Source organism: Meles meles, chromosome 12 (assembly GCF_922984935.1).
Source record: "Meles meles chromosome 12, mMelMel3.1 paternal haplotype, whole genome shotgun sequence".
NCBI lineage: Eukaryota > Metazoa > Chordata > Mammalia > Carnivora > Mustelidae > Meles > Meles meles.
The window spans coordinates 56,278,389-56,422,567 of NC_060077.1; the positions used below are offsets into that span (position 1 = coordinate 56,278,389).

General features: G+C 40.6%; 1 protein-coding gene across 1 annotated transcript; it reads right to left on the reverse strand.

Annotated features, from left to right (window-relative positions):
* Nucleotides 1-14,601: 14,601 nt before the first annotated feature.
* KLHL14 (kelch like family member 14) lies at nt 14,602-114,716 on the reverse strand. Its single transcript, XM_046024022.1, has 8 exons — nt 113,757-114,716; nt 85,724-85,845; nt 38,360-38,449; nt 30,734-30,812; nt 23,643-23,833; nt 23,403-23,561; nt 19,967-20,124; nt 14,602-16,972 (listed from the first exon to the last, which is right to left on the reverse strand). Exons 1-8 carry the CDS (start codon nt 114,704-114,706, stop codon nt 16,832-16,834), a joined length of 1,890 nt encoding a protein of 629 aa, XP_045879978.1. The 5' UTR covers nt 114,707-114,716; the 3' UTR covers nt 14,602-16,831.
* Nucleotides 114,717-144,179: the final 29,463 nt, after the last annotated feature.

Below are 144,179 nucleotides of genomic sequence, written 5' to 3' on the forward strand. Positions count from 1 at the left end.
GCATCAGTTTATTGTTTAGAATCTACTGTCAGTTTATTTTCCCAATAAGAAGAAGCAGATTAATAAAAATTCAGACTCACCTCTATCATCAGTAGACCGGATGACGAAGATGAGAGGCTAACCCAAAACATGAGCAAAAATTTCCAATGAGATTGTTTATTCTGTAATTTACAAAGAGTAAGAGGAGCAAAGAGTAAGAGGAGCAAAACTTTCTGGGGGATTTTTGTTTGGAGACCGGGAGAAGGAGAATAGAAGACTGTTAATATTTTTCCTGTAGAAGAGCTCCTGTCCCACCAAACACAGAAAAGATTGGTCATTAAGCAATTCTTTCTTTTTCCCTTTCTCCTTCCCTCCCTCCCTTCCTTCGTTCCTTCCTTCATTTCTTGCACATGTCTCGTGAGTAAGCACAATGCTATGCTCTACAGGAAACAGAGGAAGTTAATGTTGAAATTACCAAAATGCTGAAGAAATTGGATTTATCTCATAGTCATGGTGACTGAAAGAATGCTCTTTTTTATTTAAATTTAAAATTAAAATTAAAATTTAAAAAATTGACAGAGAGAGGTCACGAGTAGGCAGAGAGGCAGACGGGGGTGGGGGGGGAAGCAGGCTCCCCAGTGAGCAGAGAGCCCAAGGCGGAACTTGATCCCAGGACCCTGGGATAATGACCTGAGCTGAAGGCAGAGGCTTAACCCACTGAGCCACCCAGGTGCCCTGAAAGAGTGCTCTTTGTTCTGATTCTGCTTACACTTTCTTCTTTCCAGTTCTGTCTGTTTTCTGCACTTAGTACTCCTTGTTTCTCTCCTGCCCTTCCCTCCTTTTTCCTCCTGATGCAGCTCTGCCTGACATCTACTTTCATGCTCTCTAAACCTCTTAGCTTCTTGGGAGAGGTAGGATGAGAGGTTTTAAACTTCTCTTGGCAGAAAGAAGCATGCTTTCTGAGCAACGTTTCCCACCCTTTGACTTAGCACCTTGCTGTAAGCTTGTTTTAATATTTTTCACAAGCATTGTCATGCAGGTTACACCGTCGCATTGCTTCACCAAGTTGGGCTCTGAACAAAGAGATATATTTTTAAAATGGGTATAATAAGACCTACCCTGGCAAAACAGTTTAGCACCAGACTAGTTTATGTAACACGTATCCTACTGCTATGTAAAAGGTCTAAATTATATGTAAGATAATTAGAGATTAAAAATTGTGACTTCGAGATAATCTATGCAAAATAAAGTGGAGTAAAGAGCGATTCACTTGAGAGCAGAATCACATCATTACCAGAAAAATTAAATTCTAAACCTTGAGATTCAGTTTTCCCTGGTGGGGTTCATCCCGAGTACACTTGTTTCTCTTTCAGTCAATTTCTCCTCTTTCCTGTTGGGCGTCCTCTGAGAAATCACTGTCTGCAGGTAGTTTGCTTGCAGGGCCATTGGCGCTTGAAGCAGGAAGTCAAAGTCAAGCGTAGAAATTGGATTGTCAAAGATGGGGCTTGTGGGTGGTCTCCCAAATTCTCCTCCTGTGTTTTTTCCAGTACATCATGTGGTCTATACTGTATACTCAATGTATAATCAAAAGCTTCAGGCTTCTCCGCAGGTGCAAGGGTGCACCCACACATGGACGACAATCTTTTATATACAGATGGACATAGTCCATTACTTCAAGCTATACACATGTTTGCCTTTCTGATTTTTCACACACACCACACACACACACACACACACACACACACACACATCTGTTACCAGACTTCTCTATATAGCTTGATTGAATTAGGCAAGGAAGGACAGAAGTTCTCAGGTGATCCTAAACACTACTTTCAAAACATGGGCAACCCATTACTATTACACAGGAGTGACTGCAATTATCCAACTATTAGGCTAACTCCCCAAATGAGAATACCTTGTATGTTTTCACCTTTGCAGATTAGTTATTTCATTAATGAATTCTATCAGCTTAATAATGCAGCAACGTAACAGAGCCTACAATTCTCTCAGACCACTTACATTCAGGTTTAGAATGCAACACCTATACTGCATATTTCCTATTCTAGTCATACTTTATTTTGGTGGGTGTGAAAATTAGCTTATATGTCCTGAGACTGGAGGAAGGTGGTCCAAGATGGTAGGGAGTGTAATGGGAAGATGGATTGGATACAAAACTTGTCTGTGACAGAAATTGCCTCTTTTTGTGATGGTGGGAAGGGTACGAGGGAGGTCTATGGGAACGTTGATAACCTTTTTTTTTAAATTACAAAACAGGAACTTATTTATCTGATTTTTAAATTATAGGAATGTTAACTTATTTTTCAACAATTTATCTTTTATTACAAAAGCAGCACATACCATATAGAAAAGAAATATAAATAAGCACATCTAAAAATTCACCTCAGTGAAAAATACATGGGAATTAGATCTGCAGTGAAGGGTTTGTACCATGTATTAAGAGTAGTTATCCCAGCGGAGGGATTGCTAGTATGGTAATTTTCATTTTTATGGTTCCTTTGGAGAGAACCAGAAAGTTGCTTTGAAAAAGTGTAGAATCGGACCCATGTGGGAGATAACCAGAAAATACCTTTAAAAGAAGAAAAAAACTATGAAAAACCTAGAAGTGGAGCACGTGGATTGTGTCCCAAATTCTTTAAGCTTTTTTTGCTTTAAAGAAGCGACCTAGCGATGGTGATCTGAGCTCTGCCCAGGCTTCACACTCAAAGAACAGACTGTGGCCCCAGGACAACAGGTTATCAAACAAACGGGCATGCGTATATTTTAAGTCACGATAGAATCTTTAAGGTGTTTTTGTGTTTTTCTTTCTTTTTTTAAGCTTCATTTGACTTTTGCAACTATTCATCTGACACTTTCCACTTTTTATTCTATTGCATGGTCCAAAAAAAAAAAAAAAAAAGCAATCTAATAAACTCCAGGCTGACCTGGCACTCTGGCGTTCTTACACTTTCAGATTCTTGTCAGTTAGATGTTTTAGGGTGACATCATTGTAGACTTCTGTGGAGTTGTAAGAAATAACGCAGAGATATCCCCTGTTTCCCCAGTTTCCCGCCAACGTCTGGCAAGTAGGGAACAATATCACAACCGGGGTAGTGACAATGATAGAGTCAGGATGCAGGATGTTTCTCACCGCAAGGACCTCTCACGGTGTCCCCTTCTCCCTTCCCCCCACCTCTTTCATAACCCCTGACAACAGCTCATCTATTCTCTATTCTTTGTCATTTAAGAATGCTGTATAAAGGGGCACCTGGGTGGCTCAGTGGGTTAAAGCCTCTGCCTTCAGCTCAGGTCATGATCCCAGGGTCCTGGGATGGAGCCCCGCATCGGGCTCTCTCTCTGCTCAGGAGGGAGCCTGCTTCCCTTCTTCTCTCTGCCTGCCTCTCTGCCTACTTGTGATCTGTGTCTGTCAAATAAATAAATAAAGTCTTTAAAAAAAAAAACAGCAAATGTTGTATAAAAAGATCCTCACAGCAGCTGATCTTTTGAGATCCCCAGCCTCACCCAGTGGAGATTTACTGAGGTTGTCCCACGATTCAGTAGATCCTTCTGTTGATTCCATGTCGTGGATATATGGCGGTTTCTTTAACGTTACCTCCTGTGAGACATTTTGGCTATTTCTACAACCGGGTTATTATACGTAAAGGTGCTGTAAAGATCAAATTTCAATAAACAAAAACAACAACAAATGTTAACTTTCACTGAATGCCTAATATATTCTAGGCAGTGCTTTAGGAGCTTCACAAGGAGCTGACCCAATGTCATGGTTTGCTTGCTATGCTTGCCGTGGTAAAACTGTAAAGGTCCCAGGGCAACTGGGACGGTTGGTCACCCTGTCACATCATTAACTCCAAGCAATCTGTACAGTAATTTATAGCCATTAAATAATAAAACACTGGGACTCTTGAAAATATTGTCCTCAAACAGTAAAAGTACTGAAAGAAGTTCCTGAGCTGTCCTAAGTAGCTCTGAGTCCCCAGGTCTTCAATGAATTCCTTGTAGGGCAGCAAGTTCTTTACAGGTGCTATTTAAATGACAAAAATCTGTGTTTTCTCAGACTTACAATCGGCCAGGATTACAGAGCACTAAATTTACTTCTTTGCTTGGGAACAGAGTTGCTTTTTGTGGAGGTTTCTCAGGCTATCACATACACTATCTCATTTAATTCTGACAACAAACTTTTGGAGAAGAAATTACAATTCTCTTATAGATGAAGAAATTGAGGCGCAAGAGAGTAAAATAATGTACTTCAAGTCGAAGTAAGTAACGAGGCAATGAACTGTGCAGTTGCATTGCCTTTGCCCCTTCTGAGGCTATATAAAGCTGTCTCTCAAATAACAGAGAGATCTGATGCCAAGAGCATGTGTCTAATACATACACGCCAGGGGACCTCCAAGAATCCCACCTTCAGGCTTCGCCAGGGTTAAGGGAAGATATTGATTACTCTGTGGTCCCTAACTCAATGATTTCCCGAGGATGCTCCTGCTTTCCGCTCTGGAAGCGGTGATTCATAGTAGGAATGGTAGCTTGGGGGAGGAGGTAGGGATCTCAGTTTCTTCTCAATCAGATGACTCCAATTTTCATGAATGTCTGAGGGGAGATGAAATGTCTCAGCACCCTCTTGCTTACAAATTCCCTTTGAAGATCTCCCTCTAATTAATTTACAGTCTTTGCTTTCAGAAGTGTTGGAAGGTTATAGTCACTGGATCAGTAAGCCTCCTTTTTTTTTTTTTTTTTTTTTTTAGATTTTATTTATTTGACAGAGAGAGAGAGAAATCACAAGTAGGCAGAGGCAGGCAGAGAGAGGAAGAAGCAGGCTCCCGGCTGAGCAGAGAGCCCGATGCGGGGCTCGATCCCAGGACCCTGAGATCATGACCTGAGCCGAAGGCAGAGGCTTTAACCCACTGAGCCACCCAGGCGCCCCAGTAAGCCTCCTTCTGAGTAAGTCCTCTGGGGATATGACAGTTACATATAGAAAATGTGATGCAGCGGCCATAAAAATGAACCACTCAGAGCCTCGGCTGTAGGGAACATACTTGACTGACAGTCCCAGCTGCTGTGCTCAGAATCTATCACTGCGTTTATGCCAAAGCCACACTTCCCACAGATTGCTTCCAGCCAGTGACTGAGTATGCCAGGGATGCTAAGACAGGCTTGTTCCTACCAAATGGAGAATTCTTCTGAAGAGTGATTTTTGCCTCCAGAGCTTCTAATTTTCCTTCTTCAAACCTTAGATCTTTGCTGTAGGCTGAGAATCTCCCCGCCCAACTTTCCGTTCTTCCCTCTCTCCTTCACTGGGGTCAGACTTGAAGAGCATTCTCAAGATTCCTGTCTCTATTATGTCCTCTCCTTTTCCTCATGGGCATTTTCCTCAACATGTCTCTCTCACATCTACACATCTTGGTGTTTGATTCTTAGAGAAACTAAACTAACACATACTTGCTCTTAATACTCACTGTCTTCAGCTCTGAGGACTTAGCCCAAACTTTCATTTGAGACAACAGAAAAAAGTCCATTTCATATCGTGCTACATATGCCATGGGTTCAAACTTTAGAATATTTGATTTAATGCCAGGTGTCTGAAATGTAAACCTTTTTTGGGGGGGAGAGGTAGATTTGAATCAACAGAATATTTGAAGAAAAATCACCTTAGTATAGATTTCTGGGGTAATTCCCCAGGTTTCTAGCTCAGTTTGCTTGTATAAATGGAAACTTGACCATAAAGGAAACAGAACAGAAATAGAAGAGGATTGATTTGGGACTCTGAGGTCAGTTTTGTGACTCTTAAATTTCTCTTTCTCTTAACTAATGATGGTCCTGAATACAATCCTTCAACTTTCTGTATTATGCTTCCTTCATCTGAAAATGTAAAATTAGTTCATTACACCCAAGAAAAAAGTATTTTTACTCCCATTTTGCAGATGATAAAACTAAGGCTGGGAGACAAGAATTTAACTTGCCCATGTTAACCTAGCTAGGAAACAACAGAATCAAAATTTGGATAGGAGGGTCAGTGGCTACAGCCTTTGCTCTTTTCATCTAGTTAACATTGTATCCAGTGATCTTTAAGATATTTCCAATTATTAACTTTATGGATTTGTACACTTGAAATTAAAAGATAACACTTTGTCTGAATTCCTATTTTAACTGTGCATAGATTTCATGTTAGCGAACAGCACTACCTTATTGGGTGATTTTGGTTTATTTTTCATTGGCTGCTTTACTGAGCCTCATCAAATGTATTTGCTTTGCAGAGCTGCAGTGGATTAATTCTGAATAAGTAATTTGGAAATGTTTTTATTCATTTCTGTGGAAACCATCTATTTGGATTTTCATATATCAAGATCATAGAGATTTGTCCCAGTCCAATTGCAATCTTAGTTACAGCAGTGCCGGCTTACATATTAAGGGAGTAGTTTTGCTCTGACGGCCCTTCAGAAATCTGTAATTGGTGTGGAACACTGACACTAACAGAATGTGTCTTATGAGGTCCTATGAGTTAGGCTTCTGCAGATTAATGGAATCTTTCTTGATGGAACAAGCCTTTGGAATTTATTAACACTATCTGCCTCTTCCATTAACTACTCACTTTTCACACAATTCATTTGGTCTGCCTCTTCTGGCATTTTGGAGTCAAACCTCAATTTAAGAATCTAACTGATATCTGAGGTAATATATATCAGACATATTCCTTGACAATTTACCCCCAAACAGAGTTTTTTAAAAATTTTATTTTGTTTTCATCTGGGGATGAATAATACTTCTTTATATATTTCTTTCTTACAAAACAAGATTCTTTTTATTTTCAGAATATGTCATCCTGCCTCTATCATTATTTTATGCCCTCCATATCCACTCCTAGTTTTAGGATTTTGGGGCAACATAGCATCTTTTTTCTTGTAAACATTACTGAGATGGCTGTGTTTGCGTGTGGGTACATGTTGGGGGACACGCAGTGAAGACCTCCTGGAGACTAGGAACCATGTTTAAACAATACTGTGAGGATGGCCTGAAGATCTACGAGTCATGTTAGAAATTTGAGCCACAAATATAAATTCTGGGAGACCTTATCACAAATATCCAAGATCACCTTACACACACACACTCTCTATCTATCATCTATTTTTTTCTGTCTCTTTCTTTCTTTCCTTTTTCTTTCATATTAAATATTTTTTGTACAAAATCATTTCTTAAAACACCGATTGGTTACAACTGATTCGTAATATGTAAAACATCATCTAATATGCCAAGTATCACCAACCCAGGGGTGCTACTTTGAACTTTTAAAATTCTACTTATGTTTATATTATACCTCGTGGTATTACAGCTACATCAGCTTTCTTTTGGCATATTCTTACATTTAAATTTTGTCTCCTGTAAACACCATATAATGAGTTTTTAAAAACCAGTTTGACAATCTTATTCTTTTACTAGAATATTTAGTCCATTTATCTTTAATGAAATTACTGATCTATTTGGTTTTATAGCTCCCGTCTCGTTATTTGCTTTTTATTTAATATGCTTTGTATCCTCTTTTATCTCCTTTCTTGTTTTTTCTTGATTTAATTATTTTCATTATACCATTTTTCTCCTATTCATTTCTTAATTTTACATTTTTTATTATTCTTTTGATGGTTAACCCAGAGACCACAACGTGTCTCCTTCGTTTATTACAAATTATTATTTTACTTCTTCCTTAATACTGCTAGAAACTTAGAACATTTGAACTCTACTTACCACTCCTTCTTGTCTTTTGAATTATTCTCATTATAGAATTTAGTTATCTACATATTTTAAATTTCACAACTGTTTGCAGTTATTTTATATTGTCATTATTCATTTATAGTTTCCCATATATTTATCCTTTCATATGTATATGTATACATATATATGAATATATAACACACACACACACATATATATATATATACTTTTTCCTATTCTTTTTTTCTCTCTGTGCTTCATTTGGATATTTTCTATTAATCTTTCTTTCAGTTTACCAATCTTGTGTTCTGCTGTATCGAATTTGCTGTTAACTGCATTGAGTTAATTTGATATCTATTTTTTCTTCTTAGTTTTAGAATAGCTATTTGATTCTTTTAAAATTCAGATCCTAATTCTTCAGAGAATTTTCCATCCTTTCATTTATTTTGTCTACTTACATTTTATTTAATATATTGATCATAGGTATTTGCTAACTCAAAAATCTGGATCAGTCATGGGTTTATTTGTTTTCTCTTTTTTTCCATTGATTATAGGTCACATGGTCTTGTATTTTTTTCTCCTGTCTAGTCATTTTTGACTGAATGTGTGGTTTTGTGTATAAAAGAACTGTAGTGACTCAATATAGTTTTATCTTCCATTAGGGAAAGTTCCTTCCTAACTCTGTTATTCAGATAGAGTGAGGAGGTGATTATCTCAATTTGAGCTTTGCTGGGGCTCATTTCAGGATTTGTTAGTCTACTGTTGGTTCTATTCTTAGGGCAGTCTCTCCCAGGCTCTTGGCTGAGAGTCTGGTCTTTGTATCTTCAGCCTGAAGTCTAAAAGAAGACCCAGCTCTTCCCTCCAGTGGTTTTCAGCTTAATTTTTTTTTTTTATCTTCCTAACTTGTATAACTTTAAAATTCACAAATGTCTTAAGAGAATGAGGAATCATATATTTCAAACAGTTCTCTTCACCTGGCAAATCTTTAATTCCTGAACACTGTGAGATTGTGGGATTTTTTTTCTGCCTTCTAGAAGTTTTTGGTCTAGTTCCCCATTCTCCTGACCACCACCAGAATTCCAAATGTTTTCCTTCAGGGAAAACTGGTTGTGTGTTTAGGATTCCTCAAGTTTTCATTTTGTCATTCCAGTTCTGTATGAAAGCTAAAAGTTTGCTGGTTTTTCTTTCCCACAGCACAGATTCTCTGCCTGGGCTAAGACTGATCATTTGTGGCCGGGATTGAAAATGTCCCCAGAGAAAAAAAATTACCGGCCATCATTGGCTCACTTCAGAACACTGTTCCATTCTTTGGAACTTTGGTTCATTTAGTCCCAATTGCTTTGGTTCTCACTGATGCCTTGCAAAATATTTCAAAAAATTAACTTATTCTCTTTTTGTTATTTGCCACGGTGAATATCTTGGCCAGCTGTGGATTATTTCATTCAATCGAAACATGAAAAGTTCTTGTCTTCACACTTCTTCATGTTCATCATCATTTATACCACCATTCAGTACTCTGCTCTGGAGATGATTATAGTATCTTTTTTTCTAGCAGTTTTCCACATGAAACTTGGTTACTGTATTTTCAAGAATTACCTTACAAACATTAATTGAAGAGAAAAAATTCTATTTATTTTCCACCTGTTCTTTAAGATTGACTTTACATATTCCCTCTGCCCTAGCCTTCCCTGATACCACTGGTTGGACATAAACTCTTCCTTCTAGGAACTCCCACATCACCTTATTCATATATCCTTATTGTACATATACCTTGCATTATGGTTACCTACATTTATATTCTTTATCAGGCACATCATAGAGCTTTGTCCATAATGAAAGGAATAAATGAGCAAAAAATTGACAGCATAATATTGAAGATACTCTTTGGGATACTGAAAGAGTTGTTACCTATTCATCATCATTATTTGTGATGCGATCCCCTTGAGAAGCAATATTTGTGAATGTTTTCAGAGCTAGAGTCCAGAATTACACCAGTACTATCTCATTTGTGTACTGGGGCAAAGACTTTCATGATAGTAAGGTTTAAGACAACTGAACAAAGGTTTTTGCATTAAAATTTGGCTTTCACAGTCATTAAATAGAGGAAACATGGTTAATATGACAAAGACAATTAGCTTGCCCACATTTACAGACAGAGGCTACTGTAGAGTTTGTCATATTGATAGCAGTCAGAATTGTTTTTGGGAAAATCCTTGTTCAGCATGCATTTTCAAGATTATGAGCATAAAATTTCTGAGTCAGAAATGACTTTGCTACTTCACAGATTCTAACACCTCAAAAATCAAACTTCTTCTCATTTATTAAACACAACTATGGGCAAGGCACTGTGGGAAAACACATTTCAGGCATTATACCATCTACACCAAAGGGATGAGTTAAAACAAGTAATAAGTATGTCATATAATGCTATCAATATATTAAAATATATTATTGATGTTATATAACCAGTATAGGTAGTAAATATTTTAAGGATTTAAAGGAAATGATGACTACACTAGGTAGGGTCTAGTCAGAGATTTGAATGATATTTTCTCATCAGACATGTAGCCTCAAAGGCCTTTGGTTTTAAAGTTCTTTTTTCCTTCCTTTCTTTCCTGTGAGTTGGATTAACATGGCCAATCATGTTGGAAAACAAATGAATATGTTTAATATGGTGTCTTATCCTAGCTGGTTTTAATAGTCTGGATTGCTTTTAAGAAAAACTTGTAGACAAGTAAAGAACTTCCTGCCAAACTATATGAATGCCATCTGGCCTGAAGTAGGGTGTTGGTGGTCTAAGTCCATTCACAAGGAAAGTACAAGTTACCACAACTATTCAGGAAGAGCCTGGAGGTGGGGGGAGTTGTAGCATTTCTCATCAGAAACGGTAAGTGACGAAAAGGACTGGAGATGAACCGAATGAGCAATATCTCTGGAGAACCAGAGCTTTTATGTATTTCAAAGTGTTTGTTATAGTGAAGCAATATTAGCAGTGGGTGGAACATGAACTGTAAAGTGAGATTGGTGGGAGGGAATCCGAAAGAACACATACAAATGCCATTTGAGGACTCTGTGACACCAGTGCATAAATCAAAATTTGCCAATGCTTGAGTGTTCATTCAGCACACTTGAAATTATTAAAAATTACTGTAAAGACCACCTAGTCCCATGGAAACATGCTTGCGAAATGCAAAAAATTTAAGACGTCAAGATATAAATTCAGTTGCGTAGAATGCAAAATGTCAAATGAAAAATACGGGTAAGATCAGACCCCAAAGAGAAAAGTTACTGTGCTAACGGTGGACTAAAGGTGTTTTTCTTTTTTCCCATGTATTTCCCCATGCGCCCATAATTTGGTTATATTTTAATGATAATTTAAATGATTAAATGATTAAATTTAAATGATAATTTAAAAAATAGTACTTTTATTCAATGAATATTTTATGGCGTTTGTTTTTCTTTCAAAGGCACATCGTATATTCTCTCTACCCTCAAGGAACCCTGAATCTAGTGAAAGGGTAAGACATAAAATCTCACAAACAGTATGGAATAGATAAAGTTAGAAAGCCATAGTAAGTCAGATGAAAAATATCACACAAGACTGTTGTGATCATGAAGGCTTAATGAAAGCAGTGGAGTTTGAACGGGACCTTGAAGGACATGATTTTAATAGATAGTGTTGAGCATGAAATGGCATTCTCTGTGGAGAAAACGCACAAGCAAAAGGGCAAAGATGGAAAAGCATAGCCGTGTTTGTGGAAAAGCAAGGATTCACCTTGCTCAGTGAACACAGTAGTAAAGGAAACTGAACCAGAAGTGAGGCAGAAGCCAGGTTTTCATGTATCTTGCGTTCCAAGGGAAAAGTTAGACTGTGTCACTGTGTCCCAATAGCTGATTTGCATATTTCACTTTCGAGTTTACCAGCTGCAAAGAGTTTTCAGATTCTTTACTTGTGATTTTCATGATAATGTTCTGAGTAAGAGATCATCACTCCATATACAGATGACAAAACTCAAGTTGGAGAAGCTCAATGACCTCCCAGGGTCACAGAGCAAGTTCCTTTTGCCCAGTCTTATACTTCCCTGTAGTTAATTTACACCAGCAATAGATAGCATTTGCCATGATATGTCGTCATTAATTGTTCACTCTCCCTTCCAGCACATCTTCTTCATCTAGGATAAATTCATTAAGAGTTCCTACATGACTTCAAATGGTTGACTTAGGAAGTCTCTTTGTTGGAAGAAGATGGTAGTCAGAGAATGACTTAAGTTTAAAGTCTTGGTTCCACTCCTAGCTCTACTACGTATCAGCTGTTTAACCTTATCACACAGTTTACCCTTTCTGAGCCTAAGTGTCCTGACCTCTAATCTATGAATAATATCTACCTCACGGAACTTTTCAGAGTAAATGAGAAAACGTGTATAAAATGCCAGCATAATACCTAATTCATAATAAGCATTCAATCAGTGGAAGTGTTATGTTATTATAATATTGTTGACATAATAACTCTGAATTAATAGCCAAACCCTATTTCTCTTATTCCTTTTTTCCTAAAATTTTCAAATGTTCCTTTTTAAAGATTTTATTTATTTATCTGAAAGAGCAGGCCAAGAGGATATGAATGGGGGAGGAGAGGGACAGAGGGAGAGGGAGAAGCAGGCTGCCCTATACGGGGCTCCATCCCAGGACCCATGTGATCATGACCTGAGCCGAAGGCAGACACTTAACCGACTGAGCCCGCAGGTGCCCCCCTCAAATGTCCTGGATCTGAGTGACTTGTCTGGAAGTAAGAAGCCCTCCCTCTCTCTAAATGTAGGATGACTTCATTCTGCAGCTCAATGTTTACCTCCCCAGCCCATGTGTCATTTTGTTGTACATGGGGGATTTGAAAGGCCACAGAGGAAGAGTTAACCTAATAAATAAAGAACGGAAGGGGAGGTTAGAATCAAGAGCCACATTATCTGAAGTTATATATTTCTTTTTAGCCTGAAGAGTTGACAGTTCTACATGTTAACTCACTCCAATCATTCTGTTTCTAGCATCATTAGTGAGCTAGATTACCTATTACTACTAGGGTTAATATTAATCATGCTAATGTTAAGAACTGACATTTACTGAGTCCTTAATATATGTCAGACAACAACCTAGAATAGAATAAGCCACTCAAACTTCAATTTGTAGACTTTTTTCTTATTCTTATATCGTTGTGTTGCATTCTTGAAGGATATTTTTCATACTCATCTGTAGAACTGAACATTTTGCTACTGCACCTAACTATAAGCTCAACACATGTAGAATATCTCCATTAAGAACCCCATCCACTACTTGGCCTGTATTTACTGTACTAACCAGAGTAGCATATACAGTGCAACCACAAAGAAGACATCCTACTTAGATATCTTCTTTTTATATTGACCTTTCCGCTTCTTCTCATTGCTATTTTCTTTTTTTAAAGATTTATTTATTTTAGAGAGAGAGAGAGCAAGAGTGTGAGTGGAGGGAGGGGTAGAGGGAGAGACTCTCAAGCAGACTCCTCGCTGAGCATGGAGGCCTACACAGGGCTCAATCTCACAACAATGAGATCATGACCTGAGCCGAAATCAAGAGTCTGATGCTTAACTGACTGTGCCACCCAGGTGCCCTGCCATTTTATTTTCTATCACAGTTTCAACAGGTGCTTCTAGGAAGTCAGGCTGGATCAGACTTGATCTTCCTGCTACCTCATCTATAGGAGATCAGTCTTTCAAGATACCTGCCAGTGTGTTTCAATTGGCTTTGGGATGCTCTACCAACCTTATTTTAGCTCATTTGCTATTTCACTTAAAAAATACTTTGACCTAGAGAACCAAGCTTAATGAGAACTCTGTCATTTATAGTGATGCCTTTTGGGGTATGTTCAATAAATAAATACTTGATAATTTTAATGTCAATAACGATGACAATTTGTTAGGTAATGTAAGTATTAAGCAGCTGGGGAAAATATAAATTTGGCCCTAATGGGGAGCACTAACACAGGTTAATTAATTAATTAAAAAATAATTAATTTAATTAATTAAAAACCTGGTCCCCACACTTACTCTCCCAGTTTTTGCCAGTCTAATTATGGACTTAAAGTAGGCGGTTCCTTGGGATTAGGAAAAAGACATGTTTTTGCTTCACTGCCCATGATATCTGGTCAGTACTAGAGCTTTTGGGGATTCAGGGCATTTGGAAGAAGCCCTGCAACAACTAGTGAGTCAGCTCAGAAGAAGATGATACCAGAGGCCACCCCAGAGAGCAAGCACGGAAGGCTGGAGAGCCAGCAGAAGAACTGAGAAACCCCATTACTCTTACTTTCATGGAATACAGGAGGGATCAAATGATCCTTTAATTGTGAGTTTAATTATCAATAAAGGTCCATTTATCTGGGAAAAATTAAAGTAAATTCTTTCCAGCTTGCAGGCTTCAGGAAATCATTTCCAACACTTCATAGATCTTTGCCTAGAAGGTTGCCCAACTTCCATCTGCAGCTACATACCTCAGTTTCCCCTACTGTCTCCCACAGCCTCTTTCTTCCCCTGCACTTCCTTTTCAGATTTTTAAAAAAGAAAATACACTTAAGTACTATGTTTTAAGATAATTGATCTAATTTAGTGTGTGATTCACTTATTCTTTAGAAAGTGTGCAAGTACTGTTTAATACATATGGTGCTTCTTATAATCTACATAAGTATTTAATTATTAGATCTTAGATCACTTATGTCTCATCACAGCACTCTTGCAGTGGATAAATCAGATGCTACTAGTGATTTTTTAAAATTCACTTTTTTAAGTCAGTTCTTCACCCATCATGGGGCTTGAACTCATGACTCCAAGGTCAGTAGTCACATGCTATACTGACTGAGCCAGCCAGGCACCCCTCCAGTCATAATTTTGAACTCACAACATTTTTTTCAGAAGCATTCCACCATTTTTTGCATCGTCCATACCATATACATTTACATGTTGCCAGGAAGCTAAATGAACTTGCAAAGCATATCAGCAGAATAACAATATTTAGGCACTTCCATATTGTAAACCTTTAAACAATTCACCATAGAGATTTATACGTATGCCTTAGAGGTAGGAATATGAGACAGTTGAGTTAGTACATAAAGTTTTTATTTAAAGTTTTCCCCTTCCAAGCAAGCTTCATTTACACATTCTAATACTGTACAAAATTTACAATCTCTGTGACGTAAGTACTCACTTTTCACTTCTAATAGTTTGTGCCTTTCTGAAATACAGAAAGCTTTACTTACAGTTCTCATAAATGCTCTTATTTATTTTGGCTAGAAATAAAAAATAAGTGAAGAACAAGTCTAAGGAAGGCGAATATCCTCGTATAAACTGTGACTTTCAGAAGAAATGGTAGCAGTTGACAGTCAAAGGTTCTGAAGCCGACCTTGTTCTCTTCAGCACGCCAGCTACGATCTTCCCCGCAAAGTACTGTAACTTTTCTTTCCTTCTCTGTGTTGTATATTTTCAAGGAAAAAGAAATGAAAGTTGATTGCACTGGAGATAGATATATATATTTATATATATATTTTTACAACGGATCCTTTGGATCTGAACATACAAATAAATACAAAAACAACAAAGATTGCACTTTACTGCAGAAAAGGCATTAGATGCCAGTACGCCCATCTATCTTGACATGCTCCACGGTGAAAGCTTATCACCAAAGCATTTTTAATCTGTGGCTTCCCCACATTGTTGTTTCAAACGACACATTTGTTAAGGGATTCAACAACACCCCTGGGTGATGGGGAAATATTTTAGGCTAGTATTTACTCCTAACTGTTTTTGTTCCAGCTCCGAAGGGCTTGAAAATCAAATATATGTTCTTTCCAGTCTTGCTTTGTTGACTGGTCGCACCGAAAACCATCTCATGCTCTCCTGACCTTCTGCTCCTAATTTCCTCTTGCTCCTAAAGACAACTAGCAATTGCTCACCTAACTGAGCTCAGGCATCTTTGGTGATAACAAACGAGTATGATGAGTTGGAGAATAATCAGGGTGAGTCATGTGCTTTTCTAGAGTCAATTCTAGAGCCAAAGGTGAGGAAGAGGGAGACATATTTGTTAAGAGGGATGATTCACTCTCACGGCTCTTTCAAGTTGTGTGTCTTCAGGACAGAGAGACCACTGGGACTGTACTTAAAAGAAATTATTCTTTCTTTCCATCCCTGAATTCCTGAAAGGCATCTCTCAGTTTCACTATGGGTTAAGTTTGGGTCAGATGTGTTAACCAACAAGAATTTCTTCAATATTGGATGAGCAATTTTTTTTCAGTCCTACTTTTTGGAGGAAATGACAGGTGTGTTCACTACTTTTTTATATACTGTAAAAAATGAGAAAAGCATGAGCCTCTGTGGAATGAACAGTGACATAATATATTTTGCTTTAATCTTTCATATAAAATTGAGGACACAGATTATGACTGGCTGGCCTAGAACCTACAGGGCAGGAAGCAATTGCTACAAGAACCAACATCTTTCTCTTCTCTGATCCCATGGGGCGCTGTGAGGGGCAGAAGGTAAATGAAATGAAGATCTATAGAAACAAACATGTTCCTCTTCAATCTCATATGATTTGCTACAATTGTGTTGCCTATGGAGTCTGTGAAGTAGCCACAGGGGAGGAATATAAAATCAAGTGGTAATTCCTGTGATGCAGTAAGTATTTTAGTGGGTCAAATTCGGAATCATTCATGAACACAATATCCCCAAAACTTCAACATAGATCACATGCAGGTAGACTACAATGCACAATACTGATCTTAGGTCTCTCTGGGGGCACTCTTCCATATTTTATCTTTCTCCTTTTGAAAGTTAAAATCCATGTGAGGAGTTTTTGGAAAGCTGGGACGAGTTAAAACCAGTCTGAAATGGAAGCATCTGTCACCACAGCACGTTTGGTGTGATCCGAGTTCCAGACACAGTGATCTGTTCAAGAACAGGTCTTTTTCTTTTGTAGTTACTTGGAAATATTGTTAGAAGCCAAGGGTGGGTTCCGGCAGTTATACCATTAGAATGCACTGTTCGTAGTACGATCGCGATGTCACCTGTCACTGTCTCCTAGAATGTGATACTGTCCATTCCAGGGCTTGCTGGTGTTATTTGTTGTAAGGGACGCAGGCGGGCAGGATAACCGTTGCACAGGCTGGGCCTGCCAGTGGTTCCGCTACATCTCCTTCCAGTTCTGTCCAGGTGCCTTTTTCCGGACAATAGCATATTGTAGATGACTTGTAGGCCCCCTGTAACAGCAGAGCAGGGGGCATTTAGGGAAGAATGTTCAGAGAAGTGCAACAACAATCTTATTTGTCACATTTACATTGGAATGAAAACGTCAATTCTCTGCTCTTGCTGAAAAGTTCCAAATGAAAGCAGTGGATTTAAAAAAAATTTTTTTTTAAATTTAAAAAATTTTAAAATAAACATATAATGTATTATTAGCCCCAGGGGTACAGGTCTGTGAATTGCCAGGTTTACACACTTCACAGCACTCACCATAGCACATACCCTCCCCAATGTCCACAACCCCACCACAGTCTCCCTGAAAGCAGTGGATTTTAAACTGTTTTATTTGAAGAGGAAATTTGAGAGTCAAAGATTTCAAAATCTCTCCCTGTGTGTGTGTGTGTGTGTGTAATTAATAATAACAGTCAAGTGCCTGTTGATCTAGTTAATAAAATCTAATTAATAATTGTTGACTAGTTAATAATAACTAGTCAAGTGCCTAGATGATCAGCAAATCCTTTAAAATAACTGACCAAAAGCTGGAATTTGTCCAGCTGGTTTAAGTTAAAAACAAACAAACAAACTCATCTTTAAAGATTTTATTTATTTATTTGACAGATATCACAAGTAGACAGAGAGGCAGGCAGGGAGAGAGGAGGAAGCAGGCTCTCAGTGGGGCAGGGAGCCTGATGCGGGGCTCGGTCCCAGGATTCTGGGATCATGAGCCGAAGGCAGAGGCTTTAACCCACTGAGCCACCCAGGCGCCCCACAAACCCATCTTTAATTTTTCAAATAGTTTCACTACAATGGATTTGAGATAGTTGCCTCACTCTTCCATTTTTTTTTTACTACCATAGAGTCAGAGCTGGCATTCACAACTAACTTAAAATAAACTGGAAAAGTGGGCTTGCCAACTTCTTTGCACATTGATTGATTGATTGACTGATTGATTTTCAAGTGCCCACATGAGAAATAAAAAATGTCTTTAATCTTGTTTCCTTTGTTAACGTCTGGAGGTAGTGCTTGTGTAACGTTTCCTTTCTAAAACCAGACCTGTTTTTTTTGTTGTTGTTGTTGTCATTTTTTGTTTTTTTACCTGTTTGGTTTTTATCATAGGGAAAACCCAAAAATTCTAACCAGCCTAGTCATCAGTTTTTGAAAGTGTACTGCTGGTGTCTGGTTCCAAATGCGTACGCTTTTGGAGCTTACTCATGTGTCCCGGTGATCAAGCACAGGTCTGAATATCTAGTTACATATATATCAATATATATTTGCCTCCATATAACTAATATCCATTGAAAACTCCCCCAAAACCTTATCTAACAGGGGCGCCTGGGTGGCTCAGTGGATTAAAGCCTCTGCCTTCAGCTCAGGTCATGATACCAGAGTCCTGGAATTGAGCCCGGCGTCAGGCTCTCTGCTCAGCGGGGAGCCTGCTTCCCTCTCTCTCTCTGCCTGCCTCTCTGCCTATTTGTGATCTCTGTCCGTCAAATAAATAAATAAAATCTTAAAAAAAAACCAAAAAAACTTTATCTAACAACCTTGTTTGATCCAAAACAAATAAACCCCCAGTTAATCTTATAACATCAATCTATAACTAAGAAAATATGAAGACAGTCATCATTTAAAAAATGAATATGCTGACCACAGGGCTCTATAAGGCTCCTCACATGATATAATTCCAACTATATGGCCACCTCCTCAGGTGTTCTTGGCAAAAAAAGAAAAAAAAAGAACAGAAGAAATTTTAAACAGAAAAAAAGCTAATCTTAATTATTAAGTCCTTATGCCTAATTGTCTGTTTTATAGTCCATACAGAGACAGAGACTGTTTTAAATGACCTCGCAAGGTCGTCATTCGCCCATTCCAGAACACCAGCTCTTCTCTATGATAACTGACCCTGGTTTTTGTTTTGCTTTGTTTTCTCTACAAGTTAATGGCATGGAAGAAGAAGTGGAGTGGAGTAATTTTCCAGATTACAAGAGATGGATGAGATATAATAACCAAATACAAGTGAGACTGTCAGATCCTGACTTGAACATATCAACTTGGAATATAGATTTCCATAGGAAACATTTGAATATAGATTAGATATGAAGGAATTATTGTGAATTTTGTTGGGTGTGTTGATGATATGTTTAAACACATGAATAATTTTTTTTTAAAGATAAGTACTGAATCGTTTAGGGTGAAATAATATGATGTCTAGAATTTGCTTCAGATTGCTTTAGTCAAAATGTTTAAAAGAGAGGACAGATAAAGTAGAGTAAAATCTTGACAGAAGTTGAAGCCAGAGGCTGGATTTACAAGAGTCCACTGTACTCTCGTTTTTTGTGTGTGTGAGCTTGGAAATTTTCATGATAAAGACAGGCCAAAGTCAAAAGCAATGGCCAATTATATATCCTAAAGAGACTTTGTGGATATTTAACAAATTCTAGTTTTTATGCCTCCCTGTCAGAAACTTTCTGGACAATTCAAACAATTCAACGAACTCTGCAAATAATTTCAACAGAAAGTTTGTAAAACCCTCTCACTTTCAGTTGGAAAGCCAGAATCACAAAGGCATGCACATAGGACAGAGGCGGAGACCAACCACATTTTGGGAAACAGTGGATGAGAGAGCAAGCCAGCTCGACAACAATTCACTGATGGTTTTTTATTACTTGAAGTAACTTATTGCTTGCATACAAGCATGATAGTCACAATTTTTTCTTTAGATTTAATTAAATTAATTTATTTGAGAGAGAGAGTGAGAGCACAAGCAGAGGTGGGGAGCAGCAGAGGGGAGGGAGAAGCAGGCTCCCCGCCGAGCAGGGAGCCCGATGGGGGACTCAATCCCAGGACCCCAAGATCACAACCCAAGCTAAAGGCAGACAGATGCTTAACTGATCCACCCAGGTGCCCCCAAACATGATACTCTTCCAAGGTTTCTGTGTGAATGGTAACACACATGAAGGGAAACAAAGCCGGAACAAAACGGAAAGGAGAGTGAGGTAATTGTGGATACATACCATACTCCAGCTGTAGCCTCCCACAAGGTAGATGCTGTCGTCAAGCACTGCACAGCCAGGACCACTTCGACCTTCCAAAATGGGAGTTTGGAGAATATTCCACTGGTCACCTTTTGGGTCATAGCATTCCACGAGCATTACGTCAAGGTGGGAGAAACCTATGGGACATAGCAAAATGGAAGCACATAAGAATGAACTCTCAGGGTCCTGATTCAAGGCTAGGGCTTCTTTTTTTAAAAGCTCTAGAGCCAAGAAATAGCTAATTGTGTCTCTAAAGAGAAAAAAGTATAAATTTACTAGTGAAATCGGGAGACATGTTACAGAGACCTAAAACAAACAAACAAACTCTGGGTATTTCCAATTAATTCAAAGCAAGAATGTCTGACTTGATGTCATTGCTAAACATTGATTATATGGGGGTAGATCTTATTTTTTAATGTTTATTAAAACCTTGGATTAAAAAGGTTTAAAATAATTAAAAGCAAGTCTTTTATAAAGTGCTTACAATAAGCTAGTTGTCTGCCAAATGCTTTATGTAGATGAATTCACTTAATTCCTCTCATCCCATCTCTGAGATAGTTAAACATTATGTTCATTTTACTGATGAGAAAACTGAGGGATAGAGAGAGGTAATGGCTTGAAAATGTCACACAGCCAGCAAGTAGACAGGCTGAGGTTTAAACCCAGGCAAAGGGGCTTCGGAGCTCATATTCTTACAGACTAAACTGTATCCTTTTTCCTAAACGAATATTTAACTCTCTCAAAATGTTTTAATTAACTAAAAACATGATGTTTAGCACCTTTTACCTTGTTAACAATTAATTAATTAATTTTAAAATTTTTATTTATTTATTTGACGGGAGAGACAGCAAGACAGGTAACACCATTTATTTTTAAATTTTTTACTTCTTTATTTGATGGGACAGACATAGAGAGAGAGGTAACACAATTAGGGGGAGTGGGAGAGGGAGAAACAGGCTTCCCGTCAAGCATGGAGCCCAATGTGGGGCTCAAAGCAGGGCTCAATCCCAGAACTCTGGGATCATGACCTGAGCCAAAGGCAGACGCTTAATGACTCAGCCACCCAGCTGCCCCAGTAGTTTATGCTTATAAACAATTATGATGATATGACTGGTTTCCAATATCTACTAAGGATTAAGGTAGAGTAGGGGCTAACTTCTGCTGAGGGCTTCTTCTCTCACTCTGATGAAGTTTCTCAGTGACTGGTCAGTAAGCAGATTGCAGAGAACAACTTAAGATCTTAGGACTCTCCTGGGGCCCTGCTTTTTAAATTAGAAAGTCAAAAATCTATAGGGGGAGAGCTTCATGGTCATCGAGCAGACCAAATCCTTAGTAAAATTTTCCTCTATTTAAATGCATGCAATGGATATTTGCTAGCTGACAATTATAATGCATACACTAAATTAATCAACTTACTGGACTCTTCAAAGTAATTGAGAAGATAGACCAAAAAGTAGAGTAATTTTCATTCTGGAAGAAGTGGACAAATTATTTCAGGCCACTGAACTTCTTACGTAACTTCTTATGTAAAATAAATCAGATAGCTTTGGGAACAGTAGAACGAAGGGCTTACTGGAATTCTGTGGTGTATTCCTCCCCTTTACCGTTAAGATTATCAATGATAATATACGTGACTGAAGATTGGAGCAAATTCCCGGGGCTGAAGTTCTAGTGGCATCACATAAGGCACTGTGCCCAGTACATATATTACATATGTTGACTGTAAGCCTCACAAAAACTACCAAGGAGAGGATAATTATCCCTCTTTTATAGACGTGAGGTTGAGTGTCTTGAGTAAGACCACACAACTCCAAGTGCATAACTGGGACCCAGACCCGCACCTTTCCCTCTAAGCCGTAATGACTCCCTGAGTCAACCTAATTTTTTTTAAAGATTTTATTTATTTATTTGACACAGAGACCAAGAGATCACAAGTAGGCAGGCAGAGAGAGAGAGAAGCATGTTCCCTGCTGAGCAGATGCCCGATGTGGAGCTTGATCCCAGGACCCTGAAATCATGACCTGAGTCAAGGGCAGAGGTTAACCCACTGAGTCACCCAGGTGCCCCTGAGCCAACCTAATTTGATGTGTGTGTGTTATTTCTCATTTAGGTTGTCATTTCCCAAATCTTTCTGTTCAAGTATAACCTCAAAAATCAAGAGTTCCTAGAATGTTTAGTCATTATTTTGCAAAAGAAATGAGCAGAAATCACATCTTAATATAGAAAGCTACAAAGGTAATACTATCTACAATTATTTTGATGTAAGGGAATGGTGTATGGATTGAAATGAAGGAGCACTAGTGAGAGAGAAAAAAAGTAAAAAAGGAAGAGTTATAGCAGCAAAGATAATCTCCCACTGAGGAGAGCACAAAGATGAGCAGCATGGACCAGGATATTGACATTTAGGATTGAGTAGGAACTTGGAAATATTTACATAAACATTAAGCCTGTGTGGTCTTTAATTACGTTAGGGGTACATATGTATTAGGAAATTCAGAAGAAATGTCTAGATCTAACCCGTTTTGGTGGGTGTACTATGGAACATGGGTGTACTATGGAAAAATAAATCCTCAGCTATCACACGTGGATGGCCTGTTTCTCGTTTGGGTCAGTTTCAAGGATCATGGCAGGTCAGAGCTGGAGGAGATTTTAGAGATCACCTAGACCAGTTTCTTCATTTTCAGGTGAGGAGACCAGGGCCCGAAGTAGTTCGGGGACTCTTCTCAACACCAGAGCTCTCTCAGCTTCCCTGTTGTGCCCAGTGTGTTGCGCACGTGCATAGCATCGCACGCACACAAACTACAGAAAGTTGTAGTCATGCTCATGTATGGAGAAGGAAAGGAGCCCAGACGAAACTCTAAAAATACCATGTTTTAAATATTTTTTATTAATAAAACAAAGAATCTGAGAGTCATAGAACGTTTGGAATCCAACTCTTCAAAGAAATAATTCTAAATTTAGACAAGAAAATCTACGAAATGTTTTCTTTAAGAAAAATCACGTATTAGCGTCTTTGTGCATCTATGACTGAAGTTCTTTATGATTACTACAAAAAACAATTTTCTGGAAAAATTTATTACTATAACTTTGGTGATAAGGAATAATTTATTTTACTGAATTCATTGTTACAACAAATTGTTTATGCTCTTCAGTTATTAATGCTCTCGTTTTTTACTTTCTGTTGACATCATTATTCATTTCTTTAATGTGTGCGGTAACTTAAAAATAATCCTATCTGCAGAGGAGCCAAAATAAATGCTTGCCCAAGGGTACAGCTAATTTACACGGAGTCGCTTTTATTTGGTCAACATGTTTTTTACTTGGTTAACTATGATTATCTAACGTGAAACCCCCTTAGCAAGAAACATAAGATGCAAATGATATTGTGATTAAAAAAAAAAAAAAGAAAAAAGACCTTTCAAATGATTTCCTCCAATTGCATACAAGCGATCATTCATTACAGCCAAAGTGTGGATGGCGCGTTTTGTGTTCATATCTTGTTTTCGAGCCCAGACATCCATTACGGGGTCATAGCAATACAGCCATGGGACATATTCCCCATTGTGTACACCCCCTGTGAATTAAACATATACATACAAGTCAAGAAAGTGCCTTGGAACTGAACTTGGTAACAGAAAGCAGAGGAATGACTTGCCTGAAATGTATATTTTCCCATTGTGCACTGCTCCTGCGTGAGCTGCCAGAGGCTGCGGCAGAGAGGACACGTACCGCCATTCGTTTGTTTCTAGGTTATAGCACTCCACGCTGGACAAATAGCCGGTTTCGTTCCTTCCACCAATAACGTATAAATGTTTGTCCAACCGGCATGCATAGAAACTGGCTCTTCTACAACAAAAACAACAACCCACCGTAAATCACAAAAGGAGCTCCGTCAGGCAAAGGAGGTAAATCCTGCTTTAGAAAGGGTGGCAGGAACTTGGAAATCACACATACAGTCCCTTCTAAATCTGAGACCTTGACAGTAATCACATGCCTTGCCTCCTCTGGTTAACATTTTGGTATTAAAGTAAGAGTGGAGGAGAAATTCACCAACTCTGTTTCAGATCCTTTTATCTTGCTTTTTTTATACACTGTAAAGAGTGTTCACTAATGTTTGGGATATTTGGTACCTTGTAAGGATATTGCAGCTCAGTAAGACAAAGTGAAAAATGAGGTAGATAATGTAACAATAATAAATTATCTTGACATTCACTTTTTTCATGGTCCTTCAAGGGTCATTGTTCCCAATTTATAAGAGAACTACATCATCAAAATTTTTCTTCAATTATCATTTTTTTCCTTCCCAGTACTACTGCAAATAGAGAAACTTTTGTGAACTGAATTTTGTGTTGAAATTTTGCTCTTAGGTAACCTATTGTAGGGATTTTAGTGAGATGCCTTTTGGCGTTCCTTCTTACAAAGCTACAGGATATTTTTTAGTATCTTTTCAAGAGTGGCAATTTATAAAATTTTCGCATTATGCCTTCAAAGGCCAAAGGCACCAGCTGTGTTGAAAGGACTGGAGACAGGGAGACCAGTTCTGAGGTAGACCGTAAGATAGGAATGAGATGTTGAGGACCTGAATGAGAGTTTTACGGAAGATCTGCAAGAGTTGAGGCTAAAGATATATTAAAGGAAGATCTGCGACTTGGCAAGTAAGATGTGAGAGCTGAGGGAGAACACGTGTTCACAGGGGACTAAAAAATTTGGAGTTAAGGTTGATATGTTGAGCAAGTCCTGGACCCTTTGCTTCTTTTATTTCATTGCTGCTACTGGAATAATATACTTTATGGGGATAACATGAGGTCCAATACTGAATAAGTACAGTGTTTAAGTGCCAAGCCCCTCAGAGAATATAATTTGTTTGATGAATGTATAGTCTTCATAAAAATTAGTGCCAAGACTCTTCCTGGGCAATGGGAGTAGTAAGATCAAGAGTCCTAGAGGTTTCTATCCAGAGATTCTCTTACTTGTGTTTACAAAGTGCCAAAGCCTCTGGGAAGCAGTAAACAGCATCTTGATTAACAATTTAGTCTCTGGAAGAGTTTGCCTGGCTACGTGATTTACGGGATGGGTGACCTTTGACACGTAACTCAGCCCCTCTCGGCTTCAGACTGCTCCTGTGTAACAAGGGGCTGTTAACGGTACCTTCCGTACAGGGTTATTGGCAAATCCATATGTAAAGTGCCATCATAAGATCCCGCATTATGTTCATGCTTTGGAATCATCAGTTAACATTACCCAGATAAAGAGGTTTTTAAAAAATCAGCCAAAAAAAAAAAAAAATCAGCCATCAAGATGTTTGCAAGGAAACTTTTCCTAGTGAGAATTTAAAGAATTAAATTCTTTAATATTTGTTTAGGTGGTTTATTACTATATAGGTAATGGTATATGTTGTAGAGGGTGATGGATTCAGTTTTGTTTTATTTTTTCCAGCTTTACTGAGAGATAATTGACAAAGAAATAAAATTGTAATGTGTTTAAAGTTGCGCTGCAGTGACTGGATCTATGCATACATTGTGGAAGGGTTCCCACCATTAAGTGAATTAACCCATCCACCACCTCCGCCACCTCACATAGCTACTTTGTGTGTGTGTGTGTGTGTGTGTGTGTGTGAGAGAGAGAGAACACTGAAGATCTGCCCTCTTAGCAACTTCCAAGTATACACGATAATAGCAACTATAATCATCATGCTATACATTAGAGACAATAGCAACTATAATCATCATGCTATACATTAGATACTTGGAAATTTTTAATCTTATAATTGAAAGTGCATACCTTTTGACCAACCTCTCCCCATTTCCCTCATTCCCCAACCCCTGACAACCACCATTCATTCTGTTTCTGTAATTTTGACTTTTTTTTTTTTTAAGATTTTATTTATTTATTTGACAGAGAGAGAGATCACAAGTAGGCAGAGAGGCAGGCAGAGAGAGAGGAGGAAGCAGGCTCCCTGCTGAGCAGAGAGCCCAACGCGGGACTGAATCCCAGGACCCTGAGACCATGACTCGAGTGGAAGGCAGAGGCTTAACCCACTGAGCCACCCAGGCAACCCCCCCCTTTTTTTTTTTTTGAGATTCCACATATCAATCTGGAGAAAGGTATTTGGAGGAAGTTTTTAATTGGACTATCAGAGCAATCGTTGATTTAAAAATTTTGAGATTTCCTGTTACAGAAAAGTAAAAACCCATTTAAATATAATATTAGATTAAATATAATATTAGATTTAATATAATATTAGGTTATAAATATTAGGTTCAAAACAGTTGCAAAATTAAGTGCCCACGAATGTCCATTGCTTCTTTCTATTTCTCTGACTAGACTTCAGTTGTTCTCTCGTTGAATATGTTAGGTCACAGCTGTCCTACACGTGCTTTTACCTTCTCAGTTAAAATGTCTCTTTGGGGGGCGCCTGGGTGGCTCAGTGTGTTAAAGCCTCTGCCTTTCGCTCAGGTCATGATCCCAGGGTCCTGGGATCGAGCCCCATATCGGGCTCTCTGTTTGGCAGGGAGCCTGCTTCCTCCTCTCTCTCTCTCTGCCTGCCTCTCTCCCTACTTGTGATCTCTATCTGTCAAATAAATAAAATCTTTAAAAAAAAAAATGTCTCTTTGGAAAGACTGACATGAATACAGGAATAGACTGAAGGAACACAGATATTTCTTTGCATCATGGACACAACAGTATGTCAGTATCCCTCTTCCATATGAGGATTCTCTAACAAGTCTTAGAGCCTCTGAAATAATTTTACTGAGATAATTTTACTAATAATAATTTTACTAATTTTACCACCTTTAAATAATTTGGACTATGTGGGCCGTAAGGTGTTGGGTTCTTCTGTGTGCCGTATACTGGTCTAGAAGAGAAAATGCCTCTTAGTCATGACAAGCACGAAAACCCTCCATTAAATAAGTTAGATAATGGAGAATAAGAGCAAGATCTCTTCGTGGTAGTGTGAGCTCCTTTCATCCAGTCTAAATTTCTGTTCTCTTACTTTGTCTGTCCTGGTTCCTTCCTTCCTCAGTGATACTATGTGAGCCTGTCAGAACTTGCTCTCTTTTTAGCCAAGATTTTCGTAATTTGATGCTTCATGTGTACTCCTAACTTTATCCACACAGTGTCACTGTTAGGATCTAAATGGGGAAAAAAAAATCAGTAGGTTTCACTTCCTGACTAAAAGTGCATTTTTATGTGGAAATTCCAATGGTGAAGATTCTGAGCCTCTGACGTACTCCCTTGCATGCCCAAAGTGAGAATTCATGAAATGCATATATATATAGACCATGACATATAGTTCATGGTCTGTCAGCAACTGCAAACATTTGCTCCAGGCTAAAATTTTACCATACCAGGTCTCTCTTGGGAGTGCTCCCTGACCCTCCTCCCTACATGAAGAACACAGGATTAGGCTAGTTGGGTTTTTGTTGTTGTTTTTGTTTTTTGTTTTTTTTAAGTAAACTCCAGATTACTGAAGATTTTTAAATGGAATTATACTATGTGTATATCAAACTGTTCATCTCTCCCTCCTCCAGCTCCTCCTTCCCCAACACCAGAGGCAAAATTCAGTGCATTGTGATAAGTTAAAAGAGAGAGCAACCTCCCAGCAACTTCTACAAACATACTTTGAACCTTGCATATTGTTGTGGTCTTTACTAGTTCTTTCTGACCCCTTAGGGTGGTCAGTTTATATCCTAAAGCATGAGACTGAATTACTATAACCTTAGCTCAGCTTGAATTCTTGACTTTCACCATCAGGTTAAAGAGGCCAACAGATTTTTCAAACAAAATATTGTCTCATGTTGTTCCTTGTAAGGCTTCTAGAAACAAAATATTTAAATTTGGAAACAATGTTTTATGTATTTGCTTCTAGCTTTTCTCTTACTCTATGAAATATAAACTTTGTTGTTGGTGCTCTCCAAAGTGCTTTTTCTTTTTTTTTTTTTTTTTTCTGCACTAGCTAGGAGATAAGGTCTATGAATGATACTTAAAATGTCTATTTTTACTGGAAAAAAAAGTTGCCAAAGCATTTTTATCGATCCTAGTCTCAACATTTAACCACTTTTCACTGAAGAATCAAATCCTACATCTGAGACCAAAACAACTCAGTAGCATTCCATTTAAACATATATTTTCCTGCAATCATTTCATAGGTAGCAGGGATGCAGTTGGTGAGTTCATTGAGTAAACCTAGAGGCAGTGCGTCCATTTCCTGGTTGAACTGGGTGGGAGGGGAATATTCTGCAATTTTATTACAGCATTCTTTGGGAAGCTCTGATTAGGTGAGCTATCCTAAGAGTCTGTCCAGTCAGCTCTAAGAGTAGGTTACCCCATGGGCGGTTTTCAACATGTTTCTATTATTCTCAGTTTGGTAATTTCTCAGCATAACTACTTCTCAGCCATTTGGTAGCAACTAAAGGAAGGAGGGAGTTGGAATGTCTGGTGAGCCTGATTCATGATCTATACAATGCAGAATTAACTCATTTGAATGTTTTAAGAAACTTTTTTTTTTTTTTGATCTAAAGGGAATCTCATATATTTTCTTCTTTTTTTCTTTTTTGTTTAGTCACTAATTAAGCCACGCCAGTCACTGATCTTACTTGCTACTTAGAATGGAGGCTTGGCAACGACAGAAAATTTTCCTTTGAAGTTATGGATTGCTGCCTGGATCAATCAACCCATAGGAGATTTGGAGCTAGAAGATTGACTGGGCATTTGTAAAATCTGCCTTTCCCCACTCAGCTCTATAAGGAGCTCTTTATTTGGTCTATCGGGTTGATTGTTCGAGATCTAAAAAAAAACTTCTCTTACTAGGGACCTGACATGATATACCATAATGACTTAGAAAGAAACGTTAAACAGTCCATCCTGTCAACGGTGGCTGCCGGGCGCCGACAGACCATGGCAGGTCTTTCTATCAGGTCAATGAGCTGCTAAAAATTGTCTAAGTAGGACCCTGCCATGATAGGCCATAGTGCCTCAGAGGAAGTCATTATAGAATATCAAGTAAACAATACACATTTAAAAAAATTACTAATTAGGTTTTGCAGCAATACTTCTCGTCCTTAGGGGCTCTACAGTGAGATAATTGACCGCGACGTGAGTTATGCCTCCCAAACCCAAGGCGTGAAGGTTAATTATCGTGGTGCGCAGCCCCCAGCAAAGGGGACCGTGGTGAGGAGATGCTGCCATTTCAAACATATTACGGATATTTATTTAAAAAAATTTTTTTTAAATAAAACTTCTCAGAATGGCTTTGATTAAAGGGTAAAGTGATGCAGCCACAATCCGAGCCATGAAGAAATAAGCCCAAAGGGAGAGAAACAGACGTGCTGGAGAAACACACCAGGAGGCTTCCATGCGCGCATGTATGCACAAGACGGGGGCGGAGAAGTTTGTCAGGATATTAACTGACTTCAGATTGTTTCTCGAGGTACCTTTGAGCTACACGTTCCTAAAAGTGTCGTGGTCCTTATCTTGTGCCTCATCATCTCCTATATATAGTTTTTAGTCTCCCAAAAGATGGCTTTAATATACAGAGTTTCCTCCTAGCATTGATGCATATTGTCTTCCTGCAATGATGCACGTTTTTGAATAAATGATATTACCTGAAAACTTCCTGTTCACTTGGAATTTAATATTAAGGCTCTAAGTTGATCTTAGTGTAATCTAACTGAATGTTTATAAAAAAGATGTTAAAGGTGAAGAGTCATGAGGGAAACAGGAAAGAATATTATTTCTTAAATAATTCATTTGAGAAGAAGAAATAGGTTGTAGCTTATGGTTATTATGTTGGATATGTTGCTCAAGAGGATGCTGAAGTATTATCTGAAAAGAAAGCTCCAAGTTTATTACTTTTTAAAGATTTTATTTATTTGACAGAGGGAGCCAGAGAGCACAAGTGGGGGTTGTGGGGGAAGGGGGGGGAAATGGCAGAGAGAGAGGAAGAAGGGGAATCCCTGCTTAGGGAGCCCAATGCAGCACTCGATTCTAGGACCCTGGGGTCATGACCTGAGCCAAAGGCAGATGCTTAACTGACTGAGCCACCCGGGCGCCCTGAGTGCACAAAATGTAGCACGGGAGTTTGCATGTGCATGTTACGATGCAGCTACATGTAGGTAACAGCTGGAGAGGCAAACTGCATGAAGGTAGTAGCCACTCGTCCCTTGGCAGCCAGGACACTGGGGTGAGATAAACACCGGATACATCAGAAAAAAAATGACAGCTTGCAAAATTGGTTTTGTGTGTGTGTGTGTGTTTTTTTAAAGCTAACAAAGGACCTGTTTTTGAATGTATGATGGGAGGATACTTGAGAAGGCAAATGTCAAGGATTTAAGTTAGTGAGACCGGAAAATTTCATACTGCAATTTCTGCATGAAAATGGATACCATTGTAAGAATGGCGTTCTAGATTTCATTTATAGAATTAAGTATATTATCACTGAGAAAAGTGGGAGAGGAGACGCAATTTTAGCCTCATTTGCCAAAAATCCAAAGCAACGTAGTAATTGAAGGCAAGTCATACAATTTTTTTCTCCCTCCATTGGAACCAATGATTGACTTATTTGATTGTTTTTCTCCATTGAGTTAACAAAGTAGTTTATTCTAAATTGGCCAGGCCAAAATTTGCATTTTGATCATACGTCTTTCACTGGCTCTGTTTAGCATAATTTACCACAAAAAAAATTCAACATCCATGCTTCCTGTAAAGCAGCCACAAATGTATCAGACATAAGAAATAAACACTTACCTTTCTTGCATGGGTGGAAGTTGTATCCAGCTATTAAATCGAGGATCATATCGGCTGACAAAATTTGTACTGTGTTTTCCTGTAAAAGTATATTTGAGACATTTAAAACTTAGATTCCTTTGTTGTTTTGCACATTTAATAGTGTTTATAAGATGTCTCTGTTCTCAGGTGTCACACACAGATGAATTAGGTTGGCGGGACTATCTAACACAGTCTGAGAAGCAGTATGTCAGTGGAAAATAGATGTGCCCCTCAACTATTTTTTCTTTTTTCCTTCTCTTGCTCTCCATTTTTACTTTCCTTTCCTCTCCCTTTTTCTTTTCCTTTCCTGTCCTGTCCTTTCCTTTTTCCTTCCCTTCCCTTCCCTTCCTTTCCTTTTTTCCTTTCTTTCTTTCTTTCGTTTCTCTTTTGGAAGGAGTCAGAATAAAACTAAATCAACCATGAGAATAAAAGCAAGTATGTTTACCAAACCAGTTTTACCACAAACTTAGGGGACACATTTCTGGGTTTGGTATTTTTTTGGCTTTAAAAACATGAAGTTATTGTCTGTAAATAATCAGTTCCAGAGACTACTTTGTGTGCGATTTCTGGTGAGAGCCCCCCCCCCCCCCCGCCTTTTTTTAAATGATCCAAGAACCTAGCAGTGGTTGAGTCAGCTCTCTCCCCATGGAAATAACAGCGATGAGTGTAATAAGAGTTTGCTTTAGGAAATCAAGTTTAGGCTGTGCACGTCACGTGAGTTTGAGGGAAGCACAGTTGCAGGTACAGGTGGGAAACGGGAAACAGGAGTCCTCAGAGCTGGTGAGCCAGCTTATCCCCTCTGTTGAGCCTCGGAAGCACAGCGATGCCTCCAAGGCATTAAAATCAATCTTATTTTTCACACAGATTGACACCAAAGCAAGAAATGGAAGCAGAAGAGTGCCTTCCATTTTCTGTGTAGCACCTGAGATGACCGTCATCTAAAGCACTTGAAGTTTTAACTCTGAAAGTCTGCTTTTGTTCTTACATGTGTAACTGAACACGGAAATACAGGTACCAAACTCCACCACAGGAATAACCAGATAGGAATGTGTGTGTGTGTGTGTGTGTGTGTGTGTGTGTGTGTGTACATGCTCACACAGGCATGTATGTCCAACATAATTCCTAATTACATAAATATACTGAGTATTTATTATATGTCTTATGTGTTCTAGGTTCTGAGAATATATTGGTAAACAAGAAAGGAAAAGTCCCTGTTCTTGTAAATGAATAAAGAAATATATATTTTCAAGCAGAGATGAATGCTATAAAGAAAAGCAGGGATTGATGGGGGGAGGCTAGTTTAAAAAGAATCATTCCTTGCCTACAGATGTCTTCTGCCAGCCATGCAAGTATCTGCAGAATGAGCCTCTCATACAGTGGGCCAGGTGAGTAGAAAGTCCTGGGGCTGGCCATGAGTTCAAAACCAGCAAAATGCGGGGATGACTTGGACAGACGTCAGAGGCATAACAAGGTCCAAATACAGTATACCTTGAGGACTGGTATAGGGTTGTGCCTTCTGTTATAAGAACAGTAGGAAGCCACTGGAAGATTTTGAGCAAATGAGGATCATGGCCTAATTTCTCTCTTAGAAAGATCACTCTGGCTGTTGTGCTGGGGAGCTGTCAGGAAGCCATTATAACAGTCAAGGCAAGAGCTGATGGTGGCTTGAGTGTAGGTGGAGACATTCAGATATGGCCAAGTTTGGGATCTATTATATGGGCACAGCCAATATCCAATATTCCAAATTCTGTATTCCATTTCCAATATTCCAAATATTGGTATGAGAAAAAGTAAGTAATTAAGGATGGCTGCCAGATTTTTAGCCTGAGTAACCAGATGGAAGGTCATGAAATTTACTGAAGTAGGGAAGACCAGGCAAGAGCAGTGTGGTGATTGGGAAGAGAAACCATTAGTTCTGTTTTGGACTTAACCTTGAGAGGCCAACATGATCTCAGAGTGGAAGTGTGGTAGGCCACTGGCTAGGTGAGGCTGCCAATACAAACTTTAGAGCCATTGGTCTAGAGATATTATTTGAAATCATAGAACAAAATGAAACCCTTTAAGCAGAAGGTATGGGCATGGAAGATAATGTATCCTGGGATTGAGCCCTAGAATACAAAAAGAAAAGGAAGGAATTGTCAGAGATAGGAGGAAAAGTATATTTTGGAAGACATGTCGGAGAGTGCTTCAAAAAGACGAATAAACAACTGAAAATTGACCATAGGATTTGGCAACATGGTGGCTGGTGGTGACCTTGACAAATGTTGATTCAGTGGACACGTAGGATACTCCTCAAGAGAGACTAAGATCTAAGAAAACAGATGCAAGAGGAAGGCAATGCTTCTTAGGACTTCGGCCATAAAAAGGAGAAGATGATACTTAGAGGATGCAGCATCAAGAGAAGGTTTTGTTGGGTAGTTTGGTTGTGTTTTTAAGTCCAGAAGTACTGGAAAGTCCTTGAACAGGCCAGAGGGAATGATACATAGGATTTAGATTGGAGCAGAAACAATAATAGGAGGGAAGAGAAAATACATGGGTAGCAACGGAGATAACTGGCATTGGACTCAGTCGTGGCAAGATGAAGATTTTATCTTCTGATTGCTTCTATTCTCAACGAACTATGAAGCAAGGCCATCAGCAGAGAGTGAGGAGGGAGGTTTTGGAGAAAGAGGCATTTGGGGAGAAAGAAAACATGAGATGGCTAACTTAGAGGGCGGGAGAGTATACTGACCAGGGAAATTCAGTGTGGTTGGCTAGTAGCCAGTATGGTTCATCAGTAGCCGGTGTGACTGTGCAGTTTTCTCCATCCACATTTAGTCACTCAGGTACAGGGAGGAGGGAGAAGCGTGTTGGGTTTAAGCCCTGGCCAGAGCTTTACCAGGCAGGCATTATGGAAGGAGAGATGGATGCCAAGGGCTGCAGGTATATGTGCTAATGTGATTGTGGGTGAGCAACAGAAAGCTAGTGAGGAAGGAAGGAAGGACATCAGAGGACGATGGACAGTGAGGAAGTGGTAGGGTAGAGTGAAGGAAGTGTCATGTCTGGGCTGAGTAGTAGCTGTCACGTGAAGGGGTAGTGGGTGGTAAAACCTGAAGACATCCTTTAAAGTGGTGAGTCTTAAGGTTGCAGGAGTGGCAATAAAGAGCTAGTACAAAGCTGCCTGCCTCCAATAATAAGAAGTTTTGGGTCAGATGGGGGGGGGCGGTAGAACCCAGTGCCCGTAGGCGGGAGTGGGTGGGAAAACAGTACTCTCAGAAGATTGCCAGGTTTCGACTAGAAGAGAATGAAAGTGATCATTCAGAAGAGAGTTCAAGGATTTTGTGGATTTTGTGGATGTGATATCATGAGTTCCAAGGACCTTGTGAAAAGGTCTGGATGGTGTGATTGGGTGGTAAGTTACATTTCATTAGGGGGTTTAAGAGTTCCAAGAGTGAGAATGACCCAAAAGACTTTTATTCCACAAAGGTAGCCTCCAACTTAAGGAAGGATTACATCTAGAGTTGGTTTATGAAGGAGTTTTTGTAGAATTTGCAATCATTTCACTCTAGAAAAAAAAATTCTTGATAGGCTCCAAGGTTAATTCCCCAAAGCACTGGAAGATAAACGTTGTTCATAGGGATGTAGAGCATACCAGCCAGACATACAAGTGTTTCTCTGTGAAGTCTGGTTTAGAATTTCCATTTGGAGGAAGACATATGCCTCCTTTCAGGAATGGGGCAGAGTGCTCTCTGGTAGAAATGAGCAATGTTTGCTTTGGTTGTATTGGTAGTGGCCTTCACCCAGAGAAAAGGCTAAGCAGGGCCTGGTGTGATATGGATAGGAGATGAAGAAAGAATTTCTATGGGCAGGGTCAGTGGTGTGAAAGAGGGGTGAGGATGGAGGACTGGGGAGAGAAAAAGAAGGCAGGCATTCTGCAGTTGGCAAAGGATGTGTGGAGGAGATAAGGAACATCAGAAGAAATGAGTGTGGTGGAGTGAGGGAACTCTACTCCTTTAATTTCTTCTGATCTTTTCCATTTTTTCCCTAACTCTTCCCCAATTTCTCCTCTTTGTGTGATGATGCCCTATCACCAGACACCGCTGTTGACTGTCCCTCGGGTGATAGGTAAGTGGAGCATGGGGTGGCGGTTTTCAGTCAGTGGTGAAAGAGAAGAAGGGGGAAGGAAAGAAAGCCTCCTCCAAGCAGTGTTTCGGGGAGTCAATCATCACCATCAGTAAGGACAAATGTAAATCGGTTTTCTGTAAGCTGGGGCACTGACAGAATATATGTATATGTATTAGAAAATGATAATGCATTCTTATCACTAATGACATGAAGGGAGTTAATAGGATTTAATATCGATAGCTGACTAGAAAAAAAGTGTATCTTGTTTAAATTTTCAGTAAGTAATATGTCTTGTGATTTCAAATTCTGGTTTTATAATCAAGATAATAGGTACATGAGATTATATTTGTATTTTATGAGTACATACATGGTTTATGAGCATGTATTAAGATTTACAATATTGTATTTCATTCAAAGATATACATCTCAGGCATCATTTTCTAAGAACTGAAGTTTAACTTAAGATTTTGTCTTTGGAACTGACATATCCAAAGGATTTGAATTCACGGATTTTTTATTTTTCCTCCCTGGTAGCAATGAAATTAAAGTTATATATTGTCATAGGATTGCTATTCTTTATAAGTTTTGGTATTAGCTGCTTACTTTTTAATTGCATAAGGTATTATAATACGAAAATCCTGTATTTTTGAGATGACTGAGTCCCTACATGGTTTTCTAAATGAGAAGTATGAGCAATTCTTTGGGAATAAGAGCCACTTTCCACTGTGATACAATACTGACTTAATTTCACAACATCAAAGGCAAAAACATGACTGTTATTTAGGATCTAACAAAGTACATTATGTCTGCCTGAGAAGGAGATGTTATACAATGGTTGAAGATGGGGGCAGACAGACCTAGGTCGGAATCAGCCCATCTTTGTGCAAGTTGTGTGTCCTGGCAAGTTCTGTCACCTCTTCAGGCTCACACTCCGCATAGCAAAGCTAGAAAAATCATGCAACAGGCCTCCCAGTATGGTTGGGAGGCTTAAGTGAAATATGCAGGTGAGTGCTTAGCAAATTCCTGGGAAATAGTGTTCAGTAACTATTGTTCACAGTAAAACAGAAAAAAGAGTGTGTGTGTGTGTGTGTGTGTGTGTGTGTGTGTGTGTGTGTGTAATGGTTGACCAGATGGCTGGAATATGAAGCTACAAGGAAAATGTCTAAAATAGATCATGGTAGAGGCGTGTTTGGTACAAAGCCCAGATACCTCGACCAGACTAATGCTGTGCTCCCCAGGTTGCTCATTGTCATAGCTGCTCCCTTTCTGGGGAATCGCTTTTAGCTGTACAGGCCATATCTCTGCCTACCCTCCCCCTGACCTGGAGGAAGGCCTCAGCCAATGACAGAAGACTGGCCTGCTTGCCTCCTGACGTGACCAGTTCTCCCCTGTTTAGGAGAGCCAAGTCAATGGTTCCTCAGCATTTGCCCAGATCTATGCAAATGACTTCACGTGCCAGACACATCAGGGACAGAATGACTCAGCTTGGCAGGTAGGACTCCCACAGCTCTACAAGGGGGTCTAACAGAAAAAGTTAGCTGCCAGCCCCAGATTGAGAGTAAACGTAAAATTGAAGTTTTACTAAAAATTCAATTCTGAGCCTCCTAGTGGCTAAAGCAAAAGAGGAGAGACACGTTAAATCACACGAATGCATTAGCGGCAATTGTCCAAAGCACATACTGCCTTGGTGCTACAGTCTGGCAGGAATTTGTCACATAGCTCTTCACACAGGGCACACTGGGTAGTGACACTGACAGGTGTCCCTGCCGTGAAGGCAACACTGTTTTCTACAGTCTTTCATTGCAGCATATTCATTGAGGGCTTTCAACGGAATTCCTGTTCCTCTCAGGAGTGGGGAAAGGCAGATCAGTGAGGTCCAATGGCACAGCTTTATGGGAGTCTGAATTAGTCTGGAGCTAAAACCGAGACTCTCTAGACCAGAGGAAGGAATATGACCATTAGGCTCTCCCCGACCCACCCTTCCCCACTCGATCTCTCAGCTCCAGTAGAGAAGACGCGGGACAGTAAGCAGATACAGGTTTTGTTGAGGAGGAGGGGGCATAACCCTGGGAGCAGGTTTCCTGTGCTGCTGAAAAGATCTGTCTCAGAGGAATGGGAAGTTCATAGTGTTTTGTGAACCCTGGGTGGTCGCACCGAGAAGGACATTTTAACAGAGACCTGCTCCACCTGGGTCAGGAGGCCGGCTAAGAGGGCATTGTCCCCAGAAACAGGACTTGGCAGCCTTCTCTTGCCAGTGTTAGTTTTAAGCTGGCCTTCAGAAAGACCGTCGGCAGATTTTTTGCTGAGATAAACCCGATGGCTTTGCATTGTTCACTTACAAAGGCTCTATTCAATTCAGATCACTTCAGCGATTTGAGGAAGGGAGAACAGGTTAAACAGTAAATGGGGAGTTTACAGCGGACTGCACATCTGCCAGCGTTTTCTGGGGATACGTCAAGTCTGTCACTGCAAAGATAAGTTAGAGGAGAGATATTAAATATCCCTTTTGTTCCTGTTCTAAACCTGTCTCAGAAAGCTCAGGAATTGTCCCCTTTGGAACGCTGAGGACAGGAACCAACACAGCTGTAGGTTTTGAGAAAGAACGTCCTGCTCTCCTCAAAGAAATGTTCCTAGAGGGTGGCCTGGGTTGTTTTCCTTGAAGATTTTCTAGAGTGAACAGATGTAACAATTTTCTATAATTTGCCTTGGTGCAGATGCTGAAAGAGAGCATTCACAATAAAATATATGCAGTATATGTAATTTCGCTTGGATGTTCTGGGGGTTTTAGAGTAAAATGTGTACCTGCAAGCTGTTTTATGGTTTCTCAGTCATAATGATCTCTGTTACACAGAAGGCTACAACTGCGACTCCTCCTTCACGCACAAGCGTTCCAAAAATATCTTGATAATTTTGTGTATTCTGCAAGGCACAGTGTTCTTCCTGTGTTGGCTTCGGGAGTGTGTTAAAATGTTCAGTTTCTCTTTGTGATAAATTTAGGAAGTAATCCCATGAACATGGAGGATGGCGGATGGTCTTCGAAAGGAGCCCTCGCACCAGGTGCAGCCAGCCCAAGGCCAAAGAACTTGAGCTGGGGTTAGGCGTTATGACCGCAGATAAAGCTAATTTATGGAAACTGCCTTATTGTACTGATAAAACGGGAGAAAAGTGGTGGAGAAGGTGGTGAGAATTCTTAATAGCTGCAGCTTGCTACCTGCCTCTGGGGAGTCTGTGCTTAATGCTCGTGGCATTCCTCAGGGGATGGATAAGGAGAGGGGCTGGGGCGTCACTGCGAAGCCAAATCCCCAGACAGTCAATGAGCGAATGCTCTGCTGCGTGCGTCCTCTGCCGGCTCAATGGTTGACCCTCCCTCCAATTGTCAGCCCAATTTACCGACTGTTTCATTTGTCCCTGTGCACAGAAATATATTTTCCACAGTAATTGCGAAACGGGCTGCTACCGGCGTCTTCCACAACACACATACTTGTTGAGTTCAATAGTTACCGTTGGGGTTCCACTGGTCCTCTCCACCCAGCACAAACAAGAAGTTTTCTACCTCCACAACGCAGTGGTGGGCACTGTTGTACGGCATAACTGGAATTGGGGAGGGGGAGGAGAAAAAGACGCATGAAATTCTCCATCTTAGGACTTGATACCTTGGCGCCCTAGTTATTTGCTTCCACCAAAGGGCACAAAATGTGAGAGTAAGTCGGAAGGAAGACGAGAGCATAAGCAGCAGAGCGGGGAACCCACCCATCCACAGGGGTTCAGCCGTGTGTGTTCCCGGCAATTTCAAACCCAACCCCTTTTGACTAATTTTACATAATGTTATTCGGCAAATTAGTCAAGGACAACCTGTCATGCTGCTTTCGATTCTGAAGTTCTCCTCACCTGCCTGATGATGGGGATTGCATTCTAAAACAACGACCGATCCTCCCAAGTGGTCAGAGCTGGGGGTTATTTCTTGGAAGAAATAAACCCGATACACTTGGAGCCATGAAGATGCTCTGCCCTGACTTGGTTTGCTGGCAGTCTTTCCAGAAACAGACTCAGGGTGCTCGGGAGCTTTCTATTCCACAGCAATGAGCAAGCTGAATTTCCATACAGTTTTAAGTTTTTAAATTAAGGTCCTGCTGATTTAATGCCTTCTCCAAATGTATACGCTTAATCTCCTGTACAATGTCATTAGCAGCACAATCACACATTTTCTATCTATCTGCTTAGGAGCTCTTCTGGAACAAAGATAAAAACTGTCAGGAATATCACAAATACCCATTCCCTTGGACTCGCCCTTCCCCCCACACCTCCCCCCGGCCCCCCGGCCCTCCCCAGCCCCAATGTGGTGGCTGCGAGGAGGGCCTGTTCTTCAGAAACCCACCCAAGCCAGGTTTCTCCGCATTTGTCTGTTTTCATTTACATTCTCTTTCGGGGACATGCACAGGGAGGCTAGGACAGCCCGGTCAGCCCGCGTGCCGCGCTGTGCTGGCCTCTTCTGTTATCGTCTCATATGGCAAATGTAAACTCACACGGAATTAGTTATCATATCACATGCGGTGGTTTGGACCCAGTGACACCAGTAGGAAAAATGATGTCCTTGTTCAGCTCATCATATGGGCACCTTAAATCTAGGTGAGGACAAATGGGGAGGTGATGTGCATGTTCAGGCAGGGAACTTATTGCTTGACACGGATCAGCAGAGCACTTAAGAAACCAGTGCGGTGGGAAATCAATATGAGTCAGGGTCAGCTCTTACTTTGTGCTCTTTCGCCAGTGCTGAAAGAGAGAGAGCCTAGCTTATAGCCAACTTATTTTGGATGATATATACCTCTCATTTCATTTTGTTTTCCCTACCTTTTATTTTTCTCAGAACGCACTTATGCTGGCTAAGATATGTAAATACCACGAATAAGGAACAGGCATAGCTTGGAAATCTGTAACACAGCTTCCGAAAGAGCAAATGAGATCATTTAAGCTTCTTACTAAAGGATTTTTAGGAGTTTGGGTTGTTTTATTAGTTATTTATTTTTTACTATGAATAATCATTGCTTTTGAACTTAGTCTGTAATGCCAGAAGGCCTTGGTACAGAAGTCCCTGATTTCTGTGATAATGTGGAAAACTAGGTGTGGATTGGATTTGTATGGTCCATTAATTAGGTCACTGACTCGGGGAGTCACCTTTTGCCCCTCTACCCTAAGTTATCTCTTTGGAAAACGCTTTTAACCATACAGCTCTGCAGGGGTACCATCTAGTTTCTCAGAATCCAGTGGGGCAGAATACGTGTTGAGTTCGCAGACTAATGAAAATGGAATGGGTTTTGAACATCCAAAAAAAAAAAAAAAATTATCATCATTGTTTAGATGATGATGCCAGTTCCCAAAGAGCAAACAGAAAACTAGGCTACTCATATGTGCTGGATGCTGTGTCCATTGGGAACAGCCCGGTGCTACTCCAGTTCTTGGTCGTATCATCTGGGCAGTGTAGACAGTGTCTGTCATCGGCAGGCATCTTTTCACATGGGACACGGGTAGGAGCCATGGGCTATAACCAACTTCTGCTATGACTGCCACTCTTGCGATATTTGAATTTTTGGCCAGTTCAGTGCCCAAACTTTATAAATAAGGAAAACCTGTATTATCATCTTTTTAGCTAAAAGTCCAGTTCAATAATAGAGCGCTATCTCTGAAAATATAACAACACTTGTGTTTTGTTCTTGTCGTTTATTTGCTCCCACTCAGGCAAGCAGAAATTAAGTGAAGGAAATAATACATGATTTATTCTTAAGCCTCTTTTTCACTTGATTACCCCTATTGTTACGCTTTATGCAAACAAATGAAAACTATTGCACTAAACCACGGAAACTTCAAAATAAGAGAGAAGCTCTTTGAAGTCCTCATATAAAGGCTACTTGAAGGCATTCCCATTTTTTGCTCTTGTTTTTAAACCTTATACGCTGTATTTCTTGGCTGAGTATTTTAGTATTCTCATTCCTGAATTATTGTCTTTTCTAAATTATTACCGTGACTCAGGAGGCTATAAATACACACAAATAACTCTTTGAAATTATTCTGAATGTGAAACGTTCCAAATTTATTAGAAAAAATCTATATTAAATCAATGTTCGAGTTTTGCAAAAGACCTAATTTGACTTCTGATTAAACCTGAAGCAAAACAAAATAAATAGGGCAGTGAGCGAGAGCAAACATCTGTTTAAAATGGCATTGGGCCCTGCACGTATTGATTACCTTTTAAATAACAAGGAATCCAGGCCTGACCCTTTCCAGATTTCTCGAGAGGTGGGCGCCTGCCTTGCCCTCACAGGCGGGTATTGGAGGAGAAGTTTGTACTCATGTTCATATACAGCCCAGTGCGAGTTTTTAGCGTGTCAGTCAGTGAGTTAGAGGGAAAGGGTAAAGAGAAGCTAATCAGGATGAAATGAGATTAAAGGCTGTCTAATTTTACAGCAACTGTGATCCATCAGCCACTGTGAAAGTGACAGTGGAAATGAATGATGGAGACAGACAGGTGGGGCTGTACATTTCACTGATTTATCCTCAAATGCACTGGGCCTTATTTTATTGAGTGAACATGACCGCATTTATCATGACTGTCATCTAAACCCACTTCCCTCCATTTAAAAAGGTCACTTTACTCAGAGGGAGTAGGAGAGAGGCACTTTCAAATCAGATTCAAAATCTCATAACACGTGTTTATAAGGCCCTTTGTGAGAATTCTAAACTTTACTAAACAAACTGAAAGTGCCAGAAGGAAAAGCGGGGGGGGGGGGGGGGGAACCAAAAAAGAAAAAGAAAAAAAGCCTTTCGTCACCTGAGGGAACACGTTTGTTTAGTCTCTGAATCAGAAGCAATTTGTACCATGTTTCCCTTTCTTGCTCCAAACACCTGATATACTATCCTAGTCTGGGACATTAAATAAAGCATTTACATTTAGTATTTTTAATTAAGAAAGTGGGAAGCAAGTAACACTATGAAATAAACTTGGACAGGATATTAAGTCACAGTATTTACTCAGCAAAATGACTAATCATCACTCAAGAGATGTTAGCAACTGTTACAAGCAGCCATAATTTACTTACATACCTGTTCATTGTTTTCTCCTAAATTTAAGGCCATAAAAAAAAAAAATCTCAGTTACACAAAGTCTTTTACCCGTCCCTGTACCAGTGCAATAAAGTGTCCTCGAGAATGTTATGCACAACATTGGTCTTCGTGAATATGACAAAAGAGAGTCAAACCCTCAGAGTATTTTGTGTTCTTTTTCATTCTGCTAATCACCATTTACCGAACATTTACCATGTGCCAGATACCGTTTGGGTGCTATGGATACATAGGAAGAAATTAAATATGTAATCATATTCATGTATAGTTTTCTATATTGTATCTCCAAATATATAACAACAGTTTTGTTTTGTTCTTGCCATTCATTTGCTTCCATTCAGGCAAGCAGGAATTAAGTAAATGAATCATATCCGATATTATAATACACGATAAAACGCAGTATGTGATAAAATATACCAGGGTTTTATTTACCCACATCTTTCATTTAATACAACTAACTTCAAGGGAGGCATTACTCACTTGTTTTATCTCTGTAAGGAATATTGAGAGGTTAAGTCACTTGTTGAAGGTCATACTCAGCTAATGAACGGCAGAGAGAGAATCTGAACACGGGGATAACTGGATCCCAACCCACGCTCTTGTCCATTTCACTCTACTGATTTTCAATAGGTGTGTTCATCCAACCAGCAAGTAATTACTGAGTACCTGTGTGTTCAACGATGGTGTTCTTGAAATTTCTGTGTAATTTTTTGTATTGAATCATATTTTAAAAGTTTATTATTTTCATATTGAAAAGAATCCTTAACTAGAGCAAGTGGACACTCCTATAATTTTTTAAAAATAAATCCAGATACTCAAAGAGTTGGTTTTCTCAAAGTAAGGTATGGTTGTTTGATGAAGCCAGTGGTCAGAAAAACACTGAACAAATCAGCCAGTTAAGGATGGGTAGAGTCTATTGGCAGAGAGTTTTTATTTAAAACAAACAAACAAACAAACAAACAAAACCACTGAGGTCATATTTCGACCTTGTAAGCAGATTCAAAGTATCTTGGGTATAGAGGTGCTTTTCCTGACATATGACATATTCCTACATATGAAGTGTGCAGAGGCTTATTGTATTTATGTGGATCTTATCCTGTTAGAGACCCACGCGACCCCGTTTCCTCCCAGATATGGCTTAAGGAATATATATCTCTTCCAGCAGAAAGTATAAGTATCCTTCCTAACCATACATTTTCATGAACATCCAAAGAAGAGACTGAATGGGATGGTGCTAAGTTTATAGGACTGCGAGATAAATGGTGGTTGAAAGCTTATCATTTGGCTGTAACGCTATGAGGGGCCTTGATTTTCTATGGACTTCAAACACTTAACCTTGCAAAACTGTCCAATATGAGATAATTCTTAAAATTTTTTTAAAAAAGAGTTTATGTATTTGGCAGACAGGTCACAACTAGGCAAAGAGCCAGGCCGAGAGAGAGAAGGAAGCAGGCTCCCTGCTGAGCAGAGAACCCAATACAGGGCTTGATCCCGGACCTAAGCTGAAGGCAGAGGCTTAACCCACTGAGCCACCCAGGCGCCCAATTCTTAAATTTTTTTTCAAAAAAATTAATGCCCATGGTAAAAACGAAATCTTATTCAAAGTCAAGATGTGCAGGACTTTACGTTTTCCTTCTAACCCTGCACCTCAGCCTTTCAGCTCCTACCACAGAGGTGATCACTGTTAGCATGATCTTGGATTTCCCTTCCAGAGAGTTTATATATAGGAGTCACTACCTTTAATACAAATGGCGGCGGCATACTCTGGGCATACCTTGCTTTTTTGCGCTCAAGCATGCATTCACTTCCTCTTTCTCCACCAGTCAAGTATTTGTTCAGCTGCTACTCTATGCCAGGCAGCGTTTGCCTGCTGGGGAGGTCATGGCGGAAAAGAGCATCAAGGAACATTCCAGTCAGGGGAAGCACGTAGTGCGCATGTCCACATGTCCACGAGTAGGCACTTTTGTTTCAAATGACAGGTGCAGTGAAGAAAAGTACAGCAGGGTCAGAAGACAGAGAGTGACGGGGGTGGGGGGATGCCGCTAGTGGTTAGGGAAGGCGTTTGTGAGTAGACTTCTGAGTCCTCCCCAGCTGACCAAGGTGAGCCAGGGAACCATGCAGGGGAAAGGTGTGCGAGTAACAAGCACAAAGGCCTTGAGGCACAGGTGTGGAATGAATCGAGAATGGCAAGGAGCCTGGAGCAGAGAGATCTGAGATGAGGTCTAGGTGGGAGGCCAAGGGCAGGCAGGTGCGAGAGTGCATGCTTGGTCAGAAGACAGCACTCAGAATGTCCACCACTGCATTTTTTTTTTTTTTTAAACGGCTGCACAGTGTTCTGTTTGATGGGGATGGTATAATGTATTCCATTCTTCATTCATTCAACAAGCATTTATTCAACACTCATTATGGGCAGACACTTTTCTGGTTGCTGATAATGTAGCAGGGAACTAAGCTCTCATAGAGCTTACATGACAGGGGAGGGAAGTATGTAAACAAATACATAATGAACAGGAACACAGCCAAATGAAAATAGATGATGTAAGGAGGAAGAAAATGGGATGCTGTGTATACACAGTGCGCGCCTGGTTATCGCTCTAGCTGGGGTGCCCAAGGAATGGCGTTTAAGATAGGGCTTGAAGGGCTAGAGGGAAGCACCGTTATAAAATGAGGGCAAGGAGTCCATGCAAAGAGAGCCTGAAGCACAAGGGAACCGGGCGTGCCTGGGAAGCCCGGAGAGGCCTCTGTGTCTGGGACTCTGAAGGTAAGTGAGGCCAAAGAGTCATGGGTTGAAGGCAGGAGGCAGGAGGCTGAGGCTGGGTAGATGGGCCCTCATAGGCCACAGGTAAGTGCAATGGATTCCATTCTTGGCCCTGGCGGGGTTTTAAGCCGCCGAATGATGTAATCCTATCTCTGTTTTAAAACCATTACTCTGGCTCCCGTAGATGGGGGAGGAAGAAAGGGGAAAGACGGAGACTAGGTAGAGCACCCCTCCTGTGGCTGGGATGGGAGGTGACAAATGCCTGATCAGGAAGCAAAGCTAGGGATGGACAGAAGGACATATGTGGAAGGTTGTTGCTACCAGTGGTGTTCTGCTGTGTCCTTGGAGGCAAGCAGTGTGCATACACGGGAGTTCATTGGTAGGACTGATTCCTCTAAGGGAAATTTCTGGGCCAAAGGATAGCTGCGTTTTAGATTTTGTTGGATATTATTATACTGCACCCCTTTTTACAGCGATGTCTTTGCCAATATGGTAGGTGAGCAATTGGGATCAAGTTAAAATACAAATGGGCCCACATTGAATTAGGCTAAAGGTGGAGCATCTTTTCATAAATTTCAGATCTATCTTTTTGCTGAAGGAGTTTATTTTTAAGCAATCTCTACATCCAATGTGGGGCTTGAACTTACAACCCTGGGATCAAGAGTCTCATGTTGTAGTGACTGAGCCAGCCACATGCGCCGAAATCTGTTTTTTTACATATTTTTTCCGTGCGGTTTTCAATTTCATGATATCAGAATTTATGTTACCTGTAATAATGTGATTTCTGTTTTTGAAGTGTTCTTTTCTATGGCATTATCTAGACTGGCAAAATAAAAATGACATTTTGTAAGCATGATGTTGTTAGAATGTATATTTGTGAAATATTTACTCATTGTAGCAAATTCAAATAGCATTTACATGTTGTTGAAAACAAATATAACCTGAAAGAAAGATGTCCCACTTTAATAATATTGAATGAGTATTCCTTGCCATAGGATCATAGAAGAATTTTTTTTTCCATAGAGGAATTTTAAAAAATAATTTAGTCAACTTTATAGCAGGTGTAATTGAGAAAATAAATAATTAAAAATTTACTAGTTAGTTTAATACTACCCTTTGTTCTTTCTGCAAAGACCTATCAACTTGGCCAATGGTTCCCTGGCGATAGAAACAGATGCATAATAAAACCCTTTACATGAGGCAGGGGCCTGATAGATACTGTTGAATAAATAATTCAAAGAAAAGACTCTACTTTTCTTTGTCATATTTGGATTGTACAATCTCTGCAAACTACCAGTAGTAGTTTGTATATTTGGGGATGACTTGATCACTAAGGACAATTAGTCCGGAAAATTAAGCCCTGTAAGAAAGACATTTACATGGTCTGAGTCCAGTGATGAGCTGGCTGAAGTTCTGAATTAACCCAAAGGTTACCAACACTTTCTCCCTCATCCCCAACTTGTTCTGAGCAACTGAGCCAGGTTCCCATAGTCCCACTGGAGACAAAGTTATTGAAGTGAGTTCATGATATATAAATCTGAAAACAGGGCATGTGTATTAGTTGTTGGATGCTGTGCATCAATCAAGAGAGCCTGTTTCTCTCTTATAGTTCAAAACTGTATCTACGGGAGAGTTTTCCTGACAATGAGTATGGCTTTGATACTTCTCCTCTCGTGTAACTATGGTACTAAATTCATGCCTTTATTGTACACTTGCCAAATCATGACAGTATATTAAAGTTGCCTGCCTTATGTTTGTTACCAGTACGAGATCTGTGAGCTCCTTGAGGCTGGACTGTGTCATCTTTATAGTTTTATGCCTAGTACGGTGCCCAATACAGAGTCCTGGGTCAGACTCGGGCATTAGCTTGAGCTTTTATATCTAATACATTAATTAGAAATATTAGTGAATTGGGGCAGCTGAGGGGCTCAGTTGGTCAAGCATCTGCCTTCGGTTCAGGCCATGATCTCCAGGTCCTGGGATCAAGCCCCACATTGGGCTCTCTGCTCAGTGGGGAGTCTGCTTCTCCTTCCCCTTCTGCCCCTCCCCCTGCACACACACTGTCTCTCTCAAATAAATAAATAAAATCTAAAAAAAAAAAAAGATGTTAGTGAATCAATAAATGTTAGTAGCACGAATGAGTGGAGGATAGCTAAGAGAGACTGTGGAGTTTACTTTTTGGAAGGTGTGCAAGATAGGAGGGGTCCCAGGAGATATGAAGGAGGGAGGGACTGAAGGAAGAAAGGGAAGTTGAGGGGCACCTGGGTGGCTCAGTCATTAAGTTTCTGCCTTTGGCTCAGGTCAGGATCCCAGGGTCCTGGGATCCTGGGATTCCTGCTCCACGGGAAGCCTGCGTCTCCCTCTCCCACTCCCCCTGCTTGTGTTCCCTCTCTTGCTGTCTCTCTCTCTCTGTCAAATAAATAAATAAAATCTTTTAAAAAAAGAAAGAAAGGGAAGTTGTGCCTTAGATCAGATTCTATGACTTCTAGGAGAGATGTCATCCTGTAAGCAATACATATGTTTTAAACGAAGGAGGTTTGAAAGTTCCTCAAAAACTGTGACATATTTCTTTAGGAACTATTATAGACCTAACTGTGCCAAGGTCAAAGGCTTTCATTAAATCTTGCTGATTTACAGTTTTAGCTCTGAGCACTTTACTTAGGGAAGCACTAAAAACCACCAAACCTAAGGGGACTTAAAGTAGGACTTCTGTTACCTATTTAAACAAAACTGACTTTCAAAGTCTTATTTTATTTTAATTAGATTATTTTCACTAATATGTGCCTAAATTATGATGATGTTATTATAATATTAACTATTCAATTTTGGAGATTTCCTGGCATGTTAGTTTGAAGTTAAATATGGCTTGATTTTCACTTTTGGAAAGTAAAACGTCTTTGGGAATAAAAACTACAATCTCTTCCAATGATTAGTTCTGTGTTTTGTTTTGTTTTGTTTTCTGTTTTATAAACTGTTGTGTTTGCAGGAACAGGTTGATGAAACGTGCTGGTGCTTTGATATTTGCCCCTTCCTACAAGCCCCTTCCATCCTTGTTAGCTTCCTGATCTTATCTTTCTGGAGCAGTGAGAAATGGCCCCTTTCATTCTGCACCTACAAAGCCTCACTAAAAAACAAAACAAAACAAAAAACAAACAAACAAAAAAACAACCCAGTAAACTCTTTAAATGAATTGAAGTAGCAGAGTGGTACGTATTATTTAAAGCTGTGAAAATAAGACCTTTGGTAAAGGTCAAGGGAGCTGGACTGTTTACACTGTGGATGGTCCAGCAACAAGGTAGCAAATATGTTCCTTAAATAGTTTAAAGTCTCTTAGATGAGGCCCCCTAGTTATCTCAGATCATTGAGGGCAGGGGGAAGGAAATGGCTGTGGTCTATATAATGAGGATTTGCACAGAGTTTTTTTGATGCAGATCCCATAAACTCAATATTGGACAGTAAACACTAGTGGTTCACATTAAAACCCATGGGATAGCAAGAGGTACATTTAAGGATTCTTCGTCTATCAGCTCATTTGTTTGTTCATTTCTTTTACAAACATGTATTGAGGAACTAGTAGTTATTGTACTAAACTCTGGGACGCCATTTTTTTTCTTTTAAATTTTATTTATTTATTTGACAGAGAGCGAGCACAAGTAGGGGGAGCAGCAGAGGAAGAGGGAGAAGCAGGCTCCCTGCTTCTCCTGCAGAGAGCGGGACATGGTGGCAGGGGGCCAGGACCCTGGGATCATGACTGGAGCTAAATGCAGACACTTAACCAACTGAGCCACCCAGGTACCCATCTGGAACACTGTTTCTGTATTCCAGAGCTCACAGTGAAAGAGAACATATAAACAACGAAACAGGATACACAGTTATTGTACTGTATAATACACAGGTATTGCTTGTGGAGAAGAGCAACAGAAGCACCAGGGAGGAAAGGACTAGAACTTCAGGGAAAAACAGAGGGGCTTAAGCTAAATCAGAAGGGCTAAAAAGGCATTTTCCAGGTTGTCATAGCAGCAAAAGTCATTATCAGCAAAAGGAACATGAATTCTACCAATATTTAAGTGAGATTCTACTATGTGCCGGAACTTGGACTAAGCACTAGTGATACTATTTTTGTTTTTGTTCAATTACTTTATAAAAACTGATTGTTAAAATTAATTTCCAAAATGTTCTGAATATTATAATCATAATACTACAATATCAATTATTTTCGTTGAGGCCAGAGGAAATGTGTTTGGGAATGTGGGAACGAATAAAAGGGATGGACCATTATCTATACTGTCTTTTTAGGCAGCTGTCCTATTGCCCAACTCAGATTCCCTCTGGAGCACTCTCTCCTTAGACAATCCAGCAATAATGGCCTCTGTTCTAATTAAATCTCTCCCAACCTTTGGAGTCACCTGATATTTCTAGAAGCAGTTGGTAGGATTATCAGAACTGTGAGCAATACTTCTGTTCCTTTCAGGCCACCCCTCCTCTCATTTGCTCTTGTTGCTTCCGTGTGTTATTATGCTATTGTAGTTATCTGACTTCAAAGGATCTGTCACTGAGAAGATTCAGAAGGATTTGTTGTATATTCCTACCATGACCATTTCATGGTGTGCGCCTGGGCCCACTCACACAAACTCGTGCGTGTTGTCAAATCTGGGAAATACCAGGGCAGTTGAGCCTAGCGGGGACAAGTATTTGAAGTCAACAGCTTATGACACACAGAAGAAATGAAAGCGCAGCCCACAATCTTTGGAGAGGAGCCCACTGTGGGTGGTACTTGCCATGGAAAGGCAAAAAGCTATAGCCGTCTTGAGAAGCTTCTGAAACCCGTATTGTGGGGGAAAAGTGGAGAACTGTGGCTGTGCAGATCGGAAGAGAGAAGCTTATAGGGAATACGATGAATACTGAATTTGCCTCTTCTTGTTTTTTTGGCACCATTTTTTACTGGCAAAACTAGACAGTCATTGAATGCTGAGTGATATTTACTTATAAATATATTTATGAATGTGCACGAATATTTGGCACTTTTCCTGTCTTAGAATCTAGGCTGAGACCCTGAGGCCGAGGCTAATCTAAAGATATATGCCGGGCCATCTATGCAGGACTAGCTAAAGGTGGCCCCCAAACTTATTCCATTGGGTTTTATGTGTACACGCGTGCTCGTGCACACACACACACACACACACACACGTGCGTGCATCCATACGCACACCCCTATTTAGCCTGTATATACAATGACGTGGAAGACTATTAGGGAGTGGGGAGTTTTCCTTAAGAAAGTGTTTTGGGAATTTGTTGGAGCCTCAGGCATTTTCCATCTGCAGGAGAACAGAACAGAACACTCCTCCCACCTTCGCCCCAAAGACAAAAACTGCTCGAAGAGTCTTGGGCCAGATGTTTCTGCGTCTCTTGGGGCTTGGCAGGCACAAGGAGAAGGCTGGGATGGGAATGTGGAAGGAGAGAGCTGGGGTAGAAGGGGCCCACATTTCTGGATTCGGTGGGGCAATAGTATCCAGTACCTTCCTGCAGGCTGAGCTGATGTGTGGGGAGCTTGCTTGAATAGGACAGTCACAAGACAATTCTCCACCCAACTGCTAGGTCAAGGTGACCCTGATAGAAGCTATGTGATGGTTAGCCCATGGTAAAATGCGATGTCTTTTTTTTTTTTAAAGATTTTATTTATTTATTTGACACAGGGAGAGAGAGAGGGTGAGAGACAGAGAGAGAACACAAGCAGGGGGAGTGGGAGAGGGAGAAGCAGGCTTCCCGCTGAGCAGGGAGCCTGATGCAGGGCTTGATCCCAGGACTCTGGGATCTTGACCTGAACCAAAGGCAGTTGCTTAACTGACTGAGCCATTCAGGGTCCTTAATTCGCAGTCTTTAAAAAGAGGTTTAGAATAGAACCTGTGAAGACAGGTCATCAAAAACAAAGTTAGGTTTATAGCATTTGTCTCTTGAAAGCCAAGTTTGAAAAACACTAGGTAAATAAGAACTTTTCTCCCTGTGCCTTCCTCTGCCAATCTATCCCTGGTGGAGCCTGGTGGAGCCTCGTGACCCGGGATGGCTGATTTTTCCTCCAGGGCGGGCCAGCCTTTCTCACTCTCACATCAGCATGAGTATAGGCAAAGGCTAACACCAGGCCCGAGACCGTTATCCACAGAAAGGCCTGGCCTTTCTTAGAAAGACTGGCCTTTGGCTCGTGCCAGTGAATTTAGATTTCAGGACTGTTCCCACTACCTTAACCAAGAGTGGCTATTTGTGCCCAAACTGAAAAACAATGTGGTTTATGCTGAACACCTGTCTTCTGGGAATACGGAGTTTTGGAGGCCTACCTGACCAGTCGCAAATGAAAACTTGGAGCACTGAGTCTGCAACGAGCTTCACTGGCCGACAACATTTCACAGGTGTTGCGGTAATTTGAGGCTGGAGGAAATGAATTTGTCCTGGGGGACTCTGCTGGAGAGGACTCATGGGAGCTTGCACCTGGTTTCCTCCAGACTTTGTCTCGTGCGCCTTTTCTCTTTGCTGATTTTGCTTTATATGTTTTCACCATAATAAGTCATAGCTGTGCGTACAACTGTATGTTGACCTTGATAGTTCTTCTAGTGAGTCATGAACCTAAGGGTGGTCTTGGAAATCTCTGACACAAGAGGAGACAAAGACTCTGCAAGCATATTGAGAGAATGAGGTTTTGATTCAACATCCCAGTGTAACTGAGGCTGCTTCAAGGATGTCCTGAGGTACAGTCTCAGGGAGAGATGCAGCATCCAACAGAGAGGTTTTGAAAAATCAGTGGTTGGAAAAATTCAAGTTGTTTTTAGTTGGCCCGATGTGTAGGAAGCTCTTTCAAGAAACTGATTTTGGATGCCCGTGTCTATGACAAGACTGCTTCTGGACTCCTGAAGAACTCTCTTAGCTGGAGAGGCATGGGTTCCAGATTTCCTCTGGTTGGAATCAATGTGTAAATCTCTCCTGAGAATCTACTAATGGCCAACTCTGTCCTGTCAGAGGTGCCAGGGGATTTGTCAAAGAAATTAACACTACGGCCCTTGTCAATTTCCTCAGAAAATTTACAGCCTAGTTGAAATACTAAATAGACATATTTGAGACCATTTGGAAGGAGTAACACAGTGGTGTAGGAGCATCGAGCCAAAGAAATCTAAAGGAGGAAGGAGTCCGTGGGCCTTGGCTTAGGTAGTAGTGTGCTACCTTCCATCCCTCTCCAGCCATCACATCCTTCTGCATCCTCACAGGGGCCCTGCCTTGGCTTTAAAAAAAAACTAGAGAATGCAAACTTCTTTCATCTTGTGGGTCTTTCCAGCTATCCTTCGAGCACCCCACTCTCTGGGCCACAAAACTGGGCTCACAAGCACAGTGCTGGACACAGTGAATGATTGCTCTAGAGACGGTCCCATGACCCAGCCAGTCCCTTCAGAGGGGTTTTCGTACTGGAGCTGACAAGAAGCGATCTTTTCTTTCTGACCACAGATCCCGGAGCTGCTTGTGGCAATGGAGAAGAAGGTCTGAACCTTTGTCTGAACAAAGGAGCTTGTGTAGTGGGGAGAAAAGAGACTCAGAGAAAGAATCCTGATAGGATTTCAAAATTTTGTTTCAGAGTCCCGTGTGAGGACAGTGCAGCCCTGCCCTCCCGCTGAGGTGGTCCCATAGTTTTCTTTCTCCCCGGGACCCTCCCAATATCCCCCTGCCTCCCTGATTTCATTGTTGTTCCTTTCTGGCTTAGTCTTCACAGAACACTCACAACGATCCTTTTTCTGAGTCAAGTCAGATGACGACACTTCTACTCAGTACTTTCCTTACTTCTCACCACCCTTAGAGTAAACGTTCACGTTTTCAGAATGGCCAGAAAGACCATATGCTCTGGCTGCTGGCCACCTTGCCAACCTTCTTTTCTACCATTCTGCCCTCCGGTGGTGCTCCAGTCATCCTGGCTTCCCTGAGATCTCCCCAACACAACGAACACATTCCTCTTTGAGGAACACTGCACTTGCTGGTCTCTCTGTCTCCTGTGTTCTTCCTTTGTGTTCTCACGGCTCACTCCATACCTTCACCCAAGTGTCTGCTAGAAAGAGAGACCTCCTCTGACTATCTCATGACAAAAGGCCTCTCTTGTCATTCACCACTTGTTCACTCTGCTTTAATGTTCCTGGGGCACTCGATAATGCCCAGCATTATATAGGGTTTTTGTTTACAAACGACTTCGACACTAACAAATGGGCAACAAACTAGCGGCACAGTGCACGACGGTCACGCCCGCCACCAAATCTCTAGTGCCCAGAACAATGTCTCCTACATAGTAGGCACCCAATAAATGTTTGTTAGTGACAAATTAGTTTAAGTTATCCTGAACTGGATTTCTGTAACTCGCAACCAATACTTCCACATTTTGGATAGAGAAAGTAAAGCAATTTGGTTAAGGTGAAATAGTAATTCATTAAGCATGAGACCAGCTATTTGGTTCAATATTGGGGACTTATGTGCAATTTGCCTTTTAAAATGAAAGATGGTACAGTGCCATATGGATCTACGTTTTATATCTTTTAACTGTATGAGTTTAGGCATCTCGATTTTCTGCATCGGAAAGATGTGGATTATAGTATCTACCTCGCAGGGCTATGGTGAGGATTCCATTAAGTTGGATGATGTATGTAAAACACCAGGCGCGTTACAGACAAGCTATAAAAGTTAGTTCTTTTATTGTCCCTCTTCCTTGGTTCTTCCACCAAATATTTTTACACTGTTTAATGTTCCAAAAGGCAAAATATTTCCAGAAACAAGCAAAGTTCCATTACTTGTGATATTAACTACTTAATAAAAGCATGAAATTGTTAAAGCATGGATTTGATAGAGTGTTTTGATGTATTGGAGTCGGAATGTGTGGTTCCCAGAAGATCGCATCTGAGTATGTGGATAGGATGAAGAGGCATGGATCCCCTCACTTAAACGGGCTTAAACTCACTTCCTAAAAACACACACTGCATAAGAATAAAAGATTTCATTTGTTTTTTCCATAACATATATTACACACCCACAGTGTGAAACAGAGAACACAAGCACAGCCCCTGATTACATCCCATAGAAGAAACATTACCAAAGTACATACATACATTTAACGCAAAGCTGACTACAGTTGATGATATGATAGACGTCCAAAGTTCAGAGAAAGACAAGGCAAATGAAGAGTAAATTTTTTGGTTGTCCTGTAAAATAATAGCTACAGGTGGATGTGTGTTGGGTCTGGGAAGGAAAGAGTGGGAGATGAACCAATGCAGAGGGGCTCAGGGAATTCCAGTCAATGCCATCTGTGTGCACAGACACATAGTGGCTGGGGAACTGTTAGGCAGTTCTGTGGGGCGGAAGTGTAAAGTGTGAGGAGCAATGGGATGTAAAGTTGGAAAAGTAGCGAGAGACAAGGTCACAGAGGTCCCCGAATACCAACGAGTCTACAACTCTTAGTAGCGAGGCATGGAAGGTTTAGGGAGGGGAGTAAGGCATGAACTGTGTGAACAGGGGGTAGATCCTGTCCTTAGATCTTGCTTACATGCTTTCCTCACCTGGGTGTGTTTCTGCTAAAATAAGGAGAGCTGTCATCTTAAAGCTCATAAATCTAGTGAAAGAGAGAAGATTCTTTAGGGAAAAAAACATGAAAAGTATGAACACTTTCAAGCATCCACTCAGGAAAAGTAAAATACAACCACATGTAAAGGCTAAGAGGTAAAGAAAATGAGAGGGTGAGACATCAAAAGAAAAAAAGAAAAACCATTAATGAAATGATATCCATAGGTACAAGCATTGTTTGTGGAGCTAGAATAGACAAGAAAATTTTTATATAATAAAGGGGAAGAACAGAGGGAATGGTCCTAGTCCCTAAGAAACTAGACATAACTGTAAGCAACACTGTCATTTAAACATGACTTCCAAATTGGATTTGGATTCTCTTTCCCCTCACGGTGATAAAATGGGGAGTAATTTTATATCTAACCCACAGAGTGATGACTACTGTATGCACTGTGAGCCAACAAAGTCTGAGTCATTATTTAGCTCAATAAAATAGCTAATGAAGTGCCCTCTTTCCTCAGAAGAGTATCTGAGCATCAAAGGCTAATAGAAAGGCCCGATCCATTAAAACCAGCCTCCTTCTCACTGTCCGTCAGCGCTCTATCCCTTGTGTCTTCATCTCCCCCCGACTTGGCTTAGATTTCATTGCCCATCTTCATAATAATTTTCTGGCATACATAATCAATTCTCTTCTTCCTTTCTCTATTTTTCATACTTTCAGTGCAAAACCAAATCTTGGTTATATCCAGCCCTATGTCGGTACCCAGACAACTGAATGTGGCTGGAGACCCTCATACTACCATGGGAACAGGCCTCGTTTTTATTTTATCTTTTAATTAATTAATTTTTGTTTGTTTGCTTAATTTACCTTTGGTCTTAGAAACTTAAAAAGATATACAGGAAGGATGTGTACAAGGAAAAGCTTCCTTCACCTTTCCCCCATCCCACCCCCGCTAGAGGCTGGTGTCTGGACCAGCCCCTCCTACCATCCATTTTCAAACTTGTATGTAAAAGGCCAGGTTTGGGTTTGTTTCTTTTAGGAACCAGAATCATGCTGTATGTGTTATTCTTTGATGTGCTCGTTGAAGATGTTCCCAAACCAGCACAATCCTTTTATCTATTACAAATTCCACAGAATTAGTGTCACCATTTGGATTGCTTCATTCTGTTGGTATGTCTACTTCTCTGCACAAATTTGAGTACAAAGGCTGGAATTTGAGGGGGTCTCAGATTGAGTCCCTGTTGATCTGGGGTGCAGGGGTGTGGACTTGGTGTTGAGCAGGTGGCAAGCAGTGCACGCTGACTGGGGTAGGAGGGTGGCTGGACTGTAGATTTGGGACCAACAGGCCAATGGCACCATGTGTGATGGGGAAGTGGCTGGATTTACTCTTGGTTTAGAACAGGCCTCATTATAAATTCATGATATTGTTGCCTGAAATTAATTACCATGTTTCTCTAGGCCATTCCTTATTCTATACTTTTACATTAAGGGTTCATAAGCTGTGGCCCATGGGACCAATCTGGCCAACCACCTGTTATTGTAAATAAAATTTTACTGAAACACAGTCACACCCATCAGTTTATATATTGTCCATGGCTGCTTTCATGTGATAATGGCAGAGTCGAATAGTTGTGACAAATACCTAATGGCCGGCAGATGATAAAATATTTACTATCTTGCCCTTTACAGAAAACGTTTTCTGTCCTAAATGAAAACTTCTGTCCTAAATGATAATTTCACATCTTCTCTCTCCAACTCTTTAACATCTGCTCCTTGACTTACTTGTAGCTGATGACCTTGTTTTCTGTTTCACTAAGAAAACAGAAACATTTGGGAAAAAAACTCCCACAGGCTCCCAGCATCATACATACCAAATTACGTACGTCACTATACCTATACTCTGCCTTTGCTTTGGCTTCCTTTTCTTACTAAGGATGGATGGGCTGTTCCTGCTCCTTTCTAAAGCCAAGTCCTCCCTTCATGTACTAGGTTCCATTCTCTCTCAGCTTCTGAAGGATATTTTCCCAGCAATTTTATCATGTCTCACATCATCAGTCCCCCCCCCCCCTTTATCAGAGAAAAATGCAGTTAAATTGCTACCTTTAAAAAGTTCCTTGGGGGTGCCTGGGGGGTGCAATGGGTTAAGCCTCTGCCTTCAGCTCAGGTCATGATCTCAGGGTCCTGGGATCAAGCCCCACATCGGGCTTTCTGCTCAAGAGGGAGCCTGCTTCCCCCTCTCTCTCTGCCTGCCTCTCTGTCTCTCTCGGTCAAATAAATAAATAAAATCTTTGGGGAAAAAAAAAAAGTTCCTTGGATCACGGCACCTGGGTGGCTCAGTCAGTTAAGTATCCAACTCTTGATTTCGGCTCAGGTCATGATCTCAGCGTCCTCAGATCAAGCCCCAACCAATGCGCTCAGCACTCAGCAGGGAGTCTGCTTGAGATTCTCTCTTCTTCTGCCCCTCCCCCATCTCTCTCTCTCTCTCTCTCTTTCAAATAAATAAATAAATCTTTAAAAAATTTCCTTGGATCAATATCCTCCACTTCCTATCTCAATTTTCTGTTTCTCTTTACATAAACAGTCCTTGAAAAGAGTTGTCTTTACTCAAAGTTTCCAATTTTTTCCCTTTCAATTCCACTTAAACCCCTTCCGGTTAGGCTTTTAGCTTCATTCTTCCACGGAAACAGCTGTTGTTACATTAATATCCGTGTTGCTGTACCTGAGGTTTCTTCTCAGTGCTCATCTCACAGGATCCATAACATCTGACATAGGAGATCACTCTCTCCTCCACCCGTGTGCTTCTGGACGCCTATTCTCTCTGGGTCCTCTTCTCCCCAGTTGGCTGTTTCTTGGTCCCACTCCTTGCTGCTTCCTTCTCATCTCCTGTCTGTAAATGTTGGCATATCCCGAGAGCATACCCTTTAAATCTCTTCCCACCTCTATCAGTACTCACTACCTTGGTGACCCTCCAGCCACGTGACTTTACAGCTACCCTTGGGTGTGAGATGGGCTCTCCAATGGAACATGCGCCAAATCAACCCTTGGCTTTCCCCTTCAACGACTCCCCCTTCCAACCAAGTCAGTGTCAACCCTGTCCTTCCACTTGTTTAGGACAAAAAAATCTTTGACTTCTTTCTCTCATGCCATGTTTGATAAAATACAATATTTATTCCTCTTGGGATTAAAGATATCCTTTTAGACTTTTTCTTTGCCTCCTCACAAAGAGATAAAAATGGATTATGATAGATACACCTTTCTAATCTGCTCTCTTCCACTGTGAATACATGGTAAACTATTTTCATTTCAATGAATATAGATCTTCATTTATAGTTTTTAATAGTGATAAGCTATTTTTTCTACAGATAAACTAAAATTTATTCAACAATCCCTAACTATCGAACACAAGTATGAGTTCAACTCATTGCTGTGATAAACAACACTGAAATTTATGTCTTTGAACATAGGATTATTTCTTTTTTTAAAAAAACATTTTATTTATTAATTTTTTAAATGATTTTATTTATTTATTTGACAGAGAGATCACAAGTAGGCAGAGAGGCAGGAAGAGAGAGAGAGAGAGAAAAGGAAGCAGGCTCCCTGCCAAGCAGAGAGCCCGATGCGGGACTCAATCCTAGGACCCTGAGATCTCGACCTGCACCGAAGGCAGCGGCCTAACCCATTGAGCCACCCAGGTGCCCGAACATAGGATTATTTCTTTAGAACAAATTCCTAGAATTAGGGCTGCTGAAATCAGGACCATTATACTTTTTTTTTAGAGGAAGGGAGGTGCAGAGGGAGAGGGAGGGAGAGAGAATTTTTTTTAAAAGATTTTATTTATTTGAGAGAGGGGGAGAGAGAGAGAGCATGAGTTGGGGGGCAGGAGCAGAGGGAGAAAGAGAGGGACAAGCAGACTCTGTACTGAGCACGGAGCCTGATGAGGGTCTCAGTTCTAGGATCCTGAGGTCATGACCTGAGCCAAAATCAAGAGTCGCGGGCTTAACTGACTGAGCCACCCAGGCATTCCCAGAACCATTATATTTCTTGAAAGTCTATCTCTTTATATAATAAATTACATAAGTGTAAATATTTTTTCAAGATTCCTAGGTGAGAGTGATATACCGATATTTATTGATGAAAATGACATAACAAATAAACTACCGATAATTTAGTAATGCTCCTTAACTAATTACATTTCAATGGCAGTTTTGAATTCAGTGTATGCAGAAGACATCACAGATTCCACTTACAGAGAAGGATGAGCCTTGCGAGCGTGGATTCAAGGACCTTGGCAATGACCCCATGGATCTCCAGGGTTCACAGACTGCCAACCACAGCTTTGGTTGATGATGATTTAGACACGCAGTTCACTTAGCATATGAGCACACATGGAACCCATTTCCTCTTTTATCCAAGTTGCTTGCTTCATGATATAACAAAGTGTTACAGTAGTAATATTAATTCCAGTACTAAGCAGGCAAGTAAAAAGTTCTCATTAAAGCAGAGTAATTATAGATACATATCGGAATAAAGTAGGATTTTAACTGTGGGCTATTTAAATTAACTTCCGAGATTGAATCTTTTTATGTGCAGTGAGGGCTTCCCTCTGGAATTCATGGCAACCACTTCAGTGCTCTTCAGGCGGGCGGAGAAAGGCTGAAGGAAGAACTGTCTGCTCATTGCCATGGCTGCAGATGGCCATGACGGCATCTTGCTCAAACTCGCCTTCCCCAGACTGCTGCAATTTTGAACTGAGCCACTAGATGGTGTACGCTGTTCTTTGCTTGCCCCCCAGAAAAGGCGTCAAGAACTATGCTCAGAGATGGGGTTGTAAGTGAGGCCAGCAAAAACAAAGAGGAAAAGTACAACAGTAAGCCAAAAATTAAGGGGATCTTTTAAAAACACTCTAGTGTTCCCCCCCCCTTTTTTTTTTGATGCAGATCACTCCAAGCTGGAGAATAAAATCAGTATTATTTTCTTCACTTCATTTTTCTCAAGTAATTCCAAATACATGAGATGGACCAGAATCTCACTTTGATTCTCTTGCTGTTCATAGTAACCTCTCTTTAAACTTCACCCCTCAGTGCTGAAGGCAATATCATTTATTTTCTCTTTTAGAAACTCATATGGACAGGGGCGCCTGGTGGCTCAGTGGGTTAAAGCCTCTGCCTTCAGCTGGGGTCATGATCCCAGAGTCCTGGGATCAAGCCCCGCGTTGCTTGGGCTTCCTGCTCCGCCGAGAGCCTGCTTCCTCCTCTCTCTTTGCCTGCCTCTCTGCCTACTTGTGATCTCTGTTTGTCAAATAAATGAATAAATCTTTAAAAAACAAAACAAAAACTTGTATGGACAAATACTTAGCAGCACTATCCTATGTTAATAGTATGAAAGGGAGGTATTTAAAGTAGGCCAGGTTTTCCAATAATTGAAAGATCTGCAGGTAAGTCCTGTGGTGTTTTGTGGCACAGGTGTAACGAATTAGAATCTAGAGCTGCCCTTCTGTCTACAGGCAACTTTGATCCATGCATCAATATAAACTTGTATTTCTCTATATAGTGTGTGTACATCGTTGGGAAAATGATTGGGTTTTCTTTGCTTTTTAGGGAATAATTCACACAACATTTTAAAATGGTAAATAAATTGCTTTAAGAAGCAAATGTTTTAGAGAAGTTGAAAGAATAAACACCTTTTCCTTAAAGTTCTTTCTTGGGGTTTTACAAATGCAAAGGCACTGAGCTATAGATGACTTTTTTTTTAAGTAGCCTCAACACACCTTTTACTCTTTATTGAATTTAAAAAAAAGTAACCTGCTTTCTGTTAAGAAGCAAATATTTCATTTTTGTTTTTTTTTAAAGATTTTATTTATTTATTTGACAGAGAGAGATCACAAGTAGGCAGAGAAGTAGGCAGAGAGAGAGGAGGAAGCAGGCTCCCCACTGAGCAGGAAGCCCGATGCAGGGCTCCATCCCAGAACCCTGGTATCATGACCTGAGCTGAAGGCAGAGGCTTTAACCCACTGAGCCACCACGTGCCCCAAGAAGCAAATATTTTAGTGAAGAAAACAAACTGAGGGGTGCTGAAAAGGAGGTGGGTGGGGGATGGGCTAGATGAGGGATGGACATTAAGGAGGGCACTTGCTGCGATGAGCACTGGGTGTTGCATGTAAGTGACAAATCACTAAATTCTATTCCTGCAACTACTTTTACACTCTATGTTAACTAACTGGAGTTTAAATAAAAACTTGAAAAGTTAAAAGAAAAGAATAAAAAATAGTCATCCCCTTTGCCTTAAATTACTCTCCAATTTTTAAAAATAATACATGCATTTAAACTATGGGTGATCTTTTTATGATTAAGTAGTTCCAACATATCTCCTACTCTTTCTTGTCATATTAACCTAAGTCCTATATGAATCATAGCTCCTCATTTCAAGTAGCAGTTAACTTTCTGAATCTTTAATAGTCAAAGATGACTGGAGCAAATGGATAGGATCATCGTTTGTGGGGAAAATTGTCTTCAAACCAACAGGGCCTCAAAGCTCACAAGGACCGCTCAAAGTTCATTTCCTCGACACAATAATGAGACCAAAAAAACATCTCTAGGTGGATCTTCAGTTGGAAAATCTAAAAAGTCAGTGAAATTACTAAAAGGCCCTAATGGTGTTTCTGAAAACAGACACTAATTTTATGTTCTCATTTTTTGAATTACATTCATCTGACATTTAGAAGTAATTTTAAGGAAAATTTTTTTATTAGCTGAGAGATGAGATTTCTTGGACTATAATGATAAATGATGACTATAATTTTAGAAATATAGTCAACTCATAATTATTCAATGACCAGTGGTCTGGTTCATATATTATTCCAGTATTATTATTTCTTCTGTTACCTCCTTTCAGCCTGTCCTTTGGTTATTTAATCCTTCAGAGAGTGGGTAAAGCCAAAGTGCAGTGGTAAATGTGAATAAATTGATCATGTATCAGTCATGAAAAAAACTTTGCTTTTTGGGCAGGGGTGTGTGGTGAAAGACTAGGATGATAAGGTGATTTGATTTCTATAAATGGTGAAGTTTTTAGATTGCTTGACATTTAACAATCAATTTTAGTCTTTCACTTTGCATAATTAATATTTAAAATTGTTTTTATGTCATTTTAGATCTAGTTTATATTTTAATTCTTTTAATATTACTTTCATAGATATGAATCTTTTACATTATAACTCCTGAAGGCTTTGGGTTTAATTTATTTTTTACATATTATTTGTCCTGCTGTCTTCATCTGCTTGTCTAGGCTGGGCTCATACAAGCAAAATCAACTCATATTGAGATTGAAATGTCCTCACTCTCCAAATTGGCCTTCCCAGTGGTGGTCAAGGTATTGGACCAATAACTCTAAAACCTCTTACACATCATATTGTATATATGGGTCACAGTTACTGAAGTGGGTGGACAGAGTATTTTGGTTCTATTTGGCCCACTCTCACTGCATGAAAAAGTGTTACGAAAAGGTCCTGTTGCCATGGTATAATGGGCAGTCTTAAGGAAAGAACAATCTAGAATAACTGCAGTTGGATGATAGGTTTAAGTAACTGGAAAGAAGACATGTGGAAGGGAGAAGTTCTATATGACATAATCTTATTTTCTTAGAGTTGAGCCATTAATTCCCTTTGACCCCATCTCTGCCCTTGCAGATGTCAATGATACTATTCGTTTAATGGTAACTTCACAATTTGTATTTCTAGCATTTTCTCCTCCACCATATAGACCAATTCCAGTCCTCTCTGGATACAGTCCCTTAAATATCTTTCAGTCTTTAGTTCTTCCTTACTTCATTCGTGTGCTCACCAAATAGTCACCTGCAATGTGTCAAGCACAATTCTGGATGTGATGCATAGAGATGCGGCAACACAAATGTTTAAGATTAAATCTATTCTCTACTATACTTGTATCTTCTTCTTGGTTTCCTCTTCTGAGGAAAGACATCAGCTCGATTTGGCCAAGCCAGACTGTCTCTTATCTCCTACTGCCCAGCATTACCATATGAAGTCTAACTCTATAAAATGAGTTCTAGTTTTGCCATTCTTTCATTGTTTTCATAGCCATTGCTGTAAATCAGGCCTTATTATCTCCTGCCTGGGTTAGGCAATAAAAGGGTAGCTTGTCTCCCATCTCTCCTTTTCCAGTTCACCTTAAATTAGTTTTTAAAATACCGGTTTAATTATGTTATTTCCCTCCTCAACGATTTTTTGGTGACTGCCTACTGACCGTAGAATACGATCTAAATGGTTTTCACTTGACCCTTTCCACCTTCTCACCCACCCCTTTCAGCGGTTCCCAACTCTTTGTGGTTTCCTCAATTTAAAATGCAATGTCACATTCAGCTTTTGTTCATGTTGTTCTCTCTCTGGCCGGAATAACAACTCATCACATTTGTATGTCACTTGCCAGTTTACAAGGGACTTTCCCATGCACCTTTTGTGAGGTAGGCAGGGATTATTTTCTAGAGTTTAAAACAGAAAGAACCAAGGCTATGAACACATAAATGGGTTACCCAGGGTTTTACGATTAGCAAGAGAGGCCAGATACAAACGCCAATAGGCACTAGCACCAAAACACAGATTAGAGTGAGGTGTAGCATTTTTAGTGAATGAAATGAACTTGGAATACAGGCTCCCATCAGTATTTGGTGTTATATATTCTATCCAGAAACCTTTTTTACATAGAAAGCCAATTCTTAAATTGGATTTATTAGACTAATCAGAGTTTTTAAAAAATTCAATATTTTATAGTCACTGTAATAAGCTCATACTCGATTTTTTTTTTTTAAGAGACATGGGGGTTGGACAGAGGGAAAGAGAGAGAGAAAGAATCTGAAGGAGGCTCCACACCCTGCACAGAGCCCAGTGTGGGGCTCAATCTCACAACCCTGAGATCATGACCTGAGCTAAAATCGTTAAGTTGGAGGTTTAGCCGACTGTGCCACCCAGACGCCCTATGCTCCAGTCTAGTTTTAATCCTCGTGTATTTTTATAGTGACACAGTTATACTCAACAGTATTGCTACAGTTGAGCTTTCAAGAATACTTCGTAAAAACAGCACCTGCCAATTTCATCAAAATGTATAATCCACTGTGCTACAATTTGATGGAAGCACACTATTTCAACAAATATTTGGCTAGTATCTGTTTTATGCAACTATGATAGGAAGCTAGTACACAGTCCATAGGAAAGAATACATTTTCAAAGCTTGCCCATAATTTTTGAACTTGAACGATAAATATGTTAATATCCCTTAAGTCCACTATTCAAAGATCTGGATAAATTGGATATTTCTCTCATCATTAATGACTATAAGCACTTTGGGGTCTCCCTATACGACATTATATATGTATATAACATTATTATGTACATATGTATGCATGTGTATGTGTGTATATCTGTATTTATATATCTATCTATGTCTATATCTAAATCTATCTATCTATCTATACCTCAGACAAGTTGATGTAACATTCATCCACACTGATCAGTGTATCAATACGACGTGAAGGTAAAGTGGCCTTGGTGCCTGTGGGTTTACTGATTGCCAGGGTTGCTAAGCTACTCTTTCTTCAATAATGACTCCATGTGCTTGATACAGTGGCTGTAAGATAAACAAGACACAAGATTCTTGCTTGCAGTCTAGGAAGGCAGGCATTTAAACAACTACCACACAAAACAATAAGCTTTCTCAGGTCGGTGTGGGCAGCGCTCTGTGCCACCCCAGAGGAAGCAGCAACTTTCTGAAGCAGCTTCTGAAGCAGCCATACTGAAGAGGTGGATTTCACCTTGTGTGTTCTGGGGATTTGTCAAAGATTTGATACTAAAGGGACAGGCAATGGGAGTGGAGATGAAGATATGGATTAAAACAGAAGATAATAAAGATAACACTTATTGGCAGAATGAAGAAGGGGTCAGAGGAGAAGGACAAGTCAGGGATGAAACTTAAGTTTTCAGGTTGGGGAGATGAAGACGACTGCAATACAGAAAAAAGACAATGGGTGTGAAGGCAAGATAACGATTCTGAGTCCAGGAGGAGATGTTCAGGAGGCAGTTGGAAATACAGTAGTCGGTATCAAGAGAGAGGTCTGGGAAGGAAATGTAGACTGGTGGTCTCTCACCAACCACCATGGATGCCACAGTGCGGGAAGGGTGTTTGGGATGAGAAGAGGGAATGTTTTGCCAAACACGAGTACCTGAAGAGTAACTCAAAAAGTGGTGGCCAGGAGGGCAGCTGAGAAAGTACATTTTTCCCAAAGCTACATTTTCAGACTAAGAAGATGACTTCACCAGATAGACGCGGCATTCACAGAGATGAAGGATGTATCAGAAGTGCTAGGAGTGTGGAATGGGTGCTCCCTGGATCGAACTCACCGCCCAGCAAAACCTTCCTTTGTTCTTCATGAGTTCAATCCCGCGCCCACCAGGCTGCCTCACATACTAACAATTTAAAAATTGTCCTTCCTCTCCTCTTCCTCAAGTTATTTTTCTCCTTTGGTAACCCATGTATTTTAAGATGATCTTCATGTTGGTTTTATTAAATGGAAATGTGGGAGAATGCTGATGGCACAGTGGCAAGATGACGAGCAGAGTTGCAGAGAACAAAGTGTGTTCTCTGAAGAGAAGCCCCCCACCCCCTGCCCCATGTTGGCCAACAGCATGCTAGCGCTCTGAGGCTGGCGAATTTTAAGCCACTCTAACAGTTTTACCCTCAGTTCCATGCCTCTGGACACTTAGGTAACATTAGTAGTTGGGGGACAACGAAAGTGGCAAAGTCCATATTTAAAATCCCGCCAACGGAAAACCTGGGCATTTCTTGGGAGTCTGCAGAGAGGTGCACACCTCTGGGTGGTCTTGGAGAGACGCGGGCGTGCGGCAGGCGTCTGCCAGCAGAGGTAAAGACTGGGCAGAGGCAAAAGGTAAGAGGTAAGCTCCTCCTAATGAGAACCATCTATTTAAGGGATAAAAGAAAGGAAAAGAATGACTTTCAAACTAGATTTTTATTGAAGTTAATAATACTCATTAAGAAGGATTCGTTATTGACATCTACATTCACTGAGCATTTGTTCAGGCTTGATTCCCATAAAATTTACATTTTTACCTGTTTTTTGTTCACTCGAGGGAAGGCCTCCTCTCCCCCAACCTTGACACATTTGTTTTAAATGGCTAATTAATCAAGCTCCTCCTTTTCACATGGCTGGCCTTCCTCAGTTACCAATCTAAAAATCTTTATGTGGTGAAGAATGTTAGAACACTTAATTCTCACACAAGTTTTGGGAAGCCTTCTCTAATCGTCTGTCTCAGAGCACAAGCACAGGGAGCACACTTGCCTGACTCACCGTTTCGATCCGCAGTTACCCATCTGACCTTGAAAAAGAGACAGGATGACTCTCCCGTAGGACCCTCCCCATAATGGCTTTTCCTTCTGCATTTAGTGACAGGCACGAGGTCCCAGCTCAACCCTATGACATCCCTCAGATACACCGTGCCTTTTCTTTATCACAAACAAAGCCTCAGGTCTAACATGATAGGAGCAACCATGACAAAAATGCGGGAGGAGAATGTGACCACGAGGGACGTGGGGAAAATGGAGAGGAGCGAATACAGGAACAGAGCTGTGTTCTGTGAATAAGGAACTCACAGAGCCCAACAGTGAGCCACACTACTGAAGACAGCGGTCTTAGTTCTTGCTAGGAGACACCAATAGTGGTTTCTGGAAAAGGTGAATCAGACCACTAATTTTTACTTCATTTTTTAAAAGATTCTATTAATTTATTTGAGAGAGAACGAGCAAGCATGAGGTAGGGAGGGGCAGAGGGGGAGGGAGAAAAACACTCATTGCTGAACAGGGAGCCCGACATGGGGCTCTATGCCAGGACCCGGAGATCATGACCTGAGCTAAAGGCAGATGCTTAACTGACTGGATTCTGTTTCAGAAGGCTGTGGGGAGGGGAAGAGGCGGGTCAGGGTATATGCTTCCCTGGCTTCCTTCTTCAGGGTCAGTGTGGGCTATGTCTTTGGTTTGAATGAAGGTCCTGTTAATCTCCTCAACATAGCCCTTCTGTCCCTGGTTCTGCTAACTTCCCCCCCACCCTTAGCCTTTCAGACCTGGATGAGAACAGTGCCCCACCATTTGTATGGGGGCATTGGAAAGGGGGGTGCGCCACTCCATGAGGGGAGCAGCTCTTAATGTCTGCTTCCTGCTGGAATCCTGTGTAATTCATCAAGCATGCTTCAACTTTCCTATGGCACCTTGTGAGTTCTCATGTCTGCATAATTTGCAACAAGGAGTTAATTACTTTCCATTCAAAATGGCTCCAGTGAGTTAAAAGCTTGTGATATATACTTTTCTGAATAATCCAGTTGGAAAAAAATACCATGTTAGGAAGAGATCAAATAATGTCAGTTACAGGTCAAAGAACTCCTAACAAGGTTTCATAGAACATGGCCTAATAGAAAGAACACTAAACTAAATTAGGTCAGAAGCCACAGGTTTGAGTCACAAATTCATCAATTATCGCATGACCTTGACAAGTCACTTAACCACTCAGAACTTCAGTTTCCTCATATGTCAGACAGTGGTAATAATGCCTGACCTGTTTATCTCAGAGGGTTATTCTGGGCGACTCAATGAATGATAGACTTGGCCGTGCTTTTCCAATGTGAGGACTGGATAGGGGTATCACCCAGGGTTGTTATGAGGATAAAATGTATCCAGTAAATACATGTAAAGTTCCATTATCCTGGAAAGCCCTCTGTACATGCCTACTCTGATGCTCAAAATTACACTAATAAGATAAAAGCAGTACAACACTGAGTTAAAGAGGCAGAAGAAAACTGGTTACTTCCATATTCTGGCTCCACCAAACTTTCTGGGAAATATTCCTTGATCTTGGTTTCCTATTAATAAATGGAAAAATAATGATATTGAGCTCAAACTGTCATGCTGAGTATCCCGTGCAGCACAATATCTTATAAAAATAAGTTCGCCACCTATTTAGCCTCAAGTCATGGAGGTTGAGAGAGAGCATCTCAGTGAAGACAGTGTCATACAGTAGTTAAGCATCCGGGCTTGGGTGTAAGAAAACTCGTGCCTTGGAATATTAACTGTAATTTTCGACAAGTTATTTAGCCATCCTAAGCTTTAGTTTTAAAATCCTTACCAGGGCAGTTATATCTGCCTTAGAATGGGATCTAAATAAGAAGATGTATGCAATCTGTTCGGCACAATGCTGGCCACAGAATAAATGCTCAATTAAAATGTTTGTGCTCATTTTGGTGTTGCTAAAATTAAAACTCCCTTCCTTATCTTTTTATCCTTTACTGCTTTTGCATATATAGTCTGAAAAGAGGCTGGTTTACATAGCAGATACTTGCAAGTTCAAAGACAGAATTAAGACAACCAGAAAATGTAACTGCGTACATTTAAGGGCTGGATGTATCTTCGAAAGGCCGACATTGTCTCAGCACAAGCAGTAGATAACCTCCTGGAGGACCCAATGGCTGTTGAGCCAATGTTTAGCTACTTTGGGGACAGGCCTGTGGCGCTGGCAAGAGTAAGAGGCAATCCCCCGATTCAGCCTTTGCTCACTGTCTGTGGGCTGTGTCCTGTGAGCCAGCGGGAGAATGGAGTGAGTCAACAAGGTAGACAGAGTGTCTGCTTACCTGGTGCTGGCAGAGGAAGTATTTCATTTATGCTCAGAGCAAAGTCTATCTCCAAAGTTAAAAGGGAAGTTCACAAAATATTCCCTAAGAGTCAGTATGGTTTGTGATTTAAGAGTGTGATCTCTGGAGCGAGACTACCTGAGTTTGAATCTTGGCTTTGCTTCTTCTCCTTCTCCTTTTTGTTTTTTTTTAAAGATTAATTTATTTATTTTAGAAAGAAAGCAAGCAAGTGAGGGGGAGGGGAAGGAGGGGGAGAGGAGGGGAGGGGACGGGAGGAAGAAACTTTAGCAGACTCTGCACTGGGCATGGAGCACAATGTGGGGCTTGATCTCAAGACCCTGAGATCATGACCTGAGCTGAAACTAAGAGTCGGACACCAAACCAACTGCACCACCCAGGGGCTCCTTGGCTTTGCTTCTTACTCAGGGCATTGGACAATTATTTTACCTCTTTTTTAAGATTTTATTTATTTATTTGTCACAGAGAGAGAGTACGAGCACACAAGCAGGGGGGAGCAGCAGGCAGAGGGAGAGGGAGAAGCAGGCTCTCCACTGGGCAGGGAGCCAGACCTGAGGCTCAACTGATCCCAGGACCCCAAGATCATGACCTGAGCTGAAGGCAGATGCCCAAATGACTGAGCCATCCAGGCGCCCCTATTTTACCTCTTAATGCCTTGGTTCCTCCCCTATAAAATGGGAGTGATAGTGGAACTTGTGCCATGGAATTGTTGTGAAGATTGAATGAGCTAATGCAGGTAAAGGGCTTAGCCTAAAAAATGTTAGTTATGAGACCCTAAGTATTGTTTCACTACCAAGAAGTATGATTTATGAATAAAATATTTATGTCCTTACATTAGAGTGCAAAGGTCAGTAAACTACAGGTTGTAGGTCAAATCCAGCTCTCCACCTATTTCATAAATAAAGCTGTCCTGGAACAGAGCCATGCGTATTTGTTTCCGTGTCCCCTATGGCTACTTTGATGCTACAGTGGCAGAGTTGAGTAGTGGTGACAGAGACCAGAAAAAGTTCATTGACCCCTGGATAGACAGCTACTACCTAGCATATTTTTTCTCAAAAGGAAACGTTGTGGTAGATATTCTTTATTCTGGGAAATGTGTTATATTCATGTGTCTGCATTCTGTCAAGCGACATCCATTGCAAACAAGGGAAATTCAGATGACCTCAGAGGGTACTGCCTTATGCCCTCCCAACCCCCATCGGTTCTTCTAAAGGAAGCAACAGGCACGAGATGATGCCACTAACCAGCTTTCAGCAGTCAGTGTCCTGGTATTTTCCAGCAGTGTTAATGGATTCACACGGTTCCAACCTCTCTTTTAGTGGTCTTGCGTTACCAACAGTGACAGATGCCTATATGAAGCTGTAGGGCACAGCCCCCGGCTTGGAAAAAGCATTCCCTCCATATAGAGTCAGTGGAGCTGTAGAGGGAATGGAACCCTTTATCTTTTGTTTCCTCAGATCAGGGTACAATCAGGCATTGGCTCTCATATGTGTAAGTGACTAAACTTGGATAAGAGAACAAAAGTTGCTTCTTAAAAAGATACGTATGTCATGTTTCTGTTTTCTTTTTGAAAACAGAATGGGAAACTTAACAGTTTTCCAAAGGTCAAGAAGGGTTATTCTGTGTAGTGAAAGCTCTTGATAGTGCCCCTTTTGGCTTCATCCTGGGCTCACGTCTACTAAGCTTTTCAGTTCAGGGCGGAGACCAGATGGTGATGAAAACCTGACGCGGAGATTAGCGTAGGAACTGCACATCAGAGATACATGTCCACGAAATAGGAGAACCATCCTGGGTTATTTTCTGGACTAGATCTAGAAACCCATTTGCATGTATTTGTGACAAACACGATGTAAGAGATCAGACCTTGCAAGCTGAATAACACTGAAAGCACATAGCCATTACAATTCTTAATTCATCAGCACCTAGATCTGTGGATTATCACTCAGGTCGGGGGGAAAAAGGACTTGGGTTTTTGACAAGAATAAAGACAAAAAAGGAAGCTTTATCTTTTTTTTTTTTTTTTAAATAAAAGCTCTCACGTGGAAGAAGTAATTTAATCCTAGGAAATGTTTGTGTGCCCACAAGAGCAGCTACCGGTACTTGGTAAACTTAGTGATGAAACACCTCAAACAATTTATGACCGGACAGGAAATGGAGATCTAAGATTCACCAACACGCTTCAGACAAAGGAGGCCACCCGCGTCTCCACCCGCGTCATTAGTACAAGATGAAACAGACAAGCAAGGAAGCGGACATGCGCAGCTTTCCCCTCTTTAGCAAATCACGTCTTGGCACGCAGATCCTACAATTAGGACTTCTTCCAGGGAGAGCTAGACAAGAGAGCAGTGGCAGGAGTTGTAAGTCCCCTAGGATGGAAGTTCACCTCATTCTAGAATGATTTTCCCCAAGAATAACTCAATACAATATTCTTCCTTTGATCTTTAATTAGTAACAAAGGGGAGAGCAGAAAGTTCAACAAATATGTATATTTATGATATTAAGATATCCAATTTGTACCGATAACATTCCATTTTATTCCACAAAGAGTGCTGAAATGGTCTGCTCAGCCTTGCTTTGCCTTTAACTCTTTATAATACGCACTCTGGGATTACTCCAGTAATAAGAAACACAGGAGTGCAGGGTCTGGAGGTCTATCTGGGTACACATTTTGGCTCTGCCATTTACCATCTGTGGGACCCTGAGTAAATGACTTGATATCTCTGTGCTTCTATTTCTTCATCTCAAGCAGAAATAATCAGAGTGCCTAATACCCTAGTGGTGCTGTAAGAATTAAACGAATAAATGCTAGTTAAGTGACTAGACCCTGTGCCTTCCACATAGTAAGTGTCTCTTTCTTGTGTTGTGCTTTTTCCTTCTCTGTGTCATTTGCTAGGGGTAGTGAGGTCAACTGCGTCTTTCAAAAACATGGGTTTAAGTCCTAAACCCCAGGACCTGAGAACATAAACTTCTTTGGAAGTGAGGTCTTTGCAAATGTAATCAGGTTAAGAGGAGGTCAGACTGGATTAGCCAATGAGAGATGTTTTTATAAAAGAAAGGAGAGAAAGATTTGGACTAAGGAGAGCGTCACAGGGAGGGAGTCTATGCAAAGACGAGGCAGAGATGGGGGGAATGAAGCTACAAACCAAGGAATCTTGAGCATTGCCAGGAGCCGTCAGAAGCTGGGAAGAAGTGAAGAAGCATTCTCCCCTCCTGTCTTGGGAAGGGCTCATGGCTCTGGGGACACTTGACTTCAGACTTCCAATCTCCAGCAACGAGAGATGATATGTTTTGTTGTTTTAAGTCATCTAGTTTTTGGTATTTTGTTATGGCAGCTCCAGGAAATGAATACACCAGTAGTCTAGATGAGAAAGTGGGGACTTGTGGAAGAAGAGAATGAGACATTAAAAATTTTTTGTTTTGTTTTGTTTTTGTAGATTTTATTTATTTATTTGACAGAAAGAGATTACAAGTAGGCAGAGAGGCAGGCAGAGAGAGAATGGAAGGGAAGCAGGCTCCCCGCTGAGCAGAGAGCCCGATGGTGGGGCTCGATCCCAGGACCCTGGGATCATGACCTGAGCTGAAGGCAGAGGCTTTAACCCACTGAGTCACCCAAGCACCCCAAGAATGAGACATTAAAAGGTGAAACTCAGTACCTAAAAGAGGGCTTGCATGTGGTTCATTGCCTGTTCTTTGAATCTAGTTATTTCATAGGGCTACCTTTTTTTTTTTTTTTTTTTTCTGGTATGGAGGGCAATAAGTTTGACCAGCAAAGCTGGGTGGCAGACAGCTCTCCAGAGAAATGCGAGCATCACAGAGTTTTCTGTCACCTGGAGCTGTGCTGTTGATAGAGAAGCCACTTACCATGGGAGGTGACCGTAAGTGGAAATTTATTAAAATTAAGTAAAACCCGAAAATCAGCTTCTCTGCTGTAGCCACATTTCCAGTGCTTAATAGCCACATGTGGCCAGTGGCTGCCGTATCGGGCTTTGATGTTTGAAAGAACATTTCCATCATCGCATAAAATTCTACTGGACAATGCTGGATGATATTTTTATCATTGATAAGATTTATTTGGGAGGCAAGTAGAACAAGCGGACAGGTTGTGTAGGAAAAAGGAAAAGGGTCATACTCTTGTAAATAACTCCATATTTATTAAAGAAAAAAGAAAAAGTGACTATGGTAGGATTTATACTTGGACAGCTGCTCATAAGGCAAGTCTCACTTGCTGAAGAGCCTACTGTTTTCTTCATAAAATCATTTACATCACTGCTTTTCTGTAATTTGGACAAAGGATACTGTATCAATTCTTTTAGACCCAAAATTAGTATAGCTGAAAATGCACCTCTATCCAGGGCCTCACCATGGAAAAGGATGGCGGGCTTTCCCCTCATCAGGTCGAGGCACACTTCGTATAAAATTGGTTAATATTTTGGTCCCTTAATACTGAGAGGGAAGTAAATGCTACAAGGCGACAAATGAGATAAAAAAATCTGTGAGCCACAATCTCTTTCCTCCTCTTCAGATCCAATCATACAGATGAATAAATTGCTATAAAAAATACCAAAAATAAAACTAAAAACAATGACTGAATCATTTTTTTTAATCTCCTGTACTCTGTGTTCAGGTAGCAAGAAATTTAATTCCAGTCGGACCAGTCTCCTGTGATTTTTTTTCCCCCTTTTCATCTAAGATATTTTTAATGCTCAGAGGCATTATAATAGAAAAGCATGTATTTTTGCTTGGTTTATACCCATCATCCTTACCATTACAACAAGACAAAAGCATTAAAGTAAAATTAATCATGTCAAAAGATTTTAGCAAAAACAAGTGAGACCATGCATAAAGCATCGCTTTGTCTAGTGTGAAGTCATGCTCTGATTAAAAACATATAATGAAAGCGAAAGCGATACATCATTGCCTTAGCAGTAGGGTTTTCTGAAAGCACTTTGCGGTTCTCGACATAAAAATGTGGGAAGATTTTGGTCTTTGAAACTCACAATGATTATTGTTCTAGCTCAATAGCTGAAGTTCAATCTTAATTTTTTTTAAAGAAATTAAGACTTAATGACCAAACAAGGCATGCCAGTAGGATTAATAATTAGCACACACTATAAGGAGCAATAGTTTGCCTTGGCATCCAGACACAGAGGTAAGAAAAGTGTCTGCTCAGCACTCCCCTTTCAACAAAACCGTTGTTGAAGCCAGCCGAATGTGGCCAGGCCCTTAGGGTACCTTCCACGAAAGGTACCATCAAAAACAGTATAATTAATAAATACAAAGGTGTGATCAGAGTGATCGTTCCCCAGTCCGGGAGGTCGTCTTGTGTATGATATGTAACACCAGTTTCTTTCTTTACTTTTTTTTATTTGACAGAGAGAGAGGTCACAAGTAGGCAGAGAGGCAGGCAGAGAGAAACAGGCTCCCCACTGAGCAGAGAGCCCGATGCGGGGCTCGATCCCAGGACCCTGAGACCATGACCTGAGCCGAAGGCAGAGGCTTAAACCACTGAGCCACCCAGGCGCCCCTGCAACACCAGTTTCTAACTGGCCAGCCATGAAATGCAGATTTACTTCCGAACTCCAGTGCAAAGTGATCTCAGGGATCTGAAAAGGAAGAGTTTGCTTATTTGCACTTTGCCTTAATTACTCCTTTACTTGGATGGAGATATTCGTATAAGATAATCACTCACCCCAATTATCTTTCCATTTTTTGGTTGTAATTTTGAAAGTCATTTTAATTCTTCTTTTAATGAGTTCTCCTTAAATGATAAAAACCATTTTGCTCTATGGGAATTATGTGTATTGATGCAATTTTTGTCTATATACATGTTTGCATATCTACATTGTAGATGTGTAGTAGTTTACGTATATATAAGAAGCAGTAGAAACAGTGAAAATCGCATAAAGTCAGAGATAATTAAACTATTTGAGGAGAGGCAAAATTTTTAAAATTCCACCCCCAATGCATTATAATATTTGGAACGTATTTTTAAACATTTCCTTTAATATGGAGGCATCCGTCTTCTGTGGCTAAATATCGCTCCTGCCGATGACGTCACACTGAGACAGGAACAGAAAGAGATGCACAGAGCAGCGAGCTATCTGTTCTAACTCATGACTGTTCATAAGAGGAGCGAGGATATTTTGCATGTGATAAGAAGGGTGCACTGAATTATTCTTTGAACTTAAGGGTGCATGGGTTGTAATCATTAATGCTATTAAAGAAATATTTTGGGGCGCCTGGGTGGCTCAGTGGGTTAAAGCCTCTGCCTTCGGCTCAGGTCATGATCCCAGCGTCCTGGGATCGAGCCCCGAATTGGGTTCTCTGCTCTGCAGGGAGCCTGCTTCCTCCTCTCTCTCTGCCTTCCTCTCTGCCTACTTGCGATCTCTGTCTGTCAAATAAATAAATAAAATCTTAAAAAAAAAAAAAAAAAGAAATATTTTGGTAATCCTTCTGAGAGCTTGGGAGGATTGCACTTTTCCGCCCACTTTGAAGTTAGGTGTGACTAGGTGATTTATTTTGCCAATAAAATGTGCTAAATTTAGAGTAGGAGCTTAAAGAGTCCAAGCGAAACTGTCCTCTCCCTTACCACGGCAAGAGTGACAAGTCAAATCGTGCAACTGTCATGAACCTGAGGATTGGTATAAGAAGAACTCGAACAGAGATCCCAGCCAACCTACCGTAGACAGGTGACATGAAGAGAAATAAGCCAGTAAGATTTGGGATTGTTGGGACACCTGGGTGGCTCAGTGGGTTAAGCATCTGCCTTGGGCTCAAGTCATGGTCTCAGAGAGTCCTGCATTCTCCCTGCTCTGCGGGGAGTCTGCCTCTCCCTCTGCCTGCTGCTCCCCCTTGCTTGTGCTCCCTCTCTATTTCTTTCAGTCTCTCTGACAAATAAATAAGTAAAATCTTAAAAAAAATTGGGGGATTGCTGTTATGACCCCTTAGCCTAGCCTCCCCTAATCTGACTGATAACAGGCTTTGGTATCAAGAAGGCCCACAGTGGCTGATGACAAGAGAGCTGAGACCCGAGGATGGAAGGATGGAAGGATGGAAATGCGTCTTATGGCATGGAACACCACTTGGTAAAGGCTACTTGCTCTTACTGAGCAGATCGCTTCTTTAGTAATCTTCCACTCCAAGGTTGGAAGACAGAATGTTGACAATGTGCCTTGGTCGCTGTTGGTAGCACCCGCAAGAGCTACCGAAAAAGAGATGATCTCACAAAGAAGTTGGCCCATTTATAAGCAGAAGTGAAAGGAAATCGGAATCCAGAAATCTGGGAGCATGCAGTACTGGAATAAGTAATTTTTTTGAATCTCACGTGGTAAAAGATTACGGTTTTGTGCATCATACACAAAATGAGGCACATTTTAAGCAAAATAGCTTAATTACAACTCAGCTGACAAGGACAAACTTAAAGATATGGCTTTCACAATAATTTTACCACATTAGAGTATCTTGGAGGAAAGTTTCAACAAAGAGTGAGATACCCAGTCAATCTTCTAACTCAGGAAAAGAGTAAAAAGGGAGCTTCCCATTAAAGACTGATAAATATATTGAGTATTGGTATGTGTGTGTATGTGTGTGTGTGTGTGTGTGTGTGCATGTGTGTGTGTGTGAGAGAGAGAGAGAGAGAGAGACAGAAAGGGAAATTTTAAAAAAAGAAGGAAAAAGCAATCTAGGAAGTATATCAGAAAAGAACTGTGGATGTGGTCAGTGGCCATGGAACAGATGTAACATGAGAAGACCGCTACGCTTTCTAGGGAGTTAACTGCCAAAAGACCCCCAGTCTGGATTAAAACAGGCTATGAAAATTAGAGACTTAAATATCTACAGACATGAAAGGTACTTAAAAACTCTACTGGCGGTGCATGGGTGGCTCAGTGGGTTAAGGCCTCTGCCTTCAGCTCAGGTCATGATCCCAGGTTCTTGGGATCGAGCCCTGCATCGGGCTCTCTGCTCCTCGGGGAGCCTGCTTCCTCCTCTCTCCCTCTGCCTGTCTCTCTGCCTACTTGTGATCTCTGTCAAATAAATAAGTAAAAATTAAAAAAAATAAAAAATAAAAACTCTTCTGTCCCCAAGAAGAGCATAGTCTCAAGTTTTCTTCAGATATGTCTAAAGGAGATAATGGAAATGGGAGCCAGGGGCCACAGAGAACAAAGGACAATGATCAGAACTAGGGAGGGCCCAGAACAAGGAACACAACCTTGGATAGGCACCCTCCAACATGTCTGTTTGGTGGGCCTGCTAAACTGCTATGCTCTTTCCAAATGAAAATGCTTCTCGTGCTCATCCTATCCTTAATCCATCACTCTGCAAGATGTGGGAGGAAACTAGGTAATTTGATTGTTTAGTTTGTTTCCAGATCAAGATCAAGAACAAATGAGCCCGATACTGGAATGACTGTCCATCACTCAGAGATCATCAGTGAACTTGAAGATTTGTGGTGCTCTCCCTTGTGTGGAGGAGCAAGGGTACTTTGAGCATGGCCAGGAGAGTACGCAGAATATTTAACGTCCAGGAGGGCAGATTATAGTAGGCACACTGCGCTGCTCACCAGACACTTTGATTCTCTTCTTTCTGAACTTGGGAAAGATTGCGCTTCCCTGTCCCATTAAAATGGGGTGTGGTCTTGTGACCGCGCATAAATGCTAAATGTCATTTTTAAGTGCCAGTGCAAGACACCGACGGCATATGCTCCCCTCATTGCGTTGATGGTAGAGAGACAGATTAAGAGGCAACCCCACACGCTTGGATCCCTACCTGCCTCTGATGAACAGGTGTTCTCTGCCAACTTGCGTTGGACATGTAGCATGAATGAGAAATAAAGTTTTTTTTGGCTTAAGACCCTGAGATTTTTGGAGTTGTTTCTTACTACAGCATAATCTAGCCCAACCTGACTGATACACATGGCTTCATGCTAGAAATAGAAATTTCATCCTGAATCAAAGGTGTGTCTTCTTTCCCAAACTCCTGATGAAAAGAGCATCATCAGGATTTTTACTTTCCTCTGTTTGGTTATATGTGAAATAGACTAAAGTAGGATAAAAAAATTTTAAGGAACAACTATCTTCCCAATACTGAGCCTACACAGCCTTATGCATATTATTTGATTTAATTCTCACAATAATTCTAAGAGGTGGGTAGAATTACATTCGCTTTGTAGGTGAGAAGGCTCAGAGTGAAAAAAGCATCCAAGGGCTCAGTCAGCCAGTGCCTGGGGGTGAATTTCAATTTAGATCTCTCCATCCTGAAAGATGAGACTGTGTGTGTGTGTGTGTGTGTGTGTGTGTGTGTGTGTGTGTGTGTGTGTGTAGGGGGTGGGTTTTGTCGTTCCATTTTTGACACTGCCTCAAAGAAGTTAAAAATCTCAAGAAATTTGCATTAAGTTATGGCTAGTCAATAATATTAAATGCAAATTTTATCACTTACATATCATAACTTGCAGTTTAGTCCATAAACCTAGATAATATTCTTAATCTCTAGGCTTAGGATATTCATTCAATTAACCTATACTAGTTTTATCTCTGAATGTGGTACTGTGACAAGTATATTGGATCCATTTAGATTTTCATGAGTGAAATGGGTCAGCACAGATTACAACCCATTCATCTGCTTGGATTCTTGACTAATGGCACTTGCTGGTGAGACAGATTGGTGTGGTCCGTGAGGCAGCACTGCTTGATGGAAATACAGAGACCAGTGTTCTATTCCTCATCCTGCCACTAAATCATCGTGTGGCTCTGGGTATGACATGTTCTTTCAGTCACTTAAAGTAAAAGCCAAATTTGTGAACCCGCCATAGAAGAGCCTACATGGTCCGGTTTCTGCGAATGTCTTCGTCCCGTGTCCTCTCTTTCTTCAGAATCCCAGCTCTTTGACTTCAGCCACGCGTCTTCTTTCCACAGGGTCTTTGTACTCATTATTAACTAACTGAAACAACCTTCTTTTCACATCTTTACTTGGCTAACTGTCTCATCCTTCAGTTCTCAGCTCAGATACCTCTTGGATGGCATCCTCCAAGAAGGCTAAACTGGATCGGGTCTCTCTGTTGCGAGATCTTACATACATACCTTTTACACCTTTCTGCTCTCCCTTCACATAACTATCACATTTTGTTATTATATATTGCTATCTGGGAGTATTTATTAATGTCGGTACTCCCCCCAGCCCAAACATTGGTGAAGGCATGATAATATTTACTTTGAGTCGGTCTTGTTTTCTCTGTATTGAGAACAACGGCTGCTACCCAGAAGATATCAATTACATTTACTGAATAAATGAAATTAATGTGTAAAATGAGAGGGCTGGGCAAAGAGATCATCTAATCTCTTAGCATTCACATTCATTGGCTTGGCCAGACTTAGTCTGCATTTGCTTAGGAATGACACAGAGCACATTTAGGTGCAAATATGACTCATTCCCCCTGTGTACTTGACTCAGTAGCAAGTACCACAGCTTGTATGTAACGAAAGCCTCAGAATTATTTGTACACATGCTGTTGTCTGGAGAAAAAGCAATTTCTATATTCAAGGGAGGTATAAACCAGAAAGGAAGCCAACTAGTTTTTCCAGGCACCCAACTTCCTTGAAATACAGTATTTTGGAAGTGACCACCACACCATATTTTTAAAAAAATCTATGAAAAATCCACTAATGCACTGGTGCGTGAATACACAGTAGCAAATAATTCAAGATATATAGCAATGTGCAGCCATGTATCTCAAATTAGAATTGAGCTCATTGAAGGTAAAATTAGATGCTAACATATTTAAAAAGTCCAAACACAATTCTCTCTCCTTCTTCTTTGTCCAAAGTCATGGAAACAATCACTCCATGAACTGAAATAAAAAGTCCAGGCTAAGAAAGGACAACTGTCATGCTATTGTATAAAGTTTTTAGATCATTATGTTTTCACTAACACCTCTCAGCTCTTTCAGTTCTTTCTTTCTTTTCTTTTCTTCTTTTTTTTTTTTTTTTTGGAGAGGGGAGGGGTAGAGGGAGAGGGAGAAAGAAAATCTTAAGGAGGCTCCACACCAAGCAGAGCCCAATGTGGGGCTTGACATGGGGCTTGATCTCACAGTCCTGAGATCAAGATCCTGAGAACATGACCTGATTCAAAATCAAGAGTCATAATATTTAACCAAATGAGCCACCCCAGTGCCCCACTCAGCTCTTACTTCTTCATCTGATCTTAACAATTCCGTGAAATAGTCCCATATAATATGGTTCTTGCTGACTCCTCCAGCCACACCACCTACTTTCCCAGCCTCAGACTCTCCTACAGATACACAAATTCATTTCAGTTTCTAGAAGGCACCAACTCTGTCTTGCCTTTTGGCATTCCCAGTACTAGACCCTCTTACTAAAATACTTTTTCATCTGCTTCTTTGCCTTGACACTTCCTACCCATTTTTTCAACTTTACAGAAGGTCACTTTGAGGAAAGTTTCCCTGACCTTTCATATTTGGGGTCTTTTTTCTCTGCCTCCCCCTCCCCCAAGCACCCTGAGCTCTATTCCTTAACACTCCATATTGTAATTGCCCAGAGGGGAAATGATCTCATCCACATGCTACCCTCCCATACCCAGCACAGGGTGGGTATTCAGTAATTGCTTGTTACATGAAGGAATGAAGTCTGTAAATAAGTCTAAATTTTTCCCAGGCAGTTTCAGAGTCATTCTGGAAGCATCTAATTGTTTTCTGAGGTTCCCCTGCAATGAGAAATGCACTATGTATGGAATCTGTGTCCCTGTCTAGAAACGAAATTATATAAAATTAATTTGTGGGGTTTAGGTCTAAAGATAATATAAATAAAGGAAATCCATAGTTATAAAACCCTCAACTGATTTACTTTTTATTTCTTTCTAAATAAATAATCAAAAGAAATAATTATTAGCTTTTGACTAACTTGACTTTCCCTCCAACATATATCCTCAGAGAAATAAACTGAAGTCAAGAAACAGAGGGACCAAGGAAAGGAGTCCAGGTGAAAGGATCAGTGTGCAGGCTTATTACTTCCTGAATAATCAGCACTTATTAGGTATCGGGCATGATCAAACCTGTGTTTATCTTTCGGAACTGAGTTTCACTGTCTTCTATAGGATTTGCTTTCTTGGTACTATTCCTTTAACATTTAAGGAAAGTATATTTTATCTTATTTTTTAAAAAGATTTTATTTATCTGTCAGAGAGAGAGAGACAGAGAGAGCACATGCCCAAGCAGGGAGAGCAGCAGACAGAAGGAGAAGCAGGCTCCCCACTGAGCAGGGAGCCTGATGCGGGACTTGATCCCAGGACCCCGGGATCACGACCATAACCAAAGGCAGATGCTTAAACTGACTGACCCACCAAGGCATTTCCGGAAAGTATATTTTAAAAAAAGAATGAAGGGGCACCTGGTTTGAGCAACTGATTCTTAATCTCGGCTCAGGTAATGATCTAGGGGACGTGAGATCAAGCCCCTTGGAAGGGCTATACTATGGGCTTGGAGCCTGCTTAGGATTCTCAATCTCTCTTGCCCTCAACCACTCCCCACTCTTAAAAAAAGAAGAAGAAGAAGAAGAAGGAGAAGGAGAAGGAGAAGGAGAAGGAGAAGGAGAAGGAGAAGGAGAAGGAGAAGGAGAAGGAGAAGGAGAAGGAGAAGAAGGAGTCCACCAGCCTCTGAGCTTTGTTACTCTCCTAAAAGAAATCACTGACACCCAGACCCCAGAACCCTCCTGTGTGGATGGGAACAAATTCAATGTCCTCCAGGGATCAGAGGAGTCCGCCCAGGACATCTCCACACAGTGGTTTCCTTTCTGTGCTGCCACTGAAGAATACACGGCCCCCAACTGCACTAACAGGAAGAGAACAGAGCCACAAATCAACTGAAAGGAAGAGGGGAAAGAAGGCATTTCCCCCTACCTCTGGCAAAGGGAATGAAGGTGGCCAGAAGAAGGAAGATGCCTTTCTAAGTTAGTTCTTCTAATTTTCATCCTGACATTATTCAAGTGCACATGGAAGGACAGATCTTTGTTTTGAAGTCCTTTCTTCCTCATCACTCACAGAAAGTAGTAACAAGCCGCTAACAAGCAGAATGTCTCATCTGAAATGCAGGAGGAAGGAAGTCCGTCCCCAGGAAACACCTCTCCCCACGAGTGAAGGACTCGGCCAATGGCGAGCATGAGGAAAGTAGATGGCTCCTCAGTGCTGTCTCTTGGTGATGGGGTGGGGGTAGAGGGGTTCGGGAACATAAAGGACTTCTACACGTGGACTTCATAAAAACTTTGATGTGTTATAAAAATGTCTAAAGCAGTCACGGGAATTGTTTCGTTTGATCTCTGCACCAAGGATTTAGGGCCTGCAAAGTGCAGGAGGCATGTTTTTTCCACTGGCCATTTTAGTATTCATGTCTCCTGTACTGCTTTCTAATAAGTTAAGAATGAAACGGGAGACTGCGTGCAGGAGTGAGAAATGCAGGGGAAGCAGTACTGTAAAATAAAAATGAACGAAAGTGCATTTCCCAACTTCCCTTCTATTATTAACAGTCGAGAGAAAAACAATGCCAATTTTACTGTTACTACTTAACATTTTACACTGACAGAAGGACTTTACAGTCATTTTTACGTGTTATTTCCCAATACTTTTTCTGCAAGGGACCACGGAGCTCCGTCACTATTCTCAACATTTATTATATAATGTTATATTAAATGATTTTTCCAAAGAGGCAGATAAAAATGCAATCTGTGTCAGCATGTTACCAATACAGTCTTTTCAGTGAGAGTAATTGTTCCCTTTTCTCTTTGGGTAGACCAGATCGCTGACTGGCTGGCGGTTGGATTTTGTTTTCTTTTATGTCCTGTCGATCCACTTTCTCCCTTCTACTCACCCTTCTCTATTCAATTTATTATTATTTGTGTACCCCTTAAACTGTGATTCTAAAGTATCACATAACAGGGTAAGATCCAAAGAGAGTAACGACCGCCTTTCCTTTGCATTCTTATTTGTTATCCGATTCGTGTAAGCCATGTGGTTCCCATAACTGGGTTACTGTGCTCCTGCCTGTGGAATGCCATCTTTCTCAAAGGAGCATGTTTATGAGACCAGCTGAGACATGTGTGTTCAAGCCACATGGGCAAAGGATTCTAAGAGTCAGAGGCTCTAGCTGACCTCGGGTTTTAGATTTTTGCTAGTTAGTTTATTTGTCAGTTTGTGTGGGGATGGCCATTTAATCAATAAGCAGACCCCAAGCCTGGCCCTGTCTGCTAGCATTAACTGTCATCCACATCTCCCTGCCGGTAAGTTTAGCGGTCCTTCAGGGGCAAAAGAATGACAGTGGGAAGCTCTGCAATCCCTAATGCTTCGCTGGATTTAGGGAGAATTTGGATTTTTTTTTTTCTAATCCAGTGAGAAACATTTCTTCCCTTATTGTTAGATGGCCCGAATAGTGTGGAAATCTGTCTGTGACCAGTCCTATTTATTAGCCAAATAAGATGCCTTAATTAAAAAATACACACCACAGCAGAAATCATCCAGATAAACTGTCTGTCTCTCTCCAACAAACCTGGAAAACATGCCTTCACTTGGGGCCATGTAGTCGCAGCCCAGCAGGTAATAAACTCTGTTTTTTAAAGTACAAGTCCCAGGGAAATCAAGAGTGTAAGTGGAGTAGACATTTATTTCAAAGCTGTAAGCATGCCTGACTATAGAAGAGAGGTTCGAGATCTTAGAGTATGCTCCCATTATAAGAACTTTTCTATACATTCATGTCTTTATTTTCTTCCATTTCAGACCTATGAATGGAGTCGACTGACCGTCATTTATCTCTCCTTCTGAGTCTGTAGATTACCACATGCAACATAGGAAAACTATGGAAACTAGGTTTCTGGCTCCGGGACCGTGGGTCAGAGTGCTGTATCTGTTGCCCTGTAATTGGTCTCCCCTCTGCACGGAGAGCTTGAGTTGACTGACACCTCTAGGGTATAAAGGTCCACACGGTTCTTGACCTCAGAATGGTGGTACTGTGATAATAATGGCCACGACACCTGCAGTTGGTTGAGCTCACGCTATGTGCTAGATGACTTATAAACACAATTTTATTTAGAAAAATACTTCAATGGTGCTGACAAAATGAAGAAGCCATGACTTGGGAAACTGACATGTCTGGATCAAGGTCAAAGACATGGGTTTGAACTCAGGTCTGACTGTTTCAAGTTGATGCTTTCTTACCACATCCTTCTAAGTTAAGGTGAAAAATTTGAGCAGGGTGACCCTACATTCCCATCTATCCCTATTGTCCCAGCATAATCAATAGGTCCCCATGTCATGCTCTGAAGTGTCCCCGTTTGGAGGCTAAATGATCACTCTGTCCCCGAACAAGCTTTCAAATGAACCTAAGACTTTTCTTAGGGTATTATTCATGATGTTTTAATTAATCCTTTTGCCTTTAATGAAGGGCTTCAAACCAGTAGCAAACTGGGCCTCGCCTGGTGTATGTAGGAAAGCAGATGCGTTTGTGAATGCCTATCACTTCCTTTGCTTCTATGTCTCTGTCCTCTCTCTTCAGCAATCTTTGTCTTTCCTTTTTCTTCTCTCCTGCTCCTAGCATCCATGTCTTATTCTATGTAGGCTTTCTCTAGTGATCAGTGTCAGATAGTCGATTCTTTGGTTTTACTTTAAAAATACAGCTTGGTCACTCATTCAGATGTTCAAATCTCTATGTATGGTCCTTTTGTCAAAAAAGAGACCACCTGACACCAGTTAGAATGGCCAAAATTAGCAAGACAGGAAACAACGTGTGTTGGAGAGGATGTGGAGAAAGGGGAACCCTCTTACACTGTTGGTGGGAATGCAAGTTGGTGCAGCCACTTTGGAGAACAGTGTGGAGATTCCTCAAGAAATTAAGAATAGAGCTTCCCTATGACCCTGCAATTGCACTGCTGGGTATTTACCCCAAAGATATAGATGTAGTGAAAAGAAGAGCCATCTGTACCCCAATGTTGATTGCAGCAATGGCTACGGTCGCCAAACTGTGGAAAGAACCAAGATGCCCTTCAATGGATGAATGGATAAGGAAGATGTGGTCTATATACATTATGGAGTATTATGCCTCCATCAGAAAGGATGAATACCCAACTTTTGTAGCAACATGGACGGGACTGGAAGAAATTATGCTGAGCGAAATAAGTCAAGCAGAGAGAGTCAATTATCATATGGTCTCACTTATTTGTGGAGCATAACAAAGCACACGGTGGACATGGGGAGATGGAGAGGAGAAGGGAGTTGAGGGAAACTGGAAGGGGAGGTGAACCATGAGAGACTATGGACTCTGAAAAACAACCAGAGGGTTTTGAAGGGGTGGGGCGGGGGGGGCGGTGGGAGGTTGAGAAACCAGGTGGTGGGTAATAGGGAGGGCACGTACTGCATGGAGCACTGGGTGTGGTGCAAAAACAATGAACACTGTTACGCTGAAAATAAACAAAAAAAAAAAGAGAGAGTGAAAACCATTTTAAGGATCTGTAACTTATTTTTCTTCCCTCCTTCTCCTTAAGCTTCCTGCTACTATCCCCCACTTCTTCCGTAGTGTATGGGTGTCTGGGGAGCTTCCTCGTCGCAGATCCTGGACAAGGTTACTGGCAGTCTCACCGGGGTAAGCCAGCTCCGAAATGCATTATTTCAAGCACCACCTCACATGTCTTTGCGCCTCTTCTGCTCTTATGGGCAAACTGTTGTCCTATTCCGACTATTTTAAAGGGCTTTTAGTACGAGGAAAGGAAATGATTTTTTAAAAATCTGATAAAACATATAACCGCTTAAAAGACACATGCCATAAGAAAATCTAACTTTTTCTTTTGTCCGTTTTAAATGTATGGCTTTGATTTATGGATCAAAATTACTCATTTATTATTTTATCTATACAGCTCTGGGCAATTTTGACAGTTAAAATTTAGTTTTATTGACCAGTGCAGCCACTGTGCCCACGAGGGGACCGGAGCACACAGCCTGCTGCACTCAAGAAATGATGATTTTTGATTCCATGACTGAGTCAGATTGGGAATCATAACCGATGTAACAATAAGTTCCAAATCTCAGCGCCCAAGGCAAGAGGTTTGCTGTAAAACACAATCACCCTTTCGGGGGAGGAGGGGGTGGAAGAGACCATTGGGTGGAAGTTCGCAAGCACAGTGGAATGCAGCTGGGACAGGCCTGGATGTCTGTCCATCCACACTGTGTGGCTGTTGCTACCGCTCTATCGAGGGCCGGGTTTCTCTAAGACCCAGTCTCACAGACTACAGGCAAATGAGCAGAAAATGTCTAAAAGGCAACATGAATGTTAGTTACAAAGACAATGAATGAAATACCCCTTACGATGTGAGAAAATTTACTGGGGCTATTAACCCACCTTTCACTTTTCGATAAGAAAAAAAAAAAAAAAAGAACGGAGGCATTTCTTTCGGAACATCTCTGTGACCACCCCCTCTGTGTCACAGAGACACAAACTCTCACAGGGCTTTGAGGCCAGTTTCATTTAGGCCCATTCGTCTACCAAATGGGCCACCTCTGCAATGTTAATTTAGTCTTTTACTCCAAATCCCCTGTGATCCATCAGCAGACCTCCAAAGGGTAACAAATCAATAAAATGTCTAATTTGATTAGCCGTATTTTCAAATTCATTGAGACAGCTCTAAGCGGAAATAAATAGGTAAATAAAGAGAGAAGGCCACTCACTTGTGAGTATTTTCCATGTCTTCTTTTCATCATCGTAGTACTGAACCAAGTTGCTGGGGAGCCGGTCCGGCCCGGGAGGCAGGCCTCCGACCAGTAACAGCATTTTCTTGTTAGAGCGAATTCTTCACCCAAAACAAAAGAGGAGATGAATAACCACATTATTGTAGAGCCTTTTTAGTGGCGACGAAATCATAACCATCAAAAGAATGTTCCTTGCTTGCAGATTTCTATTTCATTTTTTCCTGTTTCTTCTCCCATTCATGTCTCAACAATTTTTTTGAACCAAGCAGAAAAATGATCAGAAGAGCAGCATATCCCCATACTCATGGAATAATAAGCTCCCTTTATGCAATTTGTTAGAGGTTCATTCTAGAACGACCTTTTTCTTATATTATCCCTTTAAATCATCACTCTTTACAGCTGAGTACACATGAAATGCTCTGGAGTTGTACTAAGGTTAAGCATTAAAGTTGCATGTCAAAAATCGTATTAGTCAAAATCATTATTATAAGCCATTCTCCACTCAAAGAACCTTGAAAAAATTAAGGTTATGCAGAGAGTTTGTGAGCCAACTCTTTAATCACCCAGGGAACTTCGAATACCAGTTTGGTACAATTAGTTAGCACAGGGCTAACTGGGGTAGGTTAACCAGTATCAGGGAGACTTTTTGTTTGTTTAATTTAGCTGAGACTTCTGCCTTCATCTCCTTCCCAGCGCCCCCTCCCTTTCCTGCCCCAGCGCCACCCCCACCCCCACCCCCGCCACCCCATCCCTGGGCACCACTGGCGACACAGCAGCACCAATTGGTAAAAATGAGACTGTGAGGTTGTTTTGAGCCTCCCCAGCGTGGAGCCCTGCCAATGCTTGCCACTGATCCAGCGGCATGAACCTGCTCAACTGTGCAAAGTCACTCTAATTCCCTCCCTCTGTTTTTCTACCTTCTCCCCCAGGGGGCAACCACTGAAAGGAGTGACTACCCACCCATCAAGAGCTGGCAATTCGCTGCTATTAACCGTGACTGTGATTCCCAGTCTGCCTGGCAGCTCCTGAGAACAGGCCTGCAATGTCTCATATGCAGTAAAAGCTGTAAGATGCACCCTGGCCGGCACACTCGACCTGATGGATGTGCGATCCTCGGGAAGGCTAATGGATTGAACACACTCGCGATTGGAGCGGGGAAGGGAGGCCCAGACCCCCACGAGGGGCCTGCTGATTTAACGGTCGCTTTACATATAATTGAACTTTTCATTTACCTGAAAGGCTGAAGGTGGTGGTGGAAGAAAGGGAACGACCATGACGGAAGGAAAAAAGTCAATAAATACAAAAAGGTCCCTCTTAAATATGATCGCGACCCACCGTGGGGGGCTCTGAATCTGTTAGGACATACTCAGCCCGTCGTTCGGATTCCAGGACGCTTGGCAAAGTATGCCCTTGTGGAGAAGCACTGTTTGTTGGTTAAGAACCTAACATTCGGAGAGTTAACTTAATACAGTTAATGACATTTCCATGTGAAGGAAGGGAACAGAATTCCTTTAATGAAACTCTGGTGCCAGTGAATGCATTGTCTATGCCTCAGTAGAAAAAATGCCTTCTGGAGAAACTCCTATCAGGGAATCATGGATAGGGGGAGATGGACTTCCAGAAGGATGCCTAATGTAATATCAGTTTGCAATATTAATTTTGTCATGCACAAAAAGCCTCCTTGCTTCTTTGAATTTAAGGTACAACTGTACCCATATGCCTTACAGATCAGTGGTTGTGAAACAAAACTGGAATCCTATGGCAGAGAGCTCCATACTTTCAGGATTCTGGTGATTGGGGTGGTTTGCTAAGAGGGATGATGGAAACTCGGTGTCGTAAGTAGCTTTCCATTAATTTGAAATGAGAACATACGTCGTTGATGTTCTTTGTAATTTCCTAAATGCACGGTTACAGGACTAATAGAGGACTATTTTATTGTTGTCGTTTTAGTCCAAATAATCAACCACTCGGTGAGTCTAAAACAAGTCAAGATGAGAGCAAGTACTCTTTTTCAGGCCGCTGCTACTGGGTACCCTGTGGAGACTTCTCCTCTTCTAATAGAAGGTGCCACTGTGTGGCTGTCTTGCCATGACACCTCTACTGCTGCCAGACTGTGGTGGCGGCAGACGGGCCAGGCCAATACCTATGGTTAGACAGGAGAGGAAAGGACTCAGGGCAGTGACAGTGGGACCAAAGCAATCTAATTCAATCTCTGTTTTGACATTTAAATAAAGGTACTGCTTTTAAGATGTGTTTCATGAATGACAGATAGAGAGGAATGAATGACTTAATGATGCTGGTAGGGTTGTTTCATTAATTGATAAGGCAGCTTCCTGGGACAAATCCACATGGGTGATTTTCAAAAGCAAATGAGATGGACCATCTCTGGAGATGAGGACAGGATCTAGAGTCTTTGTTCTCTCTGCCCAAATAGCCACTCTCTGCCATCTGTCCTCTAAGAACTGGCCGGAGACTACCGATACTTAAGCCACTAAACAGTTGGCAAACAGAAACAACCTTCACCCCTGCCAACAGTGAGAGGATTCAGGGGCCTAGCTAGCATAGCAGCCACGAAAGCCTCCACATAAACTAAGATAAATCTCTAAACCATCCAGCCTCCTCAGGGAATGTGATGAAGAATTACATGGAAGGAAAGGAAACTCTACCTCCCTTCCTCATTGGTTGTGTGTTTTCTGTGAAGGAGCCGTGTTTTAAGGTCATCATGTATGGCCTTGTAGTGAGCGAAAACACATTTTAAATCTTGCATTCCTATATTCGTATTATCATTCATTCAACTTAGTACGGCATTTCCCTTAGATTATTTTGTTTCTAAAGCTTGTGTCACTCAATTTTCTAACTCAGTATCGACATTATTTAAGTCTAAATAAAGTTTAAAACTTCTTTGTGAAGGTGAATCACACAGAAACCAAAAATAGGATAAAGCATGTGAGAAGTAGTAGAGGACAGAAGAAAGAAAGAATGCATAGATTCACAGAACACATGTGTCTTTCTCCCCACATCCTCCATTGACTGTCAAAACAGCCTTAAAGCTACAGAAATAACTCCATTTTAAAGGGACATTAGAAGGCTCCCATAGTGAAATAAAATGGCATAAAGAGTGTTCAGACTCTGGCCTCTTAATGCTACCAGGCCTATGATCTTTCTAAAATTCACGTTTATTTTTTTTAATTTTTATTTTACCATAACTTCTAATTAAGATCTAGATTGGGGCGGGGGGGGGGGGGAGATCCAGATGACCAGGATTCCAGGGTTAATTTTCTTTTCCTTTTTTTTTTTAATTAAGATTTTGTTTATTTGAGAGAGAGAGAGAGAACCAGCAGGAGGAGGGGCAGAGAGAGGAAGAAGCTGACTCCTCGCTGAATGGAGACCACCATGGGGCTTGATCCCCTACAAGCCCCCACACACCTCCTTTACACCATTGCCCCACCCCCACCCCCTGCCCACAATCATGACCTGAGCTGAAGTCAGATGTTCAGCTGACTGAGTCACCCAGGAGAGCCCCCTCTAGGACTAGCTTTCTATTCAGCAGAGTAATTTTGTATAAATTACTTGGCTTTTTGGAGCCTCTGTTTTCTCATCTTTAAATAGATTGATAGTATCTGACTTGCCTCTTCAAGGGATTGTCATGAGGATTACATAAAATGATAAAGTGAAAATTCTATGTAAACTCTAAGGGAAATTATTATTAATCTGTAGATACTGGCAATACAATGTGGGCTTCATTTCAACATACCAAACCTGATTAAATAGTTAAAAAAGAAAAGTAATCTTTTCTACTGAGATTCTTGTTGCGTTCATGTATATAAATACAAGCTAATTAAGAGGACCTCGCTACCCAGTTGTTATCTTATATGTTCTTAGAAAACTATCACTTTAATCATATTGGATATCTTTGGAGCCTTATTATAAGAAAATGCACATTTGGACGTTATATAAAACTGAACCTTTCTGGATCCAAATAAAGGGGACTAATAGAGATTACTCTACATTTCTTATTTCTTAAGAATAAAACAAATGAGAAAACCATCACATATTTTACTTTGATATAAATGCAATGTCAACTATTCAATTACTCCTAGAAAGTAATACACGTGAATAATTCCTGTGGAAAAGCTTCCATTCTTTTTACCATGTGCAATTATAATAGCGACACTGACAATTATGACAGGTAATAATGAATGTGTATTGGATATTGGAACCTCTGATTATCATGCTATTTATTTGATGTGTGTGAGCTTCAATTTGAAAACACCATGATAAAAAAGATACCCTGTGAACCAGAAAAGTAAAATTAGGAGATTCTGAATTAACTTGCTGAAGGGGGTTTCAATTATTCTTTCCTAAATGATTCCAGCAGAGCCTTACAGGTTTAATTTTAGATTAGAAAAAATCTACAGGTGTAGTCCTTTTTCAATAATTAGAGTTCCTTCAAATGGCTACCCGGTATACGTTTTAGAAGCTCTTTACATAGGGAACTGATTTAGCCAAGGTGAATATGATCTCTTCAAATTTGTTAATACTTTAAAATACTCCTTTTTACTCTCCAACTTAGCACCACCTAGACCAAAGTCATTTTTTTTTCAAAGTAATGTGTTTAAAAGACAAGGAATTAGAGACAAAGCCCTTAGTATGTCATGATTAATAACGTTATTTAGATGCCTTTGATTTGGCTTCCCAGATTCTTGCCTAGAAAAATATAAGGTTAAAAAGGCAATGGAATTTGAAGGTCTCCTTTGTTCCATCTCAGTAATTGCCCAACATTTACCATGTGTCACATTTGTGCGTGTGTGTGTGTGTGTGTGCGTGAGCTCACATGCACGTGTGCGTGCGTACGTGCGTGTATGCATGTGTGCTCGCGCGTGTATAGGTACTTTGGTTCCGGGGATGAATGATTGAAGGATGACCTAAAACCTCCTGGTGTAAACAAATTTTTCATCATACTGGTGTTCTAAGTACGGTAAAGTCTCATTTATTTATATTTCAGTGGTTTGGAACTTTAATAATTGGGAAACAGGCCAGATAAAATTTACCTTTCTATGATACATGGAAAAAGTTTTCACTAACTAGATTGCAAGGAGAGTTTTAACCTGTTGAAGGAATCAGGTGGTCTGCTGGCACTTTAGAGCGACCTATGTACATTTTACAGATTACAAATCTTTTTCATTTATTTATTAAGGAAATCATTCTGCGATCTTATAAGAATCATTAAATCAGTTAGTTAGAAGAGAACTTTGAAGTAATCTAGTTCAGTGACCCCCAAGCCTGGCGAGTGACCAAGATCATCTGAGGAGATTACACAATTCAGATTTTTGATACAGATTCTCGGGTCCCCGCTCCCAGAGATTATGATTCAGATGGTATGATGCCTTAAAAATTAACAATGTTTCACAGTTTTCCAGTTGATTCTAATTAGCATATAGCCAGGCTTGTGTTAACCGACTTGGTCCCTCTCCGTAATGTAGAGATCTTTTTAGTAGTTTTTTCCACAGGTAATTATTCTTATTATTTTGGCAATTTATAACAAAATGGACCTTGGTTTTTCAAATCCATTTGAAATATGGTTGAAAGATGTTGGACAGTCATGTTAAATGTATTTTTTCTCTTTACTCCGAGCTGAAAAATCTACCTAAGTTTTCTAGAAAAAAAAAAGAGCAAGTGCGTATCTCTGAGTCACGGCAGCACTTTAAATATCACAAGATAGTCGCCCTATGTCTTCTTTGTCGAAAATCCTTATTTCTTTCTGAGAAAGTTTCCATTTTCCCTACCATCATACTCACCTCCTTCGAGAATCTCTAGACTTTCACCGTCCCCTTTTTAAGACGTGATCAGAATTGTGCACAGAATAACAAATATGATATGTGATACAATGTATATGTGTATATATGTAAGTATATATATCTATAAAATCTATATTTTAAGGCTTTCTAAAATTACAGTAGTCTTTTAGCTGTTACAGGTCGGGTTCCTCTTCAGCTTCCAGAGGACTATGAATACAGATTTAAAAAAAAAAATAGAAACAAATGTTTTCAAGCCAGGTTTTTCCTATCCTACATTTCTTCTGGTTAAATATTTTAAACATCAACATGTGACCATTTTAAAATGTTTTTCTATCCTCTACTGATTTAGATATTTTGTTTCATTCACTTATAATTTAGCAGTTATTAACTGAGTTCCTACAACGTTCCAGGTACTGTTCTAAACACTAGAGTCAACGGTGGGAACAAGAGGTATAAATTCCTTGTTCCTGGGGCGCCTGAGTGGCTCAGTGGGTTAAGCCTCTGCCTTCAGTTCAGGTCATGATCTCAGGGTCCTGGGATTGAGCCCCACATCGGGCTCTCTGCTCAGCAGGGAGCCTGCTTCCTCCTCTCTCTCTCTCTGCCTGCCTCTCTGCCTACTTGTGATCTCTATCTGTCAAATAAATAAAATCTTTAAAAAAAAATTCCTTGTTCCTCATGGAACTTACTTCCATTCTAAAGGGGACATCTATTGGAAACATCATGATTCTTGAAGCAATTAAGTTGTTAAGGGTGTTAAGTCATTAAGGGTTAAGTTGTTAAGGGTGTAATTCCAACAACTTGGGGAAGACTCCTGGCTTCAGCTTTTTTTTTTTTTTTTTTAAGAGACTGAGCAAGCAAGCAGGGAGAGGGCCCGAGGGAGAGGGAGAGGGAATTCCAAGCAGGCTCTCTGTTCAGCACAGAGCCCAACGTGAGACTCAACCCCACAACCCTGAGGTTACAACCTGAGCCCAAACTCAGTCAGATACTCAAAGGACTGAGACACCAGATGCCCCTGGCTTTAGCTCTTTTGAGATGAATGACCTTGGGCTAGGCTCTTTTCCCTCTTAAACCTTATTTATAAAGTAGGGATAACGACGGAGTCAAGGCATAGGTTTTTTGTTTTTTTTTTCATTAAATTAAATAATATCTGCAAAGCATTCATAGATAGTATCGCTAGGTAAGTGCTATCATTACCATCCTCCTCCTCCTTGCCATTACCAGTATCAGCTATTTCTTTGTGTAATTTGCAGGTTTGACCAGCTAGAGGCCTATGTCCCTACCTCAGTTTTATTACTTAGAAATAATAGTGCTGCATTTCGATTGTTTACATATTTTAATTATCCTAACTTGTTCTCTCTGAAACAATACTGACTCCTTGGGGGTCTTACTCTAGAGCTTCTCATAGACGGTCTTTAAGAATATATTGTCTTTTTTTTTTTTTAATATAGAGATTTGATGGAAAAACTGAACAATTTTGAAGTGGCAAAGTAAACTGGAGTAGATAATCATTTTCCCTTCCTCTAAACACCACGTTAATTTTAACATAAGAGTCAGCCAGGCCTGGGTTTAAATTTTTTTTCTGCCACTTCATAGGTTTATATCCTTGGGCTGATATTCCATCTCTTTAAGTCTTAGTTGCTTCATCTGTAAAGTGGGGATGTTGTGAGGGTTAAGTGCAATGGAAAAATGAATGGTTGCTACTTGTGAATAAAACCACCTTCCAGAGCCAGTCGCTTTAACAAATGGAAAGTACTTCGTGCTGCTGCTGCCTCCTTGGAGATGAGTGCCTCTGCTCAGTGAAAGGAGAGAACAACGGGTACCTCCGACATAATCCAGTGCAGAGATGGGGAAGATCGGAAGACGTTATGACTCACTCCCATCATTTTCCGATTTCAATGGACTTCACAAAGCCTATGATGGTTTGGCATTTTACACAAGCAGTGAGTGAGTGGGCAATTTCACATCCGGTCTGGGAGGCAGGAAAAACCAGGGAGACACAAACTCCTAGGGATTCGCAGATGTGATGATGGGTTTTGGATTTCCATAAGCCATGAGATTGGTAGGGTTTGGAACAGTTTTACCAGATCTGGGAAGACCACCAGCAGACACTTGAGTTGCATATGAAAAAGATTTATGTAGTTCCCACGGTAATCAATCAATAAATGGTAACTATTATTATTATTATTATTATTATGCATAATTATTAACCTTACCAATCATTCATGTGAAAATCATTCATTGGAATTTGGCTTTTTCTGATATTGCTTAGAAGGCTTTCAGAAACTATAGGTTATATTTATAAATAGTCAGAATTTTTACTGCATGAGTAAGTTCCACAAAAATATAAAACCATGGGGTTTCTTATGATGGTATGGACTCAGATCTCATTAGTAATTTCAACCTGCTCATTCTCTGGGCTGCAATCTCTCTCTGCTAAGGATGTCATCAAACCTTATCAAAGTCACCAAGTTTTACGATAATCTTGATTCTTCTTCCATTTTCTTGCTATCTTCGATGTTTTGCTAAGTCCTATAGGATTCTAGAGCCGTATGTTTCTTTAGCTTATCTCTATATTCCAGTCAAACTGTTAATATCCTGAATCAGCCGGGTTGGCTCTCTCCTGAGCTGATGGAGTGGTGTCCCTGTTTTTTGTGCTCCTGCTTTCACTGACACTACCCTCCATAAATTTGTCAAATGAGTTTCAGCAAAGTCTGACATTACTGATCAACTACTTCAGTCCTCTTTTTAAAAACTATCAAAGAGTTCCCTCTGTTACCTATCATTTATGAGGTGCACATTCTCCCCACATTGTAACTCCCATTTTCTCGCTCTTTCTCTCTCACAGGTAAATGCCTTGCTTGTGTTTCTTTTCAGGGATAAAAGAGTTTCAGAGTTAAGGTCTGAAAAAACTTGAAAGAGGAATTTCAGATGGAAGCTGTTTAGACCATGGGGAAAAGTAAGCGGAGATAAGATCCTGAATGGTTGACCAGGAGGAGACTTTGAAAATCAGCTAGCCTTCCCTAAACTTCCACCTAGAATGGTACCCAAAAGTCCCCAGAGGAGAGCTGCTACCCTTTTCTCAAATTTTTCCAGAGAAGTAAACTCCCTCGAGAATTTGTTCCAGTTGATATGCTGTTGTATTTAGGTTTCTTTATCATAGCTGTTCTTGGTAATTACACAGCAGCCTTCATCGGAAGAGCCTTTAAATAGACCTGATAATGCCTCTCTGAGGTAGGTAAACACAAAGTATCATTATCCCCATTTAACAGATGAAAGAATAGAGGAAAAAGGGCTCGGGCGTCTTTTCCAGTGCCTCAGGATGGGTTTTATTTCCTCTATCTCATGAAGGAAATGTCTCTAGGGTTTTCTCACACTCCCTTTCTGTGATTCTGAGTCAGGAATAATTGGAAATGCCTTAGCTTCCAATTTGCTGACACTAGAGCTTCCCACTTCCTACCACCACAAGCCTGGGTATGTGGTGACCGGAGAATGGTCAGTCATACACCATATTCAATTTTTGTAAGATGGAAGTAACTTGATGATTTGTCTTGATCATATCGTAAAGACAATTCATGATCAATGAGAAAAATTCTGACTAGACTGAAGAGCAGAAGGGACTTCGTATACAGTAGGTGGTCAATAAATGCTTCTTGTATGAATGAGGAAGTGATAAAAAAATGAATGGATGAAAAGAATCACTGGTAATCCCGCCTTCAAAAGATCATTACTGACTCTTTGTCATCCTTTTTGTTTGTTTTCGCTCATTTGTTTTAAGGTTCAGTCAGTGAGTGTGGTGGTGAGGACATCAGAAGGCAAACTGGGAAGAGGAAAAGCCATAGTTTCTGAACCGTAAGGCAGCAGAGTCAGAGAGTAATACTTTGGGCAACAGTTTTATTGACAAACACCAGATCTAACCTGCCACCTTTATTCTGCCCCGCCCCAATGCTTTTGTCTTTTATGCCCCCTTGAGCAGGTGCAAATAACCAGGCTAGCTATCATCATACCACCACATTCATGATTTTTATTGGATATCCCTGTTTTTCTCTTTGCTCTTCGAGATTATTATTGTCTCACAGAATGGGAGCTACCCAAGATAGAAAGTTTACCACACACTATGATATTATTTAATATTTTGTTTAAAACTGCTCACTTAGAAAAAAATGAATCCCATTCTTAGTGGTTCCCAGTGCTGTGAGGCTCTTTGGGATCCCTTGGGAAAGATTTTACAAAGTATCTAGGATGGGACAAGCTCTCAGAGACTCTGGTTTAATGACTGAGGGTGGGGCCCAGCACTGCTTTTTGCTCTTTTTTGTTTGTTTCCTTGTGAGCTTTCCGCGTGATTCCACTGTGCAGGCAATATTGAGAATTACTGCTCTAAGCAATCATATTTATGACTTATGGACTTCACAGGTTAATTGTTTATTTCTAATACATGCTCAAATTGAATCTAATACCTAACCTAATTATTACAATACATTTAAAAATGTTTTTTTGTGTGCTATCTGAAATTGTCTCCCATCCTAACCGAGGAAGGCAAACATAGTTGAGGACAGACTATGAACAAGAGGAAGAAGCCCAACTTGAAGATCTGAAGCTCTGAAAACCATCTTGCGTTCCACCTCTGTCATTGCTTACGTCCAGCCGTGAGGACGTCCACTCATTCTAGACCACAGCTTTGCACATCACAATTCTAAGTATATTCCCGTCCCCTCATCCTTGCCTGAGCCCCTGTAGCATGCCGGGGTCTTCCGCAATTTCTCCCTGGCATGTATTCCTGTATACCTGCATGTATACCTGTATTCCAGGTGCTTAGGAAATGTGACCGTGTCTTCCTGTATGTGGATGGGGCAGTCTGCTGCTGCTTTTGCCACTCTCCCCTGGGACCAAAGTGGTAGACTGGCTCATGATGGGAGAGGTAGATGTGACAAGAAAGCTTTCATCTGAATCCAAGAAACATAGACCTCTCCCTTGGATCAAAAGCCTTCCGGGCCACAAAAGGGCCATGTTTATACTGTACAGAGCACTTCACACTCCATCCGTGGTCCTCTGTTTCCTGAGGGACCATGGCTCCCTGCCAAGTTTATCCTCACTGCCTTCCCCCCCTCCTTCCACACCGCCCAGATTAAAGCTTCCTTTAGTAACTAGAAGCAGTTGAATATCTTCTTTGCTTGATTACCTATATAATCCTTAATTCTAATACCTAGTACTTAGTGCCTTTCTTCTGAAGAGCATAAATTGCAACGGAAATAGCATCTCATTAATCCTCCCCGCATCCCTGTGAGGAAGTTGAGTGGCAAGTATTACCTCCTGGACTAATCCTCACGCCTGCAAGTGGGACACGAGATCTCACCGCTCACTAGCACAGATCCTTGCTACTGAATGGGTTGGCAGGGACAACCAACGTTTGTGCGATAGGAGAAAGCTCTTCTCCTCGTTCAAGACAGAAGTGGTTCTACGCAGCTTGTCACAAAGGAGCCACTGAAGCTCTGTGCAGCTTGGTGACAAAAGGAGATAAAGCAGCTCGTGTTAGTGACGGACTCATAAGTAATGCCTGCCTTTGAACTCCTAATAATGCTCAATTATTAGACTGTGCTGCCCCCTGAGAACTAATCTCATTATGGAGACTTCTCTCTCTCCCTTTCTCTCTGCCGGTGCCCATCTGGCCGGCTTTTCGAAAAGATAGAGTGACTTCCTGACCTGAGGAGACTGATACCTGCTGCACAAGAAAAAGTGCAGAAAGACACGAGGTCACAGAATAACACTGAAAATTCAAGTTCAGGATATCACATACCCCGCTACCATGACTTGTCGCTGAGGGTCTAGGACATAACAGTCAAAATCAATCTATTAACAGAATCAGCATCCCAAAGAAAGTCCAGCCATTCTGGATGATGCTGAGGAGGACCATGGCCAGATCCTACCTCCTGATCTAGAGCCTGGTTTTATCCATTACTCTGAACTCCAGGGAGAGATTTCTCGTGGGGAAACTGGAAGGCTCGTTCCGAGGAACTGGAGCCAGCCTCCTGCCAAGCAGGCTGTTTCCAGTTGGAGAGTCACTGCAGGAGTGGCCATGCAGGAAGACAGTGAGAAAAGTTAGTTAGTAACCAAATATATATCACTCCAGGCTGCTCTTGGAATATTCATGGCAATAAATTGGTGTCCATCTTCAATTCAAGCAAAGGGTGATTCAGCTGATACCTTCTGAAAGGGCCCAGAATTGGATTTGAGGGGAAGAACAAGCCCATGAAATCATCCTGGGGTTGAGATAAATGAAAAAGGTTACACTTACTTTTGGAAGGATAAGCAGCAAGGGACTGAGGCAGACTGGGGGTGTGTGTGTGTGCTGTGGAGACAATGAGGTGTGGCTTGTGGGATCCAGCTTAGGGACACCCTGCTGCTCTGGGTGCAACAGGAATCTCTGATTCTCCTCCTCTTTTCCTCTCTCTCCCTGCAGGGAGCCCTTTCTTTCTGTTCTTTGCTGCTTCACCAACCCTGGAGGGGCTAATACTTAAGTAAACCCTAACTCCAGGGCTTTGTGAGGCTGAGAGGCTCCCTGGGAAGGGCGTCTGTCTGTGTGGAAGCCTCCCAGACCCTCCCAATCAGCCAATCCATGACAATATCGGTTTCAATCATCAGATCTTTGTCAGGCAAGATCAAATTATTCAGGGGAAATTGACCACATTCTCCGAGGCTGAACTGGGGACACTCTACTGCGTGGCTTGCATTATTCTGAAAATTCTCTAGTGCAGTAGGTACCCCAATTCCATAATCAGGAAATAAATCCCTTAGAGTTTTGTAATTCCAATAACTTTCCCTGTGACTCATCCCCCCCCAACCCTGTGTCAGTTTATCAGATTTCTTTTAATTTTGCAACATGTTTCCCTCAAACTTACCTTTCTGTAAATTACTGTTAGCATGTTCTCCCATCTTCTACCAATATGCAGCAAATTGGAAAGCAGAAGCAATTTTTTGTTTTAGTCTCGTGATTTTCAAAGTGTGGACCAAAACCACCAGTAGTAGCAAGACTACCTGGGATGTGGCTACATATGCGGGTTCTTGGGTCCACATTCCAGATCAATTTATCTAGAATCTCTGAGGTAGGGCTAGGGAAGATACATTTTATTAAAAATCTCTATTGTTGATTCTTAAGAGAACTACTGATTTAGGCAACTTTCTGAGGCCGAGGAAAGAGGACATTTTTCTCTTCGAGCTTTGTATGACCGGAATAGCTATTAATATATTGCCGACTTGGATCATTGCTCAGCTGCCTATATAACTTTGCCCTATAGAGCTAGTCAAAAAGTAACAATTCAGTTAGCTTCCCTAACCTGTTTTCTATTTCCTGGATCCTATTATTAGCTCTTGTTATAAACTGAATCATGGTTCCCCCAAATTCATATGTTGAAGCCTTAAACCCACCCCCCCCACCCGATGCTGTGACTATACTTGAAGATTGGATCTTTAGGAGGTAATTAAGGTTAAATGAGGTCATCAGGATGGGGCACTAATCGATAGGACTGGGGTCCTTATCAGAAGAGGATGAGGGGCGCCTGGGTGGCTCAGTGGGTTAAGCCGCTGCCTTCGGCTCAGGTCATGATCTCAGGGTCCTGGGATCGAGTCCCGCATCAGGCTCTCTGCTCGGCGGCGAGCCTGCTTCCCTCTCTCTCTCTGCCTGCCTCTCTGTCTACTTGCGATCTCTCTCTGTCAAATTAAAAAAAAAAAAAAAAAAAAAAAGAAGAGGATGAGACACCAGAAATCTCTGTCTCTGCATACAGAGGAGGGGCCATGCGAGGACACAGAAGGCTGTTGCCTGTAAGCCAGGAAGAGAGGCATCACCAGAAACCAACCCTGCTGGCGACTTGACCTTGGACTTCCAGCTTCACAGAACTGTGAGGAAACGAATTCCTGTCACTTAAGCCATCCGGTCTGTGTTATTTTACTAAGGCAGCTCAAGCTGATGAATACAGCTTTCCTTACAACTGTCCAGCCAACAGGAACGCAGGGCAGAAAGAGACCGATGAATACCTCACTCACCTTCCAGAACTGACACTTGAGAAGGAGCCCTCTATGGTGAAACATGCGTAACTCCCTTGAGAAAGGGTTTTCCTAGTTTTACCAAAGAATAACTCTTCTTTATAGTAGCCTGCCATCGACACTCTATACAGAGAATTTGGAATGTGGGGAGGGAGGCTCCTTATTTCCTCCTCTGTTTGGTGTTCGAATCCTGTACGAATGTAGTAAGTGTAATGGGTAACGATGTTCCAGTGGAGGAAGGGCTACCAGGAGGGATAATAGACACAGCTAATTGAGAGAAGTGATTCACATCCGCTTTTGTGGCAGACTCTAATTAGTGTCTATAAAAGCCGTAGACATGAATTTCTTTGTGCTTTCACAAATTTTCAATGTTTCTTCTGCTCTGAGACTTTACAGTCTCCTTCCATTAAAAAAATGTGAAGCATTTTCCAGACACATCTTTCTGAGTTGAGAATTATTCTTTTTTTTTTTAAAAGATTTTATTTATTTATTTGACAGAGAGAGATCACAAGTAGACAGAGAGGCAGGCAGAGAGAAAGAGAGGGAAGCAGACTCTCCGCCGAGCAGAGAGCCCGATGCGGGACTCGATCCCAGGACCCCGAGATCATGCCCCGAGCCGAAGGCAGCGGCTTAACCCACTGAGCCACCCAGGCGCCCGAGAATTATTCTTTCTAGGTCAAAAAGACTATCGTTTTCTGGAACTTGGGCTCTCAGTTTGACTAGCTGATGGAAGGCTTGAGGGGTTCCTCTCTGGACAGGGGGTGCCCCTTCCAAGGAATAGAGTTTTACTTAGACTACTTTGTGCCGGTTTAGTTTGCTGATTTCTACATCTGGAGAAATCACAAACCTTGAATTTTTTGAGTGCATTAGAGTGATGTTTACGTATTTCAGTTGTGCTTTGTCTGCTTTCTCTCTTTCCAAGTTTTGAATATAAGAATGTCTGAGGGACAGTGGAAATTTGTTAGCTTCCAGAAATACTGAAGTGACTGTCTAGAATTAGTACCTTCTCTATGTGAGTACGACTTCCACAGAGGGAAGAAGATGCCTGCCTTTTAAACATTACACCAATGACTAATTTAGAGAGGTTACCTGCTGTGTTGGAATCTGTTGGCAGTGCATACTAGAAACTATAAAATTATCATATACCTTTGATAACTCTTTGTATCTAGATAAAGAAATCCACATTAAAATTCTTAACACTTTGCCCCCAGATCTATGATGGAGTCATAGATCTGGAGTTGCCTTTGTTATGTAAGGGGGATAAACCTTAACAGAAAGCAAACATTTGATTGTTCAAACAGATTCATAATCAGATTAGAAATTGTCCATCCAAAAGCATAAACATCAAGTTTAGGAAGTGATTTGCTGGATGTTCGTCCATATCCATACACTCAAAAGAGCAGTTAGTGAAATAATATTATGTATCCTACTATGAGTCATAAGGGTAATTTCTTGTCAAGAGTAGCAGGTATTTTTTTATCCCTGAGGAAAAATGCCAGGAGACTGTAGCAAAGGAGGATGAAAGTGGGCAAGTTATTCTCATGCCAAATTTAGCTTTACCGTGGCAGAAACTGCCTTGGTGATATGTGTCGTGAAGCCTTTAGCTGAAACCCAGCCATGACCAAAAATCCTGGGCTGTACTGTTCCCTGCTGATCCCCATAAGAAACACTTTTGCAGCCTCTTCCAATTGAGAGCAACTGTTTTGCTGTCTTGTTTTCTTTTTACATATTTCTTCTGCTGCAGTGGCTATAATGAGTTATCATTGTCTTGACAACCAAAAAATTTCACCTCATTCCATACTCTTGGCAACCAAAGAATATTATATCCTTTCCCTAAAATAAATATTGCATAAACACAATTTGAATAGAAATGTCTTATGTACCTCTAAGAAAATTTAGATACATTATTTAAGTCATTGATTTTTTAAAGTTTTTTTTTTGTTTTTGTTTTTTTAGATTTTATTTGACAGACAGAGATCATAAGTAGGCAGAGAGGCAGGCAGAGAGAGAGGAGGAAGCAGCTCCCTACTAAGCAGAGAGCCTGATGGGGGCTTGATCCCAGGACCCTGGAATCATGACCTGAGCTGAAGGCAGAGGCTTTAACCCACTGAGCCACCCAGGCGCCCCAAGTCATTGATTTTTTTTAATAAAAGTTTTGCTAAACTGAGTCTCAACTATCAGTTGAGAAATATAATGCCTAAGTCAACATAGAGCCAGAATAATCACATGGAGAAGAAAACAACAACAACATTGACCACAGATATTGGCTCTGTCACACCCAACACTGAAGAGTTCTAGTAATAGACATAGATGTCATTCAAAAGTATCTTGAGAGTTTTCCCCTGTACAATCGGCATGCATTTTCTTTTCATTTTTATCAGCTACAACAGCCAATTTCTGCAGAAGATGGACCTTGGCTGTGATCTAGGAGCCATAGGAAACACTACTAAAAATCCTTCAAAGACTCATAATTCAATAAGAAAAAGACAAATAACCCACCTCAGAGATGGCCAAAGGATTTGACTAGGTATTTTTCAAAACAAAACCAACAAAGGAAACAAGTAGCCAATAAGCACATGAAAAGACCTCCTTAGCCATTAGGGAAATGCAAACCACAGTGAGCTAGCACATCATGGCCCTGATGTGGTCAAAAAACAGACCACAGGCGTTGGCGGGGAAGTGGAGAAAGTGGAACCTTTATACACTGCTGGTGAGAATGCAAAGCGGTGCAGCTGCTTTGGAAAACAATCTGACAGTTCCTCAAAAGGTGAAACATTTGTTCATTGTCCACTGGTTACCCTATGACCCGGCACTTCCACTCGCAGGTGTATCCCCGGAAAGAAACAGAAGCGTAAGTCCATACCCAAACTTGAGGAGAAATTGCTTATAACAGCATTATTCATAATAGCAAAAAGTGGAAACAACCTAAATGTCCATCAATTCATGCATAAATAAAATGTGGCCTATCCATACAATGGAAAACTATTTAGCCATAGAAGGAATGAAGTACTATTACTTCATTCCTTCAACATGGATGAACTTTGAAAGCCTGGTGCTATATGAAAGAAGTCAGAAAAAAGACCACATATTGCAGGACTCGATTCATCTGAAATGCCCAGAACAAACAATACTATAGGTCTCTGCAGACAGGAAGTGGATGAGGGGTTGCCTAGGGCTGGGGGGATGGACTAAGGCAGGAGGGAGATGGGGTCTAATTGCTAACAGATACGGTGTGTTTTGGGAAGGGAGTGATAAAAATGTTTTAAATTTAGTTGTGCTGATGGCTGTACAGCTCTGAATATACTAAAATGACTGGATTTTACACAGTAAAAGGAATTGTATATTACATAAATTACATCTCAATAAAGCCATTCAACGTGAATCCACCATGATTTTTCTCACTTTTCCAACTGCTGACATGGCTAGACCAAGAGGATGGAAGGGACATTGCCTAAGCAATGTCGTCCACTCAAAAGTGTAGAAAATGGAAACTTTCAGCAGAGATGTTACCACTATCGGAGCAGCACTAGGGATTCATGCTATGATAATCCAGCTCTAGAAAGGACGTATTGTATGGAATTAGGAGTCCTAATAAGGGAACAGAAAAGCCAATTAGATATAAATACAACTATTCCTGTAAAAATAAATGCTACCGACTATATAGTATTCACAGCCAGGAACTATGTGAAGTGTTGTACAAACATCCTTCCAACATTCACAACGGCCCAAAAGAAGTGGATATTATTAGGTACAGTTTGTAGATAAGCAATCTGAAAATGAAGTTAAGTAAATCACCCAAAGAAAGCCAGCTTGTAAATGGTCAGGGTGGGATCTGACCCAAATCTGGGTGACTTTTAAGTCTTAATTACTCTGCTATAGAACTGTTTAAGACATTTGCAGTATAACATAACTGCTTTGATGGTACCTCCCCTTATGCCATTTCCTCTCTCTTATTCATTTGTGTATATTTCCTAGCTTTACTCTGTAGTCCCTACCTACAATTGTCATCTTGGAGGGAACGCTTGTGAAAACCTTGAAACAGGGAGATTACAGGGATTGCCACTGACCATAGTGGTACAGTTGTCATAGTAACCAATCCACCCAATTGGTCTCTGCTACAAGGCACACATTTCTGCCTTCATGTAATACACCAATATTGTTTGGGATCCTTCACAGTATCTATGAACCCCTGTTGACACATATGAGAAAGTCCTCATGTGCGTATTAAAGCGTTAAAGTTTTTCCTTCAAAGCTTCTGTCTCAGACGCACAGATTTTACATTCTCGCTTCTCATCCTTCCCATTTGCCCGGGATGTTCTGGTATGGTTGGTTTCGAGGGGGGCTAAAAATCCGGGCCAGACAGTGGTCTGCTGCTTTGTTCTAAGCGGGATTTCCAAATGCGATTATTTTCTTCCTGGCGGAAAAACTGACCCTCCCATTGCGGTATTCCTTACTCAGTGTCAGACTGGGAACTGTTGACTGTCCTGCCCCCATTCCCACATACAAAACAGAGCTTTGGCTGCTAAAAACACATCTCAGAAATCACCATACAGAAAACTTAAAGTGGGCACCGAGCACCACGCACCGTGTCTGTGGATATACACATGCAGACATGTACACACATCCACCCAGCCACGTGTCTCTACGGTGCCCCTACCTATATTTGCAAGGACTCTTTCTTCTCTAATATTGGTGCTGTCTCTCTTCCTCCTCCTCTCCATTTCACGGGCCTCGCCTGTCTTCAGAGGCACCTGAAGGCACATAAGGCAGGGAAGTGAAACCGACTGTAATTCTTCAGTTCACTTCTCTGCAGCCTCCGGTGAGCCAGTCTCCATACGGTAGCCCAGCTGAGCTGTGGGGAAGCTCAGAGAGTCCCCGCGCAGGTGTCGTTTACCACCCCGCTCACAGGAGCACTGGGAGCCCCAGGACCTGACGTATGTATGCGAGGGGCTTGGGGGCACAGCAGAAAAAGGAAGCCTCAAAGCCAGAGTTCGTGAGATTAAAAAGAAGAGGGGGTCGGGGCGCCTGAGTGGCTCAGTGGATTAAAGCCTCTGCCTTCAGCTCAGGTCATGATACCAGGGTCCTGGGATGGAGCCCTGCATCGGGCTCTCTGCTCTGCGGGGAACCTGCTTCCTCCTCTCTCTCTGCCTGCTTGTGATCTCTGTTTGTCAGATAAATAAATAAAATCTTAAAAAAAAAAAAAAAGAAGAAGAAGAGGGGGTCTCCTCTATGAATGGAAGAAACAGAAGGCTTTTACATCTAAAAAGGCCATCATCTTCCCTTTGAAGAATTATATATAAATTACTGAGAGCAGTCAGAAAGTCTTATTATCCCACTTTCTTCTAATGCCCTTGTGTTCACCTTCGGGTTCCTTCAACTTGGTTCATCTGGTCTGAAAACTCTCTAATTCTGTGCTCCAGTGAAATCGCATACGTACTCGAGTTTTCTTGATAGACAAAAATGTATTCAGGTAAACTTGACTTAATGTATCCTTGAAAATTAATAAGTCAGTTCTAAATAGCCTTTTTCTGTGTATATGGTTTTTTCACTATCTCAGCCTGTCCTCACCAAAATCCCTGCAAGTAGAACTCTAATTATTAACCCATTTTACTGATGTGGGGCTCAGCTAAAGTGAATTTGGGACACCTAGTTAGGTTTATGATTTCAAAGGCAGCGTTTCTACTATACTATTGCTTATTTTCTCAGTTTAAATTAAAAAAAAAAAAAAGGTAATTTTTCCCACTGTGGAATTCAGCCATGTAGTGGATAATCCTTAGCAGGGCCTACAACTTCCTGATTTCACCAACCCTTCCCACCCAACCCCTGGCCACACACACTTTCTTTCAGTTTCCGGAAGGTACCAAACTCTTCTCCGCCTGGTGCTCATGGGCACGCTCTACCGCAGCTCGTGCTTTCCCTGGGCGTCCGCCTGGCCTTCCTGCAGACCCATCACGCTGGATAGCTCATCTTTCAAGGCTGCTTTGTAGAGAAACTCTTCTTTGGTCTCCCCAGGGAGGTTGCAGGACTCTGGGACACGTTATCCCGCAGAAGTTTGCTAATCCGCAGCATGTATTACCAGTCTGATTGATTTGTGCAATTCTTTATTCCTTTTCCTCACACTGTAAACTGCACAAAGTCAGCAATGCGTTCTGTCCTGTTTAATTCTGTGTCTCAGAACCTAGCTCAGGGCTTGGTGGATGATAGGTTTATGTTCAGTACAAACGTTGGGGGATAGCTCACAGCAGGACTTCTTGTGGCTGTATACTGCAATGCATTGTCCAGAGTGCCCACTGCAGGGGGGGAGGGTGTGGTCTTAGGCATGGATTCAGAAGAGCCCGCCTTGCTTCTCAGGTTCACTGCCAGTTCCAATTATATTGAAAATTAAGATGATTTTACATCATATTGCTATATTTGCATTCAATATATATTGCTATATTTTCATCTCCTACTATTGGAACAGCAGACTGTCCCCTTTGAACTCTGACACTTCTGAAACTCCTGCATTATCTAGCTTAAGGACAGAGTTTTTAATGAAACATCTTAGCTCAGATTACAAATATGTAATCGCTGAACTGAACTGAATTAGAGGAACGAAGATACCATGATTGGCCTTTTTCTTTTCCTTGGGGAAACAGTCTTTTTTGTTTCTTTTAAGGACTGGCTTTTCTCTTTTCAATGGAACACTATCGATAACCTTGTAAACTATATTATTTGGGTATGTAGTGACTTAAATGCTTCTAAATTTGTACTTTTTGTACAACAAATAATTGAACACCTACTCTCCAGGCTCTAAAATTTTCTTGCCCATCTTCTGTACTGCTAGTCCTCTTTTTCTTTCTTTTTCAGATGGTTTTATTTTTAATAATTTCTTTGAGTTCCCATATTTCCTTGTATTTCCCTTACTGCTGCTTTTTCTTCTTTTTTCAATTCCCTATGATTTATTTTCTCTCTTTGCATCATAAACATTCACTATTTTTATTTCCTCACGATTGTAGGCTTTTCTAGTACCTTTCTGCTTTAATTCTAATGTTGCTAACAGTTCTAACCGTATTTTCATTAATATTATTTGTGGCTAGGTAGGCCGTTTTAATATTCACAGTGAAATAGATATATTCACTGTTTCTTCTATGCTACAATTGAGAGTTCTTCCTCTGGTTAACTCGTTCTCCTGCCCATATCATAACAGTGTTGTGTGTGGGGTATTTTTTTTTTTTAAAGAAATCATCATTAGTAATTTGTGCATCATGAATTATCTTGGAAGTTAATGGAAAGGACATAACAGTGAATATATTTTCTGAAATTCTCAGTGAATGACAGAAGGTATAAACATTTATGGCATAACAATTGTTAAAATGATTTTCTTGAAACAAAATATAAACAATAAATTTCCAATTAGAGTAACCTTATTTTAGTTATGAGAGTAAACAGGTATTTTTATAATTCTGGCTTCTACTTGTTGTATTTATCACCTGTAAGTTTCACCAACAGGAAGAGCTTTCTATTGTCCTCCCAGAAACAAAGCTGATACCACTCTAGTATTCCACCAGTGCAGAGAAATCTAGGGGAAAAAAATCTCTTGGTTTAAATTCAAGCTTCTAGGGGCACCTGGGTGGCTCAGTGGGTTAGGCCTCTGCCTTTGGCTCAGGTCGTGATCTCAGGGTCCTGGGATCGAGCCCCGCATCCGGCTTTCTGCTCAGCAGGGAGCCTGCTTCCTCCTCTCTCTCTGCCTTCCTCTCTGCCTACTTGTGATCTCTCTGTCAAATAAATAAATAATTAAAAAAAATAAATTCAAGCTTCTAGGCTTTGTTTTGTTTTATTTTCACAATTATTTTCCATAGTTAAATTGAGAGTTCTTATTTTTATTGATTTATTTAAAATATATTGGCTCAACATATTTTTAGTAAGTTAATTTTGTAGTGGAAAAAATCTCAGCAACCCCCTTATACAGCTTCTTAATCTCAGAACTAATAATTAAGTATGGTAGACCAATGGTAAAGAATTTTGGCTTTCCAAAATATTACTCTCACTCCTTTTGTTCATGTGGGTTTGAAGAAGCATTAGAAAGTTGTAACTTTTAATCTCTTCTGTGATGTGGTAAAACAAAGATACGGAAATTGTAGATTCGAGTATGCTTTCTGCATAAGCTGTATCTATTAAATACACTCAAAACCAGGGAATATTCTTCAGATGATGACAACAGACTCCCAACTCAATCCCATCCATATAATTAGACAAATTATTTATCTTCCCTGAGCCTCAATTTTCTAATATTTAAAAAGAAGAGAAAAATGTTACAAGGACTAGAATATGTAAGTAAGTAATATGTCAAGCTCATAGAAGGTACTCAACAGTGGCAGTTACTATTGTGGTTGGTAAACAACACTGTATGTGTGTCGATCATCTTTAAAATAACCTCCATTTTTATTTCAACATTGGCTTTGTCAATTCACACTTAACTGACCAAATCCTAAGTGTCTATCTCAGTTATACTTAAGACCAATATTAATTCAAATTGAACTCGTATTTCTAGATCAAGGTCAGGCACTTGATCTACTGAGGGAGACAGACACCTAAACCAAACCGACAACAGCAGGAGTGTTCCTCTAGAGGTTACTCATTTTGGAGAAGACAGGGAGGTACTTCAGATGTACTCAGTCCAGCTAACTCACTTGAAGTCAGGAGTCCTGACAACATGTATCCTTGGATCAAAGCAGCTGGAGATACAGGATGGCCTTTAGAAAAATAATTGTTTGTGTGTTCATTTATGTGTTTTGATTAGTCTGCTGGACATGTGTCTGTCAATCTTAGCAATGTGTTAAATATACCTAATTTCCTACTAGAAATCATTAAAATGTCATACAAATGATATTTAAACCTCTTCTGAATAATGACCAATCTGTGTTAGTTGGTTCCTTTTATTGTACACTTGAAAAAAATGAGCAGCTCGTTCACTTTTTAAATTAATTACTCTTTACTTTCCTGAGATAGCTATTTAAATTCTTAAGCCTTATAATGTAAAGTTGAGATTCTAATTTGGAGTTGGTAGAATTATTGAGACTTGCATTCTTTCCAAGCATAGGCAGGAAGATCAATGGGGTTCTTCCCACTAGAATAAGGACAAAATTTTTTGTCCATTTTGCTCATTGATATATCCCAAGTGCCTAGGACAAAGGATGGCAAACTAGGACTCACAGAACAAACCTGGGATGCCTCCTGTTTTTGTATATGCCCTCCTCCCTGAATGGTTTTTACGTTTTCAAATGGTGGGGGAAAAAATCAAAAGGAGAAGACATGTGAAAATTATACAAAATTTCAGTGCCCATGAGTGATGTCCTGTTATAACACAGCCATCCCATTCATTTACGTATTGTCCTGTTTCTGTGCCACAAGGAAAGACTGGAGTAGTTTTAACAAAGATTGTGTGATTCCTAAAGCCAAAAAGAATTACTATTTGGTATTTTACAGGAAAGAAAATTCTGACTCCAGGCCTAGAACAAATACCCTTCCTTGACTTCTTTTAAAGTCAGACACATTAATATTTAACCCTCTCGAGTTTCTTTCCAAAAGGAAAGCCTTAAGTCTATATACAACACTAAGGATGATCACTAGATCATATCCTAGCACAGAGAGGCTCATAGCAAGAAGCGGAAAACTTGGATGAGAACACAGACTCCAGAGCCACAATGCCCAGGCTCAGCCTTTGGTTCTAACCCTAAGCAGCTGTGCAACCATGGGCAACATGTTTAACTTCTCTGTGTACCAATTTTTCCATCTATAGAATGAGGCTAATCCTGGCACTCATCCGTTAGGGCTGTTTTGACCATTAAATAAGTTAATGTTTGTAAAATGCTTAGAAGATCCTCTGGTATAAAGTAGCTGTTGTAAATCAAGTGATGTATTTTTTACTGCATTTTTAAGTTAAGAAAATAGAGATACTTGGAAATTGGCTAAGGTAATGAGTGAACCTCAATATGTTCATAAATACGGAAAAAATACAAGATATGAATTAAAATTTGAACATGTCTACTTTTGTCAGTAAATCCTCTAAGCCAATACAAAACATTAATATCACTCTAATTGCCTTTTGATTGTAGGATATAACTATTTGGCTCCCATACCTGTGATATAATTTTGTAATCAATGGTCCTGTTTCACATAATAAACAAATTGTATTCTGAATGGTTGGGTAACTTCTGATACAAAAATCTAACTACCTAACAACTTCTAATCTGAGGGTATCAAATTGCTATAAAGGGAAGTAACAATTTAGAGAATACATGGATACAAGATTAGTTTGCTTTGCTAAGGTTGTTATTCAGGCCTTAGGAAGAGAACCGATAGAAAATACAGTCCTACATTTAAAGAAATGCTTTCTAAGCACCAAAGACAGGAATCAAAACTGTGTATTAGGAAATTTAATGGCTTTTTAATCATTACAAGTCATTTTAGCCAATAGATAATTGCGCTCCTAATGTTTAAGTAGATTTTTAAATTAATCTATATGAAATCTTTAAATAGACTTTTTTAGAGAGTGAAATCTTTATAAGGTAGCCTGCTTTCTTTTGTAAAATATAATCTCTGGAAAACTACACTTCAGTATAGGACTGTACATGGGACTGTAATAGCTGGTGGTTAAATGTTTTAAAAAATATGATTATTTTCACCATTGCTTTTCTATTACAGGTGTGCTCCTATAGAAGCTTCCGTAGATTTTTGTTATGTGCGATTGAGGAGCATACTGGTGAAGTACAACACTGAAGCTTTCTTATTTTATAATCTCAATGCTTTCAACTTTCAATAAGCATTTATTTAACTGCTATGTTATATGAGATGCGATGAAAACATAAAAAAGAAGTTAATGAATCCAGGCCAAATTGACTTACTTGAACATCTACTAAATTATGTACTAAAGTTTTAAAAATACAAATAAAAAAGAAACTTTGGGGGATTGTTTAGGCTAAACTTAGACTGTATGTCTCTTCTGATGTTTACTTATTAATGTACTAAACATTGCATGTGAGGTCACTTACTAAATCAAATTTTCATGCTTTAGAAGCCTTTAAAAATGACTTTTCCAGAAACTTTTTCAAGAACTTACTTCTTAAGTTTTATATTTCTTGCAATAAAACAAAAAGAAAATAAGAAATAAGAAGTCAGATGTCTTAATTTTTGTCTCCTTAAGTCCTTTTCTCTTAAATTAGTTATGCATATATTTGAATATAAGATAGTACAACTTTTATTTTTAATTTATTATTCTTATGCTTAATTTGCTAAAATAAAACATGAATCTAAGCATAAATGGCATACTCAGAAAGACTAAAGCAACTAGAACAAAAATTAAATATTAATTTGGGTATTTATAAAGTCTTCAGGCTTGGGTTGCTTTATTTTTCTAGATGTAATAAAAATTCAAAATTACTTAATAATCTTCAAACATATTTAAAATATTGTTATTATATTAAAGCCCTACTTTCTATAGATGACCATATATTCTTAAACAAATAAATTCTTATTGAAGTGAATCTATTTCCTTTTATTTTGTACTTTTCCCAACAGGTTAATCAATTTTAATTTTTCAACTCCTTGCCTAAATTTGAGGAATCCTTTCATGTTTAGACTTTAACACTATAGGTGGATAAAAAGTAATATATATAATGACTCTCCATTCAGTTGTCTTCAGTAAAAGTGATGAATTTGCATAAGCATTTGTTTAGCACATTAATCCTTCTGTTAAACTACATGTAAGTCTGAGAGAACATTTTTATATTCTGCTGATGCTGTAATAAATGGGCCAACATAATACTATTGGTTACAACTTCCAGCATTTTTGTCTACAATAAAGTTAAGATCTTGATGGTTAGTCTTATATTCTTTCTGCAAATTAAAATTGGAGTAATGTAATTAGTCCCCCCCCCAAGTTAAAATGCCACAGCTACGAATAATGGAACAAAAGCTAAATTATATTACTTTGAGATCAACAACAGGTTCACATGAACTGTTTTCTTCCGTGTATCTTCCACTTTTAAAGAAAAATACAGGTTTCTTCCTACCGCAAAAGTATCAGATTCCTGCAGCATCCGTGACACTTGTAAGCATTTAGTGGTCAGACGCCACTACATATCCTTCAAATGATATGGCCCAGTGAAGCTGGAAGGTGTCATCACGGAGCCAGGCAGCCTGGTATCTCAGCCATCCACCAGGACAGAACCAGCAGGCCCCAGCTGGTATGCTGAATCCAGATGAAGGTGGAAAATGGATTTTGCATTTTGAAAGTCAACCGTTCTAATACTGAGCCCTAGAACATACTTATTAAGTACAAGTACACTGAGGGCTTCAGAAATTCTTTATAAGATCAAATTTGTAATGCTCATATCCCAAAATCACTCTTAAAACAAGTTAAGCCTTAATCTTATTATCCCTCTGGGTTTCTGAGTTTCTACTAGATTTTACCTGTTTTTAAAAATACAAATAAATGTATGTTCAGGACTATAACTGTGTTGTTTGAATTCCTGACTATGTATATATATTCCTGAATATGTATGATATATGCTAAGTTAAGTACACTTGTAGGTTATTTGAAAGTGATAAAAGTTAAGGTAACAGAATATTAATCACAAGTGCCCATTGGTGTGGTGACATTTGCCCACTGCACTAAGTTTTGATCTTTAAGCAAATGAAAAACTCTTACAAAATAAAAGTACATTCCATGTTCTTCTTCACACCTGGACTCCTGTCCTCACTATTCAAGCACACAAGGGATAGAATTCTTGCTTGTGCTATTGTTCTACTGTCATTTATTGACACAATTCATTAACTCATCTCTCACATAAGAGTAGAAAATCAACTTAGAAGGTTTCTAAGTCCAAGGTTTCCCATAACTCTGTGTGCCTCACCTGAACACCAGCGCTGCACAGAATATCTTCCTTTTCTTACATTTCTACCTGGGTCTAGTAGAAACCTCATGACTAAAAAATAAGCATTTAATTCCACAAAGCTGCACGAAATGGCCCCCCTCTCCCCACTTTAGACATCCTTCTGAATGGGAAAATGCCATGATGGATTTTTAAACCATGTAACACTCCAGTGGTTTAGGCTGGGGTACCCTGGCATCTGAAATCGTGATGTTTTATCATGAGAAACTGAGAAGATACTGCTTCTCTTTTTTAAAAAGAGAAAGAAACGTTCTGCTAGGGCTCATTAAAAGGGGTTTTAAGATTGGAGCCAATAAAACAGGACTGTCGATTCCAAAGTTTAAAAAAAAATCTGTCACATTTTAAAAAGTCATCATTTCCCTCTCCCCTCTGGCATGAAACCCTATTTGCAGCACAGACACACACGTTCCAGAGAGCGACAGCAAGTCCCCAACTTCTTTGTGACTTCAGAGCCTGCACAAGGACCTAACTGGAGAGACAGAAGACTCCCCTCCTCCCAGTTTCCAGCAGTGCTCCCCTTAGAGCTGGGAGCTGCTAGGCATGATTCACTCTGACACCCTGAAACCTCTTGCTTTGCTCCCTTTTAAAAGTGAAAAAGAAAGGCTTTCCACAAGACAAAGTTTGCCTGGGTCTGTGATGCCAGAATTTCCAATAGTGGCCCTAATAGACAAAAGGTTTGGGAGCTCTAACTTCCAAGGGAGCAGCAGACTCAGTCACTAAACAACAACAACAACAACAACAACAGACCTTGAGTGTTTGAGAGAAAGAATGAAAGATCTCCTCGTGGAGCGTCGCCAGGGCGTCCCTGCTCACCCAAGGCAGGAAAGAGGTGGAGTGGGGTGGGACTTGTCATTGCAGAATCCTTTTCCTCAAGGAAGCTCATTTTGAGATTTGGAGGGAGGACTGCTTAGAGAGGGTTCCCTAGCGGCACTGGAAACTGTCCCGGCCTTTAGCCCCACCTGCCTGTCAATTTCAGCCCCCAAGTCCCGCATTTCTCGCTCTGGGGATGTTGGGAACATGGGCTTTCCAGCGCTCAGGGATGCTCATATGTCACTTTCCTGTTGACCTTTCGGGGACTCCGAAATCAACTTTCCCCACAGAGTCTGAATTGTTTGTTTGCGATTGTTTTCAGCTCGACAGAGCCTCCCGCGCAGCCCACCCCTCTCCCCACTCCTATCTGCCCCCCTCCCCTCCCTCCGGCCTTTCCTGCCCCCCCCAACCCCCGCCCCCCTCTTTGTTGTCTCCTACCTGCTGGCCAGGCTCTGCCTGCAGTGCTGCCTGAAGGGCATCAGGTGGTAGTTCATGGCGTCCAGCAGCAGCTTCTGGCAGACCGGGTCGGTGCGCATGAAATCCACTGACTGGACCCGCTCCACCAGCTCCGGGGCCGGGATGAGCGCGAAGCGGAGGCGCTTCATGAGGTCGGGCGCGTACTGCATGCGGGTCTCGCGGTCGTGCTCCAGCCACAGCACGGACATCTGGAAGAGCGCCAGCTCCGACTCCACGGGGGGCGGCAGCGAGTCCAGCAGGGCGCGCATCTCCTCGAAGTTGAGCAGCAGCACATCCTCCACCAGGTACTTGTTGGCCAGCTTCTTGGTCTCCTCCAGGCCGTGCAGCGCGGCGATCTTGCACACCTGCTTGTAGTTCTGTACCGAGATCTGGTCGTTGAGGAACTGCACGCAGAGCTTGGTGACCTGGGGGATGTGCAAGATCTTGCTGACCGACAGCACCTCCTCCACCGTGTCCAGGGAGAGGGTCACGTTGGCCGTGTAGAGGTACTCGAGCACCAGGCGCAGCCCGATGGACGAGCAGCCCTGCAGCACCAGGTTGTTGATGGCCCGAGGACTGGTCAGCAGCTTGTCGTCGGGGGAGGAGGAAGGAGTCCCGGGCTCCTCCTGCGGCGGCGGCTGTTGTTGCTGTGGCGGCTGCTGCTGCGGCTGCTGCTGCTGCTGGTCCTTGGGGGCCCCCAGGCCGTCCTGGCCGCCGACCCCTCCCCCGAGAGGGGGGTGGCTGGAGAAGAGCGATCGGAAGTACTGCGAGCAGGAGGCCAGCACGGCCTTGTGGCAGTGAAACTGCTGGCCCTGGGCCGTCAGGGTCACGTCGCAAAACAGCTGCTTCCTCCACAGCAGGTTGAGGCCGTGCAGCAGGTTGTCGCTGTGGCTGGGGTCGAAGGTGGAGGTCCTGTCCCCGGATCTGGACATGGCGAGCTGACTCGGCGCACCTGGCTTTAAACCCTCCTCCAACCTGGCAGACAGGGGTGGGGGATGGGAGGGAGGGGAGAAGGATAGTGGAGGGGGTGGGGTGTGGTCGGGGTGGGGAAGGGTGTGGAGGGGAGGGGAGGGCGAAGAACAACAGTCAGTGTTCAGCTTGGCTCCTGCCCAGCGCGCCCCAGGACCCCGACCCTAGGAGTAAGGTCTGAAGGCGCTGAATCCGTGAGCGCCACCAAAAGGGCCCTGTCTGGGGTCGGGGCGCCGGTTCAGCTCCTTGCTACTCCTCTTGCTACCGCCCACACACTTCGTCCCTCACTTTCCTAAAACCACCCTGGCTCGGCTCTTGGCAGCGACAGGGGTGGCAGCAGCGACGGCAAAGTGGCGGCGGAGGCCGAGACACCTCGTGGGCTTGTGTCCATGCCGGGCCTGAGAAAGGGAAAGGCCAGGGAGTGGGGAGCCGGGGGTTCCCGGAGAGCGCAGAGGCGACCGTCGGCAGAGGTTCCAGGTCAACTTGTGCCTGCAGCTTTGTTCTTCGCAGTTGGTCCAGTTTGGGGGGTAGGAAAGGGGACCCGACAAGCGTGCGGGTGGGCGATTCTTAGCTCTCCAAAAGCTGGGAACCCCTTCGATTATCCGTGCTGCCCCGAGAAACTCCTAGGCTAATAGTCTGAGGTAGCAGATAAAGCCCTTTCTTCTCCCGGGAAAGTGCAGTGGAGCGCGGTGAGGACCAGCTCAGTGGACTCGGCAGAGGCGGGAGCTGTCCTTATCAATTCTAGCTCATTTCCCTCACCCCGGCCCTGCCTGCTTGCCTGCTTCGCAAACTGTTGGCTTCCCCGTCACCACTCAGTTTTGCTAATTTTCCAGAGACGCCTTTAAACCTGGCAGGAGAATCCTTTTGGCCCCCCACCCCCGACCCCCTCTCTCCCGCCCCCCGCATTTCAAAGCGCGGAAGTTCAGACGTGTATCTCCCCTTCTCTCGCGGGGCGGCACCGGGGAGACGAGGAGGGAGGAAGTGGGGCCACTGGGGTGGGTTTAGAGCAGGACCCCAGAGGCCCGGAGGGATTCACGTGAAAGGTTCTGTCTCCAAGGCACCAGGAACAGTGGCTTTAACTCCAGTAACTGTGAGAAGTTCAAGTTAACTGGGTGTTGGGGGAGGGGGTGGGGGCTGTCCAATGGGGGGGGGTAGGTTCCGTGCAGGGTCTCTGCATCCCACCCAGCATCTCGGCGTGAAGCCTCAGCTTCCCCACGAGCCCCTCGGTAAAACCCCCAGCGACCCCCCACTCGGGCACCCCCACTCTCCTGGCCCTGGAACTACTTCTGTAAAAAAAAGTCTGAACCGCCCGCATCCAGGCGGAGGACGGCAGGATGGGGGTGGGGGGGGGGAGGCGAGGCGAAATCGATACGCCAGGTCCTTAACCTGTAATTGCACCTTCCAGGGCCGAGCAGAAGGGGACCCTCTGCCCACATCCCGCCCGCGCGCCCGCCCGCCCGCCCGGGAGAGCCGCCGTCGCCGCCGCCGCCGCCGCTCGGCTCCGAGGGATCCCGCCGGACCTGCCCCTTCCACTGCGGCTCACTCTGCCCTGCCTGGCGCCAGTCCTGGATCGCCGGTTTCCTATTTATACCACACTGGGCTCCTCTCGACTCACTTTAACATCCTGTTCCAGGTGGACCCTAACCTCCCTCGAGCTCCCTCCCCCGGCAGGACCCCCTCCCCACCGGCCCCCAAAGATCTGGGTTTCCTGAAACATCTCCCAGTCTCTCCCTTTAAGTGGACCCGGTCATACCTCTCTCTCGCTTTCCCCGCTTCGTTGTCTCGCTCCCCCCCCATCTTTTCCTGTTCCCCTTCCTTCTTGTTCTCCTCCTTTGCCTTTCCCCCTTATCTGCTTATTTCTTGCAATAGGAGTTTTATTCTTTATGAGCGTTTGCCAGGCAACTAACCGGCACACCCCCCCCCCCCCCCCGCCAAAGACTCCCTCCCCATGCCTTCCCCCGCCAACAACCCAAAAGACAGAACAAAATACACGCAAGGCAGACACAAGGCCAGAAACTTACCTGCTTTCAACCAGCTGCAAAGTCAAGGCTCACTTAAGCTCCCCCCCAAAAATCAATTGTCCTTCCTTTTTAAAGGTTTGCTCTCTCCTTGGGAGGGGGAAAACACCTTCTGGTTCCCAACTCCAGGCAGTCACTCTTTACAATTTATTTTGTCGTACATCATTTGATCACCATGAATTAGCAACAGCAAGAAAATGTAGGAGAGGGAGAAAAGAGAGAAAGAGAGAGGGAGAGAGAGGGAGAGAGAGAGAGGGAGCAGAGCTTTCTGCAAGAGAAGAAGAAGAAAAAATGTACGTGTGACAAATTATGCTACCAAGAAACAACACATCATTATCCTTGGGCCTGGGGCTCAGTGAGTCGTAACGAGAGTAATAGGAAATCCACGGTTGGGGAGAGAAACGGTCGTGCTTGGCCAGTAGAGAGAGACCATACAGGGGGATGGATGCTGGAGAGACTCGCAAAATTATGGCTCAAGGCTATTGTAAAAATTGTCGAGCGTAAATGACTGCGATTTCAAACATCTTTGGAAGAAAGAAGGGGAAAAAGCGAGCCCCCCCTCCCTCCCTCTCCCTCTCTCTCCCTCTCTCTTCTCTCTCTCTATAAAGAACCGTCAAGTTTTAGTGCGCATTGCTAATTAGTCAATTTCTCTCTGCCTTCACAGGCTGGCGACTTCGCTGCTGAGCTGAAACTGCTAATTTCTGTGACCAGCTTTTTTCTTAGCTGTGATCTGGATGAATGAGTAGCTGTCTCACAGAGATGACAAAAATAAACTCTAATCCCCCCCAAAATTTCCACTACATCTTTCTCATGCATAGATTTATGATCTTCAAGCGCTCTGTGCAATATGCAAACTTTTTTTTTGTGTCTGTGTATATGCTGTTGTTTCCAGATTTCACTACATTGGTATGCTGTTTCCTCCCCCCACACCATCAAATGCAGAAAACGCCTGATCTCAAAGTATGCCAACATGCCACTTTCTAGTGTCTTGGTATTTGGGGTTTGAGTCTAATTTGGAAGACACTAGCCCTTGCCCAAAATGTGAGTGGCTTAGTGTACAAACTGGGGTTGGGGGAGTTAGTGCTGGTAGAGGGAACAGAGGACAGCCCTTTGCTTTATATTTGTTTCCCTGCACTATTCAAGCCTTATGATCTTGTTGGAAAATATATTTTCTCTATCATTTTGTCTGGTTAAACAACCATCTCCAAACTTCTATGTCAGCTCTTCAACAGATAAGGGTTCAGAAGTCATATTTTTATTTAATTGAAAGATGATCATATTGTCAGCTTTGTCTTTCAATTAAGAGTCTTTGATTTGCAGGAGCTAGAATCAGGTGCTAGGAAATCCGGCTGCAATTTCATAAATGTCACTTTTAAACTTTGGCCTTCATCTGATATATAAGGATGACCACATAAAGCTCACGTTGTTGACCCTGCTTAGCATGCAAAATGAACCCCCAAACGATTCTGGAATTTTCACTGTACCAGAGATTCATGTGCATTTTGGTAGAGGACATGTTCTCTGGACTTATCTCATGATGTATTGCGCCCTTACATTTATAGCCCTACATTTCGGTTGTCAATGGGGGCTGGAGGTGTCCAAGAAAGAAAGAAAGAAAGCAAGCAAAAAAAAGGAAGACATGCCCTTGAATAAAATGAACATGAAAGAAAGCTGGACATGAGTTAAATTGAGTTTTCTTTGCTATTAATGATATGAATATGATTCTAATTTATATGTGCTCTGATCAGTAAACTTATTAAAATACACATCAGGGCACCACTGAAAGGCTGTCTTCTCACCTTCCCTTTTGATTTGTGAGATATGGAAAGACACCTGCTTAAGGGAGGGGGAGAAAACTGAAAATTCTTTGGTTTAGAAATAGGGAATTCCCCATTTAGAATAATAAACATTAACATGCATGTGGGATATTTGCTCTTAAATAAAGAAGGATCCAACTGAAGCATTTACTCCTCACAAAGGCCTTCGTTCTCTATCAAGGTCCTAGGTATCTGAGAGTAAGATACTTTATTCAGATCTCGCAGAGATGCTGCATTTCACATTTCATATTTATAACACAAAGCTCAAATACATGGTAAAATAATAGAAAAGGATTTTTTTTTTTTTTTTTTTTTAGAGCAGGGAAAAGAAAGGGAATAGATTATCCAAATCTTTTGGCCCTACTATTTGTTTTGAATTTTTCCTTTTTTGAATTTTCCTTTCTTATTTAGGTCTTGAACAGGAAGATTGTGTAATTGTGATACAGTGTCTTTTGGGGGGTTCTGTGCATTAGCAATGAAAGCTATCAAGTCATGCAGTATCACCAAATTCTCGTACACTAACCATATAATTTGTATAATATGCCTTTGATGTTTACCTATTATGAGCTTCCAGTGAAGTATTTGGAACTAAATCCAAAGATGAATAAGAGTATTGATCTCTTAAACTATTGCCATCTTTCCATGTTCTCATAAAGGAAGTAAGATGTGTTTTGAGATCTCAAAATATCTTGATTTTGAATTTCTACTTTTTTTTTTTTTACTAATAGGCTATATTGATCACTCATTATGACTACGAGGATCTTTGTTGCTCCCAAACAATATGAAATGCACATTTCAAGAATTTTAACTATAATTTTGATGCTTATTTAACAATGAGAGTGGAAGAGGAAGAGAAGGGTTGGGTTGGGGTCTTGCAATACTAAAAGGTCTTGCAATTTGAAAGGAAGTGACTAGGCTGTTTTCTTCTGGGTTTTAAAGTTACACTACGTGAGAATGTTTAAGATTTCAGAGAAAAAATGATAATTACAGCTGTTTTGTAAGCAACTAAAAATAACATTGATGATCAAAAATCCCTTCATAATCTATGTGTAAAGTGGTGTGTAAATCATGTAAGTCTCACACCTCCAGTATCTTGCACTGGCTTTGACTGAAATTATTGCAGAACTCACAAATGCTATGACACTATTTACAATAAATCCCGTTATGAAAGATTCAATTTGCAGCAATCAGATGCTAGCTACTAAGCGATGGTAAGTATTTGAATTTTATCCTACTTCACTGTTAACGTACAGAAATTGCATCTGTGTGTTGGATCTGTCCTGCTGAGCACTATCAGCAGCTTGCATCTCTGCCACTATTGTTTTTAAAATGGCAGGAAGGACGTGACTGGTGAAGAGCACTCAGCAGGATGGATTGCACATGGCATAAGAGAAGCCCGAATTATCTTAGAAAAAAGCTAAATAGGATCCTGTAGTCGTCTAATTCAAGCAGTCTTCATACTTCGATAGAATTATCAAAATTATTCATCAGTGAATCTGCATTTAAACTATGTACAGTGGAGAGATTCTGGAACTGCTGCCACTGAGCATTCTACTCGCACTTTGGCTTGAAGCTTGTCTGGTCAGGCCTCCCGGTGGCAGGAACCCAGGGGGGAATCAGTGGCTCTGGTATGTCAGGACCACCTCACTGGACTGGATGAACTTCAGATTATCTTCAAAACAGTTTCAGAAGGGTTTTTGCTGCTTCATATGAAGGGGCAGTCACCCTGAAACTTTATTTTCCTCATTCTTGACTTTTCTGCTTTAAGATTTAGGAGTGACCACCAAATTATAGAAACACCAATGCCCGGCCTGTCCCGTGTTGCTCTTGGTCAGTAAACACTACTTCCTGTGGCCTGACCTTCATGATGGTTACCTTTGTAAAATGGAGGAATTACTCCATTTTACAATAACATTGAGCAAAGAAGGGCCCCCTAGATCCCCAAAGCCAGGGAGTGGCAAAACCGAGAGAAAAATGATAGGTTTTCTACTTGGGTAGGCGTGGCCAGAAATATGGCAAAACCAGCAGCTTCAGGAAGCTTCTGGAAGAACAAAAAGTCTGAAATAACAGTAAAAGATGAGAAATGTTACAATTGGCTAGCATCTAGTCAAAGCCAATGGTTTTGTCTTGTCCCAGGGTCCAATCAAAGTCCTTGGCCAGTACCCCAGGTACTGTTGTAGCTCTTCTGGGAAGTCCATTGTTGTCTGCTTTGTGAAATCCACCCCACTCTCACAGCACATCTTTATATTGTATCTTTAGAAGAGGCCTTGATTTTCTACCTAGAGAAATCCCACCTAATCTCAGACTAAACTCAGATTTCTTTCCACTTTGAAACTCTTCTTGGCAACTTGGGACAGAATAACCATAGCTAATTCTTATCGAACTCATTCCTTGTTTGGTGGACACTAGCCTAAATCCTTTAGATGTTTGTTTTCTTAATCCTTTTGCTAATCCTGTGAGAGAGTATGGTAGATTGTAAAAATGGAGCCAACTTTCTATACTTCCTGGTATAAATACCCCGTTATAAAGTGGCTCTGCTGTTCTTCCTGTAAGAGCGGAGTCCACCTCCCCACCCTTTGAAAGTGAGGTGGCCTTGTCCCTTGTTTATCAATAGAATGTGCCAGAAGTAACTTTGTGCCAGTTCCAGGTCTGAGCCTCAAAAAGCCTTGTATGCCTCAGCTTCCCCTCTTTGAGTCCTGTCCGCGCCCCTACGAAAAAGCCCAGGTTAGCCTGGTGACAGATGAGATAACACATGATCCCAGCTGACCTAGGGTGTAGGAATGGGCCTGGCCGGGACAGAAGAACCAGTGTAGCTCAAATTTACTGACACGCAGAGCTCTAAGTGAAATAAATGGCTGCTGTTTCGAGCCATTAATTTTGGGGGTGACTTGTTCCCCTGAAATTAGCCAATAAAGAAAGGTACCCTGATTCTAATCTTACAATGAGCAAAATGAAGTGCAGAGAAATCAGGCAAAATTTTCAGGACCACACAGCTTTTCCAAGATAGAGCTAAGATCCAGGCTAATACAACCTGACTCCAGAGATGAACCATTCGGCTACACTGGCCACAAAAGAAGTGCCTGCCTTCTGTAAACTTCATTCATTTATTCATCAAGCATATGTAAGGTATTATAACATCCCAGACAACGTGCTAAACGTGGAAGATATGATGATGAGTAAAACTGCATTCTTGCCCTCAAGGGGCTAACATTCTAACGGAGGAGACAGGCAGGTAAATTAGACACAGCATGTGAATAATTACAGTGTGATAATTGCTCTAATAAAAGTATGTGTAATGAACTACTGGAGTGGAAAGAACAGGCTTCTACCTTCCTTATGGTACTTAGTACCTGTAATACTCTTTTGACATTTATCGTTTACCACTTTCTATGTTGTTTTGTATGTTTGTTGCTCATTTAGGTCAATATAGTTTTGATCTCAGCTAGATTATAAGCTTCTAGAGGAGAAAAAACCTGGTATCTGATAAAATCTCCCATGGTCCACAGCTCTGTACCTTGCTCAAAACAGTTACTCAATAAATATACTGATGGATGATGAAAGATGAATTTTCAAATTTTTCAGGGAACAAGGAAGTATTTCATAATCAGGGACTGTGTTGGGCATTTAACCATGTGGCCTTACTCAATCTCTTGATTTTAATGATCTACTGTCTAAAAATTAAAAAAAAATCTTTTTAACATTGTGAAATAAACATTTATTGTTCATAGCACATTGATAAGAGTCTGATAGGACCTCATGAGAGTTTCCCTCAAGTCCTTCACCTATGGCAACCATCACTCAGCAAAGTGCTCTAAAAATTTGAAGGGAATAGTTACTTTTATGGAAATACTGATTAAACTACTAAACCAAGGTAGCACAAAGTTGTGTTTCTAAGCCTGCATTCGGGAAGCAGACCACTTACATTTGAATCCTAGCTTTGCCACTTTCCATCTTTGCAACTTTGGGTAAATAACATTTTTCTGCCCAGTTTCCACATTCGAGAATGAGGATAATTATAGTACCTGCCTCCTAGGATTTTATAATGCTTAAATTTTGTCAATATTTCTAAAAGTGTTTATAACAGTTCCAGACACATAGCAAGAGCCATGTGAATGTTTGTTAAATAAAAAATACACATAGGTAGCTAAAGACTTCTTAGTTTTCCTTTTATTCTTTCTTTTCTGCACATTATGCCCAGAACCCAACAAATATGGGATAGAAGGAATAAAGACATCTGCTTTTTTCAGGTTTGCAATAATTCATAATTCTATTCCAGAAAAATGGGTTACTTTAACAAAAGAACCACTATTTTTTACTTTATTCTTTCAATGTTTTATGTTTTAGTTTGTTTTCCTATAGTTTTAAAAACCACCATTCTTTTATCTTTGGGAACATTGGTGTTCTACGTACACGTCTTAAGTAATTGAGATTCTAAAAATGTAAGATCATTTATTATTAGTAATAGTTTGATGATAGGTTGTTGAATATATGCCTGACTCTGAAAAGTGGCTTTTTGGCAATAGGCCTTCATGCCAATGACTGAGATGAGAGAGGAGGTTGTTGGGCTTCAGCTTCCGTCTTTAACATTATCTGTGAACTTGGACAAATCACTTTTATTCTCCAGGTCTCAGTTTTCCCATATTTGGGAAGAGCATTTCCTTCATTGAACTAGTGGGGCTGCATTGAGATAAAACTAAAGTGAATGCTCCTCAGAGAACAGTTGGGAACTTTTCTTCATGACTTGAGGAATAAGATGAAGATTTAAGTAATACAAGAAGAAACAACCCTACCCCTGAAAACTGCCCAGAAGCTTGAGGTCAGAGTATTTACCAAGTCATCTTTGGGGAAATAGTCAGATACAAACAAATAAACAATTGGAAGCATTTTGAGTGTATTAACAGAAATTATGTGCACTCACAAATAAATCATTTTATAAGCATCAAAGTTTTCCAAGAGTTGGGGTTTATGGAAAAGCATTTGTTTTACTGTAGAAATGCCATATTCTGAATGTTGAATAAAGGAAGGTATGGAAATGTTTCCCTATGAGCAAGACAGTGCATTTTTATCACAAAGAATTGTCATCTAAATTTGAAAAATTTCCTAATCACCTTTCCCACCCTCAAAATTTTCTTTTCTTTCTTTCTCTCTCTTCCTTCCTATCTTCCTTCCTCCCTTTCTTTCCCTCCCTCCCTCCCTTCCTTCCTTTTTCTTTCCAATATATTTATTTATTTATTAGAGAGAAAGAGAGAGAGAGAGAGAGAGATTGGGGGAGGGGCAGAGGGAGAAGGAGAGAGAGAATCTCAAGCAGACTCCCCACTGAGTGTGGAGCCCACAGGCTGGATACCTGGGATCATGACCTGAGTTGAAATCAAGAGTTGGATGCTTAGCAGACTAAGTCACCCAGGCCCACTTCAAATGTTTCTTTTATTTGTGGCAATTTTTTTCTTTCTCTTACTAATTCTTAAAAATGAAGATATGTATTGCTGTGTTGGGATATTCACGAGACCATTGAATTTTTCATAATCAAGAGAGAGTAATGTAAGATTTTTAGTCAAGTACCTATATGCTTAATCAATAAATATTATTGTATCCTTACAAGGACATACCATCTTGAGTAAGGTCCAATTTCCCTTACAGATGAGCTGTTTATACCTTTAAATACCTATTTATTTCTGCTCTCAGTTTCTTTGATATTAGTGCAAATTTGTCCAATTGTCCATTTTCAGAATAATCTTTGGTTCTCTTTTATTTTTTAACCATACCCTACCACTTCTGGATCTCACTCTAGTACACCCAATCCTATTTCTACTTCAGTTATGTTTGTTTGATATATAATATTTCACAATACTTCAGAAAGTTTGAATTGCTCAAAGTCAGTGGCTTGATGTTGTTATACTGTTGAAGTTTTTTTTGACAGTTTGGATACATTTTGGGAGTTGGTTGGCTGAGGTGACATACAATTCAAGAACTCTGTTGGGTATTTCATTTCATTCTATTTTTTAAAAGACAACCAACTAACTAAAGGATGTATTTTCTCGAAATTTGATGGTAACATACAGCCGCTGCTAAGACAACATGGCAAATCTGGACTGGCCCCTTTCATTTTGACATTACATATTATTGAGCTCAACATTAAAGTAACATGGGTTGAGATAAGGATTGATTTAAGTTCCCTGTAGGCACTTGAATCTCGTCTGCAAGAACATTTTTCCAGTTTTATCTTGTTTTATGTATATTAATTTCCTTGGCTTTCTAACAATAGTCAAAAGAATTAAATGCTTCAAACGAAATGTCAAGAACACTCCTTTGTGAGTGTAAGATGGAACTCTTTGCAGTTCTTATCTTCAGGAAAGGCTTTCAATTCTAATAGTCCATAAATGTAAAAATGCATGACTCTTGACACAAAATTCTATGGCATCTCTGTAGTGGGTAAAAGTTGTAAGTTAAATCTCATATGTAAATGCTTATTTGCCTATTTAATGAATATGTGCTATCAATGGTTGGGAAAAGCTCAAGTATAATGAATTTAGGTAATGAGTACAGTGTTTAATTTTGAAGGCAAACGTGTGTGTATATTTGCTGTTGTTCTCCAAAGTTATTATTCCTCAGCATGGGTCGTTGTCAGTACTTGCCAAGTCTATTTTCTTTTGAAACTATTATTAATACATTTTATTTTGCTTTATTTTCCCTAAGCTACAGAGATATTTTTAAAATAATTTTTAAATTTTAGAATAGATTTAGATTTACAGAAAAAAATGAAAGGATAGTACAGAGTTCCCATATACCTAGCACTCGGTGTCCCCTATTATTAACATCTTATGTTAGTATGGTGTATTTGTTACAATTAATAAACAATATTGATGCATTACTATTATTAATTGAAGTCCATAGTTTATTAAAGCTTACTTGATTTTTAACCTAATTTCTTTTTCCAGAATCCCACCCAGAATATCATATTACATTTGGTTGTTGTATTTCCTTAGGTTCCTTTTGGCTGTCCAGTTTCTCACACTTTCCTTGTTTCTGATGACCTTGAGTTTTTAGAGATACTGATTTGATAATTTAAAAATATCTCCCAATTGGGAATTGTCTGATGTTTTTCTCATGATGAGACTGGGTTTATGGGTTTTTAGGAGGAGGACCACAAAGGTAAACAAAGTGACATTTTAATCTCTTAATATCAAGGGTACATGTGAGCAACATCACTTATCAATGTGGATGTTAAACTTGATCACCTGGCTGAAGTAGTATTTGCTAGGTTTCTACACATTGAGGGTAGCGGACCCCCCCCAACACTTTTTTCCCTTAAGTTGTACTCCTTGGAACGAAGTTATTATTCACAGCTCATACTTAAGGAATGGAAGAGTTATGCTCCAACACCCTGAGGTTGAAGTAGCTACATAAAATATTTGGAACTTGTCAGCAAAGGATATTTGATCCACTCTTCCCCATTTATTTATTTAATCATTTCTTAAAATATATATATTTTTAGATTTTTATTTATTTATTTGACAGACAGAGATTAAAAGTAGGCAGAGGAGATAGGCAGAGAGAGAGGGGGAAGCAGGCTCCCCATCGAGCAGAGAGCCGATGTGGGGCTCGATCCCAGGACCCTGGGACCATGACCTGAGCCGAAGGCAGAGGCTTTAACCCACTGAGCCACCCAGGCGCCCCAATCATTTCTTTATATCAGTTTGTACCCATGGATATGTATTTTTGTTCTTTGGGTTATAATCCAGTACTACTTTATTCTGTTGTTTGAACTGTTTCAGCTTCAGCCATTGGGATGTTCTTCAATTGGCTCCTGTATCCCTCGATGTATTCCTATCATTACTGTCCTTTGTTCCTTCTTCCCACCCCTCTTGACCCCTTCCCTCATTTCCTCCCTCCCTTTTTTCCTCCCTCCCTCCTTTCCATTCTTCCTTCCTTTCTCTCTCCCTTCCTCCCTTCCTTCCTTCCTTCCTGGCATGGCAAAATAGTGCATGTTCTCTTTGTATATTTCATGCTTTAGTCTTAGGATCAACCATTTCTCCAAGGAATTTTGCTTCTTTTTTTTCTTTCACTTTTTAAAAATTTCTTTTCAGCGTAACAGTATTCATTGTTTTTGCACCATAGCCAGTGCTCCATGCAATATGTGTCCTCCCTATTACCCACCACCTGGTTCCCCAACATCCCACCCCCTGCCCCTTCAGAACCCTCAGGTTGTTTTTCAGAGTCCATAGTCTCTCACGGTTCGGAATTTTGCTTCTTTTTATTGGAGATGGTATTAGAAATGAAGATCTGGAAAAAAAAATTAAAAAAAAAAAAAAAAGAATTGAAGATCTGAGCACTAAGTGTGCTAGTTGCTCCCGGGATGCTTCCTTTAGACCTGACTGCAGGCAGTACAAGGAAATATATGTATGTATAGTAATCCTGTATGTACATATATCTATACATGTTTCTATACAGAACCATCTGCATCCATATAAACTAACCATGAGTTCATATTGATGTCTCCAACTTTAATCTATTACCAACCAACTTGATTTCAACTTAAATGGTTTACATGTGAAAAACATGGAAGGAGGAAGAACAGGCAAAATAGTGTCCCTACCTTTGGGACTGATGAGACCACAGAGCACACTGAGCTTTTGCAGGATGTAAACAAGTGCTCTTATGGAGGAACAAGCCATTGAGTAATGGTCTTCAGATTTATTATTTAATAGGGTTATACTTCAAATCCGTAACATGCAGAAAATGAATACTTTGCCACTGAAGTCCAATATTTTTTCAGTATCTTTTCAGTAGGAAAGACGTCAGAGTTCTATAACTACAGAGGAAAACTCAAACACAGGCCTATTGAGAAAAGACTATAAGAAAAAGCATCTCAGACCTAGCCTGATCTTTTTTTTATTGGTCCTGATGAACACTGGAAATTCCATAATAGGACGGTTGTAGCTATAGTTGATCCAATAGTTCATAAGCCCTGGGGGAATAGGAGATCACAGGATTTAGAATTGAAAGAAAAGTATTTGAAGATCACCTCTATCATTCATTGGTAACATAAACGTCCTAATGCCTCTAACCTTCAATTTTCTCATTTGTAAAAGGTGATAATAATAATTTTGTACCATTTATATTTTAACGGCAATATAACAGTCAAGAAAGCAAACAAATGTGAAAATAATTTTTGAGTTGATAAAAGAAATGCAAAAAATATTATAGGAGAAGATATGTCCATGTAGGTAGCTGAAGATGATATATCATGGTGATCAAGAATGTTGATTTTGGAAAGAGACTGGGTTAGAATCTCAACTACACAATTTCCCAACTGTGTAAAATTAGGCAAGAAACCTAATTTCTCAAAGAATCAGGGTTTTTTGTAGGTAGAACTGGATTCATTTAGATGTCAGTTTAATCATCTATGGAGTAGAGAGGGGTAATATCCTTTTTAGCTCTAAATCTCCAGGTCTGAATCTCTATTTCCTTGAAGTGTTGACTGAAGCACTGAATATAGGCTCCCAGATCACAACACAGAGTCTGGGTAAATTCTCTTGAATTTGGGAAGCAGGAGGATTGGGCCTCCCAAGCAAGCTATGGGGGGCCTCAGATAAATTATGCCTGAATTCAGTGATCAGGGAAGGCTGTAGCCTGGGAGGCTTCGTCACTTGCAGGGGCCCCTTCCAAGGCTCTGGGAGGGGTCCTAGCAATGTGTAAAATTTCAAAAATAAGACATTTTAATTGCAACCAATTAAAATTTCTCTCTATTTCTACTTGAAATTTCTTTCATGTCAGATGGTGTTGGAGCAGGAGCCCTAAACATTTTTGAGACATTGGTGAAACGGGAAGTTGAACAGAGAATGTAATGTGAACAGAGTAAGATATAATCGGATGTAATTTATGTGCTCACAATTACTTTCACATAGAGTTAGGTTATATTATTAGCTGCCCCATTGAAAGAATGACTACTAGGAATATTCTGGCTTTCCACTGTGCTGACTCATACACTGTCAAGGAAAAGAATTGGATTGGAAGTTCTGTTGTGACATGAATATGTACTCTTGAAATAGTCCTTGAAAAATATGGGAGTATTTAAGATGATTCCCTGCACAAGAAAATTGAAATCATATAGTTAGTGTATGAAAGTATATGAAAGAAATTTATCATACATGTTGGGAAGCTGAAAGAAATTTTCTAAGCAATCAATAATTAAAAAAATAAATTTCGATCAATCATGGTAGAAGAACGACTAGAAACACTGGTCTCTTATTTGTCCTCTAGAAAATTGTATTGTATTACAAGTTTTTTGTTTGTTTGTTTTGTTTTTTTTTTTGCCATTATGCATTTTGAAGACTACAAAGTCAAAATTTCATGGAAAAGAGCATTATAGAGGTATATGTTAGTTAGCTAAAATTATATTATTTTGTGGACTTTGCAAGGTTTGTGGTAATTTTTGGCACCAGAGAGTATGTATCTACCCCATGTTTGCTTCTTTAAGAATTCTGCTAAGTCTGTAACAAGTAGCTATGGAGGTAGATGGATTTCTGTGATGCACAAAGATACAGAGCTCAATATAGATTTCCTTTTAGAGCCTTCTATTTCAGGAATTCCTGTGACATGAAGAGTTGAGGCTCTTCCTTCTGTTTGTATGGCCTCCTTCCCTGCTGGCTTGGAAGAATCCTGTGGCTCCCAAGGGCCCAACGTGCTACTTAAGCAGTTAACTGGTCACCACTGGGCCTGGAAGAGTTGGACTTGTTTGTCTCTCACTTGTGTATGCAGGTGAGTCTCACTAATGTTACATATGTGTGCATGTATTCATTCATTCCACAAAATACTTAATGCTGTGTGTGAGATGACTTTTGTCCTCACATGTTGTTTCTTAGAACAAATGTCTTGAGGTCTGTGCAATGGAAGAACTGGCACTGCAGGACCATCTAAGCACCCTGTCACTTATCAATACGCTTCTGAAATCTGCAGAGACTAATCTGACTTTTCTTGAACTCATACACATACGCGATGCCAGTTCACCAACCTTCACCCCAGATTGCTTTCTTCTTTTTTTTTTTTTTTTTGAAGAAAGAACAGTCTTTTTATTTTAACAAATGGTGCTAGGATGATTGGACATCCATAAAAACAAGAACAAAAAGCTTGACTCCATTCTTTACATCATATACACAAAACAACTTGATATATAAGAGACCTAAGTATAAAACTTTAAACTATAAGACTTCTATAAAAAAATCTTTGGGGAAAACCTTTGTGAGTTAGGCAAAAATTTTTCTTTTCTCTTCTTTTCTTTCAGATTGCTTTATTCTAATGGCATGTGTCAGAAATCCGAGGGCGTATTTGTGCTAAATAAATTTCTTAATAAAAATGTAATTTATTAAAGTAACTTAAAAACCACCATATTATTTGGGAAAATAATGTAGTGTTGATCAAAACATCTGAAAGCAATTTGTCAACTTCTCTCTCCCAGGATAGATATGATGATTTTGCACACGTGTTTATATCCATTCTTGTACGTACACACAGGTGCACACAGATATGTATGTGTGTGCACACAGGAATTATATTTTCCCGTACATACACATCTACACACACATAGATATACATAGTGTACTTACTTACTGTATATGTGCACTTTGTAAAGCTTAAGAATTGCTTTACTCATCCTTAGAGGGTATGACTTATTAAGATACTGTTTTAGGACCAGTGTAATAGCTTTAGTGGAGTAAGAAATATTACCTGTCTCCTATGACCCACGTGGATTCTGCTATTTGAGAATATATACACGTTTGCTTAGTGGCTTTGTATTTATTTCCCCAGAGTAGGGTACCAGGTGGCAGATGCCAACGTTAAGCAACTAAAAAAAATTCGCTCTCGTCTCTAACTATTTCAAAGAGTACAACATCAGTACTCAGAATCTAAATTTTTCTACAGTTCTGCCCCATGATATGGAGTGAATGGAAGGAATATGCTCCAGGTGAAGGGCTTTCTGAGCCCATTTCTGGCATCCAGGCAGCAGATGGTGACCGATGAGTCTGAGCTATAGATCATTTAGAGTATAGCTGGTCATTTTACTCTCCACTATCTGCAGAAAACACCAACCTGTGATCACAATATCCCTGTCAGAAATTAACTGGAGGCTGTGCCTGTCTTCCAGGACACCCTTTGCGTTGGAGACACTCTTCTGTTTGCTCCCCCCACACCAACGAAGAAGATACGCAGTTCCACTATGAGGGCCCATGGGTAGCTTAAATAATTTCTGAAGTTATAGCTTACTGTAAGCTTTCATGCACTTACTCTGCTGAAGAAAATGAATTTACTACATGGAATCACACTTCTCCTAAAATATCTCTGGGTCTCCACAACCTACAGATATATAACAAGCAAAGGCATGCTTATAGGCACTGATCTATTAAACCATTTTCCTAAAATACCTAGTCTTTGCATACGAAACAGAAAAAAAAATCATTAAACCTATGGTTTGCCAGACAATTACTTTGTCAAATCTCAAGAAATTGCATAATAAATTGTATACACGCATCAAACATGAATAGCAGAGGAGTATAACAAGCTATGTATTTCCAGTCTGCTTGTTCTCACATTCAAACAGTAGCTTTTGTTTTCAAGAACAATTCTATATCCCTTCCGAAGGCTTTTTACAAAATACAGCCATACATTTATCTATCAAACTAAGTATAAATAATTGAGACACTTAATATGCACAGTAATGGGGAAATGCACGAATAACTTCATTATTAATGTCTATTGATTATTTATGTTTTCAAATAAGCAAATGTGCTGCTAGTATTTTTATCATGTAAATCTATTTGTGTATTTTGGTTTTACCTGTTTATTGGCAAACTTACAATCCACAATATGGGCATTTTTATTGCTTTGCACACTTATTTGATATGCACATAACCAAGGTCAGTTTACAAACCGACGGGTGTTTACTCAATTTGATTACTATGTTACATTTCTGAGCTTATTTTCCCTTTGGAAAATTAACTGTACAGGGAAGCCCAGTAAATCTTTACTTAAAAATTCCAAACTTTAGATTGATTTCAGCAGTGAGTTTGTATTGATCTCAAAAGCTTTGCGTTCCTAACTAAAAACTAATCTTTATTTCACCCTTTAGTGACTGCAGTCATAAATATGCTCACTCCTACCAGTGCAGAGTGGATTAATGGTTATTGGAGATTGGGGCTTCCAACTGAGTGTGGGAAACCTTAACCTTTGGAGGACAACATGAAGGCATTTACCCCTTGTCAGCTATAATCCCTAGGTCCACTTTTGACATTTACCTGAGTGTTAAAGAGGAAGCAGAGCAGGGACTGGGGAATAAAGCTCCAGAGATCCTGCTTGGCTATTAATCACTCACTGTTAGATTGACTGCCGTGCTTGATCTGGCTGCTTCCGGCCATCAGAGTCACCAAAAGGCCTGGCCCTGCCTCTCCACTCTGGGACCCGGGTTAGCTCCTCCTGGGGAAGACTTTTCCTGCCTGCGTGCAAGGAGGGACTTCTTGCAATGCCTAAACCCTTCTGTCATTACCCTTCCAACTTTGCCGTGTTACCAGAACTAATATTCTGAGGAGTATGTATGATCTAATTATAGAGAATAAGAGAGTTACAAAGGAACAAAACAGTTTGTTATCAAGGGATGACCAAGAGCATTCCAGGCAGCAGCAGGTGAAAGGCTGACAAATGGTAATGAAGCTGCAGAGCAGTGTTTCTCAAAGTGTGGCCCTGGGTACCTCCAGGATCACAATGACTGAACAAGAAGGTCAACTTAGCTTCTCCTGGGCACCAGCATTCTGAACTTCAGCAAGCACTCCAAGGAGCTCTTATGCTCCCAGAGTGTGGGACACACAGTCATAATGTTGGTATGTTTCCCCCTTTCCCCTTTCTATAGGAAGGAAGTAAGAATTTTGATTTTCTGGGATCTGATGGCTGAAATTACTATTAGGTTACTCAGTATCCATATTTTTCTTTCTTTTTAATAAGGCAAACTTAATTTTCATATGAGCTCCTTGTTGTCCAGTTATCATTTTTCAACTTTCCTGACAGTATAAGAGGGGCTTCTGTGTGGGATTTGTAAAATGTCTTCCTTCAAGGGTCGGGCCATGCCTTTTCTCTTCCTTTTCTTTAGTGTGCTTAGCGCATATTAATGGGAACCTCAGCAGCTCATCCTGAATCACAGAGACATGGCTACATCTGAGATTGGTGGATCAGAGAACTCGAAGGGACTTGGGTCCCTGATGATTTCATGAAACCTCCCCACTGGTCCTGGGCTACCTACCTATACGGAATAGTGTGCTTAATCCTTTCCTGGGGGAGGGATTCACTGTAGCTCAGAGCTGAATGAGGTGAGTTACTGGTACAAATCCCTTCAGGATAATGGGTTCACTTTAGGCAAAATTCTCCCTCTTTGGATGACCCCAACATTTCCCAAGCATTATTATTGTGACAGTGAGAGAGTATCTGAATATTAATAGTCACTTTGTTACATTTCTGTGGGCTCAGGATTCAGGGAGGTACTCTAGGTCTTGCTTAGAATTTCAGAAAGGTCTGTGTGCTTCTAGATGTTGTCCACAGAAAGGTGATGGGTTTGCAGTGGAAAGTTGGCCATGGGGGTTCTAGGGAGGGCAGCAGCCCCAAGGACAGACGTGCATGCAGGAATCTAGATTGCCTGCTAAAGCAATTGATCACTTAGTGGTGCCCTCCATGCTCCATGAAGTTAACCTTTACCAGACTTAAGGCTAGGCCTGTTACATATGGATGAAATGCAGTGTCTTAAAGACATTCGAAGCTTACTTAAAGTGTTCCTTTTACCTTGAGGAGGAAAAGATTGTATTTCTTTTCTCCCATTAATATTTTTATTTCTTCTGTTCCTGAATCTGATGCTATCGAGTCATGACCTTTGTGTAGGGAGAGCACTTCCAACACTTACTGTCATGACTTTAAAGATAATGTGCAAATACATACAGCAAGCAAATTAAAATTCTCTATTTCCTTCACTGATGCTGGCTCAGTTACTGAAGTCATTTATTAGAGGCTTTTCCCCTTTTTTTTCTTTTCTCTCTTTTTTCCTCCGCAAATGCAGTTACAACATTTAACATGATTATCTTTATTGATATGTTAATGGAATGGCTATCGATTCACTCATGCAAATAATTCATTATTAGATATCACATTCTGACATCTAGAGTGACTCTAACTGTGTTGGAAGAGGGACTGTCAAAGCGTGGTCCCTGGACCAGCCAGTCCCAACGGCATCACCTGAGAAGTTGTTAGAAATGCAAATGCTTGAACCCCACCACCCTAGATCCACTGAATCAGAAACTCTGGAGGTAGGGCCTAGCAATTTGTGTTTTTTTAAGCCTTCTAGAAGATTCTGATGCCTGTTTAAGTTTGAGAACCAGTGTTCCAGAGTGAGCCTAGTCATGTCATCAAACCAACTCACCAAGAACACTTAAATGTCTGTTCCTTAATGTTTCCACAAAAGTGAAATCTTAGACTCCTATAAGTTGGAATGAAGCATTTAATTATGTAACTTTTATCTCATCTATCTTCAGTCTACAGATAACTGGACCAGGCAATAAGATGATTCAATTTGTGCTAAAATAGCACAAATAATAATAACAGTTAACAATGTAGAGTATTTTTTCAGTCTTCCAGGTGCTGACACATTTAAAATTTCATTTGATTATGCAGCAGATTCAAATGTACCATCTGAGTTAATGCAATTTAATTGTTGGAAAAAATAATAAAAACAAACGATTGCAGGAGCATGTTTTATTCTTTTCTTTGTCCCTATATTGCTGATTTCCCCGCATTAGAAACAGCACTTGGTATAATAAATATTATTTAATGAATGGTCACCTAAATGAACAATGTTCTTCAGTACCATTTCGATAATATTTGCTAGTGGATGAGGGGGAAAATCCATGGAGTTTTATATCAGGTCTATTTGGAAGGAGAGAGAACTTTATGGAAAGCATTTCAATTTTGTAACTGTATATTTGACACTAAGACATTTGACAAAGGTTAATACTCATTGACTTACAGATGCCCTGTAAGACAATTAACTTATTGCCTTAATTTCAATGGAAAGCACAAGCTCAAAGTAGCTCTTGGGTCACACTCATGAGGCCAATATTCTTTCTGTGTTATTATTAAATACTATTAGATGGGATGATATAATTTTTTCAAGAACATAAATATAATATTTAGGAAATGATTGAAATCATTCTTTTTTTAAAGGTTTTATCTACTTATTTGTCAGAGAGAGAGAGATCACAAGTAGGCAGAGAGGCAGGCAGAGAGAGAGGGGGAAGCAGGCACCCTGCTGAGCAGAAAGCTGGATGATGGTCTCCATCCCAGAACCCCGAGATCATGACTGAGCCAAAGGCAGAGGCTTAACCCACAGAGCCACCCAGGTGCCCCTGAAATGGTTCTTAAATCCATTTTTGTTATATCTGTAATCTAAATTGGAAAATTGTTCTCTATTAGTTTACTAAATTTGGCTAAATAGTATTTTAAAAAATTATATTAAAGATAAAAATTAAGAATTGTCTTTGAAAATGGGCTATCATAAAGCAAAGAACTAAAAAAACAAAATAAAACTCAACATTTAGCTAAGTGCTAAGTTTATTAAAGACATTAACCAAGTACTTTTACTAATATTCCAGATTGTCATCCTAACCAAATATTTCAGGGTTTGATAATACTCTCTCTTTGCTCCGAGACTCTTAAAAATAATATCAATCCTAAGACTCTTAATCTTTTCGTAAGCTTTCCAAAAACAGTAAATCCCAAACCACAGTGTTTTGAAGCAAACTTCTGATAAAGAATTTGGAGCATTTTCAATAAGAATAACAAAATTAAATTTCCAGGAGTGTGCTTTAGTGGAAAAGATTCAAGCTTTGGAGTTAGAGAACTGGCTAGATTTCCACCTCTGTAACTTGCTAGATCTAAGTCCAAGTTAGTTATCCCACTGAGCCTCAGTTTCCTCATCTATAAATTGGGACTAATAAAAATATTTGCCTCATAGAATTTTTGTGAGCATCAACCAGAACTGTGTGTGTTGATATTCTAGTCTAGAGATCGGCAAAAAGAAAATCCTCGATGTCCAATAGCTCTTGTTATGTGAAAAAAACAATGTGAATATACATGAAATAAAACATAACATGTAAAAGGATGCATACATGTTGGTTTAATATATTAACTTTTGCAGAAACAAAGTGAAACAATTAGAATTGGGGAATCACTATTTCTAAGTACATACTTGGCAAATTCAAGCCTGTTTGATTTCATGACTTTCTTCAGTTAGTGCACCAAAGACACACAAAATCTGAGGAAACAGCAAAGTCTTCTATCAATTTGTATGAGAGAAAATAACGCACAATTCCCTAGTAATTCAAAAGCAAGCTGCTCTGGAATCCTGGTACGACGAGGAGCTAGATAGGCACATTCAGATAGCCTGCGACCTTCTTTGGTAACGTGAATGTGGCGCTGAATTTTCACGGAGAAAAATAAAGATGACTAAGTGAGTGAGAGTATCCAAAAATGATCCTGCCTTACATTCTTAAGCAATTTTCATATCACCATCTACCACTTACCCTTAATGAACAGTAATAAAATAAGGGTGAACAGTATCCCCCAACAAGACAACTACCCTGTCATCTAATTCACCGAACTTCAACCTTTCCCAAGCACTTACCAAGTATCATGTGGTACAAATTCAGAAATGGAAGAGATACAATATCTGCTCTGAAAGAGTTCAGCAGTTCAGCTCTGCAGAACATGAAAGAAATGCCAGATATCTAAAAAACCCGAGTAATTATTGAATACGGGGCTAAAACCTGGCAAGTGAAAAAGGCCAGCAGACAAAGTACTAACTGAAACCCACTCACCTTGAGGAAATTTCATGATAATACATACATAGTTACCCACACTTTTATCAACAATACCACAGATATCAGTCAGAAAAAGCCTGAAGGCAAGGACGCAGAGCTTCTAATAGCTCTAGGATGCTCAAGTTTTTGTAGTTATAAGCACAAGAGATTATTTATATAGAGCAATAGTTCTTAAAGTGTGGTTCATAGACCTCTTGGTGGTGCCTGAAATCCTTTGCATGAAGCCCAAACTATTTCAATAATAAAGATGTTATCTGAACTTTTTACCACGTTGACTTTTTACTGACAGTGGAAAAACAATGGTGGTAAAATTGCTGGTGCCTTAGGAAGATTCAAGGCAGCAGCACCAAACAAAACAAGCGTCATTGTGTTCTTAGATGCTACATACTTTCAGTTTTAAAAAATTGTCAATTTCACTTAAGAATGTCTTTGATAAATAAATAAAATTTTAATTTTTTTGCATCCCAATTTTGAATATATATATTTTTAATGTTCTGTGTGACAAGATGGGAAGTGTTCCAGTATACCAAAGTGTAATGGTTTTCTTTTTTTTTTTAATATTTTATTTATTTATTTGACAGAGAGAGAGGTCACAAATAGGCAGAGGCAGGCAGAGAAAGAGGGAGAAACAGGCTCCCCACTGAGCAGAGAGCCCGACGCGGGGCCCGATCCCAGGACCCTGAGATCATGACCTGAGCCGAAGGCAGAGGCTTAAACCACTGAGCCACCCAGGCGCCCCTGTAATGGTTGTCTTAAGGAAAACTTCTTGTGCAACTGTTTGAGTTGCAAGCTAAACTAACCTTTTTAAAAAATTTTCATGTGACAGGATTTGAAAGAATGACTGAGAAGTATTTTCAGACATGGATATATGGCTGAAATTCTCTTGACAACGAACAAAGTGAACCCTGTCATTTCAAGAAAAACAATTGACAATACTTATTGCCAATGATAAAATTTGAGCTTTCTAGTGAAAAATAGAATTTTGGAAAACTACACCACCACCATGAACTTGACTTAAACATTTATCTTGTGAAATTGGTGGCACTACAATTAACAGATGATTTTTTAAAATATTGTACAATGATATATGTCAACACTTGGAAGTTTAACATAATTTGATGAAACCATATTTTCCAAATATTGATGCTTGGTATACAAAATCATACATGGGCAAAGGATTCACGAAAAAAAATGCAAGATAAAACAATGGATTCAATTTAACAGAGTATAGAAAGTTAATTATTATAATCTCATATTCTACATTGCAACTGATCGAAAGGAAACTACCACCTGTCAAGTATTGGTGTAGTATCAAAAAAGGATATCCATAATTAGCTGAAATGATTACAAAAATGCCCTCTCTTTTGTAACTATAGGTCTGTGTGAGTCTGGATTTTCTTCATATGCTTCTCCCAGAGCAACATGTTATAACAAGTTGAATGCAGAAGCAGACATAAGAATCCAATTGTTATCTAATAAGCCAGACACTGAAGTGATTTGTAAACATATTTTAAAAATGCCAGGCAGTTCCCTAATTTTTGGTTGTTTTGAACAATGTATTTACTTTTCATAAAATTGTGATCAATTGTAACATGTAATAGGTTTGTCATTTTTAAATGAATTAATAAATATATATTTGAAATGTCTGCTTTTTCATTTCTAGCAAGGTAAATATCAATAGGTATAATCCATGTAATTAAAATCTCTTTTGAGTAATGAATATTTTTTAAGAGTGTAAAGGAGTCCTGAAACAAAGGGTGTGAGACTCACTAGTGCGGATTATGAAAAAACAACAACAAAAAACTATTGGTAAGATTTTGATTTCTTAATCATACTCTCTTTGGAGGCTCTCAATAATCTTGGCCAAATGCCACATGTGAGCATGAAAGGACGAAGTTAAAATTGCTGTGTTGCTTATCATGGGGGATTCCTGTGGGGGGTGGATCGTTAATGGACTTCCGGAAGAAACACAGGAAGCGACTCTCCCTTACAAGCCAGTCCCTCTGGTAAGCTCCTCAGGGCATTTATTCTCTGAAGGCCAAAATACTTCTAGCACTGGAGCATAAGGTACTTTGATTTTGTGATACCCCAGGATGTAAAAAATAATCTCGAGGGATGATTATAAAAAAAAAGAACTGTGTTTAATAATGGCAATTTGCTTTAATTTTCAAAAGCCTTAAAAATATTGAACTTATGATTGCTTTTTTGAGATATGTGTGTTCATGTGTATATATATATGTATGTGTGTGTATATGTGTGTAAATATATATATATGTGTATATATGTATGTGTGTAGTGTGTGTATGTACTATACATAGTGTCTAATATTTACTAGCTGAGTGATATGGACACTAGAACATTAAAACACATCCTATAGTTATGGGGACAAAGTTCGTGATATGAACTAATATAACCATTATCGAAGTTCACCTGTTAAACTTTTTCTTCAGTTCTAGCCACTTTATTCTTTTGTTTTTCCTCTTCCTTTCCAGCGAGGTTCTAGCTCAGTACCCTCATTGTAATTGACTCCCCCAGGCTCTGTCCATTTTTATTAAGCACCAAAATGTCAGCTAGTTAGCCAAAAGATGTTGCTGAACTCTGCACGGTGCATTGCACACACTCATATTTAAAGGTATACATGAGCAGGGGAGACCTTCTGCAGAGCCAGGAGCAGGTCACAAGGAGATGGAAAGCCTCCCCTCCTGTCATTCCCCGAATGCTGGAATTTCCTCTTAGAACAAAATCCTTTTAGTTTAAGGCTGAAGCATGGGGGAAATCCAAATACCACCATTGTTGTACCTTACTGTGGATTGAGAAATCCAGAATCTGTTCAGTGGGGATCTGGAAGAAGAGGCTAGCAGAGAGCCCTCCTGGGGAAAAGAGGGCTGAAGGGTTTGGGCTCCAGAGACACCAACATCAGTCTCCCCAGGAGGCCATGTGGCATAGTGACAAGATCTTGAGGGTTGGTGCCAGCTACACCTGAGTTTGAATACCTGTTCCCCCGCTCAGTCACCAGCCAGGTCACTCGAGACTATCTCCTTAGTCTCATGGAGAATCAGTTTCCTCATGCGGTAAAGGAAGACAGCCGTATCTACCTAGCACGGCTGAGCGAAGATCCACTGAGAGCGAGCTTGTGACATGCCTCGGACACAGTAGGTGTCCAATAAATGTCTATTTTCTGTTTCTGTTTTAGAACTTTTCACACACATTTTGGTATTTGTTAACTTTTGAATGGGCAGATGGATCCATTTTTCAGGGTACAACTCTATGTATTTTCACTTCTTCCCTGTGTCCTGATGATTTCACCTGTTTTAAAACTTCTCATAGTATCTCACACAGACCAGTATCAAAAGCTTTCTTTAAAAAAAAAAAAAAATGCAAAGAATAGGGTGTTCATTCTATTCTCTCTGTCTCCATGGTCAGCTGTGTCTTCCAGAAATTCCAAGAAGTTAGTGAGGCCTGACCTTCTTCTTTTTCTTCTTTTCTTTTTGTAAAGCATGCCAGCAATCTTTAATCATGCTGTGATTTTCTAAATGCCACCCAGGTTAGCCCCTGAAATAGTTCCAAAGAAAGATTTAACCCACAGACACACAAGTAGCTGATTTGAACTTTCCAGAGAGTACTCAGAAACATCTTTTTTTTTTTTATAGTATGTTTGTCAGTTTTCTCCCTTTATTTTCATATTCATTTCTAGAGAGAAGCATTTCCTTTTGTTATAAATGTTAGTAAAAACTCAGGTCCAATTATAGTTTCGTGTGTGTACGTGTGCTTACTTTTTGTTGGGAGGATGAACATGCAAAACACTTTATAGCATTTTTTTTTCTTTTAAAAAGAAGAAAAATGGATCTGTAAAGTGAACAGAGTTGATCTATTAGATGCTTCTTCGGCCACCTAGTAAAATAAAAATAATTCAAATAATTTGAAAAATAATCAAATAAAGACTAATTTGACCAATAGAATTTACTGTTCAAAATGAGCAGCTTTGGAAAGGAAGATTAGCATAGAGAAACTAGGCTAAAAGGGGTTGGAACCAAGAATAGCAAGTGCGCTGTGTATTAATAGCATGCTGTCAACCTGTCTTAAAACAGGCCGGAAATGAGCCATCCACTCACTCGGATGGAAGATGATGAGAACTGTTCAGAAGTGGAAGTCTGAGACAAATGCAAAGGGACAGAGCCAAGACACAAACATCCAACAACTAACAGCCTGCAAGTCTGGAGGAAAGGATCTCATCAGAGATATGAGTAGACCTCAGAGAAGCAAGCTTGCTTCAGATGCTTCCTTTGCAGCAAACTTTCCTCTGCCCCACCTGCTTTGACTTGGCAATGACAATCCCGGAGGTGACCGTGAAGAAAAGCAAGAACCCAGTTCAAAGGGACAGTCTTGGAATGAGTAAAATGGCAAGCTGAACTTGAAAAAATGCAGTAATGTCAGAGATGTAGAGGAAGCAAAAAATGGCAAAAGCATCATTTTAAAGGAGCTACTTTAAATGGCGTCCTTTTCACAGATGACAGACAAATCAGGATCCTTTTATTTGACAAAGTGTTACTGCCAACAGGAAACTCTTTAGTGTTGACACCCACGGATAGCCTGTCCGTTTTGTGTTACAGTCCCCTCCTGTACTCAGCAATGATCAGATGAAAATGTTGGAGCTACTTTTTGGAGTCAACTGAAGCGTACGATGTGTGTTAGATAAGCCAAAACCATCAGTGGCATTCAGTGATGAAGGCATAATCAGCCAGACTTGGTGCCTGATGTGGTCTGCCTCCTTGCATTTCCTTCTACCTTACATTTCTGTTTTAGAGATTTGCTTTCATTCTTTTCAGATCTCCAGTGCATGCAGTGGAAATCCTCCTTAAGCATTCCTCTCTCTATTTTGTTTTTTTTCTCCTGGTAGATTGCATGCTTCCTTCACCCTGTGAGAAATAGGTCTGGCAGCTTTGAGGCGGGTTTCTTAAAGTGTAGTGGGAAAGCCTTGTGTTATTTGTTGAACTTCTTACAAGGGTTCTCCTTCATCATGTCCAATGTGCTATTTGCAAAATACATGGCAAATAACCATGCATCACTTTACATCGTCAGAGCCCTGTGCCACTTGATTTCTTCTCCTCTAGGTAAGTGCAAATGATGATCTAACTGATCACAATCGCTGATCAGCACCTGGCCTCCTGCAAAGGTCCATGCAAGCACACAGGCTTTTTGTAAGACGCCACTGAGCACGTATCAGATGGAGCACCCTCCCCCATCACCTTCTCACTCCTGAAAAACTCAGTAACTTGGTATTGTTCAGTGAGTCATTCAAGCGAGGAGAGCGGAATTCTACCTGTTCCTCAAGGTAGAGTATCTGGTAAGCTGCTGCAGACTGGTAGGCATTTATAGCTCGTTCTACGTATAAAGAGCTCACGGTTAGGTGAATGCAAGCCTTGAGTGAGAGCTCTGTAACTTCCTGTGTTTGTCTGAAATCATGCACAAATTAAGCCAGTGTGCAAAACAGAGCTCAACAAATGTAGTCCTCTTTTTCAGCGGCATTTTTTAACGCTATTTTTTTTTTCTCCCCACTGGGGAAAGACCTGGTGGAAACAGATCAGAAACACATGGAGCTGAAAACTTCAAAGTAAACTTTCATAAATGCCACACAGTTTCAAAAATGATCATGTAAAGTTTCTTTTCTTTCTTTTTTTTTTTTTTTGTTAAAACATTGGTTGTAATTTCTACTAGGTGTCACAAGTCAGTGAACCATTAAAAGTGAACCGGCTCACTGAACCAAATTGAGCTGAACAGATGGAATTCCACCCTTGCCATGCTTGAGAGGCTCCATGAACAATACAAAGTCTTCTTTTAAGTCCCCTCCTTGCAGTTGCTTACCTCACTAATGCAAACACGTGGGGAGCTCTCAGGCTGGAACATGGCCCCTCAGCTCTTTGTTTGGTTGTTCAAGCAGAAGGCAAGGCAGTTCAGTTGAAATCCTCAGGGCCAGCCCCCGTATTTTCAAAGTCCCAGTGTTATTTTCCATTTGTTCTCAAATATATGTCAGTAGCAGGATGTTTGGTTCTCTTTTCATTTTGCCCCGGGTTGGAACTTACTCTAATCTGTCCAGGTACAGAAGTACCTTGAAATTTTTCTTGAGATATTTTTATTTTCTTGTAAAGGAGGCTGAACAACACGGACTCCTTTTATTCTTTTTGTCCGTGTCTTTGGTTTATTTATTTACATTTTCTTTCTTTTTAAGATTTTATTTATTTATTTGACAGACAGAGGTCACAAGTAGGCAGAGAGGTAGGCAGAGAGAGAGGGGGAAGCAGGTTCCCTGCTGAGCAGACAGCCCCCATGATTTGAGGTGGGGATTGAACCCAGGGCCCTGAGATCGTGACCTGAGCTGAAGGCAGAGGTTTTAACCCACTGAGCCACCCAGGCGCCCCTATTTACATCTTCTTTCTTTTCAGGAAATGTAGATGAATGCCAGACCACAACACAGACAATTTCAGTCCTTTCTTAAATCCTAAAATCCTCGCCTAGTAGGGAAAGTAAACTGATAAACAGAGTTATAGACATGCCCTATTTACTTGTGTATAGAGATGCTAAAGATAGTCTTAGAGGACCAAGGGATCAAAGGGGCATTTCTAGTAAATGCATTAAGTGTTAGTCAATTAATTAATTCAATATATCTCTATGAGGGCTAATTAGGCCCAGGTATTATACTGAACACTGTGTGAGATCTACAATGAAATGAAACTCAGATCTCTGCTTTCAAAGAGACTGTAAGTTAGAAGAGATGAGCTAGGCATAAACAATTGTGCATTTGAAAATTCATACCATTTCAGTGGTTCCTTGATTTCCATGCTCCCTCCTGCTGTCCTTCCTCTTTTGACTCCTGACTGGTGCCATGCTCTCTAGACATGGGATCCACACATCCATATCTCCCATTTTGGGGCTCTGGAGATATGTTTATTTTCAAGGCTCACATTTTGTAAATCTTCAAACTGATGTTGCTTCTTTGTATATCAGACTATTCCCTCAAAGCATGTTCTAACAGGGGTTGGGAGACAATGGACCAGAGAGAAGGCCAGAAGGTCATAACTGGGAATTTGGTTAAGCACAAAAGGTACTGGCAGGTGGATCATTGATTAATTCCAGAGAGGTCAGCTGAGGGAGAGATTAGCAAGTAAGGGGACGAGAATCCAGAGAGACCGGCATTAGGGATCAGATACTGAGGTTAGGATTCCGGAACACATAGGGTCAGGGAGTGAAAAAGAAGTTTTTGACAACATGGGGTCATGGGTCCAGGTCAAACATCTCTCAACCACAAGAGATCAGGAGCTGTTCAAAAGGTCTGAATAAGAGGCATAGGATGTAAACAGAAAGCATCAATTGAGGGAACCTGCCTTTCTCAGTGCTTGGATGTGGCTCTTGAACTTGGGCGGAAGCTGTTTACAGGGGCAGGGTCCACAAGCCGGCAGTTTTTCGATTAAATGAAGGATGGGGCAAATAATTAAGTGTGTTGTGAGAGCATTAAAATAGAACATTTAGAATCTGTTTGTGAACCTGGATTTCTGAGTTTACATATTCTTTAAAGATTAAATATGCCATTTAATTTTTCAGCAGTAAAACAGCACTGAAGTTCAGTCTTGAATATTGTAGATATGAGTTCAAGTCCATGTCCACGTCATCCTACTTATTAGCTTATATGAACTCGTGTAAGAC

Bases quoted from the DNA above. Each gene is read 5' to 3' on its own strand.
- KLHL14 (XM_046024022.1), bottom strand. From the start codon at position 114,706: ATGTCCAGATCCGGGGACAGGACCTCCACCTTCGACCCCAGCCACAGC. The intron at 38,450-85,723 runs GTGAGTGGCCTT...CCCCAATTCCAG, and splicing joins GACATGGAAAATACTCACAA to TTATGCCGTACAACAGTGCC. The intron at 30,813-38,359 runs GTAACTATTGAA...ATACTTTTACAG, and splicing joins GGACCAGTGGAACCCCAACG to GAAAACACAGTACAAATTTT.